General features: G+C 57.1%; 2 protein-coding genes across 2 annotated transcripts; one reads left to right on the forward strand and one right to left on the reverse strand.

The window, feature by feature from the left end:
- Positions 1–14,477: 14,477 nt before the first annotated feature.
- On the forward strand, positions 14,478–26,114 carry SLC29A4 (solute carrier family 29 member 4). The gene is made up of 11 exons (XM_065892675.1): positions 14,478–14,649; positions 15,337–15,342; positions 18,145–18,270; positions 18,547–18,660; positions 19,137–19,265; positions 21,293–21,367; positions 22,610–22,848; positions 23,496–23,634; positions 23,755–23,942; positions 24,667–24,907; positions 25,972–26,114. The coding sequence occupies exons 1-11, from the start codon at positions 14,478–14,480 to the stop codon at positions 26,112–26,114; spliced, it is 1,572 nt and encodes a 523-aa protein (XP_065748747.1).
- Positions 26,115–38,639: 12,525 nt separating this feature from the next.
- Positions 38,640–118,501, reverse strand: TNRC18 (trinucleotide repeat containing 18). The gene is made up of 29 exons (XM_065892882.1): positions 118,315–118,501; positions 98,618–98,773; positions 96,211–96,350; positions 94,043–95,813; positions 87,196–87,298; positions 86,715–86,920; positions 86,266–86,412; positions 85,623–85,813; positions 83,885–84,314; positions 81,690–82,682; positions 75,811–75,986; positions 75,134–75,270; positions 74,831–74,959; positions 73,117–73,288; positions 71,339–71,699; positions 67,381–67,656; positions 62,607–62,861; positions 55,573–55,988; positions 51,396–51,548; positions 50,954–51,095; positions 49,338–49,455; positions 48,834–48,909; positions 48,643–48,751; positions 45,671–45,787; positions 44,794–44,958; positions 43,064–44,379; positions 39,397–39,633; positions 39,192–39,266; positions 38,640–38,846 (listed from the first exon to the last, which is right to left on the reverse strand). Exons 1-29 carry the CDS (start codon positions 118,499–118,501, stop codon positions 38,640–38,642), a joined length of 8,961 nt encoding a protein of 2,986 aa, XP_065748954.1.
- Between the last annotated feature and the right edge of the window lie 21,790 nt (positions 118,502–140,291).

The raw sequence follows: 140,291 nt of genomic DNA on the forward strand, positions 1-140,291 counted from the left end.
CTGTTCCGAGGAAGACTCTGGTAGGCCAGCCTCAAGCCGTATGCCTGTCCCCAACCAGCCACCGTGTTCCAGTGGTGCCGTCCCGTCACTGGCCTCCAGCTTTGAGACCGACAGCCCCACCTCCCCCTTGGGGCGATGGGCTGGGGAGGATTTCCCAGCCAACACTCACTATGGCAACCCCAGCTCACCCGCAACGTTTCAGGGACCACAGACCACCATCAACTCCTTCCCTTTACAGGTGAATGAATGGGGCCACAGATCAAGGTCACCCAGAGAGTTGAGAACAAAGTCGTCTGGGCTTCCTCTGAGAAAGCCTAAAGGCTGTTAAATCCTTAAACGAATTATCAGAGGACATACGTGCATTGTTTCCTTAATCCTCCAAGAGGATTAGGAGAATTCAGCCAAGATAAGCTCCTTCCAGGGAGCCAGCCACCTTCCCCCAGGACCGTGCTTCTCCGGAACTGGGGCCAGCCTCTGGAGGATGGAGCGGGCCCCGCAGCAAACACCCCTGGGCCTCGGACATCTCCACCTAATAATGCTACAGCCCGTGATTACATCAGTGGTGTTCTGACAGCCCAGGAAGGCTTCCCAGGGGGCAGGGATTCTGGGCTGGGAAAACTGCACGAACAAAGGTGTGGAGTCTGGAACTTGGAATCAGATCTGCTCCTAAATGGGCAGGGCCTAGGGCAAGGGTCACATGGGGAAAAGCCCACACGCTGTAGGTCTAGATGTTTAGGAGTTAGAAATAGAGCCAATATTAAGCGAGTGTGTCCTGTCTTCACCTGTCTAAGAACCTGGAAGGCCAGAGATGAGCTGAACTCCCTGTCGGGATGCGTGAGCACGGACGTCGCATCCTGTGTGTACACGCACGCCCCTTGGTCACCCTGCACACGCCAGCCGTGTGGCCGGCCCTCAGGGGCTTGGGACTCCTGGGATGGCGAAGCCCAGGATGCTGAGGAGGACCGGAGTGGGGCCTCGGGAAGGGGCCCCTGACCAGGGCTTAAGAGTGGTTCCACTTGGCAGTGTCCGTCTGGCAGAATCTGGGAGTGCCCAGTGAGGCAGACAGCTGGTGGCAGGACCTCGAGAGCCTGGTTCAGGAGCTTGGGTTTATCCTGAGGGCAGGTGGGAGCCATGGGAGGATTTGGAGCCACGGGAGGCACAGTCAGCTTCGTGCTGGGAGAGATGCCTCTGGACACCATGGGCGGAGGAGGTTGGAGGGGGCAGAGCAGTGCCACGGAGACGGGATGGAGAGGTGACCCCAGGCTGGAGTCCAGGGCACGGGAGTCTGGGATGTGGTGTGCTGGTAAGCCCTTAACAACTGGCCCTCTGGTGGGAAAAGCCCTGATTTGTAGCCTCGGCTGATTTCCCTGGTGTAAATTCTCCCAACCCTGGCTGATTTCAAGATGCCAGCATGATGTCATGGAACAGAGTTGGGAAGAGAAATGAGGTAGCCCACCTACACGTGGTATTCCCACCATCTCGATACAGTGGACGTGACCTCGAAAGCATAAATCATAGTAAAATAATTAGGATGCCATGAGTTCTGAGTATGTATTACCTTGGTAAGTTTATTTAATTTTTAACAATGGCTGGCTGAGTTTAACAACTCTAGCAAAATTTCCTAAGAATGTAATAATCGGCTCTCGGGGCTGGTAGGAACAGCTCCCGCACAGCAGTGGGAAGGCGGAGTGTAGCATCTAGAATGTTCCCTCATTAAGTGCACCGTGGGATGGGGGGTTTCGGGGGAACTGTGCCCACTGCCCCCAAGGGCCACGTCCAGCCTCGTTCTCAGCCTGAGGGCAGCCTGGCCCCAGATGCCAACCACACCCGCCGATCCCGACGCCATCCCTGGTGGAGACGTCCTGTGTCCACCCTGCATCCCAGCCCACACTCCCTAAGCGTTCTGAGGAGCCCCAGCTCCTCTCCCCACCCGCCCCACCACAAGAGGAGGGGAACCCCAGCTGGGGTCTGCCCTGGCTGCTGGTCCTCCTACCCTGCAGCCTGGATGATCTGGAACTGCTCAGGTGGACGGGCGTCCACCACCACCAGACCACGCGGGTCACTGGTCAGCTGTCCCAGAACCCCCTGCAGCCGAAGCTTTTCCCTTCAACAAAGCGGCCCGGGGGGAAACAACCTGGATGTCCAAGTCCGCCCTCAGGTGGGACAGTCCGGACTCACCAAGAAGTCCTGCCCGCCTGGTGCCAGCCCCCCAGTGAACAGTTACTACTGACTGGCAAGATGCCCCGGGCATTGATCGTTGACCCTGCCAATCACAGGCCAACAGCCAGGGTACCAGGTCAGGATCGATGACCGTCACACGTGATTCATGTGATTAGCTGTGATGACACAGCTACCGTTGTTACCCCATTTTACAGATGAGGCAACAGAGCTCAGCTCAGCGAGGCTAAGGAACGTCACAGGTCATACAGCTGGGAGGCAGAAGGCTCAGGTCAAACCCAGATCTGTCCGATGGCAAGGCTCAAACTCGACCTTTCTGCTCTCCCGACTGGGGACAAAAACAAGGCACAGTCTCTGGGGACCTTGACAAGGAGCGAAAGAGTTCTCAGATTAGGGTGGTAAACCTCTCTCTCCATCTCCATCTCTGAAATATCCTAGTCAATCTCACCCCCTACATGGACCCCCACTGCTTAGAGAGAGGTCTCTGGACAGATGATCTCCATTCACAAGGAGAGCTGTATCTCTCGGTTGGCTTTTCTATGGCATAAATTTCTGGGTTGGCGAATTACCATCTTTATAATCAGAGGAAACAAAGCTGTTTTCAGCTTGAGAACATATGAGTCCAATGGTAAATAAAACCCCAAAGACCGTTGCTGGGGAGGCCGGCGCTGTCCTCCTCATGGCTGGCAGCCTCCCCCTGCCGGGGAGGGGCGCGTCTACACAGTAAGGGGTGGGCAGTGAGGACGAGGGAGGCGGGCAGGGAGCATTCTGGAGCTCCAAGGCTGGACAGGCCCCCTCAGCTTTACAGGGGCAGATCCTGAGGCCCAGAGAGGGTGAGGGCCCTGCCCTGGGGCACACAGCCTGCAGGGTCCGGTAGTGCCCTCTGCCGCTCTGCTGGGCATGGCGGCTCCAGTGACTGCTCGGGTGTTCTCTCAGCACTTGGGAACAGATGGCTTCAGCTCCCACCCACGGAAGCCAAACATTTTCCCTGGTTACCCTGCTAATTTGCTCACAATCCTCCTCTTGTAAATAGAGAGTACAAAGGCTCCTTCGCACCGCGTGTCCGACAGCAAATTCTGACTCCACCGGGGAGAAGCCTCAGAGAAGAGGGAGCAGAGGAAAGTCCCAGGTAAGCCTCAGGTAAGGCCCAGGTGGGGCCCAGGTGTGGCCAGGAGCGTCGGCCAGTCTGGGTTCCAGTCCTGGTCCTGTCACTCCCAGGAGCCTGGCTGGGAAAACTTGGGCCAGCCTCTGGCATCTGTCTTCTCATCTCTGAAATGGGCACGCTAATTGCAAAGGAGCCAGACGTGAGCTAGCGTTTGGGTGCTCTAGGAATTGGAGTATCGGTAAGAGCCTGGTCACCCTGCCATAATGCCATCCTCTGAGATCAGCGTGGTGGCCCCGGGTCCAGTGCCACTGTGCCCCCAACCCCAACGGTAGCTGGTTCACCCAGCCCCTTTCACTGACCGAGACCTCCTCCAGACCTGGCCTGGCCCCGAGGCCCAGAGAGGAGCTGACTTCTCGAGTCTTCTTAGCTGTGCGACTCTGGGCACCAGGGCCACCCCTAGCATGCCAACATCAGGGGGAACTCCCTGGAGGAGGGGACAGTGGTGCGGAGTCTTTGCGGATGAGTAGGCATTAGTGGGTGCTGGGGAGTGTGTGTTGATGGGCAGGCCCTCCAGGCGGAGGGAACTAAGTGGGTAAAAGCTTGGGAGGAGTCACCTCGTTGTTGGGGGAGGGGAAGCCGAAGGAAACTGGGAGCGGCTGGTGCCTCAAGGGAGGGGCTGGGGGGTGGGCGGGAGCGCGTGGGAGCCTGGAGCCGTGAGGGAGATCTGCTCCCGGTGGGGCAGCAGGCCAGGGTCCCCGGGGCTCCCATCCCCCCACCGCATCCTCCAAGGCGGCAATGAAGAGCTCTTGCAGCTACCCGCTCCTGGAGCCAGGCCAGCAGCTGCCGCCGTCTTGGCCAGCCTCCAGCAGCCGCTCCTGGGAGCGTTCATGCCAGTTGGCTGGCTGGCCTGGGGGAGGGGGCTTCTGGGGGGGCAGCATGGCCCCCAGGACAGACAGGGTGGCTGAGGAGAGACCGGCATCGGCCTGGCCTTGCTGTGTGACTTGGCTGAGGCAAGTCACCTCTCTGAGCCTCGGGCCCTCCCGTCCCAGAGTCACTGTGAGGGTCTGAGCAGACAATGCTGACCTTGGCCGGGCCTGGTTCCCAGCGGGTGTCCGTCAGCGCCAACCCCTCCCCCTACCGCGTCCCACTCAGCACCTCACCACCACCCCTGTCCTCTTGGAGAGAATCCTGGGGCTTTATTTATTCAATTTGCCTTTTTTGCCCAGACGGTTGGGTCTCATTTTCTCTCGAGTTTGATGCCATGGTGCTCAGATGCAGGGGCACAGGCAGGGACGGGGCTGACGGCATCCGGGCCTAAGATGCTGCCTAGGGCCTGCTCGCCTTGAGCTGGGGGGTGGGGCGGGGGCAGTCCAAGCAGTCCCAGGGGGCCTCTCTGTCCAGGTCAGAAGCCTGGTCCCTGCACCTGCCCTAAGGTGACCGACAATACCCGTGTCCTGGGGTCACTGTGAGCGCGAAATCCGGTTCACGTATGGCTATGACTGTGACCAGGGTCACGGTTACGAGACCCACTATCCCCCTCATCCCAGCATCACCACTCCCCGTTGGCTTCCTCGGCTCTAAGAGGGGGCTCCCGGGGTACCCCGGTCCCTATAAGAATTAGAGGAGGTGACGCAGATGAAGGCTGCTCCCTGCGCCGGGGGGGAGACCCTCACCCCTCCACCACCTGCCGAGGCCTGGCCCTGCCCGGTGCCCCACCTCTGCCCAGCCAGGGCCTCTGGACCCGGCCAGCCGGCTGCCCCTCCCTCCCCGGCTGTGTCCTAGGCAGGGTCCTTACTCCTGTCTCTGTCTGGCTCTTGGCTGTGTGTACAGGTTGATGGGAAGATTCTAATGGGCTTTAAGTTAATAAGTTGGGAGTAAATTAGGTTGGAGCTCTGCAGGAAACAGATGGCAGAGCCACAGTGGCCTGGGACAGGCCGGTCGGAGCAGGGCTGGAGGTGGGGTGAAGGCAGGTAGGACCGCTGGGCTCTCTTCCTTCTCTCCTACCCCCGACACTCTATCACGAACATTTTCAACATAAAGGAGAGTGGGAAGAATTATGCAGGGAACCCCCAGAGGCTCCCTGCCTACATTTTGCTCTGAGAGAGCGGTCCATCTCTCCGACACCCTATCCATCCACCAACCCACCTTCCTTTCTTAAATGCAGTTCAGAGTCAGTTGCAGACATCAGGACCCTTCACCCCTAAACCTGCACGGTGTTAGCTAGAGGTCATTATTTGGTTTGAGTTGAGGGATTGTTTTAGACACAATTTACCAACAGCGAAAGGCACAAATCTGAAGTGAACATTTGCTGAGTTTTGACAGATGGACACATCGGATTAGCCAAATCTCTATCAAAATATAGAGCATTGCTCACTCCTTCCGCCCCACTCCTGCCCCCACCCCAAAGGTAATCACCATCTTGATCACCTTGGATTCATCTCGCCTATTCTAGAATTTCACGTGAATGGAACCATATGACACGTGTTCTGTGTCTGTCTTTTCCACTCAGCGTAAGGCACTTGACATTCATCCAGTTTTGGGGGTACCAGCAGCGTGTTCCTTTTCGTTGCCAAGTAGTATTCCGTGGTAGGGATGGACCACAGTCTGTTTAAACATCTCCCCTTGAAGGGCCCTGGGCTGTTTCCAGGTTTCTCCTGTTATGCATAAAATCCGTGCATGTCTTTCTGTGGACACTTAGTTTTATTTTCAAGATTATCTTCAGTCCCTCCCTCCCCCTCCAACAAGCCAAGCCCACTCTGTAGCTGGAGGGGACAGGAAAATACCCCAGCACACCCACTGGTCTTTGGGTGCGCAGGTCGCCCTAGAGTCACCTTGGTGGGCCATGGTGGTCTGGGGTGGTGCCTATTCCCTGAGAAGGGATGGACAGTGGGTGGGCAGGCTGGAAGCTGTTGTCACTGCGACAGTGGGAATTATTCTAAAAAGGCTACCTTGGGTCCAAAGTGCCTCCTCTGAGATTCGTGTACAAGGGCACCCACCTGGAGGGTTGCTTAGAGGGGCCACCAGGAGTAACAAACCCAAGAGCCCCCAGGAAAGGAGTCACCCTAAGACAGAGATCAAATGTAGAGTATTGTCGATAAAACATGGTCTCAGGTCAAGCAAACTCTCAAGATACCACTGTCACGTGTTAAGGGCATGGTTAAGAAATATTTAAGGTAGTGTCTTGAAACACCCTCAGCTAGATGAAAAGGCTTCTAAGAATCTTAAAAGCATGCATCTTAGACTTTCTCTATTAGACGAGAGAGCCTCTAAAAATCATAAGGGCCTTGTTCCACAACCCAGCACAGAGAGATGCGTAGGTGTGGCTTTTACCTAGTGGATTGTATTATAATCTGATACACAGGAAGCCCACAAAGTTTTTATTTATTTTATTATTATTATTTTTTAACTATTTATTTGGTTGCACCGGGTCTCAGTTGCGGCAGGCGGGCTCCTTAGTTGCGGCTCTCCGGCTCCTTGGTTGTGGCAGGCGAACTCTTTGTTGTGGCATGCATGTGGGATCTAGTTCCTGACCAGGGATCCAACCCGGGCCCCCTGCATTGGGAGCGTGGAGTCAGCCACTGTGCCACCAGGGAAGTCCCCACGAAGTTTTTAAAGCAATTGTATCAGCTTGGAATGAGGAGCTGAGCCACATCCCTGCTGGTGGGACCTGAGGCATAAGAACTCACTAGGCCACCCACCCTTCCCGCCCATTCCTCAGAAGTGAGTGTGCAGGAGGAAACAGGGAGGGGTCAGCTGGGGTCAGAACATTCTGGGCTTTGGGTGTGACCCCTGCAGGCCCTGAGGAATCATGGGAGAGGGGTAGTGGGAGAAGGACACCTTTTAGAAAGCTCGCTCTGTCTGCCTAGGGAGCTGGGTCAGAGGGCACAGTGGGGGAGGACGAGAGACCAAGGAGGAGGCCCCGGTAGCCATCCTACTGAAAGATGACCTTTGGGGGAGCGTCTGAGGCCATTGAGAACAGCGCCCAGCACTTGCCAAGTGAGGGCTTTAGTCCCTGGCGGTGGCAGCCCCCTGGTCACTCTGCCCATGGTGCAGACCCCACCCCAGCCTCTCCCTGCGCTAACCCAGCTGCCTTCGTGAGCCCAGGTGACAGAACAGGGGTAGCTGCAGGCCTGTCCCTCAATCCTGCCTTGGCCCGTCACCTGCTTATTCCACGAGGCCTTCATTGGCTGCGTTTTTCATCCTGGCAGGAGGCTTTTCTCCAAGGGAAGGTTGCTAACAGGGACAGGGGAACAGGCATCGATTAGCAGAGTCATTGCTGCTGTCAGTGAGGCTTGGGTGTCATCGGAGTGACAGCAGGGCTGGCCCCAAGCCTGGCATCCACCCTGGCACCCCCCCAGAGAACCATTTCCTGGGCCTCTCACCCCCCAACAGACGAATCCACGGCTAGCGGCAAATACGCAGGATGTAGAGCCGCAAGACTCAGCTTTGACCTGCCAGCTGGGGACCTTTCTGGGCCTCAGTTTGCTCACACGTAAAATGGGTGATGACAGGAGCGGTCTCCCAGCACAGGGCAGCTGGGAGTAGTCAATGGAAGGATGTCTGTAAAGTGTTTCCCGAGGACTGAGCCAGTGTCAGCCCCCCTGTGAAGTGTGTTATGTCTTTTACTCCTCACAGTGCCCCTTTTCCATGTGAGGCACAGAGAGGGGCGGTGAGTGGCCCAGGGTCACATAGCAGGAAGGCTGAGCTCTTACCAGCTGCTGAGCTGCCGGAGGGCTGAGGGTCCCCGTGGGGAAATGAAGGCATGCTATCTCCCTTAGAGGGTGAAGCAAGGTCCTTGTGCACGAGACCCACGGCATGGTGCGGGGCAAGGGGTCGACATTCAACACCAGGGCACAGGACAAGTCAATCAACCAGTGTATCTGTTATCACAGCCACGACTATGCTGCGTAACAAACACGCACCAAAGGTCAGTGGCACAGACAGTAAGCGTGTGTGGTTTTCACATCTCAGGTGGCCCTGCAGAGCTCACGGCTGGACTGGCCCTGAGGAAGGGTCCTGACACAGCTGGCTGTGGGGGTGGCCTGCCCCTCTCAGTTCTGAGCCCACCTCAAATGCACCTGCCACCACCGGGCCCCTCCAAGCCCCCAGGACACAGCCCTGAACTCCCCATCACAACACCAGCCCTTGCTATAAGGTCCTTTGGACACTGGGAGAAATCCATCACCCTCCCAGACCTTGACCCTAATCTAAACCCCAAAGTTTCTCAGCCGACTTAGCAAACTGATGGACTTTGTATAGAAAAGGCAGAAAAATAGAGAAGACAATGATGCCCCCCCTGTCCCCACATTCAATGACGACCACAGTTTAACGTTTTGCTACATTTCCTTCTACGCATAATTGTGTATCAGGCTTGTCCACTTAATATTAAAAAAATCAAAATGTACAAAAGGCTACAGTAAATAACGTGTCCTTTCTCTGACCCCCGCCCCCCATCTCCTTTCTCTGAAGCAATCACTATTTGCTAATATTGTATTTAGGGTTTTGTACTGGTATTCACAGGTCAGACCCGTCTGTTGTTTTCTTAGAGAAAACTTTATCAGGTTTAGGACGTTCTTTCTTTTTTCCTGTGCTCTGGAACGATTAAGTTGCATCGTGGCTCTCTGTTCTTTAAAAGTTGGGTAGAATTCCGTAATTCTGTGAAACTGCTCACACCTGGGGTTTGGGAGCAGAGGCGAAGTTGTTCTTTAACAAAATTCTCTATTTCCTCCCCAGTATGTGTTCTACTTAGATTTTGTTTCTCGTCTGAGGGCAGCTTGTCTGCTCATTTTTTATTTTCCCAGAAAATCCTTTTACCTGGTTTTTCCAATTTGGGGGCACAAAGTGCAAAGTATCTTTTGCAGTTCTTCCCATTTCTTCCTGTTTCTGTGTCACTTGCTTCCGCACTGCCAGTTTTCCCCATTATTATCAATCCTTCATGACTGTACATCCTAGTGATGCCATGTTATTCCATTAGCTTTCTTGGTTTTTTTTTTTCAAATATAACAATCATATCGTCTGTCTCCCACCATGATGAATATTCCTTATCGTCTCTTCTTGGGTAATCAGGCTATTTGCAATGTTTGGCTATTACAATATGATGGACATTTTTGTATATAAGGCCCTTTCTGTATTTAGAATTATTTCCTTAGGCTAGATTATCTAGATAAAAGGCTTTTTTTTTTTTTTAAGGCTAACTTACTTTCCAGAAGAGTTGTTCCAATTTGCACTCCCACCTGGAATCTAGGTTTAAAAACCTACTCCGACTAAAACACTCCAGGGGCTCCAACAAGACCCCCTCCCCCAGGCTGGCTCCGGCTCTCTGCCCGCTTCCCCGGAATGGCTTCTCCCTTCCTCTGTTCCAGATCCACCAGCCTTCTTTCTGTTCCCGAACAGAATGAGCTTTCTCTGGCCTCAGGACTTTGCCCTGGCTGTCCCTCTGCCTAGAAGCCCCTTCCCACAAACCTCCCCACCAGGGGCTAGTCTCTCAGGCCCAGCGTCACCTTCTCAGAGGGGCCTTCCCTGACCACTAGACAATAATGCCCACCCATTCCCATAGACACGTGCCATTGTCTGTCCCACCACTCTCTGCCATCTGATGCTTCCACAAATGATTGTACCTGTTTATTGCCTACGAAACCCCATGGGGGCAGGGATCCTGATGTATCCCCTGAATCCAGAACAATGTCTCACAGGCACCGAGTAATTTTTATTTACACCCAGGGCGGCTCTGCATGGTTTCCTGCACTGGCCCTTTCACAGCTCTGGGGCCGTGGGAAGTATCAGGCTCGTTGACTTTGAGATTAACGACTGAACAACGGGCCACGTCCCCCTGGGCCACCCTCACTCACCAGGGGTGGGTCTCCAGGCGGGAAGAGGGGCTAGTCTGGTGGAAAGTGAGGGGAGGGCATCCACGTAGGGGCTTGGCACGAGTCCTGGCAGGCACCTCTGTTGATCCCACAGGGAGGGCTCAGCCCTGGTTGGGGGCTTCCCGTGGGCAGGCTCATCTACCTCCCACCTGGTTCTTGTTCTCCCCTTGAGGCCGGACCCCTTTCCGGGCAAGGAACACCCCCTCCCCTCATCGTGGACTCCTCCCAGGGCATGTTTTCTGAGCCTCAGCACGGGTCTCTTCTCTTAGGGCCAGGTTACAGATGAGCAATTGGAGGCTGGGAGAGAGGTGCGCGCCGGGACTGACAGCCCTGGGGAGGGTTATAATTCCACCTTCCTGGGAGAAAACTGAGGCTCAGTGATAGGAAGCGACCTCGTCAGGGTCTGATCCCAAGCGGCGAGCAGGGGGACCGCGGGCAGGGGTGGGGACCACGCGAAGGAGCGGCACAGGGGGCTGCGGCAGCCCCTAGACCTCTGTGGAATCCACACGTTTCTCCTGCCCGCGGAATCCTACTCACCCTTCAAAGCTTGGATCAGCTCACCGGGTAACCTGTCCCACCCACTCCTCGAGCACCGCAGGCCTCCCCCGCGAGGGGGCAAGGGTTGGTAGGGGTGGACGGGGTGCGGGGAGGGCGGCAGTAGGCCCGGGCACCCAGGCGGGGAGGTGGGCATGGGGGATGGCGGCTAGATCAGCCACGGGTCACCCCAGGGTCGCCGGGACCACCACGTCCCCCGGGGCGTCTGGGGCCGCGACCTCAACCTCCGCCCCTCCCCCGCCTCTGCGGGCGCAGCGGGCGGGAGACTGAGGCGGAGGGCGGGGAAGGAGGAGGGGAGAAAGGGGCGGGGCTCCGCGGGGGTGGCGGGCCGGGGCGGAGCGCGGGAGTCCCCGCCGTGCTCGCCGCTGCCGCTGCTGCTGCGCCCCCAGGACACGGTCGCCGACGCCGGGGCCGGCCGACCCGGGACCCGCAGAGCACGCCGGCCGCGCTCGGCCCGAGGAGCGGTGCGGGGAGCGGGGCTCAGGCGGTACGGGGCGCGGGCGCCCGGGGGTCCCAGCGCGGGGGCGTTGGGCGCGGGCGGGGCTGGGAGCTTGGAGGACCCCAGGACCCGACCGGGCCGAGGTAAGCGGTCACCGCGGGGGAGGCGGGCGGTGGGCGGGGGGGGGACCGGCTGAGACGCGGGGACCTGTCGGAGCCTTTGTCTGAGGCGCGCGCGGCCCGGCTCCGCGCCGGCTCCGGCCGCCGAGTCCAGGGATGGGGGCACGTGACCCCGGGGACCCCGAGTCCCCCACCTTCCCACCCCTATCCCGGAATGAGCGGGCTCCCACCACCACCCTATCCAGCATCTGGACCGGACCAGCCCCCCACCAGCCGATCTGCGAGGGCAGGACCCAGACCCGGGAAAGGGGGAGAGTGGCCGGCGGCTCCAGGCCCTGCTCAGGGCCGGGCGCCTCTGCGTCCCCGGGCACACCCTAAGCGTCCTTCCATCCCGAGTTCCCTCCTGAAACCTCCGCCGCGCCCCCTCACCCCTTCCCGCTGCCGGTCCCCTCCCAGCTCTTGGGAAAGGGCTGGAAGAGGTGTGGCCTGCACCCAGCGGTCGCCTCCGGGTGGTCCTGGGGTCTGCCCTTCGCCTGGGAGCGCAGGCCTGGGAACCAACTTTGTTGCCGACGGGGCTGGTCTCGCAGAAAGAGCCTGTGGGTGGGGGAACTGCAGCACCAAGGCCAGGGGCCAGGGCCTGGGGCTGGGCACCCTAGGAGCCAGCCAGCTCCTGTGGCCAGTGCGTTCATGCGTCCTCCCCGGGCTCCAGGAAGCGGGGGGCCCAAGGGTCTTGAAACCCACTTTCCTGTGGGCAGAACCAACAGGGAGGAGTTGGGCCAGTCCAGAAAGCTTGGCTGGGGAAAGAACAGCAGAGCTCATAAGCTGGCCCAGGCACAGGGGGCCAGGGCCAGCCAAGGGCGTCCAGCCAGCCGGGGCTTGGGGCTCATGAGGAGCCTGAGGCTCAAGGAGAGCGAACAGGCTGGCTTTCCGGATGGAATTCAGGCTCCCTTGTGCCCTCCGGCTGGAGCGCAGCCCCTGAGAGGGGTCATCCTAGCCTTGGGGTTCAGATACCCAGCGTCTTCACAATGTCCTGGGGGCACAGTTAGAACGCTTGTCCACTCAGTTGCCTCTGAAATGGGGGGAGCCAAAGGTGGTCGGCCTGGCGGGGCTCCCAATAGAAGCTGGACCCCTGGACCTGGCTCTCTGTGCCTCAGTTTCTCTTTCTGCAAAGTGGGGGCATGAGCCAGGCCTTCAGGACTGCTGGGGTCAGGAGAAGATCCCTGACCTGTCTGTCCGTAAATTTTCATTAAAGGGGGACCCAGGAGGAGGAGGGGCGGATGGGGGGAGAGCTGGGGCTCTGGGCTGCGGGCGTGGAGTTGGAGGGGGTGTTCTGGAGGGGCGGGTTGAGGCCTGCAGCCCAGGAGAGGTGGGGGCAGCCTCGGGGCACCCCCTGCCCTGCCACCATGGAAGGTGGTATCAGGGGTCATGGGGCCGCCGCAGGGGGAGCCAGAGCACCTCCCGGGAGGCGGACTGCAGGAGCACGTGGGGACAGTGGCTGAGGGGGGCCCTGTGGGTGGCAGCTGCCCGCCTCACCCGCTGAGCGGGCGGGAGCAGTCGGGCGGCCTCCTGGCTTGTCGCGGAACACGTCCGCCTTCCCGGGGGGCGTGGCCTCTGGGCGGGGCGGAGACCTCAGCGGGGAGGCCCGGCAGGTTTGGGGCGCCGCCGCGTCTCTGTGGGAAACACGGCCCAGGGGGTCGGGGGTGCACATCCTCCAGGGCTGGAGGGAGGAGTGTCCGTTGTTGTAGACCGCCGCTCTGCCGCTGGCCCCTTCCCCGGCCCCACCAAGGACGCTGGGTGGCTGGGGACAGAGGGTGTCCAAGCCTCCAGTGCAGGATCCTGCCTAAGGCCACAGTCATTCAAACCCAGGCCAAGCTCTGTCCTGTGTCTTGTTCGGCGCCCCCAGCTCCAGATGTGTCAGGAGGCCCGGGGCTGGGGGCAACAGGAAGAGCACCGAGACCAGAGGGGTTCACGCCTGGCTTCCCAGGCCCCAGAAGGAGAAGCCTGCAACCCTCCTCTGTGCTGCTCCTGGGTGCGCATCAAGCCGGGTCAGCCCCCGGATGGCAAGACCAGAATTTACCCAGTGGTCAGGGCCCACCTGGAATAAGGGATGGTTCCAGCCTCTCAGACCCCCACTAAAACTCTATGGGGAGCAAGGAAGGGGGCAAGCCCAGGGGAGGCACTCTGAAACTGGTCAGCACACCCGTCCGGAGGCTGGGGAGCAGGTAAACTGAGGCAGGAAGGACGTTAGATGGGACAAGCAGAGGTGGGGGAGCTGGGCGTGGCCGGCGCCATCCTCAGAGAGACTCGGAGTAGCGCCGGGCACGTGGGATCCCTCGGGAAGCGGTCTGTCTCCCGGCTTCTTCCGTGGGTTCCCCCATATGTGCTCGGGGCGGCCCGGGAAGCGGAAGTGCTACGCTCAGTACCCAGTGCTTCCGTGTCCCATCTTTGTCTCAAATTCTCTACAGCGAATTTGTATCCTTTTGGCAATCAGATAAATTAATAAAAGTTGTCAGAAAAACAAACTGATCAATGTTTCAGGGAAAGAACTAGACCTCCCAACACCCACAGGGTCACCTACACAATGGGGGTGTTACTCCCTCGAGGATCAATCAGCTCCTTCCTTTCCTCCAAAGATAAGGGCTACAGCTTTGAGCTGAGGCAAGAGAAACGGAGGAAGACCAAAGGGAGGACTTCCTGCTCCCCCACGTGGTCGGCCCCAAAACGGTGGGCCGTGGTGGCTCACGGTCCCACAGGCCTGGGTCCGGGTTCAGGCCCCACCGCTTACTGCCTGTGAGATCCGGGTGGTGGGCCGGCGGGACGTTCACGCTCTAACATCGGCTGTCAAATGAGTGAATGTCGGAACCCCCTCCCAGAGGGAGATGGTTCGTGGGACGCTCGAGCACGGTGCTGGCACACAAGCGTTCAGAATATTTCTCCCCCCGTCTCTTTCTCTCCGCTGTGCCCACTGCCGCCGCCCTCACGCGGGCCTCCAGCCTTGCTCTCCGCTGCAGCCAGGGAGCATCTTAAGACACAAGTCACGTGACATCGCTCGTCCACTCAGGGTAGTGTGCCCCTGCGTGCTGTTTCAAGGTGGGTGGGATGGATAGAGACGGTGGTCCCCCGGGGGTGCAGGCTTGGCCGCGTGGCAGTGGGGCAGGGATCCGCTCCTGGCCTCCCCAGCCTGTGTCATCTGCTTTCCCCGCAGCAGGGCTGCCATGGGCTCGGTGGGCAGCCAGCAACTCCAGGAGCCCAGCGTGGCGAGCACGCCACACAGGAGCGTGGTGATGAGCTTCAGCTTCGACAGCGGCCAGCTGGAGGAGGTGGTGGCAGGGGTAGCCCAGGCCCAGGACAGTAGGGCCAGGGGCATCCCGATTTTCACGGACTCTGGTGAGTGAGGGTGCGGCCAGGGTACGTGTCTGCCCCAAAGCAGGGACGGCTGTGGGAGCCTTCCCGGGATGGGGAACCTTGTGGGGGGGGGTCACTGAACCCAGGAGGCAGCGTCGGTCAGGATGGATTAGATCTGCTGTGGTAACAAACGAGCCCACCGGCCCAGTGCCTTCACTAATGCCGTGTGCCCAGGGAAGGCTCCATCTTAACGTGGGTTTCCACGACCACTGAGGAGGTGGGAGGGCACACGGTGAATCGTGCACTGACCTGTATGTAAACTTCTGTCTACGACTGACGCATATGGCGTTGGCTGCATTCTTGGGTCAGAGCAAGCCATGCCTCACTTCAGTGGAGATGGGAAAGTGTCCGAAAAGAGGACTGACGTGAGGTTCAAACATCCCAGTTTTGAGGACTTCCCTGGCGGTCCAGTGGTTAGGACTCCGCACTTTCACTGCCGAGGGTCCAGGTTCAATCCCTGGTCAGGGAACTAAGATCCCACAAGCTGCACAGCACAGCCCCCAAAAAAAACCCCAAGAAAGAAATATCCGGTTTTCCACCTATCTGTGTGTCCTAGGGCAAATGCCTCAACCTTTCGGAGCCTCAGGTTCCCTACATGGAGGAAATAGGCCAGTTGCCTGTGAGATCAGACTGGCAGAGTGGGCAGTGGGCAGGTCTGGAGTTAGGCAGATTTGGGTTCAACCCCAGCTCCTGTCTCTGTCCACTCAGGGACCTTGGGTAAGTCACTGTTCTCTGGGCCTCAGTTTCTTCATCTGGAAAAGGGGAATGATCCTGGGGCCACCCTAATGTGCTTGCAATTGGATCCACAAAATGTGGCTTAAGACGTTTCCCGGCGCTCAGGAGGCCCCCCTGTAAGTGATAGCTCATTTGGGGGCTGGCTACAGGTTATACTAGGACCACTTCAGGCTCCGACATGCAGACTTACTCTCAGCTTCCATCCCCTCTCTTTGCAGATGGGGAGTGGAGATTCTGCGGGCTGAGACCCATGTTGGGTTGGGATAATCTCCCTGCACCCGTGTGTATGGACAGAGTCAGCTCGGGGCCCATCCCCAGGCTTCTCCTGGCCAGGTAGTGGATGCCACGTTGCCATGGCCATAGAATTGGATGGTGGCCATGGTGACCAGGGCAGTGGTGATTTTAGCTGTAATGGCTATGGTGACGGTGGCTGCATCAGTCTGGTTCTACCAGAGCCAGTAGGAGATAGACAGAGCTAGAAAGAGAGTTAAAGATGCAATACAGATGTAGATGTATAGATATCCATATGCATTTATTATAGGACATTGGCTGGCTAAAGAGGAGGCTGGCTAAGCCAGTCTGAAGTCCATCAGGCAGGTGGTCAGGATGGAAGATGGCAAGCAGGCTGGAATCCCAGGGGCACAAGCCGTTTGGGGTCCCTGAGTTCTGGGAAGGCCTCAAGGTCTTACCTGATTAGGTCAGGCCCACCCAGGGTAAACTCCCTTTTGATCAAACTTAAAGTAACTAAGGAGGGCCTTTGTGTGATTTTTCTGTGAAAGAAAAATCTTTTCACAGCAGCACCTTGGTCGGTGTTTGATTGAACAACAGGCCTGTGGTTCAGCCTCCAGGTTGACCTACAAACTGACCATTACAGTCTACCCCTTACCAGCTTGCCTCCTATACACAGCTCCCTAAACCATACTTAGTCTCCAGATAAAGACACTAACAGTCAACCCCCCACCTACCAGGACATAACGGACCCCCATATGAACAAAAACACACTAACCCTTTCCCCAAGGGATGCAAAGTCCTTGTGTGTTGATATTCACACTTCTTTGATCCCCCAAACTTCAATACTGAGATACAGGGTTAACTGTTACGAACACATCTTACGTTAGATGATACGGGGGTGAGAAAGTGAATAAAATAAAAGCATTTGATTAATACATACACATATTCATATCAAAAAAAGGAAGCAATATTCATAACAGTATCAGTCCTCATGTCTGTGACTAGTCACGTGATTGTAGCTGGTATTCATAACTACCTTCTCCCACCACCCATCCCATATTCCATTTGCCCACCACAAGTATCTTAACTGGTCACGGTTCTTTGCCCAGTGGGTGACCCAAGCTTCGTTATTTTTTTTTTTCTTGGCCGCGCCATGTGGCTTATGGGATTTTAGTTCCCCAACCAGGGGTCAAACCTGGGGCCCCAGCAGTGAGAGTGCCAACTCGTAACCACTGGACCAGCAGGGAATTCCCCCAACCTTCATTCTTGAAGGCTCTGGATCACTAGCAGTCCTGCTGGACTTGGGTTGGTATCGTTTTCCATTGACTGTGTCACAGGGATCGCACGTCCTGAGAGAGGCCGTGAGGAATCTCCTGTCTCGCGGACCTACTCTCTCACTCCCACATGGGAGCAATCTGATTTCCCAGAGATGACGGTCAGGCTCTGTCCCCACAGCCAGAGCAGCCGCCCTGCTCTCTGCAGGATTACCGTGTCTCGGGGGGAAACCGTTCCTCCCTTTGGAGCAAAGCCCTCTGGCCCAGCGGAGCCTCAAGTCATGGGGGTGGGAAGCAAACATTTTGCTGCTGGATCTCTAAGGGGCATAGTGAGTGGTCCCACTCCCACTTCTGCCCGTGGTTCCTGGATGTGTGAACGCTAACTGGGAGAATCAGCCCTGTATATTGGACGCTGGTTTAGAGCTTAGGTAGCCTCCCAGAGGACACTGCCTCAGCCCCACCAGGTCTGGCCACCCAGCTGGTCCCGGAGCTGAGTCTCCAAAAGGCCGTTTCACTGTTCTCTCCAGCCAGCTGCTTCAGTGGCCATGATGGTGAGAGTCACGGTGGCAGCAGCCTCTTGGTAACGGACAGTGGCTGTGGTGATGGCTGCACTGGCCGCGGTATTGGTGGTTGTATGTCTGGCAGCCATGACTGTGATGACTGGGGCAGCTGGGGCCACGAAGGTGGAGAGCGGCCACAGTGACGGTGACCATGGTTACAGTGGCTGTAAGGTGATGATAACAGCTGTGATGCAGCAGCTTTGGCGACCATGGCTATGGGGATGGATGGTGGCCAGGGTGACGGCAGCCGTGATGCTGGTGGATACAGTGGCCGTGGCCACAGTGATGATAGACCGTGGGTATGGTGATGGTGGCCATGATGGCGGGTACGATGGTGACAGTGGCCATGGTGTTTGGTGACTTTTGATAATGGCCATGATGGTGGTGGCGTGGGCAGCTGTGGCCATAGTGATGGAGAGTAGCCACGGTCATGATGGCTTTGGTGGCTTGGATATGGTGAGAGTGGCCATGGTGATGGTAGCTAAGGCGGCAGTGCTTCTGGTGGCAGTGACAGATGCATGGTGGGAGGCCGTGTCTGTGGCTCGGGTGGCAGCCGGAGTAGCTGTGGCTATGGTGGTCGTGATGGGGGTGCCGTGGTGGACTGCGGCCCTGATGTGGTGGTCGCGGCCGCGAATGGGCTGGTCCGCGTCTCACCTGGCGTCTGGGTTTGCGGGCAGAGGAGCCGGTGCCTGACGACCGCTACCGCGCCGTCTACTTTGCAACGCTCCTGGCTGGCGTGGGCTTCCTGCTGCCGTACAACAGCTTCATCACCGACGTGGACTACCTGCACCACAAGTACCCAGGTGGGTCCCCCACAGTCGCGTCCTGCCATCGCGTGCTGCCCTGCACACGTGGCTCAGGCCTGCCACCCTCCAGAAACCCCCTGGGCAGGACCCCACTCGGGGAGCCCATTTTATTCAAACCCTAGCTCGGCTGTGAATCGCTGTGTGACCCCAAGGGCAGCCACTCACCCTCTCTGGGCTGTCAGCCCCTTTGGGGCAGAGGGAGGAAGCAGTGCCTGGCGGGGGCAGGTGCAGAGGGTGGGGCTCCCCTGAACGCCTGTTCCCCCCCACCACCAGGGACCTCGATTGTGTTTGACATGAGCCTCACCTACATCCTGGTGGCGCTGGTGGCTGTGCTCCTGAACAACGCTCTGGTGGAGAGACTGAGCCTGCATACAAGGATCACCGCGGGTGCGCTGCCCGCTGCCCCCCGGCTCCCGGCCCTCACCCCGTCCGTCACGTGCCCCTCCAGTCCCTGCGTGCGCCTCACTCTCCTTGTCTGTAAGAGGGGCGCACCTCCTAGGAATGTCATGGGGTTCAGCTGTGGAAACAGTGTCAGGCCCATGTGCGTGTAACACGCGCTGGCGTGATGCCTGCGCCTGGCGAGGCGGCTGTGCACCCCGCGTGTGTCCCGGGGCCCTCGCTCTTCCCTGCTCTTCCTCTCCCATTTGTCTCCATGGTAACATTCAGCTTCAAAACCCAGCTGGAGGCGCCTCCTCCAGGAAGCCTTCTGGGTGCCCCTCCTAGAACTCTAAGATGTCCCCACCCTCCCAGTATTAAGGGGAAAGGCAGAGAGAGGGCACCTCAGACCTGGCTCGATGTTGGGGGATGAGGGGGCTCCCCCAGCCCACCATCGATTGCCACCTCTCTGACCTCTCCCCACACAGGCTACCTCTTAGCCTTGGGCCCCCTCCTGTTCATCAGCATCTGTGACGTGTGGCTGCAGCTCTTCTCTCGTGACCAGGCTTATGCCGTCAACCTGGCCGCGGTGGGCACCGTGGCCTTCGGCTGTACAGGTAGGGCCAGGGGCCGGGGTGGGCTGAGCCCCTGGGTGCCCACTGCGGGCCGTCCCGCCGGCCCTGTTCGTGTGCTGGGGGCATGTTAATACAGGGTGAGCCAGGCTCAGTGCCGGTACGTTTCCACGTGCACACGGGCGAGTCTGCTTTCACACGTGCACGCACACTACACACCCAAAGGGCTGCGTGCGCTGGTCACACACAGAGTCAGAGCACACACTCCACACACATGTCCACATGCCCACATGCCATGTGGACATGGAGGCAGTTCCCTGGTTTTCTCAGGTATAAACCGGGCTTCACAACCTCTCCTGCCCATGTCACCGTGTCACTGTGTTTCTCTTGGGCGGTAGCTTTCAACATTTTTTTTTTTAACTTTTTATTTTGAAACTGTTTCAAACCTATGGAAAGTTAAGAATAATATAATGAGTTCCCCTATACCTTTCACCTAGATTCACCAATTGTTAACATTTTGCCACATGTGCTCTCTTTCCTTTGCTGGCTTTCTCTGTTCCCCCTCCCTGCGCCCACCTTCTTTTTTTTTTTTTTTTTAAAGAATCTTTTAAAAAAAATATGTATTTATTTATTTGGCTGCGCTGGGTCTTAGTTGCGGCATGCAGGATCTTCGCTGCCGAGCGTGGGATCTTTAGTTGTGGCATGCGGGATCTAGTTCCCTGAACAGGGATCGAAGCCGGGCCCCCTGCCCTGGGAGCGCAGAGTCTTAACCACTGGACCACCAGGGAAGTCCCCCTCCTCCACCTTCTAAAGTATATGTATATATATGAAATTTCCCCTAAATATATATAAATAGAAAACGTATGTTTTGTCCTTAAACCGTTTGGGAATTACTTGCAGACACCATCATGGTTCTTTGCCTAAATGGTAACAGTTCAGGGTGTTTAACAGCTAAACCTAAGACATCTCTTCTAGAACCACATTTACAATTGCCAAAATCAGGACATTTAACATTGATACAATACTATTATCAGATCTACAATCCATAATCATGTCACTGTTTGTCGCGGTAACATCCTGTACAGCGTTTGGTTTTTCTGACCCAGGACCCAGCCCAGGATCACACGTTGCATCACTGGTCACATTCTTAGTCTCCTTTAATCCGAAAGGTCCTCAGCCTTTCTCTGTCTTCTGTGGCAATGATGTTTGCAAAGGTCCAGGCCAATTGTTCTGTTGATGGTGACTTTCAGAAAGAGATACATTTCACATTATGACCCAGCACACATGTGTGCGTGTGTGTGTGTGTGTGTGTGTGTGTGTGTTTATAAATGAAATCAAGGCTTTGTGAAATAATATTCTCAATCCAGGCTTTGTACTCAGGTCTGCTCTATTTCGTTAAAAAAAAAAAAAAAATGCTGATAACCCCACCAGGAAGGAGATGCTAGTTTTTCAGCCCTGCTCCAGGGTTTACTTCCAGGCGTGGAGTCACTAGACCACAGGGCTTGAGCCAGTACATTTTCATTTTCCCCAGATACTGCTGCACTTCTGTCTTGTTGGTCAGGATGAGACGTTATGCTGTGGTAACAAACGAGCCCAGAGGTCTCAGTGGCTTCTCAGAACCGGCCTTATTTCTGACCCTTGCTGCACGTCCAGCGTGTCAGTGGGATTATTTCCACACTCACTCGGACCGCCGGTGGCTCCCCGTCTGTAACACATGGCCTCTTCTGTGGCCGCCCCTGGGGAAAGACAGACCAGAAGACCATGTGGGCTTTTCCTACCTGGTCCAGGAGTGACGCGTGTCATCTCTGCTTGAGCGTCAATGACCAGAGGAGGTTGGGGAGCCTGGCCAGCCCCGGGGCGGGGACGTCGAAGGCAGGACTGTGCTATGCAGGGGGTGGTGCTGTTTCCACCCCACCCCGCGAGGGGATTGGACAGGGTCCCTCTGCCCCCAGTGGTGTTAATGTCTTTTCCCAGCAACCCTTGCCAACTGTGTTCTCAAACTTCTGAATTCTGTTCCAAGCAAACAGGTGATAAGTGGTGTCTCATGGTTATTTCTCTCTCTCTCTCTCAAGTGCAGCAATCCAGCTTCTACGGGTACACGGGGATGCTGCCCAAGAGGTACACGCAGGGGGTGATGACGGGGGAGAGTGAGTATCTGCAGACCTCAGAGCTGCCTAGGCTCTGGGACCCTCTTCCTGGGACCGAGGCGGGGCTGGCGATCGCCTGGCTGGCTGGTGGGGGGGCCGGACTGGAGGGACGAGGTTGTGATAGGCGTGGTCTCTGCGGGTGCAGAGTCCTCTGTGATGTGAGGAGCACGTACCACACTCTGGGCATGGGTCTCGAGTGTCTCGCAGCGTCTGTGCAAGGCGTGCGTTTTGTGTGTGCATGTGTGTGCAGGGCAGCTCATCTACACCCGTGACGTCAAGTGCCGGCCCTCAGCACCAAGCTCTCCTCAGAGACCCACCCGCACTTGGCAACTCAGACTCCCTTTCCCAAGCCCAACACGTCATCCCACCGGCCCCTGCTCAGTGACGGGCACCCCCTTGCTCAAACCTGAGACCTCCCCGACACCCAGTGCTCTAAGTCCCTGCAAGTCATGTGGACCTGCCCTCCGGGGTGATCCCTGCGCCCCAGCCCTGGTCCGAGCAGCCGACTCCCCCTCTTGTCTTGCTGCCCTCCAGCACGGAGGCCGCCCCACCCTCAGCCCAGCCGCAAGCACTTCGGAGCACCTCGTCCAGATGTCCTCAGTCTTCCTTCCGGGCCTGGATGGGCCAGGCTCAGCCGTGCTGTGGGGCAGGACTCGGGTGGACTCTGGGCCCCATTTCTCCCCTTTGGGGTACTCTGTACCCTCTACATACGGTGAGGCCCACCAGGTGCCCCCAGGGCTCCAAGCCTCGCGTCTGTGGAATTTGGTTCCGGGAAGGTACCCCGCTTGCCGTGACCCCCACCACCTTCCCCTGTGACCTTAGGACCCCACCCACCTGGTTCCAAGCCCACCACTTCCTTGCTCCGCAAACACAAACATGTAGAGCTCATGCCCGCCCTCTGCCAATGGATGCTCGCCCCTCGTCTCTGCCCGTCCCCCCAAATCCTGCACAATCATTGGTGTTTTTCTGCGACCCGTTTGGGGCCTCTCCCCAACAAGCCCCAGAAGGAAGGGCCTGCGTGCGTCGTCCCCACTGTGTCCTCAGGGCGGTCGGTGCCGGGCACGCAGCAGACACGTGATCAGTGCGCCTGGGGTGGGGTGTGTGTGAGCCGGGCGCAGGGGCCAGAGAGGGGCGGTCTGCGCGGGCGCATCCTGTGGGCTGCCACAGCGTGTCCGCGTCCCAGGGCTGCGGGGCGGGGTCGAGTGGGCGGCGTCGCCCGCGTCACGGCCACTCCCCCCGCAGGCACGGCGGGCGTGATGGTCTCCCTGAGCCGCATCCTCACGAAGCTGCTGCTACCCGACGAGCGGGCCGGCACGCTTATCTTCTTCCTGGTCTCCGCGGGCCTGGAGCTGCTCTGCTTCCTGCTGCACCTGCTGGTGCGGGGCAGCCGCTTCGTGCTCTACCACACGGCGCGGCCCCGCCCCGGCCGCACGGCCGGCTACCGCGTGCACCACGACGTGGCCGCCGAGGACGTGCACTTTGTAAGTCGCGAGGTCGGCGGAGGGAGCCGGGAGGCCCGGCACGGCCGCCGCCCCGTCCCAGCCGAGCTCCTCCAGCCGCGCCCCGCTGTCGCTGTCGTCTCAGGCTCCAGCTCCTCCTGTGGCCCGAGGCTCCTAGCCACGGGCCCTCCTTCGTCCTGTGGACCAAGGTTTCATCCCTTGGTGGCACCACACACCTGAGGCCTGAGGCCCCCTGGCTGTGACAGCCCACACCTGAGGCCTTAACCTCCCCACGCCCCCGGTGTGATGGCCCACACCTGTGGCCTCCCCCGCAGGCCCGCCCGGAGCCATCCTGGGGAGCTGGGGCGCCCCGGACACTGCGCGGAGCCAGAGGCCGGGCAAAGGGAGGCCGGCTGAGACAAGGCCCACGTCAGAAACCGGGGCCCCCTTAATGGTCACGGAGGGTCCGCGAGGGGCTCTGGGCTGAGACCTGAGCCGTGCGGAGGGGTGTGAGGACCCACACGAAAGGCATGGGGGCGGGGCGGGGGGGGGGGCAGAGGGAAGCGCACGCGCAGAGGCTCCGGGGGCGTGGGAGGAGCTTGGCGTGTTTGCGGGACGGCGAGGAAGCGCAGGCAGGAGCCTGCCGGGGGGCTCTCACCGAAACGCGTCCCACCCTGTATCCCCTCCAGGAGCACCAGGGCCCAGGCCTGGCCAACGGCGGGTCCCCGAAGGACAGCCCAGCCCACGAGGTGACTGGCGGCGGGGGAGCCTACACGCGCTTCGATGAGCCTCGGCCGAGAATCAGGCGCAGCTGGCCCTCCTTCCGAGGTGGGGCGGGCTGGGCCCCGGCGTCCCGTGTCTCGTCTGCGCGCGCGGAGGGCAGGGGGTGTTCCGGCGGGCTGGGGCCCCTTAGGTGTGCGGCCCCCTGACGCCGCCGGCCGCCCACAGCCCTGCTGCTGCACCGCTACGTGGTGGCCCGCGTCATCTGGGCGGACATGCTCTCCATTGCCGTGACCTACTTCATCACGCTGTGCCTATTTCCGGGTCTCGAGTCCGAGATCCACCACTGCATCCTGGGCGACTGGCTGCCCATTCTCATCATGGCCGTGTTCAACCTCTCTGACTTCGTGGGCAAGGTGGGTGCCCCCGCCAACCCTCCCGGCCCTGGGGGAGGACGCCGTGGGTGGGGGCAGCAGACGCCAGGGTCACTGCGGGAGCCGCGGGGAGGGTCCCCGGGGAGGCGCAGGCCCCAAGCTGAGGATGCCCGTGGCTCCTGGTGGGGAGGGCGGGAGCAGAGCCATGGTCCAGACCGCAGCTGGGAGCAGTTGAGGGAGGCGGCGCTTGCCCCACACTCACTAGTTGAGCACAGGTGTGGGCACACGGAGGAGGGCACCCAGAAATGGCTGGCCTGTCGTTGGTCTTCTGTAGAAGACCGCAAGGCTCAGAGAGGGAAAGCCATCTGCTTGGGGTCACACAGCTGGGAGGTCTGAGAAACTCGAATCTGTGCTTCCCGAGGGAGCAAAGCTTAGTTAGTGGGTTCAGTTGCTGCCGCTTCGTACGTGTTGATGCAGGTGGGCCTGACCCTCTGGGCCTCTGTATCCTCGTTTCTCAAATAATGTCAAGAGCCCCACCCGGCGAGCGTGCTGTGCAGGCTGAAGAGGGGCACGTGTGTCGTGTTTAGCTGGGTGCCGGGCACACAGCGAGGACTGTGTGTCGCCATATGAGGGGTTTGGTGGACAAAGGTGGGAAAGGATGGGGACGCGGCCTGAGCCGGGAGTGTCTAGGGATAGGGGTGTGTCTGGAGGCTGCCGGGAAGACGCAAGGGGAGTCGCATGGGCCCACATGTCTGTCTCCCCACAGATCCTGGCGGCGCTGCCCATGGACTGGCAGGGCACCCACTTGCTGGCCTGCTCCTGCCTCCGTGTGGTCTTCATCCCCCTCTTCATCCTGTGCGTCTACCCCAGCAGCACGCCCGCCCTCCGCCACCCGGCCTGGCCCTGCATCCTCTCCCTACTCATGGGCATCAGCAACGGCTACTTCGGCAGCGTGCCCATGATCCTGGCGGCGGGCAAAGTGAGCCCCAAGCAGCGGGAGCTAGCAGGTAAGGCCCTGCTCGGCCCGCGCCCTGCTCGCCTGCAGGACTGTCCACTGTCAGGCAGGGAAACCCAGGCCCGTAGAAGTCAAGACCACACAGCGAGAAGCTACCTTTGGGTCCCAGGGTCAAGTCAGCCTTGGGGCTCGTAGCTTGGGGACGTTCGCCAACCACTTACCCCCTCGTTCATCTCACAGCTACTTGGTGAGCCCCTACCGTGCACCAGGCACTGTTCTAGGTTCTGGGGACACAGTGGTGACAAAACAGTGATCCCTGTGTTTGTGGGGTTGACAGTCCAGAGGTGACAAAGAGACAAAATGATGTAATGTGTTGGATGGTGATGAGCGTGGTCGAGGAATGTAAAACAGAGTAATGGGACGAGGGAGTCGTGGTCGGGGGTTCACAATGGAAGCAGAGCAGTCTGGGAAGGCTTCACTGAGGAGGTGACTTGAGCAGAGACCTGGAGAAAGTAGTGAGGGGCCACGTGACAATGCAAGGGAAGAGTGTTCGGAGTGGCGGGGATAGCATGTGCAAAGGCCCTGGGGCAGGGGGTGGCAGTGGAGTAGTAAACAGGTGGGAGGGGCCTGGAAGAAAGTGCTGGATTCTGGATCCGTTTTGACTGCAGGGCCCACGGGGCCAGCCGATGGACTAGGAGATGGAGTGTGAGAAAAGGACGGGGGGTGGGGCGAGGGGGGAGGTCAAGAAGGACTCCCAAGGGGGGCCTGCTGCTCAGTGCAAGAAGGTTGGATTGCCGTCAAGTGAGATGGGGAGGGGGCCGTGTGGGAAGGGGCACTGGAGGGGGATTCTGGACACAGTAGGTTCAGGAAGCCCAGTAGACATCCTAAGTAGTCCATGACGAGGAAGCAGTTGGAGGTAGGAGGCTGGAGAGAGAGAGAAGCAGGCGAGGCCTGGAGCGCCCGGCACTTTCAGTCAGGGTGGAACAGTCCTGGGGCGGCCACCTCCCAGGCGGGAGCTGGCCGTGGTCACTGCTTCACACCTGAGAAGCTAGGGCTTCGGCTCCAGCCCTCGCTGTGGCCCCCCTCCCGCCAGCTGAGGTCTGGTCCTGTCTGCAGGGAACACCATGACCGTGTCCTACATGACGGGGCTGACGCTGGGCTCGGCCGTGGCCTACTGTACCTACAGCCTCACGCGGGACGCCCACGGCACCTGCCCCGACCGCTCCGCCGCCAACGCCTCCTTCCCCGCTGGCCTCTGAGCCAGGCCTGGGCCCCCAGCCCTGCCCAGGGAGGGCTGCCGGGGCCCTTCCCCACCCCTGCCTGCAGTGCCTGCGGGGCCCCGGCCTCCTCCCCGTGCCAATACCGCCACCCTCTCTGGGCCCACCTGCCCTCACTCCGGCCCCAAGGTTCTGCCAAGTTCTCGGAGGCCTGGACGTGTGGCTGCCACAGGGTCCCGCCAGCACTGTGTTCTGTGTTCCGTCTCACGCCGCCCTTTGCCACCTGCGTGTGTCTGGTGGTCCCAGTGCCAGCCAGGACAGTGACAGACCACCAGCTGGTGTCCCCTTCTGGTGACCCTCACCTGGCTCTGCTTTGAGGGCCCCATGGCCCCAGCCACACCGTCCTCAGCACCTCCTTCACTGGGGACCCCTCGCCCCCAGGTCTCCCCCCGTCCCCGTTCTTAAACGCTGGGTCTCCCCAGCAAAATGCGTTTGCCGTGAAGGAGCTGTAAGCTCTGGGTCTGAATGGTTTCAGACCACGGTCTGCGCTGGCCTTTCTGCAACCCCAGCTTTGGTGCTGGCCTGGGTGCACCCACCCCATGCCAGCACCCCATGTGCACCCTGGTACCCACCTGATGCCACAGGCCTGGGGGTCTGTGCCTGCCTGGGGACCCCCGATGATTTTTCCGGATCCTCCACCTGTGATACAGGAGGGGGACAGTTTGGGGGCCGCAAAGCAGGGCCCACACCCTGGCTAAAGTCAACCTGTGACCTAGGCCTTGAGCCCTGTCCAGGGAGGCCCAGGGAGGGACAGAAATGCTGGAGTCCCTGGCAAGTAGGAAGGCGTGGGGTCCCCCCAGAGGTCCTGGCTGGCTCGGTGCCCTGAGCTGGGGGCGTTCCCAGATCATCCTGCCAAAGACGGGTTTCTCCATGGGGAGGACAGGTACCCACGGCACCGCTGTGACCACCCTGCCCCTCTGCGTCTGGTGTCCACCCGTCTGTCCACTAACTGTACCGCACTGGCCATTAAAGATGAGGGCAGAGCGACTGCCCCACCGCCGCCTCCAAGTAGCGTCTGTGCCGCCATCGCAGCCCCTGCGGTGGGAGGAGGGGTCCTGGTGGGACACGGCCCACGACTGGGAACCCAGGCTTCCCTCCAGACACCTGGTAGGCCCAGGACAGATTTGTGTGGAGGAGTGGACAGTCGGGGTGGGGAGAGGAAGCATTTGGGGTTTAAAGGGCACCTTGGTGCCCCTTTGGCCCTCAGAACAGTCAGAGACAGTGGCTGCATCGCGCCCACTCGAAGGGGGAGAAAAGGAGGGGAGATAGCTTGCCCCCTGCCCTGAGGGATCAGAGCCGGGACCGGAGGCTGAGCGTTCTGGGGTCCCGTCCCGGCCCTGTTGCTGATGCGTGTGGTTTGGACAAATTCCTCCACTATCCTGTTTCAGTTTCCCCAAGACAGGGGTTGCCCCGCTCTTTGACGTGGGTTCCGTGGAGGAGGGTTGGGGAGGAGGGGGCCGGCTGCCTGAGGGTGGCCTGTGCTCCAGGCAGACCCGCGACCTTGGGAACCCACCCACCTCCGGACAGGCACCGCCCCCTGCAGCCACGTGGGTCAAGACCACGCGGGGCGCCGCCCCAGGGGCCACTTGGTGGCACCAGCGTGCCGCTCCTTCCCAGACTCTGGGTATGCGGGGGTGGGGCACGCACTACCTCGTGACTCAGTTTCTCTGAAACGGGAGGACCGTCGGAGCCCTTCCCCAGCCACACGCCGAGCTGACTGCCTTCGTCATGGCCTCACCGTTCCCTCCACACACCAACCCTCAAACAGCAAAGCCGGATGGCCGTCCGTGTCCCATCCACGTGCAGTGCGCTGGGTTGCTGGGCGGGTGCCCGTGGGGGCCGGCCTGTAGCTGCCCTGGGTAGGGGGCGGGTGGCGACGCCAGGACCTGGGCCCAGCCTCCCCAGTCCCGGCAGGGCTGCCGCCCCTCCGTTGCACCCTGGCTCAGGGCCACCCAGACCGGCAGCACTGCTGTCATTTCCTCCAGTGTGGGTGCGGCCGGGAGGGCTCTGCACCTCGTGCTTTTGTTCTGTTCCGGCCTTGCTCTTAACAGCAGTCCCAGTTATGGCCTCCTCCACTCTCCTTTTTCCTGAAGTGTGACTGACGTACAGTATTATGTGAGGTACAGGTGTACAGTGTAGTGATTCACAGTCCTTAAGGATTGAACTTCATTTATAGTTATTCTAAAATATTGGCTATATTCCCCATGTTGGACAAATATCCTTGTAGCTAATTTTACACCTAATAGCTGGTACCTCTTACTCCCCTACCCCTATCTTTCCCTTCCTCCTTTTCCTCTCCCCACTGGTCACCACGAGTTTGTTCTATCTGTGAGTCTGGTTTTTTTTTACGTTATATTCACTAGTTTGTTGTATCTTTTAGATTCCACATATAGGTGATATCACAGTATTTGTCTTTCTCTGTCTGACTTATTTTACTTAGCATAACGCCCTCCCAGTCCATCCATGTTGTTGCGTATGGCAACATTTCGTTCTTTTTTATGGCTGAGTAGTATTCCATAGTATGTATGTTCCACACCTTCTTTATCCATTCATCTGTTGTCGGACACTTAGATTGCTTCCACATCTTGGCAGTTGTAAATAATGCTGCAGTGAACGGTGGGTTGCATGTATCTTTTTGAATTAGTGTTTTGGGGGGTTTTTTGTATATATACCCAGGAGTGGAATTGCTGGGTCATATGGTAGTTCAGTTTTTAGTTTTTTGAGAAACCTCCGTACTGTTTTCCACAGTGGCTGCACCAGTTTACATCCCAACAGTGTACAAGGGTTCCCTTTTCTCTACATCCTCGCCACTATTTATTATTTATGTTCTTTTTGATGACGGCCATTCTGACAGGTATGAGGTGATATCTCGTTGTGGTTTTGATGTGCATTTCCCTGATGATTGGTGATGTTGAGAGTCTTTTCATGTGCCTGTTGGCTATCTGTATGTCTTCTTTGGAAAAACGTCTATTCAGGTCTTCTGCCCTTTTTTTAATCAGGTATTTTTTTTTATGTTGAGTTGTATGAACTATATATTGATATTCTAGATATTAACCCCTCATTGGTCATATCGTTAACAAATATTTTCTCCCATGCAGTAGGATGTCTTTTCGTTTTGTTGATGATTTCCTTTGCTGTGCAAAAAGCTTTTAAGTTTAATTAGGTCCCATTTGTTTGTTTTTGCTTTTATTTTCTTTGCTTTAGGAAACAGATCCAAAAACATACTGCTACGATTTATGTCAAAGAGTGTTCTGCCTGTTTTCTTCTAGGATTTTTATGGTTTCTGGTCTTAACATTTAGGTTCTTAATCCATTTTGAGTTTATTTTTGTATATGGTGTTAGAAAGTGTTCCAATTTCATTCTTTATATGTAGTTTTCCAGTTTTCCTAGCACCACTTGTTGAAGAGACTGTCTTCTCCACTGTATTCTTGCCTACTTTGTTATAGATTAATTGGCCATAAGTGCACAAGTTTATTTGTGGGCTCTCTATTCTGTTCTATTGATCTATTTGTATGTTTTTGTGTCAGTACCTTAGTGTTTTGATTATTGTAGCTTTGTAGTACAGTCTGAAGTCAGGGAGCATGATTCCTTCAGCTCTTTTCTTCTTTTTTGAGACTGTTTTGTCTATTTTGTGTTTCCATACAAATTTTTAAATTATTTGTTCTATCTCTGTGAAAAATGCCATTGGTGTTTTGATTGGGATTGCACTGAATCTGTAGATTACCTTGGGTAGTATGGACATTTTAACAATATCAATTCTTCCAGTCCAGGAAGACAGTGTGTATTTCCATCTGTTTGTGTCATCTTCAATTTCTTTCATTAATGTCTTACAGTTTTCAGAATACAGGTTTTTTCCCCTAGGTATTTTTTTTTATTTTTGACGTGATGGTAAATAGGATTGTTCCTTGATTTCTCTTTCTGATAGTTCATTGTTAGTGATTAGAGATGCAGCCAATTTTTGTATATTCATTTTGTATCCTCCAATTTTACCAAATTCACTGATGAGGTCTAGTAGTTTTCTGGTGGTATCTTTAGGATTTTCTATGTATAATATCATGTTATTTGCAAACAGTGATCGTTTCACTTCTTCCTTTCCAGTTTGGATTCCTTTTTCTTTTTCTTGCCTAATTGCTGTGCCTAGGACTTCCAATACTATGTTGAATAAAAGTGGCGAGAACAGGCATTCTTGTCCCTAATCTTGGAATGCTTGCAGTTTTTCACCATCGAGAATGATTTTAGCTGTGGGTTTGTCATATATGGCCTTTATTATGTTGAGGTATGTTCCTTCTATGCCCACTTTATGGAGAGTTTTTTTGTCATAGTGGATGTGGAATTTTGTCAAAAGCTTTTTCTGTATTTATTGAGACGATCATTTGGTCTTTATTCTTCAGTGTGTAGTTTGGTGTCTCACATTGATTGATTTGCAGATATTGAAGAAGATCCTTACATTCCTGGGATGTCCCACTTGATCATGGTGTATCATCCTTTTAATGTACTGTTGGACTTGGTTTGCTAATATTTTTGAGGGTTTTTGCATCTGTGTCATCAGTGATATTGGCCTTTAATTTTGTTTTTTGAGATATCTTTGTCTGGTTTTGGTATCAGGGTGATGCTTGCCTCATAGAATGTACTTGGAAGTGTTCCTTCCTCTGCAATTTTTTGGAATAGTTGGAGGAAGATAGGTGTTAAGTTTTTTCTAAATGTTTGATTGTATTCACCAGTGAAGCCATCTGGTCCTGGACTTTTGTTTGTTGGGAGTTTCTAAATTACTGATTCAGTTGCATTACTGGTAATTGGTCTGTTCATATTTTCTATTTCTTCCTGGTTCAGTCCTGGGGGATTGTACATTTCTAAGAATTTGTCCTTTTCTTCTAGGTTGTCCATTTTATTGGCATATAGTTGCTTGTAGTAGTCTCTTAAGATATTTTGTATTTCTGTGGTGTCAGTTGTACTTCTTTTTCATTTCTGATTTTATTGCTTTGGGCCTGCTCCCCCCCGTTTTTTTTTTTTTTTTTCTTGTTAAGTCTGGCTAAAGGTTTATCAAATTTGTTTATCTTTTTTAAGAACCAACTTTTAGTTTCAGCTTTTAGTTCTTTTTTCTTTCTTTCTTTCTTTTTTGTCTCTATTTCATTTATTTCTGTTCTGATCTTTATGATGTCTTTCCTTCTACTAACTTTGGGTTTTGTTTGTTCTTTCTGTAGTTCCTTCAGGTGTAAGGTTAGATTGTTTGAGATTTTTGTTTCCTGAGGTAAGCTTGTATCACTATAAACTTCCCTCTTAGAACTGCCTTTGCTCTGTCCCATAGATTTTGGATCATCATTTTTTTCGTTTCCACTTCTCTCTAGGTATTTCTTTATTCCCTCTTTGGTTTCTTCAGTGATCCATTGGTTGTTCAGTAACATATTGTTTAGCCTCCATGTTTGTGTTTTTTGCAGTTTTTTCTTTATAGTTGATTTCTAGTTTCATAGCATTGTGGTCGGAAAAGCTGCTTGATATAATTTTAATTTTCTTAAGTTTACTGAAGCTTGTTTTGTGGCCCAGCATGTGATCTATCCTGGAGAATGTTCTATGTGCACTTGAATTTGTATTCTGCTGCTTTCAGATGGAATGTTCTATGTATATCAGTTGAGTCCATCTGGTCTAATGTGTCATTTAAGGCCATTGTTTCCTTACTGATTTTCTATCAATGGATGATCTGTCCACTGATGTAAGTGGGGTGTTAAAGTCCCTTACTATTATTATGTTACTGTCAATTTCTTTCTTTATGTCTGTTAAATGTCTTCCTTATGTATTTTAGGTACTCCTGTGTTTTTTGCATATATATTTACAATTGTTATATTTTCTTCTTGGATTGATCCCTTGATCCTTCTTTGTAGTGTCCTTCTTTGTCTCTTCTAACAACAGTCTTTATTTAAACTCTATTTTGGGGAATTCCCTGGCGGTCCAGTGGTTAGGACTCCACGCTTTCACTGCAGGAGGCCCAGGTTTGATCCCTGGTCAGGGAAGGAACTAAGATGCCACAAGCTGCATGGCGTGGCCAAAAAAAAAAAAAAAAATCCTTAAGTCTATTTTGTCTGAAAAGTATTGCTACTCTAGCTTAGTTTTGATTTCCATTTGCATGGAATATATTTTTCCATCCCCTCACTTTCAGTCTGTTATGTGTCTCTAAATCTGAAGTGAGTCTCTCATAGGCAACATACGTGCAAGTCTTTTTTTTTTTTTATCAATTCAGCCACTCTGTGTCTTTTGATAGGAGCATTCAGTCTGTTTATTTACATTTAAGGTAATTATTGATACGTATGTTTTTATTGCCATTTTGCTAATTGTTTGGGGGTTGTGTTTGTAGGTCTTTTCCTTCCTTCTTTTGTTCCCTTGTGATTTGATGACTGTCTTTAGTGTATTGTATTCCTTTTTCTGTTTGCATGTGTATCTATTACAGGTTTTTATGTTTTTTTGTTTTAATATTTTTACTGAAATATAGTTGATGTGCAGTGTTGTGTTAATTTCTGCTGTACAGCAAAGTGACTCGGTTTTACACATATATACATTATTTTTAATACTTTTCCATTATAGTTTGTCACAGGATATTGAATATAGTTCTTTGTGCTACACAGCAAGACCTTGTTTATCCATTCTCTATATATAAAAGCTTACATCTGCTAACCCCAGCCTCCCACTCCATCCCTCCCCCAGCTACCTCCCCTTTGGCCACCACCAGTCTGTTCTCTATGTATGTGATTCTGTTTCACAGATAGGTTCATTTGTGTCATATTTTAGATTTCATATATAAGTGGTATCATCATGGTATTTGTCTGACTGCACTCAGTATGGTAATCTCTAGTTGCATCCACGTTGCTGCAAATGGCATTATTTCATTCTTTTTCGTAGCTGAGTAGTATTCCGTTGTATACGTATACCACATCTTCTTTATCCATTTATCTGTTGATGAACATTTAGGTTGTTTCCATGTCTTGGCTGTTGTGAATAGGGCTGCCATGGCATAGGGGTGCATGTGTCTTTTTGAATTATAGTTTTGTCTGGATATATGCCCAGGAGTGGAATTGCTGGATCATATGGTGATTCTGTTTTTAGTTTTCTGAGGAACTTCCATACTGTCTTCCACAGCGGCTGCACCAACTTACGTTCCCACCAACAGTGTTAGGAGGATCCCCTTTTCTCCACACCCTCTCCAGCGTTTGTTACTTGTAGACTTTAATGATGGCCATTCTGACCAGTTTGAGGTGGTACCTCATTGTAGTTTTGATTTGCATTTCTCTAATAATTAGCAATATAGAGCAGCTTTTCATGTGCCTATTGGTTATCTGAATGTCTTCTTTGGAGAAATGTCTATTTAGGTCTTCTGCCCATTTTTCGATTGGATTGTTTTTTTGTTGTTGAGTTGTATGAGCTGTGTGTATATTTTGGAAAGTAAGCCCTTGTTGGTTACATAGTTTGCAAATATTTACTCCTGTTCTGTAGGTTGTCTTTTTTTTTTTTATGGTTTCCTTTGCTGTGCAAAAGCTTGTAAGTTTGATAAGGTCCCATTTGTTTATTTTTGGGTTTATTTCTATTGCCTTAGGAGACTGACTTAAGGAAACGTGGGTACAATTTACGTCAGAGAATGTTTTGCCTATGATCTCCTCTAGGAGTTTTATGATGTCATGTCTTATGTTTAAGTCTCTAAGCCATTTTGAGTTTATTTTTGTGTATGGTGAGTTTATTTTTGTGTATGGTGACAGTCTTTTCACCACTTGCTGAAGAGACTATCTTTTTCCATTGTATATTCTTGCTTCCTTTGTCAAAGATTAATTGACCATAAATGTGTGGGTTTATTTCTGGGCTCTCTGTTCTGTTCCATCGATGCATATGTCTGTTTTTGTGCCAGTACCACACTGTTTTGATTACTGTAGGTCTGTAGTATTTTCTGAAGTCTGAGAGGGTTATGCCTCTGAGATTTTTGGTTTGTGGTTACCATGAGGTTTTTATGTAGCAGTCTATATATATACGTAATTGTTTTAAGTTGCCAACCTCTTAACTTCAAATGCATTTGAAATACCGTACATTTGTACCCTCCTCCCCCCCACGATTACTGATTTTTTTATATAAAGTTATTTTTATTTATATTATCCATTTTGTTTCGGCTGCGTTGGGTCTTCATTGCTGCGCACAGGCTTTCTCTAGTTGCAGTGAGCAGGGGCTCCTCTTCGTCGCGGTGTGTGGGCTTCTCATTGCAGTGGCTTCTCGTTGCAGAGCACGGGCTCTAGGCACGCAGGCTCAGTAGTTGTGGCTCGCGGGCTGTAGTGCGCTGGCTCAGTAGTTGTGGCGCGTGGGCTTAGTTGTTCCGCGGCATGTGGGCTCTTCCTGGACCAGGGCTCGAACCCATGTCCCATGCCTTGGCAGGCAGATTCTTAACCACTGCACCACTAGGAAAGTCCCCGATTACTGTTTTTGATATCATATTTTACATCTAATTATTTTGTGTATCCTTTAACTGCTTATTGTGGGTTTAGGTGGCCTCACTACTACTGTCTTTTAACCTTCCTACTAGCTTGGTGCGTGAATGATTTCCTACCTTTACTGTACGTTTGCCTTTACTGATGTGTTTTTTCCTTTCATAATTTTCATGTTTTTAGTTGTGGCCTTTTCTTGTTCACTTAGAGGTTTCTTTAACATTTGTTATAAAGCTTGTTTGGTGGTGAACTCTTTTAGCTTTTGCTTGTCTGTAAAGCTTTGTTTCTGCATCCAGTCTGAACGAGAGCCTTGCTAGGTAGAGTCTTCTTGGCTGTAGGTTTTTCTTGTTCACTGTAGATATGTTGTGCCACTCCCTTCTGGCCTGTAGGCGTTCGGCTGAAAAGCCAGCTGATAGCCTTATGGGAGTTCCGGGGTTCCCTTGTATGTTGTTGTTTTTCCCTTGCTGCTTTTAATAATCTCTAATTTTTGCTGTTTTAATTACAACGTGTCTTGGTGTGTTCCTCTTTGGGTTAATCCTGTGTTGGACTCTGTGCTTTCTGGACTTGTATGACTGTTTCCTTTTCCAGGTTAGGGAAGTTTTCAGATATGTTCTCAACCCCTTTCTGTCTCTTCTCCTTCTGGGACCCCTGTAATGTGAATATTAACATGCTTGATGTTGTCCCAGAGGCCTCTTAAACTGTCCTCATTTCTTTCATTGTTTTTTCTCTCACCATCAGTGGTTTCCACTACTCTTGTCTTCCAGCTCATTGACCTGTTTCTCTGTATCATTTAGTCTCCTGTTGATTCCTTCTGGTGTATTTCTCATGTTACTCTTCACCTCTGGTCGTGCTTTATATTTTCTGTTAACAGCTTCTCATTTCTTGCACTGCGCCCGTCCGTTCTTCTCCTGAGTTTTTTGACCCTCGTTAGTCACTACCCGGAACTCCTTCTCGGGTAGATTGCCGATCTCCACTTCACTTAGCTCTTCTTCTGGGCTTTTATCTTGTTCCTTCATCTGGAACACGTGCCTCTGTGGCCTCATCTTGCCTAAGCTGCTGTTTGTATTTTTATGTATCTGGTAGGTTGCTTATGTTTCCCGACCTTGGGGAAGTGGCCTTTCGTAGATGTCCCATGCATCCCAGCGGTGCACTCCCCTCGTCACCCAAGCTGTATGCTCTAGGGTTTCCCCCGTGAAGGCTGTGTGGGTCTTGCTGTGGCGGCGGGCTGTGGGCAGGCTCGCGGGGCCCTCGCCCAGTTGGTTGCCAGGCTCTGTCTCACGTGGAGGCTGCTGGCTGCCGCTTGGCAGGGCCCGGTCACAGGGTGGCCGAGTGCAGAGCTCCAGGGGGCCCCGGGGCTAGTGCTGGCTCACTGGTGGGTGAAGTCAGGGTCCAGGAGACTCCGGGGCAGTTGCTTGCCCACTGGGGGGTCCTGGGGTTAGTGCCAGACTGCTGGCAGGCAGAGCTGGGTCCTAAGCCTGGTTGCAGGACCCAGAGGTCCCAGAGCTGGTGTAAGATCACTGGGCTGGGGGCGGTCAGGTTGTTCCTAATGCAGTTGGGTGCGGGGTGTCCTGAAGCGTGTGCTGGCCTGCTAGTGGCCAGGGGCCAGCTCGTCCCAGGGCGAGAAGGTCTGGCGTGCCATGGGCAGGCTGAGGAATTGGAGTTCTCTTGCATCTGGCGTGTGCCCCCTGGTGGGGGTGGCAGGGCCTGGGGCTGGTGCCCACTCACTGGGGGCTGGAGCTGAGTCCTGGGCCGTCTGGTGGGCAGGGTTGTGTCCTCAGGCAGTCTCCAGGCAGCCTGTCTGCTGCTGGGTGGGGCTGTGTCTCAAGCCCTGTTCGGCCAAGGGGTCCCAGCACCGGTGCCTACAGGCTGCTGGGTGGGCCCGGTCTTGGCGCCGGAGGAGCTAGAGGGAGGATCCCACAGCGGTACCTGCCAGCCCCAGCATACACACGCAGGAGGCCCAGGAACGGCCGCCGCCAGTGTCTGTGTCCCCAGGGCGAGCCGTAGCTGCTTCCCACCTCTCCAGGAGACTTTGGAAGACCAGCAGGTAGGTCTGGCCCAAGATCCCAGGAAACTACAGCTTTGGCCCCGGGTCCCGGAGCGTGGGAGACTTTGTGTGTGCCCTTTAAGAGGGAAGTCTTTCTTCCCCCCAGTCCTGTGGAACTCCTGAAATTAAGCCCCACTGGCCTTCAAAGCCAAATGCTCTGGGGGTGCATTTTCCCAGGGTAGGACCCCTGAGCGGGGGGGAGTGGGGGGCCTGATGTGGGGCTCAGAACTCTCCCTCCTGTGGGAGAACCTCTACCACGTTAGTTTTTCTTGTTTGTGGGTCACCCACCTGGGGATGTGGGCCCGACTATACAGCAAGTCCACCCCTCTTAACTGTCTCACTGTGGTTCCTTCTTCATGTCTTTGGTTGTAGATCTTCTTGGTAGGTTCGGTCTCTTTCACTGTGCTACTGGTGTGCTCGTGAGAGGAGGTGAGCTCAGGGGCTCTCTACTCTGCCACCTTGGGTGATCTCCAGCTCCAGTCTGGCCGAGAGAACTTTCTGCACTGACGGATGCGGGCCAGCCGAATACAGCAGCCCACTGACCTTGTCTGACTGTTGACCACCAAAGACAGCGTCAGTACAGCCAAGAAGCTTTTCATGTCTTTTCATTCAAATTGGTTCTTGTTTAAACAAACAGCCACATGTGGCTCCCCCCCAGGATCTGCATCCCGACACCAAGCCCACCCCAGCCCCTGAAATGAACCACTCCAGACAACGGTACTTTTCCAATTATAGCTTTTTTTCTTTTCTTTTTTTTTATGAAAAAGATCACACAGAATTTGCCAACAAACAAAATTCCAAAAGAAACTTAAAAAAAAAAAAGGAAAACAATAATTCCCCCAAAAAACAAAACTGAAGTCTGGCTTTTCCTTCCCTTAAGATTGTCTGGACGAGGCCTCCGGTCCCCCGGAAGGCGTGGGGGCTGTAAGTGCTTTCGTGGGCTGAGCAGGGCTGCAAGCTTGCCGGCTCCCTCTCCCCTCCCTCAGCCTCTGCTCTCCCTAAGTCCTTCTCCATCCTGGGGGCGAGTACAGTACACCTGGGCCGGGGCGGGGGTGGGGGTGGGGTCGTGTGGGGTGAGGTTGGGACAGGGGGCCCGTGAAGCTGGGTGCTAGACACGCTCATCTAACAGGAAATAAAAAATAATATTCTGCACGTCAGAATGTGTTCGCTTTTTTTTATAATTTCATAGCTATTTTTTTCACAGTTTTAAAAAGTTTATATATATATTTATATATATTTATCTTTATATATATAATTAAAAAGTTGACTCCATTTGAAGGCGTATGATACAGGGGAGAGTCTCTTGGTACAATAAAACTGTACAGGTTAAGAACTGCCGCCTCCCTCCGGGTATGGCCGGGACGAGGATTTCAGCACCATGGGGGTTGTCTGTAGTGTGAGGGTCTGGACCAGCGGGGTGGGCCCTCCCGGGGCCTCGGGGCATGCAGCCCCCTCCCCCTGGTGCCTGGCCGGTGCTCCTGGGCACCCCCCCCCCACACACACACCTGGCTCTGTTCCCCAAGTCCAGGCCATCCTGAGAGGGTGGAGGCCGGGCCCCGGACAGGCACCCCAGAACAGGCCCGGCCTGGTCGCTGAGGCTGGGGAGACGTGGGAGCGCCCCCGTCCCACGGTGGGAGGCTCGGGGCGGGCTCCGTGCCAAGGGGGCCGGGCACTGGGAAGACCCCCCAAGCAGCGGGAACCGCCCCCCCCCCCAAGCGAGCATCAGGTGGGTTGCTCGGAAACCCCCTCCCACCGAATCCCCAGTTGGCACCAGGACCCGGCCGAACGCTTACAAGGTGCTGGGACCCGTGAGGGGCCCTCTCGTGGGGTCACCGAGGAGTCAGGAAGGGGGTCTGGACGTGTGCACATGTGCGCACACACGTGCATGCATACGGGCACACACATGTACACTTACGCGCCAGGCTGTCCGTGGGCACACTCGCATGCACACAACCAACGCACGAGGCCGCCGGGCCGTGGCAGTGATGGGGAGGGCCCCGCCGGGCCGGACGCTCAGCAGAGCACAGGCACGCCGTCGGTGGAGAAGATCATGCCCGTGGTGGGCTCGTAGGTGCCCGCCAGGTAGTACAGGCCCTCGCTGTCCTGGTACTTCTTGGTCTTGAGCATCTGCTCGTACTGCTCCAGGCCCACCACCAGGCACTTGTGCGACACCGTCTGCACGTCGTTCTCGTCCACGTGGGAGGACTGGTACAGGGCGCGCTGCGGGCACACGGGCGGGCGTCAGGGTGAAGACCCCTCCCAGACCTGAAGGACCAGGGAGAGATCCCCAGAGAGAACTCGAGAAACACAGCGGGGCTGAGGACGAGGATGGACAGAGACCAAGGGAGAGACCCAGAGGCTAGGAGATCAAGAAACAGACACAGAGACCTGCAGAGTAAGAGACCAAGGGTGACAGACGCAGAGACAGCGGCTGGGAGAGACAGACCAGGAAACAGCAGCTCAAGGTCAGAGAGACTGGGCGGGGAGGCCGAGGGAGCCCGGCCCCTCCCGAGGCCGCGTGGGGAGGGTTATTGGAGGCCCCACCAGCGCCGCATGCTCTCCTACCTCCATGAAGTCCTTCCTCTGGCTGGAGGCTCGCAGGGCTGCGGGGAGGCTGCGGCCGGGCTTCTGGTCCCAGTGCTGTGAGCGCAGACCGGGGGCTGCGGTGAGCCCGGGCCCCGCCTTGCCTGACCCCCGACCCCGACCCCAGGGTAGGGACCGCCCCAGCCATCGCCCCCCAGCACGGCCCGACGCCGAGGCCCCGGCCCACCTGGCCCTCATGGAGGCGCTTGCCCGGGCTGGTCTCCTCGGGGTGGTAGAACCACTTGACGCGGACCACCATGTTGCTGCCCCACGACTCCCACATGCTCTGGATGCGGCCGATGTAGGGCAGGTTGGGGCGGCCAGCTGACAGGAAGACGGCGCAGTCCCCGATGCGGATCATCTCCTTGCCGCGCACGATGGCCTTGTAGAAGAGCTTGCGGGCCTTGCCCTTCATGCCGCGGCGCTGTGGGCGGGCGAGTCGGGTCAGGGCACGCGCCCCGCCCCCGCCCCCGCCCCGACCCCGGGGTTCCACAGCAGCGGCGCCAGGGGAGAAGCCCCCTGCTTGCTCTGATCGGGGAGCCCTCGCTCATCCCCTTGGCCGACCGGGTTTCCAAGAGAGACTCCACGTGAACTAAGGACCCTGCAGCTGGGAGCGACTTCCAACTCCCCGTTGCTGAGCCGTGTCGGCCGGCGGTGCCGGCGGGGCCCCAGGGACGCCCCACACGCGAGCGTTTGTGTGGCAGACGCCACAGCCACTGCTGGGGCCCAGCAGGATCCCTGCTCCTCCCACTGGGTCCTGACACCAGCCCTCGAGGCACAGCAGCCCCTGTTGGCCCCCAATTTCCAGACAGGGACCGGGAGGTCCCAGGAGGGGACACGGCTGCGTCTCCGGACAGAGCACATCGCTCCCCCCCACGCTGCCCCGCACGTCGGGGCTACAACGAAGCAGGTTCACTCAACACCCACCGGGGTCACAAAGCCGCTTGCTCGCGGCACAGCCTCAGTCTACACCACCCCGAGCAGCGCGGGGGCTCAGTACCAGTCAGCCCCGCAAGCGTCGGAGCAGAGGTGAGGGAGTAGGGCGTGGGCGGCGTCAACCCCCAGGCACGGCCGATTGCCCCGCCCCCCCACCCCCCCACCCCCCGCCCATTTCCCCAGGAAAGCCACTAAACAGATCAGAGCCCGGCCCGGCGGGATCCAGCACTGGGCCCACGTCTGCCAGACCCACAGTGTGGCTGGATTTTTTTTTTTTTTATTCACTCAACAAACATTTCCTGAAGCCGCCTCAGTGCCCCCGCCTGGGCTGGCACTGGGACGCACAGATGGGCAGGCTCCAAGGAGGGAAGAGACCAGCCACCAGAATCCAAAACCCACCGCCAGGCAGCTCTGGGGCCCGTCACTGTCCCCAGGCAAACACGGAGAAGCCAGGCCTATGCAAAGCTCTGCTCTGCCCTCCAGTGGAGCCAGCGCGCCTTCTCCTCGACTAACCTGTAAAACTCGTTTCCCTTCTCGGACTGGCCACTAGGCGGCGCCAAAGCGTTTTTTGTCTTTCTTTTTTTGTCTGAACAAGAAAAACCCACAGGCTAATTTCCTACTTTATCCACCTGTCCCTTTTCTACTTTTAATTCACTGGATCCCTGGTGAGACTTTTTTTTCGGCCGCATCGCAGCAAGTGGGATCTTAGTTCCCCGACCAGGGATCAAACCCGTGCCCCCTGCAGTGGAAGCATGGAGTCCTAACCACTGGACTGCCAGGGAATTCCGTGACAGACTTTTTAATGTCCAGGTTTCTTATGTGTTCTGTAAACTGCTCAAATTATTTTCAGCTCAAAGCATGGTACTAACTGATTCAAGGTGATAGGGACGGCTAAGATCTCTAAACCAACGCATCTGACAGCAGGTATGTTTTTAGGCATCCACGGCCACTCTCCTCACAGATCCCCCTTGGGCCCCTGTGGCCAGCACAGGACTTGGTCTGGCCAATCCAAACATCCCATCCTTCTCCTGGCCATTGTGACTGGCTCAAGGGTGCACCCGGGACCTAAGCCAAAGACGTGCCAGCAACTTTAGCTTGAACCCTAAAAAAGACACCTCTTCCTACTGTCACTTCTGAGCTGGTAGAAGGTCAGCTGAAAGCTGCTGGGGCTGCCGGAGAAGGAGACCAGTACAGAGGAAGAAAGGAGAAACTCGAGCCTGGAGCACGAGCCCGAGAGTGCCTCTGAAAACAGCCCTCAGGCCCCTGGATCCAGCTGTACCTGAAGCCGGACACCCTAGACTTTCCTATTAAATGAGTTTGGCCCTGGGCTCTGACCTCTACAGCAGCAAGTGCCCCCAGCAACACTGACACTGGAACGTGCAAATGGAAGATGCTAAGATAAGGAACTGGCCAATCACCGTGGGGGCAGGACAGTGAGAACATACCTGTCCTCGGCTCAGAAGCCATCACTCCTTGATATGGCCCTGGATACAGTGCCTGCCGGGACCAGAGCTCCAGAGGAGCTGGTCTGGAATGTCTGAGTGTGGCTCGTCAGGAAAGATTCTACAAGAATCTACACATTCAAGTTTGCTATCTCAAGTGGTGGCCCTGCCAAGAGAGGCCCTTTCAGCCTGGAGCCAGCAATCGGGGGGTGGGGGACGCACGTAAAGTCCGACAACTCACACCTTGCAGGGTCGGAGCAGCACATCATCTGCCCCAGATTCAAGGTGGTGCCGCAAAGGCAGGGAAACCAGGAGCGCGGGAGCTGCGGGGGTTGGGGGAGGACCCTCCCCAACTTCCCACTCTGCAGCACTTGCCTGACCAAGGGGGGAGTTCCCCACCCTATTCTAAGGAGCCTTTGAGGGTGCAGCCTGTGGCAGGTGGAGTTGTCCACCCACCAACCCCCGGGGATCCAACTGACCCTGGGTGGCACAGTGGGGAGCCCTAAAAGGCTGCTGCCTAGACAGAAACCCCCAAGCTAGTCTTGATTCAGAACATCCTCCAACTTCTCCGGCCTTGCTAACGCAGCCAGGGAGCTGATACAATGCAAACATGCCAGAAGCTTCTTAAGCGGTACACTGCCAGAGGCCCTGCAAGCTCATCGCTGTCAGCCCCCAACCCCTAAAACCTGCCTGGCAGCACCGGCATTAAAAAGGTCCAGACCCAGCCAGGTGCCTCCTCCTGGCCTGGCTCTGGCGTGGCCTCGGAGGACCGTGGACCAGGGCGGCAGACGCTGTGGGGAAACCAGACGGGCTGCACCCATAGACAAGGAGCCTGGCTCTTCCTGCCCAGGGGCATGGGGTGGACTGGTGGCCTCCAGGCTGTTCCCCTTCTGCACACAGAAGCTTCTCGTGTGTGCGTGTATATGCAGGTGCATGCACGTGCGTGCATTTGTGTGTGTGTACACGTGCATGTCTGCATGTGCCCAAGGCATGGGGGGGCCTGGAGGGCTCCTTCTGGAGAACAAACACCCACCTACTACAGGGGTGGCCGCATGACTCAGACGCAGTCAACCAGAACGTTCTGCCTTGTGGGCCACACCGATTAGCTCAGGGGCAGGCAGTGACCCAGCCCGGCCAAGAGAGGGAAAGAAAGTACCTTCTGCTGTGACTGCTAATTAGCCAACCAGAAGCCTTGAGCCATTCGTTTTCAGCGGAAAATGAAGCAAAAGCAAAGAAACTCAGGTTGTGTGGCCGCGCGGTTCTGAGACCCTGCGGCATGGCAGCTAAAGGCCTGTGCGGTAAGTGGGTCCCGCGGAGGGTGGGTCTGGGTCCCGGGGACCAGAGGCAGTGCTGCTGTGTGAGGGGCAGGACTCTGGTGGAGTCAGACAGACTCCACACCCGTCACCCCGACTCTCCGCCGTGGGGCTGCTGGGAGGCCAGAGAAAGACACGTGGGGACAACCCCGCCCCCAGCTACCTGGGTGGGCTTGCCGAACCACTTCCAGAGCTGCCGGGCGGGCAGGAAGGCGGCGATCTTGGGCCGGTTCTCCACCGACGGCAGGCGCTGCCGCTTGGCCAGCTCCTTGGTGGTGGGGAGGTGGACGCCCTCCCTCTTCTTGGGCCGGCTCTTGGCCCCGGCCTGGGCCTTGGGCTGCACGGGCTGCGGGGGCTGCGGCTGGGGGGCCTGGGGCGCGGGCGCCGGCGCCTTCTTGCCTGCAGAGTGGGCCGAGGAGCGGGCCTTGGCCGCCTGCTTGGGCGCCTTGCTGGCGAGGGCCGGCGGGGCAGAGGGCCCGGCTGCCGGGGCAGGGGCGGCCTCGTCGTCCGAGCTGCAGGAAGAGTCGTCCGTGGTGGAAGAGGACGAGGACGAAGAGGACGACGACGAGGAGGACGACGAAGACGACGAGGAGGACGAAGAGGACGAGGAGGACGACGAGGACGACGAGGAGGACGAGGAGGACGAGGAGGACGAAGAGGACGACGACGAGGACGAGGACGAGGACGACGAGGAGGCCCTCGAGCTGGAGGCGCTGCAGCTCCGGCCGCCGCCCTGGCCATCCTCCTCTCCCTCCGTCTCAGAACTGCTGCTGCTGCCGCCGCTGTCGCTGCTGCTGCCGCCGCTGCTGCTGCCGCCGCTCTCCGACTCCTCGGCCCCGTCCTGCTCGGCCTGGCCCTTGTCCGGGCTCTTGGGGCTCCCCGAGTCCTCGAACGTGAGCACGGCCCCAGGCTCCTGGGCCAGGTCGCCGTCCCCCGCCTTGGGCCGGGCCGCCTTGGGCTCGCTGCCGCCGGCCCCCGGAGGGTAGCTGCCCAGGCCCAGCAGGCCTTTGGGCTCCTGCCAGCCCCCCGCGCCAGCGTCCTCCCGCAGAAGCAGGGCCTCTTTGGCCTTCTTGCTTTTGGGCGACGTCACGCCCTCACGGTCCAGCTTGACGAGCAGCTCGGCCTCTTCCCCGGGCCTCCGGGCGCCCTTGGGGGCCGACTCCTCAGCAACCCGGGCCTTCTTGGGCTTGGGGCGCGTGGCGGGCATGGTGATGGGCATGGCGACGAGGGCGGTGGGGGCCAGGGCCGCGGCGGGGGCCGGCAGCTCCCCAAAGGGCTCGGGTGCCGGGCAGCTGGTGAAGGCGGACGGCGCTGGGCTGGGCTGTCGGGGAGCTGGGCGAGCCTTGGGGGCCTTGGCCCGCTTGTCCACAGATTCTGGGGGACTCTTCTTGGAACCTGGGGTGCTGATGGGCTCCAGGGCCAACGGGGTACTAGGGACCTCATCCGTCGAGCCCCCCTCCTCCAGGACGGCGGCTCTGTCTAGAAGAGAGAAGGAAAAAGCCCAGTGAGGCCAGCACTTCGCGAGCCAGCGAGCCCGTCCCCATCCCGGCTCTGCCGGGTCCTGAGCGGGGCTGGGGCGGCAGCCTCTCGGGGCCTCGGGACGAGCGGCTCTCGCACCTTAGTTGTCCACATGTGGTGGCCCCAGAGTGGCCCTCGGGAGCCTGGGCTCTTAGCCCAAAGCACTTTGCTCTGGAGGGAACACAGCTGGCTGGATCTCAGCTCTGCCTCTGACAGGTCAACGCGCCTCCCTGAGCCTCAGTTTCCTAATCTGTCACAGGGCCCAAATAGCCCTGCAGCACCAAGTTCCCACACAGGTGGGGAGTGGTATCTGTGCAGAGACCCTGTGTGAGCAGCAGGCCCCAGGTCCCGGCAGCCCAGGCACGGCCAACGTACCGCTCTTGGCTTTGGTGCTGGGCTTCCGCCCGCGCCCCCGGGCCTTGGCGCCGGGCTCCTCGGACCCTGGCACGGCCCCGTCTTTGCTCTCCCCGGTGTCTTTGCTGGTCTTCCGGCTGCGGCGCTTGGCGCTAGGCACCAGGAGGGCGGGGGACGGCTCAGCACCTGTGGGGCAGGACAGACAGTGGCTCAGGCCCGGGTCTCCGCTCTCCCGGCCACAGGAGTGTCATCTGTCGTGGGGAGGAGGCGGGGGGAGGGACCAGACAACACTGCGTGGCCGACCCCACTCAGCCTGCCCACCTAGGCTACGCAGTCGGGTGGGAGGCCCATCTGCAGGGACGTAGCTTGGGTGTCTGCACATGCGTGCGACGGGGGCTCCTCGAATAAATGACCAGGGTGGGGCTGACCCTGTGGCTTTCATGATCCATTTGGAGGGTTCACGGAAACACTGGACCCCTGGAAGTCAGGCAGTCCTGGGTCCGAGTCCCGGCTCTGCCTCTGACCAGTCGAGGGACCCTGGATAAGTCATTTCACCTCTTAAACCCGAGGTTCGTATTGGCCAAAGGGGATGGTATTTCCAGACACACAGGACTGGACAAGAATTGAACGCTATCACGGACACGGCGTGGAACTGCCCGTGACAGTTACCGATCCCTCCCTGGCCTGCACTGCCCGGCCTGGGGCTGGTCTCACAAGTCTCGGGATGCAGATCTGGGGAGGCCTGGGATTCCCCCCTCCCGAGACCATTCTGGGAGCCCCCACCCACACTTTCTACCATTTCCACCCCCTGTGGGTGCAAATGGTCCAAACAGCAGACAGAGCCCAGAGCCAGCCTGCAACGGGTGGGCCCCCACCGGGCGGCAGGACCACCACTCACACTGGATCTTGTAGTCGGGGGGCAGGAGGCGGATGTGTGAGAGGGGGATCCTGCCGGTGTCTCCGTCATCAAACTCCACGGTGATCAGGTCCCCGTCATCCTCGAGGCCCAGCAAGCCTGTGGGAGGAGGGGCGGAGTCAGGGGGCCGAAGGGGAGCAGAGACGAGCCGGGAAGCAGTCCCGGGAGCAGGATGCAGGAGGGCGGGTGCGCAGCGGGCAGGACGTGGGCTTCAGAGCTAGGCAGTCCCGGGAGCACCAGCTCCCAGTCCAGCCGAGCGCGCGGCCGTGTCCACTCATCCCGAGACCCTCCCCAGATCAACGAAGAACAGCAAGGACGGGGCTGTAAAGGACACGGAGCAGGCAAAGGGACAGCAGCGGTGAGAGTGCCGGACATTCCGAAGACAACACCCGTGTGGACAAGAGGAACTGCCCTCACTCTGGGCTCTCTGCTCAGTCAGGGGCCTGGAAGGAGGTGGCACCAAAGAGAAGGAACCCGGCTTTCACAGGGGAGCCCCAGGATCCCCTCTCCTGAGCACCAAGCACCTCTGCAGGCAGGGATGCAGGGACCCCACCCCTGGACAGACTCGGGGGTGCCACGGCAGCAGGGGCTGCAGGCTTTACACCTGGACACTGGGCACAGCAGAGGAGGGTGGCAGGTGCCACACCAACCAGGGTGACAGGGAAGTCCGAACAGAGTGGACTCAGGCGGTCCCAGGAGCACCGGCTCCCAGTCTGGCCAAGCGCGCGGCCGTGTCCACTCGTCCCAAGACCCTTCCCAGATCAACAAAGGATGGGGCTGGGGTCATCCCAGCCCCATTCCCAAGTGCTGGACACTGAGCCCTGAGGCTGGAGCCGTGGGCTATCTGATGAGTGAAGAGCCACAGGTGCTGGTACTGGTGTCCCTAAACAAAACATCCCCCCCCAACCTTCAGGAGGCCCTGCCCACACACAGCTTCCAGTCTGCTTGCTGAGGATCACCAGTGACGAAAGAACAGCCTCCAACAAAGGACAGCACAGAACAGAGAGGTACAGACACACAGCCCACAGGGAGAGGAAGGGAAAGGCAGAAGGAAAGGGAGCTGAAGAAACCTCAAATGGAAACAATATGTCCCCGGAAAAAAAAGGAATCCATGAGAACAAAAAGAGAACAAAAATTAAAAAAAAAAAAAAAAAAAAGAATATTTAGACAGTAAGAAAGAACTCTTAGGAATACTATAAATGACAGCAGAAATATCCAAAATTCAATAGAATAGAAGGGCCAGAGGGCAGAGGTGAGGAAATCTTCCAGAAAGTAGAACAAAAAGATTAAAAAAATGGACAAAAATGAGAAAAAAGATCCTAGTCTTGAGGGCCACCAGATGAGTGTGAGTTCCAGGAAAAAGAGGGTAAATGAGGGAAGGAAACTCTCCAAGAAGTAATATGAGAAAAAGTTCTAGGAACAAAGGAAATCTGCTTCCGAATCAAAGCCCCCTTCCCCCAAATACCCAGCAACACAGAGAGAGAGAGAGAGAGAGAGAGAGAGACCACATGAAATTCCCGATCTAGGAATAATGGGAAGATTCTGAGTTTCCAGAGAGAGAAAAGTGGGTCTCCTATGAAGATTTGGGCCTCTGACATCAGAATCCGGATGGAACAGTGACTTCGAAAAGGTGAAGGAAGATTATTTCCAATGTAGAATTTATACCCAGCTCAACTATCTCTAAAGAACAGGATAAGGGGCTCCCCTGGGCGCAGTGGTTGAGAGTCCACCTGCCGATGCAGGGGACGCGGGTTCGTCCCCGGTCTGGGAAGATCCCACATGGTGGAGTGGCTGGGCCCGTGAGCCATGGCCGCTGAGCCTGCGCGTCCGGAGCCTGTGCTCCGCAACGGGAGAGGCCACAGCAGTGAGAGGCCCGCGTACCACAAAAAAAAAAAGAACAGGATAGGATAAGGAGATCTTGGGCACACATGTACTTGAGGAATTTACCTCCCATGGACCCTTTTTCTCCGAAAGCTACGGAAAGGTCCTCTGCCACAAGGAGGGAAAGGGACAAGGAAGAGAAAGACATGGGATGCAGCACAGGAGAGAGAGAGAAATGGAATTCTCAGAATGATGGTAAGGGGAAATCCCAAGAGTGACACCTGTGAGGCAGGCCTAGCAAGCCGTCAGCCCCCAAGGCTCAGAGGCCAGAGAGCCCCGGGAGAGCTAAACAGAGATGAACTTTTCCCCTTGTGAGAGAACTTCCTGCCCAGCATCCCCGTTCCCATCTCCTGGGCACGTATGGATGACGTTAGGCGGCCAAGAGGTGGACTATCTTTGGCCTCTGGTTTTGGCTTCGGGCTGTAACACACACGCAGACCCCCAGCTCCCCGATGTGCTGGCTCTGCAATAGCTAAGTGTGCACTGTCTGCCTACCTGCCGGCTTTGTAGGTCTGGCGTCCACACACCCACATCTTCTGGGCTACCTGTTATTTTGTCTGCCCAGCTTCCAATCTCTTATTCTGCTAACAAGGTCAACGTTCCTGGGGAAGCGGCCTTCCCCTTCTCAGTCCACAGGCAAAAATCAGGAAGCTGCCTCAGTCGTTAGCAAGGACAAGCCCAAGACCTGTGACCCACGTGAAATCCATGTGACCCACGTGAAATCCATGTGACCCAAGCCAGCTCAGTGAGACTCCATCCTAGGACCCAGATGGGAAAAGTGGGAGATTCTCTGATGACAGGATTTGTTCAGAAGGTGAGAGAGTCCCCAGGAGCGGGGTGTGATGACAGCACAGCTGAGAGCATGGCTGACGGACACTGGGAGCCTGAGCCCCGATGACACCGCGGCACAGTGACTGGGTCCAACCGCGCCTAAAGCCCTGTAAGTCTTCACTCAGACGAGCCGATAAAACTCTGTGCTTAAGGCCACCTGACTTGGGTTTCAGGAACCAAATGGATCCATGCCAACACGGCGGGAAACGGGTGTCAGGGAGGGTCTCGGGGGAGGGTCTCACCTCGGACCACGGTGCCCGGGTAGAGGCAGCGGTACTGCTGGCTCCAGTAGGCTGCGATCCTGGTCCCTTGCGGCAAGAAGCGAGTGGAGGCCGGCCTCACGTCAATGATCTGGGAAGGCGAAGGGCTGAGCGTGGGCGGTGGGCAGAAGCAGCCCCGCGCCCGCCCCCCCAGCCCCGTCTCCCTCCCTCACCGCCTCCTGCAGCAGCTGCTCCAGACAGTAGATGTGGGGCCGGTTCCCGCGCTCGCCCTCCACCACCACACGGTATCTGCGAGGCCAGGGCGGCGAGGCGTGAGGTCCCCAGGGGAACCGCCACGCCCCAGACTCCCAGCACCCCCACCCCCACCCCCGCGCGCCAGCTCTACCTCCCGCACCACGGGGACGTGCCGTTGGTGCCTGAGGGTCTGCTGACCTGCGGCATAAACTCGGGGCCAGTCTAGCCCCTCTGTGCCCCGCTTCCTCGTCTGCACAACCAGGGTTCACAGATCCAGGAGAGCCCAGCGCGCCCTCTCCTGCTCCTTCCCGCTGAGCCCCACCCGGGGGCCCGCCCATGCCCCCGGCTCCTATGCAGGGAAGCCACAGCTCAGAGAGGCGAAGCGACGCGCCCAGAGGCCCAGCAAGGCTGTGGGTGCAGGACTGGGCGAGGCGCTTAGGCTCTGAGCGGGGCTGCCCCGCCTGGCGCCCACCCGCACTCACATGTCCGGCGAGTGCACCGTCTGCACGTGCCCCGCGTACAGCAGCTTGTCATCCATGGGGATCAGCACACGCAGGCCGTCCTTCAGCTCGTCCTTGTCGATGATGCAGGAGCGAGGGGCTGTGGGAGTGGGCTCGGGTGAGGCGGGGTCGCAGCGGGGTTGGGGGCGGGGGGTCAGCCTTGAGACCCTCCGTCCCGTCCCCTGGGCCCTGCCCCCCAGGCCCACCTGTCGCCCCGTCACCCCTCTCAGAGCAGAAGGCCCAGGGTGCCCGCGGGCACACGTGCATCTGTGCGCGCAGCTATGTGCCAGCAGACGGGCCTCGTGCGCAGGGAGGAACCGGGGTGACACCCCGCAGGTGCTGTCCCACCCTCATCTGAAGACCACCCCTCTCTGAGCCCCGCCGTGAGGCGATGCGCCATCAGAGCCCGTCACGCCCCTCGGCCACAGCCCTGGGACCCCTCCACCAGCTCCTCCTCCACCTGGGATGCTATCTGTTCTGGTGGACACAATCCCCCACAGCTGGGCTGTCAGCGCTGCCCACCCCGACCAGGCCTCCGCCCGAGGCTGCCACGCCCCATCACCGCCCTGGGCCACGTCCCCTCCTGGGACCCCCACCCCAGACTCTCCTCAGTTCTCCCCCCACCCTGGGCCCGACCACGCTGCTTCAGCCTCCTGGGCCTGCTCCTCTTCTCTATAGGACCTTGAACCTGGGCCCTCCCTGCCATTACCCCACACAGAGAAACCCAGATGGCTCGCTGGGGTGGACGGAATGACAGGCCCACTTCTTGGTTCCCGCCTGCACCCACACCCCTGCCACGGCTTCACCACAGGTGGAGTTGACTTCCCACCTCTTGACCTTGGGTGTGGCCACGTGACCTGTTTTGGCCAACGGACGAGGGTAGAAGTGCTTGAATCTGAACCGAGCGAGGTCTCGGGAGGCCTCACTGGTTCCCACTCTCCCTCTCGAGCCTCTGGCAGCACGGCCATGAGAAGAACACACCCTGACCAGCCCAGCGGTCCAGGTGGGGCAGAGCGGTCCCTGCATCAGTGGACCCCTAGCCGTCCCGTTATCATGGGAGCAAGCCCAGCTAAGGTCACCCTGCTGTCCTGCTGACAACTTACTGCCACCCTCCATTGAGTCTGAGCACTTGGTTGTTACACAGCAATAGCTGACAGATACACTCCCAAGCAGGTGACAAAGCTCCTCAGGGCTGGCCCTGCTCCTCCTCTCGATCCATCCCCACCCCTACCTAATTCAGGTCCTCAACCTCAAGCTCCAGACCCCCAGGTCCAAGTGCCTACTGGATGTCACCTCCCTGGGATGTCCTCCGAGCATCCCAGCCTCCAGCCAGCAAAGCCCAGTTGCTCCCCTCTGAGACCTGTCTCGATGACAGCTTCTCCCCACCACCTGCCAATACCCATCCACACCCCTTCTCTTCCCCTCATCTGCTCACACAGCCCATGTACTCTCCCTCCTAATGCACTCAAACCCCCCCCATCTCCCTCCCAGCTGCCCATTCCCTGCCCCTCCCCATGCTAGCTCAGGCCCTAGTAACTGCCCCAGGAGAACCTCCTGCACCCGCAGGCCCAAGCCAACACAGCATCGTGGGCGCTCACCGGGAGTTAGTGGCCTCTCCACAGCCCCGCCTCGTGGCAGGTGCTCATCCTCAGAGAAGCTCGAGTCCTGGTTGGGCTCGAAGTCCTCCTCGGCAGCCATGCTCTCCATCAGCTTGCTCACGGCTCCCCCCTTCCCCCGGTTCTGGGGACAGAGCAAGAAAGACCAATGGCTTAGGACACGGCATCCCAGTCCTGCCCGGCTAGGACCCTCCCTGGAATCCCGGGGTCACACTCAGGCCTCGGTGGAGTCTGCCACATGGGGGACTGGGGTCCCAGCTGGGCTCACCCCCAAGACCAGAGGGAGGATGAAATGGGCTGAGGCAGTGCCTCCAGCCACACGAGGGATCTGGGGGCATGGGGGTGGAGCACACCCAGGGACGCCTCCGTCTGTCAACCAAGCAACGCAATTCACCCAAGCCTGGGGCCCCATGGGAAACCTCACCTCCTTCTTCACCTCCTTCCCTTTGGCTTTGGCCTTGTTCCTCTTGGCAGCGGCCGGAGAGCTGGTGTGAGGGGCCCGGGCCTCGGGGGGCAGGGCAGGAACACGGGGAGGGGGCAGCGAGGCTCCTGATCCGGCCTCCTTCCCCTTCTTCTTCTGGGGATGAAGTGACAGGGTGGCCGTCAGAGGGCAGAGAGGGCCCAGGCCCCGCCGCTCACTGTCCAGAGAGAGGACAAAACACCCTCCCTCTCCTGGCAAGTATTTCTGGTTTCAATCTTGTTTTATCACTACTGTATATTACTTGTTGTTAAAAAAAAAAAAAAAAAAAAAAAGACAACACCGAAGTGTATATATGTGAGTTCCTCTCCAACGATCCCACCAACCACAGAGGTAAATAGAGGGACTAATAACAGCATGGTGTGTCCTTCCAGAGCTTTCCACAAGCACACATAACCATGTAAACATGTGGGCTATGCAGACACATCTGTGTATACACAGTACTTTCTTTTTTAAACACAGATGGGAATTTACCAAAACTTCTGCTTTGCAACGTTTTCCCCCTAGCATGTCTGGCAGACACAGAGGTGGTGGCTGCCCAAGGTGCCTTGATGGGGGGACCCGAGATTCATCCGACCACCCACCTCTGTTTTTTCCTCTGCTGGATGGTGCCAAGAAAAACAACACTACCAATTAGTTCTACAGGTATATTCCTGGAAGAAGCATTTAGAACCGTACACCCACTGTCCGACTGCTTCCGGAGGCCTGCATTACTTTCCTCTTGCCCCAGAAGTGTGGGGTGCCACATCCCCACCAACTCAAAGCCCCCAGGGTGGCTCAGGGACGCTCCCCACGCTGGGGGAGCGGAAACTGGGCCAGCGTATGGGGACTGTGCATGGCTCCACTTATCAGAGCAAAAGAGTGGAAACAACCTAGATATCCAGCAACCTGGTGCGTCCGTAGATACAGTTACAAGCTTTTATCACAGCGGCTGAGGGTCCTGTTCTGAGGAAGAGGTGACAGCACAGGAAATGGAAGTGATGATACTCTGTATAAGAAGCAGGTTCAGGCTACAAAGGTGACGGGCGGTGGGGGCAGGGGTCACTTCATGCCTTTTTAAAAGCCACATGCCTAACGACCAACCACCAAGTCATGGGGCCACAGGGGAGATGGAAAATTAAGACACCGAGAGAAGGAAGACTGGGCGAATGTTACCAAGACAACAGCAGAAGTCACAGCTTCCACATCAGACGGGTGAAATCCAAACCCAAGAGCATTAAAAGGAAAAAAGTGGGAAATGTTAGAGCGATAAGAGGTATTCATTTTAATCTCTATTTGGGGGGAGAAATATGTATTTTTTATGTATACACACACACATTATATTTTCTCATTTCTGGTGCATGTTTGATCCTGTGCACATTTCTGAAATCAGACTGCATCTTGGGGGTTGAAGGACTGTTTGTCATGTGGTTATGTCTCCTCTTGCCCTGACTTCTGTTATTAATTAGACAGCTTGTCTTATGGGGCACATCTTTGCAGCTGTACATAGTGGGGCAAGAGACACTGACAGCCCAAAAAAAAGAAAAGTTATCTCCGTATGGAATTTAATTTTCTTCCTTTTCCTTATCATGCAAATTACTGTTACAATCAGATAAAACTGATAACCTTTTCTTTCCCACTGACCAGAAAGCCCATTTCTGGGAAGATTTTTTTTTTTTAATAAAAAAACTCCAAAACTGACAAGTTCTGTACACAGAACAGAGATGTTCATTGCTGTGGTAATTACGATGGCAAAAGACCATCATCAACCAACTCACCAACGGCTAGCATGGGTGATGGCGGGAGACATTGAAAACCACAGGACAGCAAGATGGTGGAATGTTATTCAGCCATTTGGAGACAGTGATTTAAAAAAAAGTAAAATAAACGGTCATGCCACACAGGATACAGAGGCTTCCCTGGTGGTGCAGTGGTTGAGAGTCCGCCTGCCAATGCAGGGGACACGGGTTCGTGCCGCGGTCTGGGAAGATCCCACATGCCGCGGAGCGGCTGGGCCCGTGAGCCATGGCCGTGAGCCTGCGCTGGGCCCGTGAGCCATGGCCGCTGAGCCTGCACGTCCGGAGCCTGTGCTCCGCAACGTACAGCAAAAACAAAAACAAAACAAAACAAAACAACAACAAAAAAAGCAGGATACAAAAGTGTATCTCACAAAACTATGAACACTGGTTGTTCCTGGAGTGATTTCCTTGGTGTCTGACTTCTCCTTTGGCTGACAATTAATCGGTTCTGTTCCAGTGTCTGACTGTGTCATCAGAAGGCTGAGATCAGGTGAGCGAGCCCCTGGTCCCTCTCTCCCCAACAGAAGGTGCCATCTTGGGAAAGGCCCAAAGGTTTGCTCTGTGGTTAAGGCCCCGGCTCTGGCGCTAGACCCCCAGTGTTGAAAGCTCAGCTCTGATAATCATTAGCTGCTGGGCTAACTGGGCAGGTTCCAGGACCACCTGTAACATGCAGTTAATATGAGTAAGCAACCTACCTCATGTGGCTTCGTAAGTAGTCATCTGTGACGTCAAAAGAAATACATATTTGGTCCCTGCCCCTGTTCCTTTTTTTTTTTTTTTTTTTTCCTGCCCCTGTTCCTGACACAGGGCTCCTAAAACCCTTTGGATTTCCTGGGTCATAGGAGCGAGCGCCTTTTGTTCTAATAAGGTGACTCTTGGTGAGTCCCTACATGGCTTCAGAATGGGGCCTGGTCACCAGAAAGACCAGCTACAATCAAAAGCTTGAAACTTTCAGCCCCACCCACATCCTCCAGGGAGGGGAGAGGGGCTGGAGGTTGAGTTACTAATCGATCATGCCTCTGTGATGAAGCCTCCATAAAAACCCCTCAACGACGGGGTTCAGAGAGCTCAAGGGTTGGTGAACACGCCGAGGAGGGCGGTGTGCCCGGAGAGGGCATGGGAGCTCTGCACCCGTTCCCACCCACCTTGCTCTGTGCATCTCCTCCATCTGGCTGTTCCTGAGTTGCATCCTTTACAGTAAACCGTAACATTAAGTAAAGTGTTTTCCGGAGTTCTGTCATTCTGGTGAATTATCGACCGGAGGAGAGGGGTCATGAAAATCCTTGATCTATAGCTGGTTGGTCAAAAAGCACAGGTGACAACCTAGGACTTGCGACTGGCATCTGGAGTGGGGATGGGGTGGGGGCAGTCCTGTGGGACTGAGCCCGTCACTGTGGGGTCTGCACCAACCCCGGGGAGTTAGTGTCAGATGTGCTGTGAGCAGGCAACACGTTTCCCTTTACCAACACATTAAGTATACAAACTGGTTAGAACACGCCTGGCCCCTACCATGGGTCACCCTGTACCATCATCATCATTATGTATTATTGGAGCGCCTTCTCTCCAAGGATCAGAAAAACCTGAGATGGCTTCAGCCGTGAGAAAACAAGAACAAGAGATCCCTGTGGATGACACTGAAATGCAGCCCCTTCCTCACTACCACCCATTATCAGGAAACTGATGCGGAGTCTGGTCCCTTTTTGTGGCTTTGTCTAGAATGACACTGCTATTTGAGGGTTTGCCTTCCATCAGGGACATGGAGTAGAGAGGCCTGAGTCAGAGACCACTGTCGCGAGCTGGCCATTAGGTCTGAATGCGACCACCTAAAGAGCGAACTACTGGCCGTGAGCTTCCTAGCAGCCAGTGCAAGAAGGGTAACAGGTCTAATCATCACTGAGTTCTTGAAAAGCAGGTGTTCTCAACCTGTGGTGTCTGTGGAGAGAATTCAGGGACCTCTGAACCTTGGATGGGGAAAAAGAAATCCCATCTCTATCTTCCCTAACCTCTCAAGAAATGAGGCTTTCCTTTGGGTGTGAGAGCTAAGACTTTGTCACCAACAGCAATCACTGTCATGTAGCGCATGACAGTTACGGCAGAGACCTTGAAATATCATCTGAGCTCATCAGTTCACACAACAACACTTGCTAGCCCGGCTGCAGGTGTCCTTATCAAAGACGTTCATCAAGGGGCACCCAGAGGCGTGCCCATCACAGAGGTCGTCGGTAGGTGGGTGACTGCGTTTGAGGGTCACCACCGCCCTTTGGGGTCTCTGTGCCTCGCCCAGGTCTGAGAACTCTACTCCGAGACAGGAGGTCCAAGGGCCCCCGCCCCGCGCCGCACCCTACCTTCCTGGGGTCCTTCCTGTCCTTCGCGCGGCCGGCATCCTTGCGTGGGCTGGGCGGGCCAGCCTTGCCGCAGCGGCCGGGCTTGGTGGCAGCAGGCGCAACGCTGCTGGGCGCGGGCACGGCCGACGCGTCATGCAAGAAGATGCGCTCGCTGCGCCGCCGCGTCCACAGGTCGTCGTCGCTGGCCTCGGGCCCCGCCTCCAGGCCAGGCTCCTTGGGGCCCCGCGGCTTGCGGGCCTTGCGCCCCTTCTCGGCCGCCAGCTTGGCCTTGTCGGGGCTGCCGGGGCCCCGGGTGCCGGGCGCAGCCAGGGCAGGACCTGGCTCCCCCAGCCCCTTCTTGGGCCGCAGCAGCCCGGCAGGCGACCGCTTCCGCACCTTGACCTCGCTCTCCGAGTCGGTGTACTCGAACTCCGTGCCTGCACGTGGGTGAGGGAGGGGCTGTGGACAGGGGCTCCCGGGCCCCCACTTCCCACCCAGCCGCTCTGGCCACCAGGAGAAAGGCCACAGCCCAGCCCTCCTGCAGGGGATGACATCACCGTGGGAGGCTTCAACCTGTCTCGGGGAAGGAACCTGAGGCCCAGAGGAGGAGGGCTTCCGGCCGCATGCTTGTGAGCGGCAGACCCTGCTGGCCCCTCCCGTCCCAAACCCCGCCGGCTGCCCAGACTCTGCTCCGGAACCCTCACCCCAAGAGCATCATCTGGGCACGTGTGAGCTTCCCCGCCCCTCCTGTGCCTCCACAGGAGTCCCGGAAGCCAGGGCAGGTGAGCCGGGGAGGGCCCACACCTGTAGGGGCAGCAGCTCTAAGGGAGGAAGGTGGGAAAGCCTGCACAAAATCCCCAAGCCCAGAGGGGCCTCCGCTCTGCTTCCTGGAGCCACTCCTCAGAGCTGGGAGGTCCTTGGCACACATTCCCCTTTCTGGAGGACAGGCTTCCCCAGAACCCACACAGCCCTGGGGCCCAGCCCCTCCCCTCCCCCCCGAAGCCGCCCCTTCCCACAGCCGGGGGGCCCACATCCCTCTGCTACAGGGCAGCCCGGAGCCTAGGGCCCAGCTCCTGGGCTCCTTGAATGCACACCCTCACCAGGATCCGCTGTCCTCTGTCCTTTTAAACCCCCAGGTCTTCGCTCCTGCTGGCCCTCTGCCCAGAGCACCATCTCTCCCCTGACCTCTACCTGGACAGCTGCAGCCTCCTTTCTGAGAAGACCCACTCTGCGTCCTGGGGAGTGCTCTGGCCATCCCTCCATCACCACAGGCACACAGCACACTGCAGAGGTCCCGTCTGTGTTTGTCTATCTCGTCCTGCTCTGCCCCCAGCAATAGATCCCCAAGTTCTCCTGGAGCCCACAACACTGGACAGCTCAGAGCCTGGCCCAGAGCTGGTGGCCAGGGATAGAATCTAAACGGGGGGGTTAATGGTGCTTCTCCCCATGGGGAGAATGAGGAGGGCCTGCCTCCTCCAGGCAGACCCCGGGGATGAGATGTCCGTGACAGCCCTGGGCTGACCACCCCAGCAAAGGACTTGCCCTGGGTCCCAGACCAATGAGCTGGTAAGCCAGGGCTGGACCCCAGGCCCGCACCCCAGGCCTGCGGAGCCTTGAGCAGCCAGCAGCCTGGCCACAAAGGCTCCTGAGGGACGCCCAGCCCCATCACCCCAACAGGTGCAGCCGCAGTATCAAGGGTGGGGCTGGGAGGAGGGCGCACTTGCAAAGCTTAATGATCCTGTTAATTAATCTTTTGTTAACAGAGCTGCCGGGGGAGGCAGCTGGGGGCTTTCGTGGCTAATTAGGGTGCAGGCCACAAAACACCACTGGCTTTGCCAGTCCTGCTTTTGGGCATGACAGAATGAGACCCCACCCGATGACAGCCCCCTGCAGAAAACCTAGATGCACACAGAATACTGCAGGTACCTGCAGAGGGAGCCAGTACAGGACAGCGCGCAGAGCAGTGACCAGGAGTGGACACTCGCTTGAAAGAGGGGAGGGTGGAGCCTCAAGGGTAAGAGCGCGTCAGAAGATAAATATTTATGAGACCCATGGGGCAGCACGAATGGTGCCCGGCACAGAGGAAGCGGGCTCTGTCAGGGTCCTGTGGTGGCGACAAGCATGAGGCCCGGAGAGAGGGAAGGATCTGCCGTGGCCTCGCTGCGGGACAGGACAGGGAGCAGAACCTGCGTTCTTGACTCCCAACCAGCGTCCTGTGCAAATGCCTCCTCCCCAAAAGAACAGGCAGTAAAAGAGGAACAAAGGCACAAAAAAACAGACCCAAAAAAATAGACAAAAAATAATGAAGACAAGAGTAAAGACACAGATGCAAAGTCAAGGGATAAAAAAAGACATACGATGTGAACAGAAACCAAGGAAGAGCTGTAGCGGCTGTACAGACATACCCCACTTGATTGTACTTTGCGGATATGCATCTTTTCACAAATTCAAGATCTGTGGCAGCTCTGCATTGGGCAAGTCTACCAGCGCCATTTTTCCAACAGTGTTTACTCACTTCATATCTCCGTGTCACATTTCGGTAATTCTCACAGTATTTCTAACTTTTTCATTATTACTATTATATTATTATATTTGTTATGCTATATCTGTCATCAGTTACCTTTGAAGACTCAGATGATGGTTACCAATGTTTAGCAAGGGAGTATTTTTTAATTAAGGCACGTACCTTTTTTTAAAACCATAATGCTACTGTACCCTTAAGACTACAGTATAGCGTAAACGTAACTTTGATACATACTGGGAAACTAAAACATTTGTGTGACTCGCTTTATTGTGGCTTTATTGTGTTGGTCTAAACCCACAATTATCTCTGAGGTATGTCTGTACTTTTATCCAACAAAACAGATTTTAAGATAAAAATCTAGAGACAAAGAAGGACTTTTTTTTTTTTTTTTTTTTTTTTTTGGCGGTACACGGGCCTCTCACTGTTGGGGCCCCTCCCGTCACGGAGCACAGGCTCCGGACGCGCAGGCTCAGCGGCCACGGCTCACGGGCCCAGCCGCTCCGCGGCACGCAGGACCTTCCCAGACCGGGGCATGAACCCGCGCCCCCTGCATCGGCAGGCGGACCCCCAACCACTGCGCCACCAGGGAAGCCCAAGAAGGACATTTTAAAATGATGAAATAGTCAATCCATCAGAAGGACATAAACAAATGTGAACATAATCCAGAAACATATAAAAAAGATTATACACCATGACCAAGTGGGATATATCCCAGGAATGCAAGGTTGGTTTGACATTCTTTAAAAAAAAAAAATCTTTAAATCATTCTTTAAAAAAAAATGTAATACACCATATTAATAGGATAAAGGATAAAAACCACATGAACACAACAACAGACACAGAAGAAGTAACTGACAAAATCTAACACCCTTTCATGATAAAATCACTCAACAAATGAGAAATAGAAGGAAACTTCCTCAACCTGACGAAGGACATCTATGAAAAAACCCACCACTAACATCATACTTCATGGTAAAAGAATGAGTGCTTTCTCCCTAAGACATCTAGAGGGCAGGAAAAAAAACCAAACAAGACAAAGATATCTATTCTCACCACTTCTATTCAATATTGCATGGGAGATTCTAGCCAGAGCAATTAGGCAAGAAAAATAAAAGGAATACACACTGGAAAGGAAGACAAAACTATCTCTATCTGTAGGTGACATGATCTTGTATATCAGCGGTCCCCAACCTTTTTGGCACCAGGGACTGGTTTCATGGAAGACAATTTTTCCACAGATTGGAGGGGGGATGATTCAGCTGGTAATGCGAGCCATGGGGAGAGATGGGGAGTGGCAGATGAAGCTTCACTCACTCACTCACCCGCCGCTCACCTCCTGCTGTGCGGCCCAGTTCCTAACAGGTTGCAGACCAGTACCGGTCCACGGCCTGAGGGTTGGGGACCCCTGTTGTATACAGAAAATCCTAAGGAATCTACTGAAAAGCTTTTAGAATAAATGAGGTTAGCAAAGTTGCAAGACACAAGATTAATTTACAAAAATCAATTCTATTTCTATACATTAGCAACGAATACTCCAAAAATGAAAAGAATTCCATTTAAATAGCATCAAAAATAATAATTACTTAGAAATAAATTTAACAAGAGAAATGCAAGACTCATACAATGAAAACTACAAAACATTGCTGAAAGAAATTAAAGACCTAAATAAATGGAAAGACATTCCATGTTCACGGACTGAAAAACTTACATCGTTGAGGAGTCAGTACTCCCTAGTATTATCTACTAATTCAATACAATTCTTATCAGAATCCCAGATGGCTTTTTTGCAGAAATGGATAAACTGATCCTAAAATCCATATGGAAATGCAAGGGACTCTGAAGCACCTATCTTGAAAAAGAACAACAAAGATGGAGGACTCATACTTCCCAGTTTCAAAGCTTCCTACAAAAACTCCCACAGTAATCAAGATAATGTGGTACTGACATAAGGACATATAGATCAATGGAATAGAACTGAATATCCAGAAATAATCCTTCATATTTATTTTCAACTGTTCAACTGATTTTTGACAGGGGCGCCAGGAGCATTTGATGAGGAAAGAACAGACTTTTCAACACATGATACTGAGGCAAATGGATCTCCACATGCAAAAAACCCCTACATCACTCGCACACAAAAATAACTCAAAATGGATCACAGACCTAAATGTAACTCTCAAACTATAAAACTCTTAGGAGAATACAGGACTAAATTTTTGTGACCTTGAATCAGGCAGTACTTTCTGACATAACACCAGAAGTACAAGTGACATCAGAAGAAATAGATAAGTTGGATTTCATCAAAATTAAAATTTTTTGTTTTAAACAACACTATCAAGAAAGTGAAACAGGGACCTTCCCTGGTGGCACAGTGGTTAAGAATCCACCTGCCAATGCAGGGGACACGGGTTTGATCCCTGGGCCAGGAAGATCTCACATGCCACGGAGCAACTAAGCCCGTGCGCCACAACTACTGAAGCCCACGCGCCCTAGAGCCTGTGCGCAGCAACTACTGAGCACACATGCTGCAACTACTGAAGCCCACACGCTGTAGGGCCTGTGTGCCGCAAGTACTGAGCCTGCATGATGCAACTACTGAAGCCCGCACGCCTAGAGCCCGAGTTCCGCAACAAGAAGCCACCGCAATGAGAAGCCCATGCACCGCAACAAAGAGTTACCCCCGCTCACCGCGAACAAAGAAAGCCGGAGTGCAGCAATGAAGACCCAACACAGTCAAAAATAAATTTTAAAAAGAAATAAACAAATAGAAGAAATGGGAAGTGGTTGTAAATTACACCCAAAGAAAAAGGAAGGAAGGAAGGAAATAACAAAGAGCTGAAGTCAATAACTTCTAGCCACACTGATCAAGAAATAAAGAGAGGAGAAACAAATTATCTGTAACAGCAATGAAAAAGGCAACATCACCACAGCCCCTTAGGACACTGAAAGTATTAAAAGGAGAAATTCTGAACTCTCTGCCAATACGTTTGACAATTTGGATGAAACGGCCGTTTGGGGCAAGTGCAGAGGCCTGAGGGCTCTGGGATGCCTGGTGCCAACAGGGGTGGGGGGTGGAGGCTGTGGACAGGATGATGCTGTCTGAGCAGCCAGTCTGAGGGTGGAGGGTCAGACAGGTGCCATCTGTCCAGAGGGCAATGGGAGCCAGTCAGAGGTCCTACACAGAGAAGTGGCCTGGTCAAGTGTGAGCTCTGAGGAAAAGCCCTGCAGCTGCTTCTGTGTAGAGAACACCCAAGAGGGGCAGGCCTGGATGGAGCCAGGCCCGAAGCCCCCAGGGGACAACTGCAGAACATGGGGGTAAGAGAGAGAGAAGGGAGAGGAGGGAGGCAGGGCAGGGCCTGGAGCCTGGTGTGGACTCCGGGGAGACAGTGAGATCACCCCAGAGATGGGGTCTCGGGAGGTGGTGCAGGCCACTGGGAATGGGCTTTGGTCCTGAAGCCTGTGGAGTGCGTGAAGCCAGGGCAGCTGGGGGAGGCCTGGGGGTCAGTAGGGTAGCACCCAGGGCCCATTTTCCTGGCCCCGGCCCCTGCCAGGAGGGCCTCACGTATACCGCTAAGGCTCAGAAAAGGGCAAGGAGGCCGGAGCAGCCCGGCCAAGGAGCTGCCCCTACTGAGGCCAGGCGAGCTCACAGCCTGAACACATGCAGGACCACCTCAGTCGCAAACACCATCCCCAGGTGAAGGTGGGCTGGGTCCATGTTGGGAGAGTTGGCCCCGTGAGAAAGGGAGGGGGCCCAGGAGAGGGTCCCAAGACGTCTGTCTATCCCAAGAAGGCAAGGATATGACTGGAGATGCAGAAAGAGGAAGTGGGGCCGGGACCAGGCTGAGCCTCCTGCCCGAGTGGTAGTGCCGGCTGCCTCTGTCTGCCCATCCAGGCAGTGGGAAGGTAGGCCTGGCTCACAGCGACCCAACACCTGGCCCCCCCCCCCAACACACACTGATGACCTCCTCCACACTGTGACCCCAGGCCCCATGAGTCCTGCCCTGTCTGGGCCAGTGCATCTCACTGAATGAAACCCCTCTACTGCCCCAAGTGTAAAGAGCTTCCCCTTCTTCCAAAAGGCTGCATGGCCTGTTCCTTCCACCTGCACCTTGATTTCTTCTACGTACGCTTAGCCTCCTCCCACTTCTCTGTCATGGCTCAACCAGAGCGTCGCCAACCTGGAGCGGCCTCCCTGACCCCCCAGGCTGGATCAGGGGCCTCCCGTGGGCTCCCTCAGCCCCGCGGGCTGCAGATCCGAGGCCTCTGCTTCCTTGAGCTGCCTGATAGCGGGCACCTGAGGTGGAGGGATCAGGTGCTGTTCGTTGGCAGCATCAACAGTGAAGGTCACTGCACGGTTTTGGAGACTCCTCACAGGGAGTGGCAGGCCACAGCCGCCACACCCAGTGCCCTCTGCTAAGGACACGGCTGGCCCAGGAGGCAGGGCTCCCCAGCTTATCTGAGCCTCGGATGCCTCATCTGTAGCGTGGGGCAGCGGTACCCGACTCCCTGCAGCCCACCTGCTGGTACTTACCCATCAGGCTCTGCCGTTCCTCCTTCTTGCGGGCCTTCTGCTTTGCCTCCAGCTGCACCACTGACAGGGACGGGCCCACGGTGGGGCTGGGGAGGGCGCTGGCTGCAAAGCGGGCCAGCAGGCCCAGCCCGCTCTCCTCCAGGCCTGGCGACAGCGCCCGCTCCCGGGCCCCCAGCCTACAGCCTCCGGCGGCCTCGACCTCCTCCTCGTCCAGCCCGTCCTCCTCGTCTTCGTCCTCGTCCTCGGAGCTCTCATCTGGCGTGCAGAAAACAGGGAGCGAGTCAGAGCCCTGGCCCGAGCCTGCGCCTCCCCCCACTGCCCCACCTCAGCTGGAGCGCCAGCGAGGGGCCCTGGCTCCAGCCCAGCTCCTCACTCCTCGCCAGCCCACAAGTCCCCCCAACGGCCCGGTGCCCCCATCAAAGCGAGCCCGAGACCTGGGCATCCTGGACAGCCCAGAGGTGGGCAGCGGCTTTGGGAGTCGAGAGTGTTTCTGCAAGGGGAGCACCAACATGCACCTGTGCTGCAGGGAGGGGGACGGACACACGGACAAGGACTGGAGACAGCGCTCTCCACGGTCTCACGCGCACGCACGCGCACACACACGCCCCGACGCACAACATGAAGGCTGGGGAAGGGGGCAGGAGGGGAGAGGAGGAAAGAGGGGAAGGCGGGGCAGAGGGGAGGGCGGGGCAGAGAGGGGAGGGCGGGCCCTGGGGGCTCGAGCTGAGGCTCGGAAGCAGGCGCCTGGGGGCAGTTTCACCAGTGGGAGGCCTGGCGGCTGGCAGCAGGAGAAGGTGGAGTTTGGTCTCTTCTTGGGGGGTGGGGGGCTCCCATGGTGGAAACCCTGAGCAGGCTCTGGGGTCCAAAGTTGACTCCCAGCAACACGCCCACACTGGGAAGCCTGGGACGAATCCCCGGCCCTCTCTGAGCCGCTAGTTTGTTATCTGTGAAAATCTCATCTCATCGCAACCCAGGGAGCCACAAGCCAGCTACACGACCCACGGGAGCAGGAAGGGGGCAGGGGGCGGGTCCACTCGGCTCCAGGAGGCCGAGGCTCGGCACGGTCAGGGGTTCAGGCAACAGAGCAGGATTTGAACCCGGGGCGGGCTGGCTCATCACCCACAGTCCAGTGGAAAGACTACGGAAGCCCCAGCCTGTCTCCCCGGTTGAAGAGAGACAAGCTTCTCCCCAGAAACTGGCCCTACCGCCCGAGGACCTGCAGCCCTGAGCCCAGCTCGGGCCATCGGGACAAAGGAGGGGCAAGCTGTGCCCCCCCCCCCACCGCCCCGCACCCCGGCGGCCACAGCAGGGGGGATGACGCTCCCTGCATGTGAACTAAGCCCTCACCAAAAAGAGAGACCTTCTGGAGGTACAGGCTTGCTTCCTGCCTTTCCAGGGACACAGCCCAGCTAACCCCACAACGGCGGCGGGTGGGGGGGTGCCCAGTACCTCTGTCAAGGAGCCGCCGAGGGACACCTGCCAGGGGGTGCCTGTCTGCCCAGGGTGCTGGGAGTGTGAAGGTGGCTCTGGGGCCGCTGGCCCAGGGCTGGGCCAGGCCGGGCTGGAAACAACTCTCCAACAAGAGGCTGGAGGAAAATGAGCTGTCGTCTCTCCGTGTCATCTGGGGGCAGGGAGTCTGGGCCCAGAGGTGGACAGGCCCTGGATGGTGGCCAACTCCACATTCTCCTGCCTACGCCCCAAGACGCCTGGCTGCTGGAGTGCAGCTAGCGGCCGAGAGCGGCGGCCCCAGCAGTGCCCGTGAGGACAGGGTTCGGTCTGCCCATTCATCCGAGGGAGCCCTCAGTGAGGGAAGCAGACAAGAGCTCAAGGAATGCCCGAAGGGAGTCGAGAGAGGAAGGAGGCAGAGAGAGAGGAGGTTTGTTAAGAGGAGTGAGAAGACGGAGACCCGGCTCCCAGAGCGATGGATGCAGCAGGATGGAGGCCAGCGGGGTGGGCAGGTGGCAGGCAGGCAGTGCACACTTGCGATCCATTCACATTGCGGACGTCACATGGCTCTGTCTCCGCCCAGTGGGCCACAGCGGCAAAGCAGGCTAAGTGTAGGCAGACTGCAGGCAGCGCCCAGGTCCCCCACCTCAGGCAGGCCCCCCGGGGGCTGGCCGAGCTGAGCAGGGGGTGGGCGGGGGGCTGGCTGGGGTGGGGCACGGGGTTGGACAGGGGGCCAGCTCTCCCTTCTAGAGGTGGCCTTCCCGGGGCTGCTCAGGTGTGGAGCCTCCAGAACTCTCTCCTGCCCAGCATTCTCTGCCAGTGGGGCTGGGCTGGCTCTGGGTTTCTGGAGGTCTGGAATGTTCACATCGGACCCCAGAAAGCCAGCAGCGGCCCCCAACCCAACCCAGCACCCTGAGATGGAAGAACGGTTGGAAAGCAGAGGGCCGAAAAAAGGTGTGCTTTCCACGAAATGCTGATGAGGGTAATCGTGGTCTCCTGAGGCCCTCCCCGCCCCCTGCTCCCTGAGAGCCTGACAGCCCACCAGGGCCGCCCCCAACGGCAGCTGGTCTGCTCAGGCCAGGGTCCGAGGGGTAGGGGCAGCGGAGGGGGTCTCAGGGCCAGGAAAGCCTTTCTGGAGGTGTCCACACCTGAGGCGACAGAGTTTGCCAAGGGCAGGGGGAGAAAAAGTCCCAACAAAGAAACCCGCGGAAATGCAGAAAAACTTTTTTTCATAGAAAAAACTCTTGGCTCAGTACGTGGGGTTGGCTGTTGTCACTCGGTTTGGTTTTCCAAAACCCGATCCATAAATGCCAAAGCGATCCGCTGCTGCCATAGCCGATGGGGGCAAACCCCGAGGAGGGGGGGAGCAGAGGGGACACAAAGAAAAGGGTTTTGCCTACCTACGGAGCAACGAGCCAGGCTCGGACCCAAGCTCAGTGACCCGCTGCGCCGTCTGCCCTACTCCCAGCCTTCGCTTTGCGTCCAGAGTGCAGCGTGAGAGCAAATGCAAGAGACCAAAACAGACATTCAAAGCATCATGGGTAGGGGTCAAGGGTGAAGGTATGGTCAAGCTGCTGGGGGAGAAAGCAGACACACTAGAAAAGCCAAGCCAATTAGGTGTTTTAGTACCAGATGTCAGTAAGGCCCTATTACCCAAATATCCCTTTCAAGACCTGACCAGCGGTCTGGGTGCAGTGGGGACCCCCTCCCCTCGCCCCCTGCACTCCCCCTTATCTGGGCTCCGTCCACTGCTGTGTCTTGCCCTGGTTTGCTGGACCCTGGATCCCTCTGCCCATTCTGGGCAAAGGGCCCCTCACTACGAGATCTGCGGGGCTGCCTGCTTCTCTATGGGGTCTGGGCTGGAGCACGAGAGCTCCAAAACTTGGAAGCTGGAACTCTGGCTTTAACAGGGGGGAGGAGGCATAGGGGGCCAGCCCAGAAGATGGGGAGAGGGGAATGGCGAACTAGCCAGACTGGTCCACAGAGGCCCAGGTTGCGGGAGGCCTCGGAAGACGAGGCTGGCTGGAGAGCTAGTGGCCCGGGTTCCGGCAGTAGTACCGGAGAACGCGAGCCCCGGGAGCACCCGGCCCCCGCCCACGTCGTCTCCAGGTCACCCAAAATGTATCCCAGCCAGAGCGTCAGGGTCTAGGCTCTGACCCCCAGGTGCTGCTACCCAGGCTCTGGGATCCCTAAAGGGGGGTCCACCCTGAAGCAAATCGAAAAGCAGGGCGAGAAGCACTTAAGGATCGGCTGGCTGCCTCGCCGCTCCCCCACCACCACCGCCCCAGGACATTTGTGACTGGAGGTCCTAGAAAGCTGAGACACTTCTAACCCCAGAAGTTGAATTCTGACGTTAGGGAAATCAGAGCCAGGGCGCTCACAGAGGTCCCTGAGGCCAACCCCCTCTTTGTAAGTGAGTCTGAGAGCAGAGGAGCCCGGGACTGAGCCTGGGACTCGCAGTGAGCTTTGCCCCCCAACACGGCAATGAAGCCTTTTGAATTTCACAACAAAACTCAGGGACAGCAAGCGGTCTTGACCCTGCACTGCCTACATGCCCTTCGAAACAGAAACATGCGTTAGAAAATGAGTGTTTGCAAATATTTTTTAACCACTGTTGCGTAAGAATAGAGCTTTAAGAAAACAAAAGACAAACAAGCAGCTTAAAAAAAAAAAGGATGAAGCTGGAGGTGAAAGCAGTTGACTTTAAACCTGAAAAATGAAAGGCATGCCAACAGCTACCAGGGATATTTGAATAATAGAGAGAGCGCAGACTGCATTATTCCGTCTACCCCTTCTGGGGCAGGGGTGGGGAAGGGGGTGAGGGGGGCAGGAGGAACAAAATGAGGGAAGCGGCAACCTAATGGTCTAGTCAGGACACAGCAAGAGAGACAAGGCACACGGGTTTAGTTAAAAATGAACTCGATATGTTTAATAAAGCTCGATATTACCAAAATCGCGGTACAAACATCAAGTCACACGCCCACACGACAGAATTCCATTTACAAAATGTCCCCGGGGAGGGAGGCCTCCACGGGCCCCTCCGGGAGGACCCACCCAGGCCTGCGGTCCAGGGGGCAGGGGAGGCGAGGGGAGGGGACAAGAGAGGAAGACTAAAAACAGTCCATATGAAAGCTCAAAAAGAGCCAGCCAATGGTCTTATCACAATGATACAGGTACAAATAAAAACAAAAACAAAAAGACTCGGGCTGATACAGCAGGCTAGGCTGCCAAGAACCAGACGCCGCCCTCCCCCCTCGCTCGCGCTCGCTCTCGCACTCACTCTCTCGCTAGGAAACACGGGAGGTATTGTGTGTTTGGAGCTAGTAACCTTGGTCAAACGAGTCCTCCGAGGAATCGCTGAAGGAGGAACGGGCCTCGACCTCTTGAAGCAGCAAACAAAACGGCTGCTTCCTGCCGGCGGCCGGCTTGGGCTTCAGAGTCCGGGCGGCCGCCAGGCCCCTCTCGGTCAGCTTGGGGCCGCCGGCCGGCTTGCTGTTCTTCGCCACCATGCCGCACAGGATGGAAGATGTCAGTTTGGAGCTGGAGGGGCCTTGGGCAGCCCACTCGTCCTTCAGGAATTCCTCCTCTTCCTCTGAGTCCGTATCTGCAGTCAAAGTAGTTTTTAATAGAGATAAGTCACAGAGCGCCGGGGTCGGGGGGAGGGAGGGGGCTGGTGTCTTTCGTCCATTATTCTCAGCGCTTTTGAGAACAATCGCCAGACAGAGAGGTCCAGATGCCTACGGGCCGTGGAACCAGCGGAGTTCCGCCGCCTGGAGCTCTCCTCCCGACCTGGGCCTCGCCTCTCACCCGCGAGGCCTCTGAGCTGCAGGCGTCTTCCGTGGGTTCGGACCCAGGCTCCTTCTAGGCCGGCTGCGGCCAGCATCCCCCACCACCCGGCCACTCTCAGGGAGGTCTCTGCCCAGGGCACAGAGAGCACCGCCAAGTCCTGTCTACCCCACGGGACTGCAGCCGGCCCAGAGGCCCCTTGTGGGGAGGGACAAGGCCTAGGAGGGGAAGGGCTCAGTTAGAGCCATTCTTTCCCAAAACACCAGCTCCCGGCGGTGTGCAGGGCCAGCGGACGCAGGCTCACGATGGAGATCGCGCACCCCGTTCCCGGCCCCCTGCTCAGCAATAGCAGGACGGCGGCTTGAACGGTTACACCAAAGAAACAGGCAAATGATGTTGCAATGATATCCGGGCTGCTGTCCCCCCACCCTTTCCCTATCAGAGAGCCGGCTTCCCACAAGTCTCCAACCTTACTATACGGGTGAGGCTTTCCTGAGAGAGATCACCCAGCTCTGGGGGGGCACAGCTCTGGTCCCTACCAATCCCACCCCAGACATACACCACTTTGATCCGTTTCACATGTGTTAAACAAGATTCCGTCGGAGAGAAAGGCTCTGCAGTCAGACTGTGGCCCTTGATCTGGCAAAATCCACCCCAAACGTGGGCAGCGTTCATGGACGCAGCTACAGCTCTGGCACACCAGCTCTCTCCAAGTCCAAGAAAAACTCTGTGTGTGAGTGTGTGTGTGTGGGTGTGGTGTGCGTGGGTGTGCGTGTGTGCTGGGTGTGTGTGCTTTTGTGTGTGGTGTGTGCGGTGTGTTTGTGGGTGTGGTGTGTGTGTGTGGTGTGCGCGAGTGTGGTGTGGGTGTGTGTTGTGTGTGTAGTGTGTGTGCATGGGTGTGGTGTGTGCGGTGTGTTTGTGGGTGCATGTGTGTGGTGCGCATGGGTGTGTGTGTGTTCTGTGTTTGTGGGTGTAGTGTGTGTGTCTGTGGTATGTGCGTGTGGTATGTGTGTGGTGTGTGTCTGTGGTGTTTTTGTGTGTGGTGTCTGTGTGTGGTGTGCGTGGGTGTGTGTGTGGTGTTTGTGGGTGTGGTGTGTCTGTAGTGTGTGTGTGTGGTGTATGTGGCGTGTGTGGGTGTGTGTGTGGTGTGTGTCTGTGGTGTGTGTGCTGTTTGTGGGTGTGGTGTGTCTAGTGTGTGTGTGTGCGTGAGTGTGGTGTGTGTGTGCGGTGTGTGAGTGTGGTGTGTGTGTCTGTGGTGTGTGTGGTGTATGTGGCGTGTGTGGGTGGGTGTGTGCGTGTTCGGGGACAGGGGTCCTCTGGCTGCCTCCTCCTCCGTCTATGCTTTCCACTCTAAAAGGAGGGAGGACACAGACGAGCCTCCACCCGTCCCCTGGCCACAGCTCTCCCGCCCGTGTACTCCATCCCGTCCTTCCTGAGGCCACAACCCAGGCTGGAGACGTCCGAGCTGAGGACGACCATCTTGGCTTCTCCCCAGAACCCAACAAGCATGCCACCCAACCCCTCCAACCCAACGTGGAAAAGCAAGAGAGCAACGTGCTCTCTTCCCACCTCCTGCAGGCGCAGCACTTCTCTGCTGGAAACACCCCGACCTCTTCACGACGGCGCGTGCGCTCTCAGCGACCGCGAACAGCGAAAAAGCCAACGTACAAAAGAGAGACACGCCCTCTCCCCAGCCAGCTGCACATCACAGCCGCCAGCTAACTGGAGACAGGCCTTCCGCCCTCCCTGTGCCAATGATAACCCATTTCTCTCACGGGGACAGTGCAGTTTTAGACAAAGCCCTAACAGGTAGACCAGCACTTGGACCGCGGCCTTGCACGCATGCGCACTCAGCGGCTCAGCGCCCTCGGCTTCTCTCTGGCCTCTAGCCTGTACCCTGACACATCCACCTGCGAGCGGGGAGGAGTGGCGCATTCTTCCAGCAACTCGCCAGGCCACATCCATCCACCACTGTCCCCTGAAAGATCAAAGGAGCAGCAATCCTCCCCCACTCTCTATTCAACATTCCAAAATGCACAGAGGAAAGCCCTTCCCTCCTCCTTCAGGGCTGCAAGTCCCTAAAACTGGTCCACAGTGGCCAGGGGCCTGGGCCATGCTGCTCGGCTCACACCCATCCAAACGCGAGGGCCGGGAAGCTTCGGCGTTCGAACACGTCCCCAGTACCTAAGGCACAAAAGGAGCTGCTTGCCCCAACGCCTATCTGAGCATCAACCCTGGAGACCCGGGGCAATCAAATCCACGAACCTTAAAAATAAACCAAAAAATCCCCCAGCAGCAGCTTAACCTCATGCCAGGTGCCAGGTCCAGCTCTTCTCCCACGTGAGCTCACCTAGGGCTGCCGACGGCCCTCTGCATCTTAACTCCAAATCCATAAAGACATTCTTCACCGTAACCTTAAAGGGGTCCATTTTTTACACTTCACGTTCAACACCCCCAACCCCGTGAGCTCGGCAGAGCCAGCCAAAGGCCCGGTCACACAGGTCCACGCAGTCAACAATGAAAAAGCCTGCCGCCCCCCTCACGGCCTGGGCTCGCCTCAGAACCAACCCTGCTGACGGGCCAGGGGGCAAGAAGCCCCTTCCTGGCCTTGCCGCAGCGGGCACCGTACCGACACCCACCCATCCTGGGCACTGCGCGCTCCGCCCACAAACACTTACTGAGCACCTATTACATGCTAGACGGCGGGCTTTGGGCCACCAGAGGCCACAGAGAGCCGGCGGGGCGTCGGGGTTCGCGTGGGGGGCAAGGCTGCCCAGCTCCGGAAAACCATGCTCCCGGAGTTCCCAGAGAAGCAGCTCCAATGCCACGGGCTCCGGTTAAAGCTCAGTCCCTCAGTCCCACCAGCTGTTACGTTTCAGGGGCCTGAAAGCCGCCTGGAGCCGGCGGCTGCTGTGCGGGCAGCGCACAGGCCGCGCCCATGATGGCAGGACGTCTTGCGCAGTTGAGGCGGACAGGCTGGGCCTGACCCCGGCCCGACCTCAGGATCTATCCTCGGAAACAACACGGGTTAACCACTTGGAGGACTGTCGCAAAGACAAGGGGAAATACGGCCCAGACAGCCCTGGCGTGCGCTCCATAAATGCTGTTCTCACCAACACCGGGCCCGTGGACAGACGGCCGCCTGCGGGCCGCGGAATCCGGGTCATCTCTACGGTTCTCACGACCAGCCGGTCCAGGCCGAGAAGCTGCCGCTTTCGGGCACCGAACGTGCTGAGGGGGCGTTCCGCTCCCACCCGCCCGCCAATCACGAGCACCCACCAATCACAGGTGGCCGCCCAGCGCGGCGCCCGCCAATCACAGGCACTTCTGCTTCCGACCTGGGCGGGGCCCGCACAGAGGCGGAAAAGAGACCTTCGCGCTTTCGAGCCGAGAGAGGCGGAAGAGAGACCTTTCGAGCTTTCGAGGCTGAAAGAGGAGGAGGAGGAAAGAGGAGGAAGGAGAGAAAGAGCGGCCCTGAGGCGGCGCGGCCCTCTACTTACTGTAGGAGTAGCTGCTCACTTCCGAGGCGAACGGGGAGTGGGCCGACTTGGGCTGGCCTCTGGCCTTGAACCCCACCTCCATCTTCCTGGCTTTGGCGGCCCTTTTGTGTTTACCTTCTCGGGAGGCTTTCAGAGACAGGCTGAGGCCTTTGGCCAGCGCCTTCCTGTCCTTGCCCAGCAGGCTGTCGTAGGGCGTCAAGTACCTGCCGCAGACCCCGCTCGTCTTTGATTTCCCCCCAGAAGTGTCCGAGAACTTGAAGGGCGACTTCAGCTTGTCCTGCTTTGTGAGGGAGAGGGCTTTGTCCAGCTTGCTTGCCAACTGCTCTTGGTCGCTGGCCATCTTCTTTTTCTTAATCTTTAGCTGGAAAGGCAAGTTGGGAAGTCACAGGTTAAGACGGCTGACCAAACACGGGGTCTCCACGCACGAGCTCTGGCGAACCCCAGCTCCTTCTCCCTGCCTCTGTGGCTTCCGGCAAGTCGCTTAACTCCTCTTAGCCTCAGTTCCTCTGCTCTGTAAAATGGGGGTAATTACGCACAGGCTTCAGTGGGTCGTTCTGAAGACGAACTGAGAAAAGGCACATGAGGCACTTACTAAATAGCCGGCACTGTGGTTAGTTATCAGCGACACTGGCATCGCCACTGGCTCTCCACGGCGCTACCTGGCGCCTCCTAGGGGAAGCGCTGGAAGCAAGCACTGCTGCCGCAGCAGCGTGGGAGAAGGCGGCTGGATTAAGGGAGGAGGGATGACCCCAAGAGGGAAAAACCCAGATCACAGCACAGCTGATCTGCTTATCTCAATCGCCTAAAGCAGGTGATGAAGACGGCTGCACAGCACAGCCCGAATCAGCCCATCCAGCTACATGGGCCAAAGCTGCCGAGAAAACGCCTTGAGTGTGCCCTGGACGCCCGAAGCAGAAAGAACGACTAGCGATTTCACAGATAAATTCCTGCCTGCGCGTCTCTCGTCGGCTTGTTGAAACCTGCCGTTTCAATGGCCCTCATTTGAACACTTTATCGCTATTTTCTTTAATCAGGTAACAATTCATAAGGAGAGAAAAGTTGGGATAGTGTCAGTTAAACCACGAAAGTGTCCTTCACAATTCGAGAGTACAGAGGATCCTGACATACAAACTGGCTCTCTCCCCTCCACCTGGACCCAGTCTCCCCTATGTGAGCCCTTCCCTCTGACGGCCAAGTCAACCAAAACAGCCCTCTCCCACAGGGCCTTTACTGGGAGGGATGACAAGGTACGTAAGCATTTAGCAATGAGGGCCTTAAGTGGATGATTTCCATACTCCGCAGAAAGAAGAAAAATCAAGGTGTTGGCTCTCACCCCCTTACCTCAGGGCAGTTCACAGAGGAAATAACAATGGCATCAAGCCCTTGTTTCCTTGAACTACAGAGTGGTGAAGCTGCTCGTTAAACTCATACTGTGAAACAACAGAGTAACTGCATTACTTGGTTAAGAACCTGCAATCTCTCTTCTCGGCTTCAGCACCGGGTCGCGGAGCACACACACAGGAAGTGGCACACACAGAGCCGCACCTGAGGCTGGGTTACTCTGGTGGTCTCTGACCTCCCCTGAGCCTCACTTTCCCCCTCTGCACAGTGAGGAACACTGGAGGAGAGTCGCTCTGGCACTAAGGCAACCACCTCCACAGTTTCCGTGCAGCAGCAGGGCCAGCAGGCCTGCCAAGGGAGCGTGAACTCCGGCGCCCCCTCCAGACCTCCCGCCCCAAGCCAGCAGCACACCTGCAAGACGGGACGGGGCCACTGACCTGACTCATGAAGTCTGAAGAGGCTTCGTGCTCGTCCCAAGGCTGGCTCCTCCCCCTGGCTTTCCCGGTCCCGCCAAGGGCATCGTGGTCCTCCTCAGGCCCCTTGTGTCTCTTCCTCAACCCTGCTCCCAGCTCACAGTCGTCCGAGGTCAGCAGGGGCTTGCCGCTCAGCCTGAAACCCAGATGCACCAGCGGTCAGCGCCCTGACCAGGCGGCACTCACGGGCTGGGGGCCCGCCCTCGTGGCCCTGAAGGGTGGGCTCTGGATGTCGACGCACAGACCGTGGTGACAGAGTGACGAGTCTGGGGAGACGGAGCATCTAGCACTATGGCGCCGGGATTCTGGGATACTTGTGAAGGAGGCAGAATGAGAGTTTAGTGGGGAAAAAAGAAGAACTTCTTGAAAGCAGTATATCCTCTGCTGGCCTCTTTCTCTCTCGTGCTCCTTCACATACACACTCACACACATATCTTTACACCGTCAGATTCCTCTGTACCAAAGAACAAGGATCAGGAATGCCACGGAAATCCACCAGGATGGGAGAGGGATTCAGATCAAGAGCTTCTAGGAAGGAAGAGCCGCTGGCTGGTCTCCTGTACCCCTAGAAGCATAAGCAGTTGGGCCATGGTCCTGGTTCGAAGGCCTCTTTTGCCTGCTTAAGCTAAACCCTCACCGGTAATAATAATAAATTTTTACTTGGTACTACGTGTCTTGCTCCATGTCTGTGCTTTATACTTTAACCACAAAACAATGCTGTGTTCTAGATACTGCTTTTTATAGATGAAGGAACTCATCTATAAAGGCTAACACCTGGCCCAAGGTCACAATAAGGGGCAGACCTGGGACTTGGGCAGGAGGTGCATCCGCTTCCGGGGTCCACACTCGCAACCAGCAGCTCTGCGTGCTAGCAGCCCCAGCCTCTGCTCTCTTCCCCAGGAGCTGCTCTCCCTGTGTGGCTGCTGACAGGGTATTTCTCCCTATCTCCATCCTCTCATCAGTCAGGAACAGCCAAGAAGGTTAAATGCAAGACGAGGGGGCCCCTGGGGCTGTCTTCTCCTGAGAAGAGCTGTGGCCGCCCCACTGCCTCTCCTATGCCTTTGAAGGTACCCGGTGGCCCCCTCTGCTTCCTCAACCAAGCCCTGGCGTCCGCCTGCCCTGCTATCCCAGGCAGAGGTGCCCTCCGGCCCCTTCCCGCTGAGCTCGTGCTACCCCCAGACGCCCTGCGAGGACTCAGCACCATTCCCGCCCACACGCGGCCTGGAGGGGGCGCTCTCGCTCCAGCTGCTCCCAAAGGGGCCTGTCCCCGAGTGCGCGGAGATGGCGGCCCCGGTCCCAGGGAGTAGGCTCGGCACAGCGAGCCAGGAGAACGGGAGTGACGCTGTCCGGCACAGAGGGAAGCAGAGCGCGGCCCGCCGCAAAGAGCGGCTCGGGAATCAGCCCCTAGCCATGGAGGAAGCACGTGCGGCAGGAAGACGGGCCCAACGCTTGGGTGACACTCGACACGCTGGCTGGGGTGGGTCTGCCTGTCCATTCCACGCTCGCCCTCCTGGCCCGCCCGGGGCAGCGTGCCATGCTGCCCACGAGCCGCCGATCCAGGTGGGTCAGAGCCTGAGGGACGCGAGGTCCCCGGCGCCCACACAGGCCCCGCGCAGGCCCGGGATCCTCCCCTCCGAGCTCTGTGCCAGTCCCCGACCCACCGAGGGGCCAGCCTTACTTTCCGCTACGGATGCGGCTCTTCCCTCTCTTGCGGGGGGGCGACAGGGCGCTCAGGGCGTGGGTCCGTTTCCGCGGCCTGCCAGGGCCTCTGCGTGCCAAGCTTCTATGGGGTTCCTCGCGCCTGTCCCTTAAAGAGAATCACACGCTTGGCTGTGCACCCGGGGGGTGGCGGGGCGCGGAGAAGGGACGCACGGTACGCACACGTCACTCGGGGCCACGCACACCTGGCGGCCTGCCTCGGCCGCCCTCCTGAGCGCGGCGCCTACAGAGCCCAGGCCGCGGGCCGGCGGGGCACACTCACTCGGAATCGCGGCGCCTCTGCAGCTTCACCAGCTCGCGCTGCTTCTCCTTGTACTGGCGCTGCACCTCCGCCAGCCGCATCCGGAAGTCCAGCTCCATGGCGTCCATGCTCTCCAGGGAGGACTTCATGGCGTACATCTGCGGGGAGGGGCGGGTGAGGACGCCGCCCTCGGCCGGGGTGCGGGACCTCACAGCGGAGACCAGGGGCCCGGGTCACACCCAATTTCTACCCCTCACGAGCTGTGGCCTTGAGCAAAACGGCCTGCCCGGCTGCACGCCAAGGACCGAAAAGCCAACTTCGCAGGGCTGTGTCCAGGCCGAATTGGCCCGTAAGGACCGCTCAGGCAGAGCTGCCTGTTGGGTCATCTGTCGCAGGCACGGGGAGACGAAGCCGCCTGCCCAAGGCCCACGGGCAGCAGGGGCGCAGCCAGGTCTGATCTCCCTGAGCCCTCAAGCTGTCACCCACGGGATGCACTCTTGACACGTGATTACGTGATAAACAGAGACCCGGGAAGAGGAGACAACTTGCCCGGGACCACCCAACAAACCGGTGGTGGAAGCTGGCTGCGGAACAGGCCCTTCCGAACGCAAAGCCGGCCAAGGCCCAGGTGAGGTGGCCTCTCTGGGGCACCCCGCGCCCGCCCCCCAGCCCCCCAGGCCTGGCCTGGGACACCTCACCCGCTCGTCCTTCTTCTGCATCCAGCTGTACTTCTTGTTGGGGTTCAGCTCCCGTGGAAGCCGCAGGTTCTTCAGCGGGTCCACGAAGGGGCCGTCCAACACCTCCTTCAGCATGTGACTGCTGGCCACCAGCAGGCTCTCCAGCGAGGGCCGCACCGCGGGGCCCCGCTCCACACCTGCGGGAGGAGAGACGTGAGCCCGAGCCCCCAGGGGCCGGACTCACAGGCACCACGGCCCACCCCTTAGGCCCCCAGTGGGAAGAGGACAAGGCCCAGAGCAGGCTCATGGATGGCCTGAGGCCACACAGGTCCCCCGGGATGCTGACGGCCCGCGGCCTTTCCCAGACACCGGAAATGGGCGCTGAGTGAGAACAGGTAAGAGCGTGGGACACACAGTGCCGTCCTGTTCCTCACAACACACTTGTACACAGACTCACAGAGAGTCAACAAAGGCCGGCAGAGCTGCTCTCTAGAACTGCGCTCTCTTTTTGCTTATCTGTCCTTAAAATCTTCCACGAGGAGTATACATGGTTTTCATGATCAGAAAAAAAGAGCCCCGGGACTTCCCTGGCGGCACAGTGGTTAAGAATCTGCCTGCCAATGCAGGGGACAAGGGTTCGAGCCCTGGTCCAGGAAGATCCCACATGCCTTGGAGAGACTACGCCCGTGTGCCACAACTGAGCCCACATGCTACAACTACTGAAGCCCGCATGCTGCAACTACTGAAGCCCACGCGCCTAGAGTCCGTGCTCTGCAACAAGAGCAGCCACCGCAATGAGAAGCCCGCGCACCACACTGAAGAGTAGCTCCCGCTCGCCGCAGCTCGCCGCAGCTCGCCGCAACTAGAGAAAGCCCTCGCGCAACACGAAGTCCCAACACAGCAAGAAAAAAAAAAGAAACAAGAGCCCCACAATAAGTTTTGTAAACTGTAAAAGTAACAAGTGCACATGGTAAAAACCACAGACCAAGCAGAGGGTGTGACGAAACAAAAGCCTTTCTCCTCCCCAAAACACAGGTCCCTCCCTGGAGGTGCCTCTGCTGACAGCGTCTGGCAGGTGGTTCCAGAAACTTTTATACATATTCAAACACATGTAACACACAGGCATCCTTTATAAATATAAAAATGGCATCAATCAATAAATACCACATCCCACTCTTTTCTCTAGTCTTTTCACATTAGCACAAAAATACAAACGTGTTCACATTACGGCTTGAGCCTTACAAAAAGTGCCGTTTCTGTAAGTCGAAAACACTAGAATATCAGAAATTTTATATGGCCAAAGGGAGGAACAGCAGGCTAGAATTCTCTCGTATTGATGAGTTTTAATTTATCTAAATGATCCCCCACTGATGGCATTTAGGCGGCTCCTGTTTTTTTGTAGTGAACAGGTAGGCACCGTGTAGGAAATACGCTGCCTGTGCAATTATCGTGATCAAGATATATGTGTTTATCTCTGATAAATGTTCCACATGCCCTTCAAAGAGACTGAACCAGATCAGGATCTCAACAATGGTACCTGAGAGCCTATCTCTCCACAATCTTTCTACTAAAGTAACATGAGTTTTCATTTTTCAATTGATGTTTTCTTTGTGCTCTAACATATGATCCATTTTTGTGAATGTCCTACATGTGCTGGAGGGAAAAACTGTATTCCTTACTACCAACTGCACAGTTCCCTAAAATCAACAATGCAATTAACAATTGCACTGCCCAGATCAGGGCTTCTGAACCCTGGGGCCATTCACATTTCCATGACTGTTCTCTGCTGTGGGCGGCTGTCCTGGGCCTTTCGCGTAGGGTGTTAGCAGCGTCCCTCACCTTTACCCACTAGATGTCAGTAGTACTCCCCTCAAGCTGCCACAACCAATTGTCACCGGTGGCCAGTGCAGAGTCACTGGTTTTGCTTTTCTGTCTTTACGGACATTGAGGCCACAAAGCAGAGAACCCCCCCCTTCAAGGTCCTCCGAACTGTAAGATCTTAGTTGCTGGGGGGGCCCTGCTCCATCACAGGGGGGACCAAAGAGCAACTCCGTCACCTCCTTCACCCTCCGACACACCAGCTTTGCAGGGCCCCCCCAGGACTGACAGCCCAGGGCAGCCTGATGACCCGAGGGCAGCAGCTGTGGGTTGAACTGTGTGCCCCCAAATCCACGTGTTTAAACCCTAACCCCGACACCCCAGAACGTAACATCTTTAAAGACGGAATCAAGTTAAAGTGAGGTCTTTAGGGTGGGCCCTAACCCGACGTGACTGTGTCCTTATAAAAAGGGGACATTTGGATACAGAGACACGCAGAGGAAGACCATGGGAGGACACAGGGAGAGGACAGCCATCCACAAGCCAACAGGGAGAGAAGCCTCAGAAGGAACCAACCCAACCTGCTGACACCTTGATCTAGAACTTCCAGCCTCCAGAACCATGAAACCACACACTTCTGTCATTCAAGACCCCCCCCCGACCCCCGCCCTACCCCACCCCGCCCCATCTGTGGTATTTGGTACAGCAGCCCGAGCTGACTAATACACCAACCTTGTGGCTTTACCAATGTGGAGGTGCCCTGGAACAGGGGCCCGACACGCACTGGAACCCCCATGGGACCAGGTGTCAGTCACAGAGGCTACGGCGCTGCAGGGCGGGAAGGACGGCCAGCACGCCCGGGGACGCCCAGGTTCGCTGACTGTGGGCAGCTGTGCGCAGCAGGAGGGGCAGAGCGGGCGGGCCAGTGGCTCCAGGAAGCGACGCGGGCTGTGGGAAAAACGCTAACGGGCCCAGGAGCCTTGGGCCTGCCGTACGAACCGGGACCACTCGTGGCCCAGCTCTGTACAGAACGTGCAGGAGACATGCTCAGTGTCTGTCAGCGCCCGTCGAAGGGGGAGGGCCACCGGGGCCCCCCTCGCCCCTGTGGTGCACACACCCCTGCACACTGGTGCCTCCAAGGGCACGTTCCCGCCCAGACGCTGCCCCCAGCCCTGGGGCCGCAGACTCCACTGCAGAGCCCTGAGGGCATCCCAGACATCCACCTCAAACGTAGGTGTCCACACCAGCTGCTGGGCTTCCCCACACATGCTCCCCCCTCCCCCCCTGCCCAGCTCAGAAACTGGAATTCTCGTCTTCCAGCGGCTCAGGCCACAACCCTTGGCATCGTCCTTTTACACCCACGCTCAGTCCACCAGCAAAGCCTGCTGGCCGCACCTTAGCTTCCACCCAGAACCCACCTGCTCCTTGCCTGTGTGCCCCTCGCCACCCTGGGCCTGGATGGAGACGGGAGCCTCCAACTGGGTCTCCCCGCCTCCGCCCTCACCCCTGCGTCAGCTCTCCACACAGCCCACAAAGGAACCGCACGTAAGTCTGATCCTATCAGCTCAACTCAAAACCACCTTCCTACGGCCTCTCATTTCACTCCAAGTGGAAGACCTCCCCGGGGTCACCCCTCACCCAAGTTATCCCACGGACCTCCTCACCACCACTCTCCCCTTCCGGCTCTGCTCCTGCCCCTGGCCTCCTTGCCTTTGTTCTAACACGACACACACAGTCACCTCAGGGCCTTTGCACTTGCTGTTCCTTAGGCCTGGCATGGCTTTCCCTAGAAGAATCTTCCTCCCCCACCCATCAGCTGGGGCTTCCGTGGCCATGCGCTGTAGGAGACCACCCTTCCCACCCCTGCCCTGTCCCCTTCCCGGCCTTTTACCACCTGGCAGTGCTGAGGGCTGCACGCAGATGGCCTGGTTCACCGCTGGCCCCCAGCACCAAGACGGTGCCGCGTACACAGTAGGAGCTGAATGAGTAGGTGGGTGAGGTAGGAGTGTGAAAAGGGGCAAGAGTGTGCAGAGACCCCCAAACCGGGTGACCCGTCCTTAGCCCCCTCCTTTCCAGATGCCCCTGGGCCTCTGTGGTCCCCACTGAAAACCCACCAGTTGGTAGGATCATTTTCTTCTGGGAAAAAAATTTCTTTTGGTACCAAACTATTTAAATGAGAGAAAAGAAACAATGAACTTTAGAAGGACAACAACGAAACAACAGACACCTGAGGGGGAGTGGGTGTCACTCATCCAAGCTTCCTGGAAAGGGGCATTTGACCATGACGTGAAAGAGCCTTGAAAGAGCCTTGAAAATATGGCCTGGTTCTGGCCCAGCAATTCCACCCCTGGGAACAAATCCCTGGGAAAACAGAGGTGTGGACAAGGATTTTTCTTCAAGAGTAATCATCACATCATTTACAGCAGCTAAGAAAGGAAGGAAAGGAGGGAGGGAGGGAAGAAGGAAGGAAGGAAGAGAGGGAGGGAGGGGGGAGGGGGGAGGGGGAGGGAGGGCGGGAATAAAAAAGAAGTCAGGGCTTCCCTGGTGGCGCAGTGGTTGGGAGTCCGCCTGCTGATGCAGGGGACATGGGTTCGTGCCCCGGTCCGGGAAGATCCCACGTGCCGCGGAGCGGCTGGGCCCGTGAGCCATGGCCGCTGAGCCTGCGCGTCTGGAGCCTGTGCTCCGCAACGGGAGAGGCCATGACAGTGAGAGGCCCGCGTACAGCAAAAAAAAAAAAAAAAAAAAAGAAGGCAAATGAAAATGCCTTACAATCTAGGATTCGGTCATTGAAGGCTGGGACCTCCACCAGGCAGAAAACTGTGTAATCCCTAAAACAAAATTTCTAAGAACACACAGCTTTGAGAAATGTTTAACAAAGCATATACTAAGTGAAAAAGGCTGGTTACAGAGCACTGTTTACAAAATGACCTTGATTTTGGAACTGTGTGTCTGTGTAGAAGAAATTCTAGAGGAAACACACCGAAACGTCCAGCGCTATTATCTCCTCCACAGCCGGGCCTGGGCCTGGGCCCCTCCTCCGTGCCGCTTCTGGCCCAAGCGTGGGCTCACGAGGCTGTGCCTGACCCACAGCCTCTTCACACACGTCTTGGAGCACCTCAATTTCTATGTCGAATGTCAGTGGTTTTGTGCCAGCCCAGAATTCACGGCCCCTTCTGCTGAAGGCACTCCATTCCCTCTGAGGACCGCCCCTCCCTACACCCTGGAAGTGGCTGCCCCCCCATCGAGGGCTGGGCATGATCAGCCTGGTCCATCCCATCTCCTGGGCCACAGGGTTTGCTTCTGCAAAAAGCACGAACCCCAGTCAGCCAATCATTGACAGTGCATCACAGCATCTTTGCCAGAGCTATGTGGAAACAGGTGGCCTCTTTTGTGTGTCTGCCGAGCTGAGCTGAGCAGGCCCGTGGGCTTGGGAGAAAGTATCAGTGACCACTATAAGGGCAGTGGGCCCACCTTGAATGAAGCCAACAGAAAGAAGTGAAACAAGGTGGGTGGGGGGAGACAGGGAAGAGGGAAAAGAAACTCCTTGGTTTGAGCACCTGGATCCAGCCATACCTGAAATATTACCTAATTACTGACATACTTCGGTTCCACAAGCCAATAAATTTCCCCTGACTTTTTCTAACCAGTTAAAAGAAAAGTCTTGGTCCCTCACAACCCAAAGCATCTCACCACTGACAGAACAAGCAGAAATTTCACCACGAAGAAACCCAGAGACTGGCCGCACAATGGTGTGCCTGTACGTAACACCTCTGCCCTGTACACTTCAAACGGTTGAAATGATAAAAGTTTACAACATGTGTATTTCACCACATGTGCACACGAATAAACCACATCCTGGAGATTTTGAAATTTTTTAAATCCTATTTTAAAAAATTTTCCTTAAAAGGGGGAAAGGCGGGAGTTCCCTGGCGGCCTAGTGGTTAGGATTCCAGGCTTGCACTGCCGTGGCCCAGGTTCAATCCCTGGTCGGGGAACTGAGATCCCGCAAGCCACGGGGCCTAAAAATAAATAAATAGAAAGGGAAAAAGCAAGCCGCAGAGGCCCACCGCCCCACGACTCACCTGCCACCTCCTGGCTCCTCTTCTCCAGCTCCAGCTCGGCGATCTCGCTCAGAAGGGTGATGCCGTGCAGGAAGCTCGGCTCCAAGACAAGGCTCTGCACTGCCTCCAGCCTCTCCAGGGCTGGGGCTCCAGTGCCCGGGGAGGGCAGAGGCCTGGCCTGGGGCAGCTCTGCCGCGGCCGCTAGGGCATTCATGCCAGCCAGCGGGTCCTCCAGGCTGGGCGGGAACTGATCGGAGCCCGCTTCCTCCAGGAAGCAGGCGCTGCCCGGCACAGGGGTGGACTCCGGGGCCTCCAGACTCAGGCACTGTCCCTCCCCAGGGGGCACGTCACAGTCCGGCAGTTCCAGGCTGGGCCGGGGCTCACTCGGGGCCTCCTGGGCCAGATCTTCCTCGGGAGCTGCCTCTGCCACGGGCACGTCCACGGGCACCTCCACTGGCTCCTCCTTAGCCTTGACCAACGGCTCAGGCGTCAGCCGCGCCCCCAGGTCCGGGGCAGCCGTGCAGGACTCTGTCCGGCGCGGTGAATCAACCCGCGCCTCAGCCCCCTCGGCAAAGTCCGGGCACCCGGAGGGCTCCGCGGGCCCCTGGCCGCCGGCACTCAGCGCCTGGGCCTGGGCCTCCAGCAGGCCACCCGCGCAGCCGTCCGCCGGGCTCGGGGCCGCCAGGGCTTCCTCGGGGAGCAGCGTCAGTGGCGACTCGAGGGAGGGCAGCTCTGCGGGGCCTTCGTCCATGTCCTCCACCTCCGCCTTCACCTCCCGCTCCGCCAGCGGTTCTTCGTCCGGGACCTCCCGCAGCGGCTCTGGGATCTTGGACGGGGACAGGCGGATGGGCTTGTCCTCAGGCGAGAGCGCCAGGCGCTCGGGCCCATCGGCCGGGAGCGGCACGTCGGGGGCCAGGCCGTCGGCATCGGCAGCCGCCGTGGGCTGCAGCAGGAATGGGTAGGACCTCCCGTAGTGTGGCGGCAGGGCTTGAAACGGGTACCTGGGTGGGATATCTGCCGAGGACACCAAGGGTCAGCAGGGGCCCCTTCTCCTGCCATGTCTGACACCCCCGTGTGTCCCCATCAACACCCACCCACCAGCCACCCTCTCTGCTGGGCCAGCCTGCAGGGCTGGGATCCCTTCCAGACGGCATCTGAGGAACCCCTGGGCCTTTCTGCATGTCTGCGCCACAGAGAGAAAAACTGGCCACCATCTTTCCCTGAGGGTCTTCAGGTCCCAAAGGCTCTTTCTCTGTTCCCTCCAGCCTCAGCACCCAGCACAAAGCCGGGCCAGAAGCACACGCTCAGTAAGACCCCAAATGGTACCCACCCAGCCGGTGCCGGCTCTGCCCTTCGCCCCACAAGAACCCACCCGCCCCACGCCATTAACGCAGAGTTGGGGCGTCCAAGTTGTTCAAACAATAATAGTAATGCAGTGCTGGCTCCCCCCCCCACTTTGTTTACTCTGATCTCCCACCCTTGAGTGTAAACTCCCTGAGAGCAGGAACGTGTTCAGCTGACTGTCCGTAGTGTCCCAGGCCCAGCCCAGAGCGGGGCAAGCAGCAGCGGCTCAGTGTGAACCAAACCGGGGGAGACAGACGCACAGAGCACCCTCACCCTGCACCGGGGTCAGGCCTGCGCTCCACACTTGACCTGATTAGCAAGACATCGAATCTCCCCAGAGACGGGCAGCCACCTGCCCAAGATCGCACACAGCATTCCGGTGGCAGAAATCTGAACTTTGGAATTCGAACTCAAGTCCTCCCACGGGAAGAGGAACACAGGCCTCAGCCCCTTCAAGGCCACCTGCTGCATGTCCCGACCGACACAGGACACGGGAAGAGGGCATGTGTGCGCATGCAGCGTGTGGGGTGGGAGTACTACTCAGAATACACTGTTTTATCGTCAATGCAACAACACAGCGCCCGTTATGGGCCAGCTATGGTGCTAAACATCCTACAGGTCTTACTTTGTTTCACGCTCAGACAGGTCCTCCTCAACTTAGAACCTGCTTCTAACATTACACCCATTGCCCCTGACCCTACCACTGAGGGAAGGCTAGAGAGAGAGGATGGCCAGCTGTGTCCTCGGGCATTCATTCCAGAGCCCAGCGGTGAGCCAGGTACACGGTAGGTGCTCAACACAGAAAGAAGGATTGACAGGTTGAAGGAATGAATGAGTGAATGACCGTACGGGGATGTTTCACCGGCTCCTACCTGAGAACAAGGCCTGGAAAGGGCTGGGGGCTCCCTTCTCCAATTCTAAGTCCTTCTTCTCGACGACGTTCTCGGGGGCCTCTTCCTTGCGGGTGATGCCAGGGGTGGGCGGCGGGGAGGCGGGCGGCGGGCTAGTGGGGTGGGAGCTGGGTGTGGCGGGGTAGGCGTAGGTGGACGGCTTGGACACATCCTCCAGCTTCTGGATGACCTTGGCCTTCAGGGCAGCCACAGGGGAAGCGCGGGGAGATGGCGGTGGACTCATGGCCTTGCCGTAAGTGCCCGCAGGGCCAGCGGCCAGGCCAGGGGGCTTCCGAGGCAGCAGCCCGGGGCCCGAGGCGCCCAGGCCACCCTTGCCCGCGGCGTCCAGGCTCCGCTTGCTCACCTTCTCCTCCATCTCCGCCCGCTGCTCCTGGGCCTTTAGCCGCTCCTGCTGGGGGTGAGGGGGGCCGGCAGGCAGGGTCAGCGCGGCAGGACCCATCACCCACCACCTGCCCTGTCCCCGCGACACACAGAGAACCTCAGGCAGGGTCTGGGGCTGCAGGCCGCCCATACCCCCAGCCCGAGACTGACATTCCGTCACCGTACAAATAACAAGCACAGCATTCCTTGTAGAATTCCAGCAGACGGGGCTAGGGTGCCCTCCGGTCTAGACCCAGGCCCCTCTGGGACCCTCACGGTCAGGGCGAGGGGGGCCGGTGGAGGGGTGAGGCTCTTTCCTGACACTAGGACAGCTACCTGCACGGAGAACTCACCACTACCTGCGGGCACTCTCCTGCCTTATCACACCTGGGTCTCAAAACACCTCAAAAGGCGGGCGGGGGGAGCCTTTCCCGGTCTTTGATGGCTTAAGGAAGGCTCACGAACTTCGCCCGTGCTCACCGGGGGCCAGGCGGTCAGCGCACGATCACACGGGGAGGAAAGGCTCCACGCCCCAGCCACTGTCCCGGCTGTTACATCTCACTGAACAGCCCGATGACACAGAAATTACTAGCAGCTCCACTTCCACAGGAGGAAACTTGAAACCCAGAGAGGTGAATTCACTTGCTGGAGGGCACACAGCCAGGCATGGCAGAACTAAGGTTCAAACCCAGGGCCCCATTTGCTGCCTGTGTCGCCTCGGCTGACTCCTCCAGAGCAGCTGCTGCACAGGAAGGGAGGGGCGAGGCCAAGCAGAGGACAAATGTCCAGGAACACCTTCAAGGGGGCAGGAGGGCTGTGGGCTTTAGGGAGTCCACCCACACGGTGGCGACACCAAGTGTCGCCCATCTTATGTGATCAGGCAACATGAGTGGAGGCCAGCCCCGGCCCGAGAGGGGAGCCCAGGGCCATCAGGCACCCAGCCGGGCCAGGCAGGGCTTAGAAAACAGCGGGAGAACACAGGGATCCCTTCAGTTCCCATGCAAACATCTCCAGTCCACAGGACCACCTCTCCCGCCCTGGCTTCCCCATTGCTACCTGCACCCACCCCTTGCCAGGCTCTGTCCACCTCTCAGCCTTGCTCACACCATCCCCTCTGCCCAGAGGGTTCCTCCACAACTAACTTCTTCAGGTCTCTGGGCAGACGCCACCTCCTCCAGGAGGGCCCCCTGACCACCAGCCTCTCTCATTTTTTCTGACTCACAGTCCAGAGCTGGACTTTCTGCTGGTCGACCCCTCTGCCTCGCCAGCAACAGAGGAGCTCCGGCAAGGGTCTCCAGTGCCCCCGTGGCCCTCCTGAACCATGCCCACCCCAACTCACCACCAGCTGGGCGCTCCTCTGCAGTTCCAGGGCCTGGGCCGCCTGCTGATGCAGGTACAGGAATTCCTGTTGCCGCAGGAAGTGCTGCTGGGAGAAGAGCTGCAGCTGCTGGGCGTGGTGCAGGGAGCTGCGGCCGGGTGGGTACAGGGCCGGCCAGAGGGGTGGCACCGCAGCCCGCTCCATCAGCTCCGCTGGGGGCAAGGAGACAGTGAGGCTGCACTACCGCCCAGTGCCCACCACCCCACTTTACAGATGGGGAAGCTGAGGCAGAGCTGGGCTCAGCTGGGCCTCCAGCTGCTTCCTGGGGACGGAGAAGCCTGTCCTCCTCCCTTGGCCAGGGGCAGCCACATCCCAGGCCCGGGGCCAACATGGGGACTCCACACCTTCTCCTACTATACCCCGTGGTCTGCAAAGTGGATTCCTGAGGGATGGGGGCACCAAGGCAGAGCGTCCAGGCCTCCCGCCAGGGCAGCCCTGCTTTGGTTCTCCACGTGGGCTTTCTGGGTAGGAACTCATCAAAACAAGGACCCCTGTGGCTTTAGGACACAGCCACCCTGTTCTGCTGGGCGGACACCCCCTGCCACAGGAGGACAGCCCTCCTCCCACGGCATTTGGGACAGTCTCACCGTGGAAGGCCACTTACCAAAGTGAGGTAAGTGCTCACTGGGAATGACCACCAGCTGGCCCGACTGGGGGTCCCTGACGAACTGGTAGGCCGACGGCAGGGAGCCCCCCAGGCCGGGTGGAAAGGCAGGCGCCATGCCCTGGTGAAGAGAAGGGGGTCCCAAGCCTAGGAGAGACCCATGCCCGAGTCAGTGCTGAGGACCCAGGCCCAGCCTACTCCCCCATCCTCCACTTCCTGGGCCTCCAAGCAGGAAGCCGAGGGTAAGGGCTGTGAACACGCGCCCAGCCTCCCGCTCTGGGCACTGTCCACAAACAGGCTTGGCCAAGGGCCCACGATGCTGGCGCCATTAGTAATGGCCCTGCTTGGGCAGCGAGGGAGCTGAACTACGGGGAGGAGAGGAGGGGTGCTGTCCCGGCACCAGCACGTCAGGCCTCCCCATCCCGGCCCACCGCCGCCCTCCCGCTCACCGTAGGGATGTCCAGCGAGCCACATGGACGTGCTCCCCGAGCGGGGCAGCCAGGGGTGCGTGGCCAGGTGGGCCGCAGGGTCGGCGGACCAGCGACCGGAACCTGCCAGCGCCGGGCCCCCGGTCACCATGAGGTTGGGGTTCAGGCCGTTAGCAGCACAGCTGGTGGGGTGCAGGCGGGCCAGGTCAGCCAGCTCCTTACTTTCTCTGGAAGCGAACAGGGGCGTCAGGGACAGGCCGGACGGCCCCAGGGGCGGGTGGGAGAGAAGGGGTACCGCCCCAAGTCACCGGGGGACACCAGGCTACTGCTGGGCCGACTCTGCACCCGGTGGACAGAAGAGCCAGCTGGGGCTCGGCAAAGGGCCCCCGGGGCCTTCCTCGGGAGGGTGTCCCACACTCTCAGGACCACCCCGCAGCCAGGTAGGGTCATCCACCCTTGCCTTGGGCCTCCCAGGCCCTCCCGGGCTTCCCCAGGCCCTCACCTGAGCAGCTTCTCCTGGTCCCGGTCCAGCCGCGCACCAAGCAGCCGCTCCTCCCGGTGCCTGGCCCGCTCATCTCCACAGTCCTCGTCGGCTCGGCTGTGCCCTGGATTGGGGGGACAGGCAGGAAGTGAGGCCCACTCAGGGCCCCAACAAGCCCTCGGCATCTGAGCGGTTCCCTCACCCTGGCCAGACGCCCTCCGTGCCCAGAAACATCCCTCCCTCGCCCCTCAAAGAGCCTACCTGGAACTCGCACAGGTAACCGGGATATTGCAGTAAAACATCGTAACACAGATCGAGTAACAACACGGTGTGAACCGAGTGGCATTCGCTGACACGGTTTTACTACTTTATCACCGGAAAGGCAGGTTCTGGGAGAGGTTAGGATGGAGGAGAAACCACAACCCAAAAAAGCGGTCGCTATTCAGAAGCACAGAGAGGCCCGGGCCACGGGAAATCAGCCTCCCCCCTGAGGCCCCGTCATGGTTCTGTCTGCTGCAGACCTGTGGCTGATCTTTTCAAAATGAAGACGGAAAAGTGAAACCAGAGAACGCTATGTGTGTGTGGGCGAGTGGAGGATATGCGGGCTGCCATCCGGCTCACCCACCCTTGTCCTGGTGCCCAGGGGACGTCCCTCGACCCATGGCTGGTCCAGCTGCACCTTCCGTGAGCTCCCCGCCTTCCCCAGAGCAGAGAAGGCAGGTCCTCAAGTCCCGGCCAGTTCTGCAGGGGCAGGAGCTCGTGGAGGGCACCCAGGGTCCAGCCCTCCTCGCCCCACCTGCCCCACTCTTCCTGGACGTCTTCTACTCCATACAACGGAAGCCAGCACGCGTGTGGCCGCCCCGGGCCGGCTAGGGCCCAGGAGGCGGGCGCTATCACCAGCAGCAGAAGCCACTCAGCTGGTAGCTGAGACTCTTCTAAACCGCCGAGGCTGGACTAACTCCTTCTCTAGCGTCAGTCATGCTGGACGGGTGTCCTCTCACCCAGGTCTTGGGAGGTACGCCCGGGGAGGAAGCCGCCCCCAGGGCCCCGGACCTTATGGGTTATCACCCTGCCAGAGACAAGCGTCCAGGGCCACCTTGCCGGGGCCCCCCAGCAGTCCCCACATTCATGGTCCTCGTGGGCGGGGACCCAACTTGGAATGCGGCCGTCGAGCACCTCCCCATCGTTTCTCCCCTCCTGCACCCCCATCACCAGGAGCTCCGGAAGAACAGAGCCCCCAGGAGAGGCTCAGGGATGCAGGGGCTTCTCCTTCCCCTTCAGGAAGGTGGAAACCCACAGCCCCAGAACAAAGAAGAGAAGTGCACAGAGAGGGGCAGCCACACAAGCCCACATGCCCGATGGACCACGCACACGGCGGGGGGGGTGGGGGGGGTGGGGGGGCGGGGGCGGGGCAGGCGGCCTAGAATCAGGGAGGGTCGCATCCCGAGAGGCAGCTGGAGATGGGCCAGGGGCCACCGGGGGCGGGTCTGCAAGTTCCAGAAGCCACTGGAGCAACAAGGAAGCAGCGTGTGCGGTTACGCAGAGAAAAGCCAGCAAGTTGGGGCACCGTCAGGGCAGGAGTGGGAGTGGGCGAAGGAGTCTTCTTGCCGACCTGGTCCCCATGGGTCACACAGGTGCGTCCCAGGCTATCCGTTAAGTCACCCCATGCAAGCCCTGAGCCGACTCTTCTCGTGCCAACGCCCGGTCCCCACGACTGTTCCGGCACACGGCAGGAAGTGCAGGAAGCAAAGGGGAAAGGCGGGAGGTGGGAGAACAAGCCCGCGCCACCTCGGGGTGAGACCCAGTGAGGGTGTCCCGGCCTCCAGTGTCAATGTGGTTCCCAAATCCAAGGGGACCCTGAGCCTGCCCACCCCCTCTATGAAGGACTGGAAGGGGCCCTGCTTGTGGGCTCCCCTCCCGTCCCGAGCTTTCAGGCAGGGCCATCCAGAGTCCTTCAGCTGGACTGGGAAACCAGAGCATGTGTCTGAGCTTCCTTCTCCTGCAGGGATGGCCTCCCAGGCCCGCAGAAACCCCGAAGACCCTCCCGCCCACTGGCCACGCTGGGGTGGCAGACAGGCTTTGGCGCAGAGCTCCTGGTGCCCCCAGAAGGGACAGGCGTCTGCAGTGTGGCCTGCCCCCAAGACCTCTGTCCTCAGGCCTGATGCCTCTCCACTGCCCTGGCTGTCACCACACAGGCCCTCAGGGGCTTCCCACCCTAGGTGCCACCTGCACCAGAAACCTGTATGCAGGCCCGCCCACCTGGGAGCACCCACCGCCCCCAGGGTCACTCACGCCAGAGCCCCAGCCCGCTCCCTCCAAATACAGTTGATCTCCAAAGAAATGTGACATGCCCTCCACCACCTCGCCCCGGGGCACCACCCTCGTCCTCCTGCGCCAACCTGCTCCCTCTAATCCCTACTCACATCTGTCCCTCCTACGGAGGGCCAGCCCCATGGAACCAAGCCCCTGGGCCTGACTCACGCTGCCCAGCTGTCCCCTCCAGTGTACCTCCAGTCACACTCAGGGCCACACACGCTGTTCCCTCCACCCAGAGTGCCCTTGCTCTGTACTACTCAGCCTCCCCAGTAAGAGCTCAGCTCATATGCTACCTCCTCCAGGAAGCCCTCCCAGACTACCTCTCCTCTCTCATGCTCCCTTATTTGTCTCCCTCACGGCACTGAGCACAACACACTGCTGTTTTGCTTGTTGGTAGTTCACCGTCTGTCTCCTCCTCAGACTGTGCATTGCTCTGGTTTGAGCAGTCACACTCCTGGCTGTCTACCTCTCTCCTGCACAATGCCTGACACAGAAGAAGCTGCTCAGCAAATACGTGGGAAGTGAATGAATGAATTCACGAGGATAACTAGAGGAACAGTGAGCTATGCAGAGAGAACAAACGGCAGGTGCAAAGTCCCTGAGGCAGGAGCGTGCCGAGGGGGCCACGGTGGCTGAAGAGAGCAATAAGGAAGAGAGGGTGCAGGTGAAGAGCGGGGTACAGGCCATGGAAGAGAATATGGCTGAGATTCTGTTCAAGGTAAAAGGAGAAAGCCAGAGGAAGCTCTGAGCAGGGATGAGACATGATCTGACTAAGGCTTTGAAAACCAACCTCCCTCCAGCCCCCTGCGGACAACCGAACCAAAGGGCCCATCGCCTCTCTGTGCTGAGCTCCAGGATGGCAAGGGACCAGCTCCTCCAGCAGGGAGGCGTGGGGGGCAGAGGGTCAGCTGCTCCGAGGTCCCACACACCCAGGACCCCTTCACCCCAACCCTCGAGGCATGAACTCTGGAGACGTCCAACATTTCAAAGCCGCCTCTGTGCCCAGCAGGGCCCAGGGCCCTGTCCATACACACACTCATTCAGTGGTCATCAACCCAGGAGGTGGGTTCCAGCCCTCATCCCATCCCAGATGAGGAAACTGAGGCACAGGAAGGTTAGCTACCCAGGTCACACCACTGACTGACAAGGAGGCGTCAGGCTAGCATCGCGGTCTGACCGGGTCTTCCTGACCACCAGGGTGCACACCCCTCCACACACAGAGCCCGCACAGGCTGGGCACTGGTGAAACAGCAGCACTACTGCCATCACCCATCTGCAGCCCTGCCCCAGGGCCCACGTCCCCAGCACTGACAGCCCCTCCGTGGGTCACATGCTCTAATCCGGCCGTAACGCAGAGGCTCAGGCTAAGGCCTGGTTCCCATGGCAACTCCCTCCCAGACTCCATCTGAGCATTTCTGCAGATATGGCGACCACCAACTCCGGCCAATTCTGTGCTTTCCAGAGTCTGGGGTCAATACCACCGCTTACACCCGATGCAACCCCAGCTCTGCCCGGTATGATGGGCAGCAGGGCAGGGTGGGGGCACCATCACAGCCCCCCAGATTTGGTCCCCAATTCGACTCCACCATAGAGGTGATAACGGGCAAGACAGAGAGATGGGAGGCACAGGTCTGGGCTTAAGGATTCAAGTTCAGCCCGCCTCTTCTAGCCGGGTGACCCAGGGCGAGTCACCTCACCTCCACAGGCCCTGCTCTCCCATCTGTGAAGCTGGGAGAATAACAGATCCACCAGGAGGAGCTGGTGGCCGGGGCTACGTGGGGCTGCCTGCACACGGCCCCCTGCTACACGGCAGGGAAGGTGCTGGTCTGCTGGCCTCTCGGCGTGGGCACTGCTGTCTGGGGTTCACAGGTGTACGTGAAGCCCATCCTTCATCCATCTCAGGGTGCAAGACCCCTGTAGCCAGACCAGACCCTGGGTGAGCCCTCGGGGCATTTCCCATAAAAGGATCTCGGGCTCATGGCAGAAGCTCTGTGCCCTTAAGGCCCCGAATGTGAACAGAGAAAAGGAAGGCCTGTTTATGAAGCACCTACTACAAGAGCCTCAGCCCACCTGGCATCAGGGAACGAGGAGGCCCTCCCTAGCGCCACGTAGTAAGTGGGGACACCAGGGGCCAGAGGACTTAGGCCTCAGGTTCAAGGTCACGCAGCTGCGAAAGGTAGAGCCTGGATGTGAACTCACTGACAGGCAGAGGGCTCACTCCACAAAGTAGGAGCCGGGAAGTCGGGAAACCCAGGAGCCCCGGGGCTGACAACAACCACTCAGCTGGGGTAATGCCAAATTCTCCCCTCCCCCAGGGTCATCCAGATTGGGGAAAAATCACCACTTCTTACAGGCATTTTTTTTTTAAGGAGAGTAAGGCTCCATTCACTTTCCAATGGTCACCCGCAAACAGAAAGGCAGTCTCAGCCCAATCATTCCTGAAGGTCTCATCCCAAACTGTCCCACCCTCTCTCTCTCCCCTCCCCCCGCCCAGACACTTGCACAAACATACACGCTCACACATTCTCACCTGCACTCTCTCACACACACTCCCTCATACACATTCTCCCACACACACTCACAACCCCATGGACACAGGTCCCTTGGGCACGGCCAGGTACTCTGGGCACCAGGATGAGTTCTGGGGACCGTGAGTCCTAACTGGGGTGCCATATCATGTCACACGAGCATTCTTCTAAAAAAAAGGGCCCCAAAAGATCTTTTGCCCACCTAGTGAGCGGGCTTCTCCACCACCCAGCCGGCCACCTCCAAGCCAAGGGCCAATGCCCAGACTTTGAATCCCAGACTAAGGCAAGGCCTCATGTGAGCCCCTGGGGTCAGAGAACGGGCCTCCCTTGGCTCCAGGGGGGCTCCACACAGAACAATGGGCTCAGTTCAACAAACATTCCCTAAGACATCACTTGCTCTGAGCCTCTGCAGCTGTGGTACATTCAGATGGGCAGCGACCAGGCGAGACCCAGGGCAGCCTTAAGCCTTACCAGGCTCCTCTGGGAGAGCAGGGCTGGGGCTACGGGTCTAGGAAGCAGCTGTGACAGGACGCAGCACTGGCCGCTCACTGTGGACGGAGGCTGAAGCCCAGGCAGGAGTCAGTGCAGGCGGGCACGGGAGGGCCAGGCTCAGGGAGGGACGGGGACACAGGGGACGCGCACCCAAGATGCCCGTGTATCTTGGAAAATCTAGGAGGTGCAGGGAAGCCGGTCGCACGGGGGCCGCGATGTGAGCCAAGCCCGAGCTTGCAGCTGGCACGTCTGGGAGCAAACTGGGGGCGGGGACAGAGACTCGGGGAGGAAACCCAGGCCGACTGTTAAAAAGTCACATGAGCTAGGGGCAGCGGGACACAGCCTTCCTTCCGGGGCCCTTACCCCAGCCTGCCGACGCCCCACATCTCAACACACCGACCGCGGCCTGGTGCAGCGGGGCAGCCTCAGGGCCTGACCCACAGGTGAGGCCCTTGGCTCGATACTGGGCTCTCTCTGGGCAGCCCAAGTCCAGAGTCCCGACCAAAATGCCGCAAATAGCAACTCTCCAAAATCTCAGGAAGGAGTCCAATGGCAAAATATGCCAGGGACAAACGGAAATGTAACCAATCAACCTAGTTCTGGAAAGATATTCAACTTTACTAATAGCTAAAACACACCATTCCTCCCTACTGAACTTAACGATGATTGTTTGGGTTTTCTTTAGTAACATTAAAACACAATTCTGAGGAGTCTAAAACCAAACAGACTGCAAACAAGCATATAATAAACTCTCTAACTACCTAAGAAGTCACAAAGGCATTCAATGTTGAGACCACAGGAATGCCGGGGCCCTAGCTGCCATCTGTCACACTCAGTGACTCATTCCCTCACTTATCAAACACCTACTATGCGCTAGGTACTGGGAACACTGAACTAGGTTAAGTAAGGCACGGTTACCTCCCTCAAGGACCTGGAATTGAAAGCTTAAAGCTAATTTATTCGTAGGAACCTATTCTTAGAAAATGACTCAAAGTATCAGTGAGGCCGCAATGCATGAAAATATTCAAAGTAACTTCCTAAACACAAAAACATCAGAGAAGGGAAAACTAAAATGCCACAAGGGAACGGCTAACTGAGATACGGTGCACGCTCTGGACAGAACACCAAAGACCATTAAAAATGATACTTGTAAAGAGTTGGCAAAAGCAAGAGCCCACCCACAAAGGAAAAACAGAAGGCCCGAGATCATAGTGCACTGGAGGCTCTGCAGAGCAAATGGGAAAATGAATCTGCGGAAAGAGCTCCAAGTGTTCAGGGTGGTGGAAAAAATCGAATGGTCTCTTTTCTTCTTTCTCCTCTCCTGCATTTTACACATTTTTCTATGTGTGTAACAGAAAAAACAATAAATTTTAAATAGCAGCCACAGCCCACAAGGGGGATAAAGGACAAACAGTACCAGGAAGGTGGGAGAGAGGGGTGCAGGAGGCAGGTAGAAGTAGTGAGCAAAGGTGGGGAGGTGAAGGGGGAAGAAAAGGTGAGGGGTGGGGGTGGGGGTGGGACCCGGGACCCACCTTTGACGTTGCTCAGAGACAGGGAACGCTCCTGGTCCGCCAGCCCAGGCACCAGCCGGCCACTGCCACTGTCCTTCTGCCGGGCCACGGCCACCGCAATACCCACGGGTGGGTGTCGCACCTCTGCCTCACCCTGGGCACCGGAGCCCTCGCGTCCGAAGGCCTTGGCGCTCTCGGGCCTCTCCGGGTCCCGCTTCAGCTGCCGGCCCCCAGCCGCTGCAGGGCCGGCGGGGTGCGGGAGGCGGGCCTGGGCGCGTGGGGCAGCCGTGGGAGCGGGCTCGGGCTTCATGGTGCCCAGACCTCCAAAAGGGCTCTTCTTCCCACAGCCGCCGGGACGCACGGCCACGGCCTCGCGGGCAAAGCTGCCGCTGTATTTGATGAGGCTCTGCATGGCCGAGGCCTCTCCCGGCCCGTGGGTCGCGGCGTGCAGGTCGGCGCCCGGCCTGGCGCAGGTGGCCCCGGCGCGGGGCAACGCGCCCCCGGGGTCCAGGTAGGCCTTCTTGGAGGCGGCGGCGGCGGCGGCGGCAGCCTCCTCCTCGGCACGGCTGGCATGGTGGTGCTGCGCGGCCAGCACGGCCATCTGCGTCGTGGCGAAGTTGCCCAGCTCGAAGGGTTTCCATTTGTGCTCAGGGCCGGCGGTTGGGGGCGGCCGCCCTGGCTCTAGGCCGAAAAGCTTGGCTGCCTGCTGGGAGGCGGAGGCGACAGCGGGGCCGCGAGGGGTGCGCTCGCACGGCCGGGGCTCGGCCTCGGGCTTGAGCAGCTCCTTGGCGGGGAGGTAGGCCCGGGGGTCCGGGGAGGAGCGCGCGGCCCGCGCTGGCGGGGCCTCGGCGGGCGGCGGCCGCTTGAGCGAGCGGATCACGGAGCTCTTCTCGCGGAGGCTCTCGGGTCGGTCCGGGGGCGGCCTTGGAGAGCCGGGCGGGGCCTGCAGGACGCCGGGCCTGCCCGCCTCGCGCTCCCGGGTCCGGGTGTCACGCGCCTGTGACGCGATCTGGATGGGCCCTGGGCGCTCGTCAAAGGCCTCCACGGAAGGCACGAAGGTGGGCGCCACCACACGGTGCTCACGGCCCGCCTCACGCGCGGCCGCCACGGGGAAGATGGTGTAGACGCCGGCGGGGGCGGGCTGCGGTGCGGCGAAGGCCCCGGAGGCGGCGGGGGGCGCAGGCGGGCCCTTGCTTACGGGCGGCGGCGGGAGCGGCGAGGGGCAGGGGCAAGGCCCCGGCAGAAGGGCCTCTGCGCGCCGCAGCCGTGCGCTCTCGTCCTGGCGCGCAGTCTCCTTAGAGCCGCGGGCCGCCTCGGCCACCAGTGCGGGGAGCCCCGCGTCCCCCGCGCCATTGCAGAGGCTCAGGGCCGGTGGTGGCAGCGGCGGCGGGTTCTTGCCCTTGGACTCGGTGGTGGCCGTGCCCGGTGCCCGCGGGGGCCCGGGCTCGGCCAGGAAGGGCGACAGGCGCTCCGGGAGGCGCGGGGGCCCGCGGTCCTGGCGGCCCTCCGCCCGCGCCTCTTGGGTCAGGTCCACCACGCCGCGGGGCCCCGCTGCCTCTTCGCGGGCCCGCGGGTCCTTCTTGCCGAACAGTGGGGGCGGCTCCCCGCCGCGGCCCATCCGGTCCTTGGCTGGACCTTCCCGAGAAGAGCCTTTGGTCGAGGCGCCCGACGAGTGGCCGCCTGGGGTCCTGGAGGAGGGCGCATGAGAGTGCAGGGCACCCGGAGCTCCAGGGGCGGGCAGGTAGAAGCCATCTGCAGAAAAGAAAGAGCGCAGCCCGTGAGCGAGTGCCCCCTCTGCCGCGGGAGAGGGAAGGGAGGCCCCAAAGGGTGCCCTAGACCCCAGCGCAAGGAGGAGGGCCATGCACAGCACAGCCCCGGGAGAGGGCAGTCTCTGGAAATGGATTAAACCAAGCTGAAACCCCGCCCTGGCCACCTACTAACCTTTCTGAGCCTCAGTTTTCTCATCTGTGAAACGGGGAGAGGCCAGAATTAAGAGCTGCCCAGAGGGCCCAACAGGATTAGATGAGGGCAGGACAACCAGAAGGCTCCAGGAGGCTATGGGTGGGCCCAGAAAGCCTGTGGGGGCCCTTGGGGGCTGGGGTCTTGGGAAACACAGCTGAGATGCTGCCTGGAGTACTGGGTAGTGGTCCCTCCCAACCTCATTCCACAGCTCCCCCCAGTCTCCCCACTCCTGCCCTCTGACCTTTCTGGGTATCGAAAATGCTGGGCTGGCCCAGCTGGCTGAGGAGGGGGCTCCCGCTGCTGGGGGGCTCCAGGTGGTTCAGGTGGAGGTAGGATGGGTACAGCCCGCTGGGCAGGTGGGAGAAGCCTGCAAGAGAGAAAAGAAGCCAGCTGGGACACCTCATGCCTCCCACCGGGAGCTTCCTTCCACCCTCTCTGCTTCTTGGAAATAACGTGTCTTGACTGTCAGCCCCCTGGTGCTGGGAGCCCTGAGGTCTACCACCAGCTCCCACAGCAAGGATTGACCCCTCCCAATCCTGGCACTCCAGTCCCTGGCAGCCCCCAGGGGCTAGGGCTCTCGAATCCCCCAGGAAGAGAATCAAATTGGACCCAGTGCAGGGCAATGAGGATGATGAAGATAGATGGCAGTTCTAATCACAGACCAAACCCTTGCAACTGCTTTGCCTTTGTTATTCTCGTTTAAATTTCAAATAAAAAAACCTGTGAGGCAAATAATCTTAATATCCCCATTTTACAGATGAGAAAACTGAGGCTCAGAGAGGCCCACTTGCCCGAGGTCCCCCAGCAGAGGAGCCTAGCTCTGAACTGAGGTCACCAGAACTCTTAACCTCAGCCCAACATGGACCCAGTTGAGTGGTTTACTGGCTTAACCTCTCTGCTGTGTGACGCCAAGCAGGTCTCTTGCCTTCTCTGAACTTCAGCCTACCCAGCATCTCCAGCTGCTGGGTCTCCCAGGCAGGCGCTTCTAGGAAAGAATTCCTCCTGCCAGCGGTCTTCCTAACCTCCCACAACCCCCTCCACCCCACCAGTGATGCCCCAGAACCAGGGCCTTACAGGGTGCAGAAGACAGGAAACGGAGGCCACAGAGAAAGAAACAAGAGGCCTGAAAGAGCACACAAGGAATGGAGGCCCAAGAGCCATTCACCAGGGCCCGGAAGGCCAGACAGGTAAGCAGGTGCCGGGGCAATGGAGGAGGATCCTGCCTCTCCTCCTGGGCAGTGGGTCCTACAGGACCTCAGACCCACTGGTGATCCATCCCTGAGGGACTTGGGTCCCCCATGCCCCCCAGTCACTCCCTCTGAGGCCAGAGATGCAGGACCCGTCCCTGGCCACACTGGGCGCACATCTTCACCCACAGCCCCACATGACAATTACGTTAACAACAGTCACAAGATGATAAGGAACACCTGATACACGTTATCTTGCCTCATTACTGAAACGACACTCCTAGGTAGGCACTGGTTCCCACTGCCTTCTCATCTGTAAGATGGGCATAATACTCCCTCCTCACGGCTTGTTCTGAGGATAAAGTGAGTTCAAGTATGCAGTTCTTTGTGCATAGGAAGGACACTGCATTGTTTGCTATCGTTACTACTATTACCGGCATCTGCCAGCAAAGGAGAAAAGGGAGTCCGGCTGATGGCACACAGGCACCAGAGGCAGCCTCTGCCCTTCAGGCCCCTCGAGCACCCCCGCTCTGGGCTGGTGGAAATGGGAGGCTCAGATGGGACCCCAGCCCGGAAGGACTGCCCACCATCCCAGACGTAGAGGCAGGATCGCCCCTCCGTGCGGGGCACACACAAGTCAGGACAAGGACGGAAGCACTCAGTGACAACTGGCACAGAGAAGGAAGTAGGGAGACAGTGGGCGGCGAAAGGCCCAGGAGAGCCTTAACCTGCAACAGGCGCCCGACCCGGGAACACCCAGGACACCCAGGAGGCAGCACCCAGCATCTCGAATCCACCGGAGCCCCAGGTGGCGGATGAACTCAAGAGTCCCCCAGGCCCATTCCTTCACTGACGGAGGGGAAACTGAGGCTCCACGGAGGCCCAGGATTTGCTCTGGGCTGGCAGGAAGCCAAGCCAGCAGACCTCCCCACATTTAGGGGCGTCACCGCAGAACAGCAACAAGAGAGCCCAATGGCACCTGGTCCCACTGCTCCCACCATGACAATCACTGATGAGCTGACTGTGCATTGAGGAGACAGAGGGCAGCAGAACAAACTAGACCCTGCCCTCAGAGCTCACTGGTGGGGAAACAGGTATCTCATGAAAAGACACACAGATGAATGTGTCATCACAAGTGGGAGGTGGAACCGGGGTGGGGTGGGGGGTGTGTTTGAGCCAAGCCCTGGAGGAGGAACAGGAGATAGCCAGTGAGCTGCGGTGCGGGGCTGCAAGTGGAGGGAACGGCACGTGTAAAGGCCCTGGGACAGCGCCAAGAGGGAGCGCTGAGCATCTGAAGAACAGCAGGGAGGCTGGATGACCAGAGCTGGGCCCCGCAGGCCACCACGTGGAGGAGTGACCGTGGAGACAGAGGGGAGGCGGCAGACTTGAGAAGTGCCGGGGACAGCGGCCCAGCGCCCTCGGCCCGCCCGCCTGGCTCGCTCCTTACCTTCGTGGGCATGGGCGGCCCACAGCTGCACCATGGGCAGGTTGCTGGGGGTGGGGGAGCGGAAGGAGAGGTCAGAGGGCAGGGGCACCGGGCTCCCATGGGATGAGGCCGAGGGCCCCATCCCGCTGGCCACAAAGCTGCCCAAGAAGGCCTCGCCTGCAGAAAGAAGGGGGGCTGTCAGGCAGCCACCAGGCCGCCGCCGCCCAGCCCACCACCCCGAGATCCCCGCCTCGCCCTGCTTCTCGAGGCTGACACTGGCAGGGAGACCAATCAAACCTCCTCCGCCCAGCCCCACCCCAGCCCCTTGGACTCAGGACCACCCTGGGTCAACTCAGCCAGACTCAGGGCTTGAGAAAACCGCCCAATGAGACCCCAGGTGCCTCCAGGGCACCCAACACTCTTGGCAGAAGGGTGTTACCATCCCCAGACCAGAGGGGGTACGGTTCTCCCCACCTGCACCCGAAAGCTGAGGCTTGGTGCGGGGCAGGGACCTCCGGAGGCCACAGAGTGACGAGGTGGAAGGGGGCTCAGGTTCTGAGCTTCTGGACCAGCGAGGACACCAGAGAGCTGGAGAATGGCCTCCAAGGACCCCAAGGCAGCCCTGGACAGGCCCGGACCAACCCCTCAGCCACCCCTGTGCGGGAGGAACCATGTGCCCATTTAACGGATGAGGAAGCTGAGGCTCAGATGGGAAGTGCCTGATCCCACAGCCTGCGACCAGGGGCTCTGAATGCAGCCCAGCAGCCTGTCCCAGAGATACAGGGAATTAGCAAGTGACTCAGGGAATGAATGAGAGCAGTGGACAAGGGAGGCCTGTCCCTTCAGAGAGCAGAGCTCCTCCTACTGGGTGCCCTCACATGGGGGCGTGGGGGCCCACTGATGCCAGGAAGGACAACCGGCTAGGGCCCGGGTGGAAGCCGCACCGGCCCCTGCCACGCCCCATTTGGCCAGGCCCCCACCCGCAGGGGTATGTCCTCCCTCCCGCCATCCAGGGGTGCTGCCCCTAAGCTCCACGTGCCCGTCCTTCAGGGCAAGACGCCGGCAGGCCCCCAGCTCACAGGCCGGGGGAGGCCTACGAGACCTGGGCGGGCGGGCGGGGGGGGCGGGGGGCTTCCCTTCCCTGGCCTCTTGTTTGCTTGTCAGCAAAATGGGGATAATGATAACGCCTCCCTTGAGAACTGCAGTAAAGGAAGAAGCTCGCGTTTATCAATAATAATCATCATAGCAGCAGAGGCGCCCATTCACTGGACGGCACCAAGCACCGGCTCGGGCCACCGAGGTAAGAGCTCCCCGGGTGCCCCTCAGGGAACCTCTCTAAGGCCCTGTGACGCAGGCACTGTTTGCAGCGGCCCCGAGTGAAGTGGCTGCAGGGGGTCACAGACAACGTGTGACTCGGGTGCCCAGAGGGCCCCAGCCCGGCCCTCAGGGGGCTCGCAGACGCCCACCCACACCCTCTGAGTCCCCACAGGCCTCCACGCAGGGCCTACAGACCCGCCCTCACCACCTCCCCGGGGGCACAGGAGGCCCAAACGTCCCCCCAGGCCCTTCAGGGCGCACACAAGGGGCAGGGCCTCCTCCCTGTCGCCCAGAGTGGGGCCGGCATCAGGCGGAGCGATGGGAGGACACCTGGCACCACGTGGCATCACCACCACCCCACGTCCGGGCCCCCCATCCCATCCCCACCAGCCCCCTCACCGGACTCCAGCGCCAAGCCCTCGGGACCCAGGGCCATGGTGGCCCGTCAGTCGGCCCATGCAGCCCCGGCCCGGGCAGCGGGGCCTCCGGGCTGCCAGGCCCCAGGCTTCCTCCTCTGCGGGCGGCGGGTGGCCGGCTCCGGAAGCGGCAGCCAGGGGTTTGCGCAAGGGCTTACATCAGCCGCGGGCTCTTCCTGCCCTGGGCCTGCCCCTGCCCGGGCTTGTGAAACCCGCCCAGAGGCACCCCAGGTCCGGATGCCGCCAACAGCTCCCGCCTGCCACGGGGCTCAACGGTGCCCGAACTCCCTCCCCCGGGCCCGGCGGGCAGGCCTGGGCCCTCCGAGAGCCGCGGTGTGCAGCTCCGTTAAACGGGCGTGCCAGCCCCCCTCACCGCCAGGCCCGGGACGGCGGCGTTTATTTGCACAACTTCACTGTCCCCACCCGCTCCTGAGGCGGCGGGGGGGCAGGGCTCAGATACACGAGATAAACCCCCAGTTGCTGGGACTCCCTTCCACCTGGCCCCTCCGCTCATTCCCTCGGGCCTTCCCTGGGCCTCAGAGAATGCCTCCGCCCAGGACGACGTGGAAATGTAGACCTGTGTCCGCCAGGAGCGGAGTCGGCCTCCCCCGAGGTGCCCAGGTGGCACACAGCAGGCATCAACTCTCGGCCAAGTGACCGCACCGTGTCTGATCCTCTCAGGGCAAAAGCAGACGGACACGTGTTAGGAGGAGGAGAGAAGGCAAGCACAGCTCCTGACACCTAAGGACGCACGTGCCACTCCCGCTGTCCTGCCTGGTCCCCCTAGGGTGGAAGACAAGCAGCTGACCCCCCGACCCCGCCCCACCGGCATCTCCGGACTGCTTCTGAGCTCCACACCCCCGCATCCCCCCACCCCCGGAGTACCTGGAGCTCTCCTCAGGGTCTAGGGACACATCCTCCACTCACACCCACCCCTGGGGACACAGCGGTGGCCTCCTGGGTTCACAGAGAACGGTGGAGGCCTCCGGGCTCTGGGGGGCAGTGACAGTCTAGCCAGAGCCCACCGCCTTTCCCTAGACTTGGCTGGAAGTCCTCCAGCACAGCCTGGGGTGGGAGAGGTCTCCATTCCTCTCATCCCAGACTGAGGTCAAGGCCTGGCCCTCCTTCCCTGGTCCCAGGCCGCCCCCTGGTGACCAGAGGCCTCCATGCCACCTGCCCACCCACGCGAGTATCTCACTCCACGACTGTCCAAGCCTAGAACACACAGTGAACCCGTAATAAAGTACCACTGTTCACAATTAGAAAGGGGGACCTAACCCAACTTCAACAGACACCGGGCTTCACACGGAATCTTCCCACAGGCCTTTCATGGGGCACAGAGGACAATCCCAAAGCCACACAGCCCTGGCCCAGGGGCAGAGCCAGGGCTGACCCGGAGCCCAGCCATGCAGCCCACATCCCTCCTTCAGGGTAGCCACTCGAGGGCCACCAGGATCCCCCGTGGGAGAACGTTCCCACTGGCCTGCCCGCCATCCTGGACAGACCAAAACCTGGTGAATCAATGACACCTGTTCTACATATTCGCTGGACACTCCAGGAGCCACTGGCCACTTGTGGCTACTGGGCGCTTGAAACGTGTGGCTGGTGAGACTGAGGAGCCTCATCTCCAAATTTATTAAATTGTAATTAATTTAGGCTTAATTTAGCCACGGTCTGGATGGAAGGCTCCTCCCTGCTGGAAACCGGAGCAGGGCAGGGACGGGACCTCTGACAGGCCAGGCCCCCACCATGGACAGAGGTGCGACAGAGGCGGGGGTCCCCAGGGGACAGTGGAAAACAAACCCTGGCCCCAACGCCCACGGCTCCGTGAGTCTGAGTTACTGCACTGCCCCAGGCTGAAGGGTAGGAGAACAGCAATGTCTCCCCTCCAGGTGGACACACAGATTAAATGAACTCACGTCCGTGAAACGCCTTCATGAAGTGCCTCCTTATTTATAGCTACATGACCTGGGGTTTGAGGAAGCCCAGCAACTGCTCCAGGTCAGGGTCCAAGTGGGACTGTCACCTCTACCCAAATTCCATCTGTCCTTCCTTAAAATAAAACGTTTAATTCTGAAACTAGAGAGAGCTGGTGGTTGCCCACGATGAATGCACTAGCTACCACAGAAAGGCGTGCTTTCAAAGAATTCATTGCACATTGTGTGAATTTCACCTCAATTAAAAAAAAAAAAAAACACGTAAGCTCCTCTCTCTGCCTCTGAATCCAACACTGCATCTCTCCCTGACCTCGCTGCCCAGGGCGCCCCAGGGCCCAGAGGTTTCCGGGCTGGCACCTTCCCGTCCTGGCTCACCGTCCCACAGCCCCAGGAGTGAAGGAATCTTGTTACCCCCATTTTACAGACTAAGAAACTGAGGCTCAGAGAGACTGACTGGCATCACCGGGCCGGGGCAACCAAGTCGCCTCAGCTGGTGCTACAAGCACACCGCACAGCAAGGCCTCAGCTCAGGAATCCCAGCGCGCCAGGCCCTTGGCTCCAGACCGGCCACTGTCCCTCGGACCCTGAGTGAGGGAACCCCCTCACACAGGGCCTGGCCCTCGAAGGTGCTTGGAAAATGGTTTTCCCCTTCTCGGGTCCCAGTGAGAGAGGAAGGATGCCCCCGGGGCAAGAAAGGAGGTCCCGAGGCCTGGCTATGGGGCAACGTGCCCGTGCCCCTGCCACTGCCCGGGGGAGAGGTCCAGGTCCCTCTGGGAATGTAAGCAGCAGGGAGCTGGGCATGGGCCCCCCACTCCACCCAGCCTTGGCACCCCCCCACCCCGCCTGTGCCCCCTCCAGGACTGAGCTAACGGGTCCTCCAAAGCTGGGACCCGCCAACATCCCAGGCCCTCCCACCCCATACACTGCATCTCAGGGACACAGCAGAGAGCCATGAGTTTGGGGGTGCAGGCCAGCCTGTTCTCAGCCATCGCCACCTCCTTCATCCACACTGAGAACACAGGAAGGGGTTCAGGGCTTTGCGGACTCCCAGGCTGGCCAAGGTCACCAAGAGGCAGAACTCAAATCCTGAAAAGGTGTTGGGGGCTGGGGAATGAGGCCCGTCCGGATGAACCCCACAGGGGGCTGCCCTACGCTCACCTGCTGGCCCCTAGAGAGGGCAACGGTGAGGCCACCTTAGCCGCTCAGTGGAACCTTGCCTCTGTAATGGATGGAGTCACTGGGCTCCTTCTAGAAACTGCCTATAAAATAGATACCTGAAGTCCTCGCTGGTGGGAGAGGGGAGGGGGACTTGGATGAGATCATGGTGGGTACAAAGGTCTGGTAAACAATGAAGGACTCATAGGACTTTATCACAGGCTCGGGCGGGAATATGGGACAGCACAGCCCCACGGGCTGCACCCCAGGGCCTTTTGCACCTCAGCCTGGAATCCATTCCTCCCTCCACGTACTGCAAGTTATCTGTATACTCCCGTCTGCATATACCTCACTCCCTTCTCTTGCAGCCCAGGTGACAGGGAACGAATGTGGGCCTTCCGTCACCAGGGCCCCATAAACTGCAACCTGCCCCACCCCCACCCCCTTTCCTGACTTATTTTTTCCACCGTGCTTATCACCACTTATCAGACCATATACACATTAGCTCCTCCTTTATTGTAGTTCCTTGCTTATTGTCCCTCTCCACCCACTGGAACAGGAGTAGGCAAGATTCTTCTTGAAAAGGGCCAGATAATAAATACTTTAGGCGTTGCAGGCCTATTCTACCTGCCTGACAATACTTAAAACTACTAGGCTTTGTCCAAGTGAAACTTTATTTACAAAAAACAGGAGATGGGCCAGATTCGGAGGCAGTTTGCAGACCCCTGCCTTACACCATCCCCAGTGCCCCGCTGTGTACCTACACTGTACACAGTAGGTGCTCGATTAATATTTGTGGGTGGGAGGGAGGGGCAAGGTCACAATCAGTTAGAACTGGATGAAGGACGAAGAGGAGCCTTTCCTGGGCCCTACTTCACAGCCAGCGTAGGGCTTCAAGGCTTCACTTCATGCTGTCTCTAATCCAACCACCCCCATGCCACCCTCCCCACGAACCACCCACCCCCACCATCAACTCTGGGAGTGAGAGATTCTTGTCCCTTTTACAGATGAGGAAACTGAGGCTCTGACTCCAAAATCTACACTTTTCCACTCAGCCACAGAGACCCTGTTTTCATCTCTTCACTCCCAAAGGCCCCCTCCACAACCAAACAAGAAACAAATGTGTTTTCCCTTCCTATTTTAAAACGTTTTGGCCTCGCAAAGAACTGCATTCCTTAAGAGGTCACCAAAGGCTATCAGAGCATCTCATCGGCATGATCAGATCAGGGTTATCACCCAAGAAAAGAGCCCATTCTAGCCCAGAGCACAGACATGTGACTTGGCCGTTTCTATGACAGCCGCTGAAAATAGTCCGAGGACCCTCTGGATAAAATGACCTTCAGACTCCCATTCATCCCAAGATTTCTGTAATATCTAAGCCAGAGCAGGGGTTAATACCCTGTCTCTTAAAGAAAGAGCCTTATCGTTCAATCAGAACCCCAGGCAATTCACAAATGAAGAACGGTAAATAATGGCCAAATTCAGGAAAAAGTTAGTATCGCAAATACCGAAACAGGATGACATCATTTTCATCTATCAATCAGCATATTTTTAGTTTGCTTGTGGGCCGGGGGGGGGGGGGGGGGGGGGGGGGGGGGGGTGGATCTGTGGAGCAGCAGAGGGAGGGTGAGGACACAGCCAACCCATCCCCAGCTTTTGGAAAGCAAGTCAGCAGGCTGGCAAAGCCCAGACCCACTTCTGGGGGTCCCCCTCAAGGAAACCACCTTTGTGGGCAAAGATGTACTTCTTCGGATGCTCGCTGCAGCCAAACTGATGGAGAGATTTACTGCAATCCCAATCCAAACCCCAGTAGGGGCAAAGGTTGGGGGAGGGGGAGGGGCTGTGAAAATTGACAAACTGTCCCTAAAAGTTACATAGGAATTGAAAGTCGGGTGAAAAATTGACGCGATTTTTGCACACCCATGTTCCTAGCAGCGTTATTCCCATTCACAACAGCGAAAAGATGCAAGCAACCCAAGGGTCCACTGGATAAACGAAATGTGGTCTATCTTTATACTATGAAATATCATTCAGCCTTAAGAAGAAAGGACATTCTGACCCCTGACCCAACATGGATGAACCTTGAAGACAGGATGCTAAGCGAAATAAGCCAGACACAGGTCAAATATTGTTATGATGGCACTTCTAGGAGGTCCCTGGCGGAGCCAGATTCATAGAGACAGGAAGTAGAGGGTGGGGGCCAGGGGCTGGGGGAGGGGGATGGAGGTTAGTGCTTCATGGGGACAGAGTTTCAGTTCAGAGGATGGGAATGTTCTGGAGATGATGCTGGTGGTGACTGTGAATGGCGGTGACTTGACTGATGTGAATGTACTTTATGCCACTGAACCGTACACGTAAAAATGGTTACGGTGGCAAACCTACCTGTACTGTACTAGTTAAAAGAAGAAGTTATATAGAAACACAGAAAATCAAGAATAGCCGGGGCAATCTTCAAGATGAAGAATAACGTGGGAAGACTTAGGCTATCAAATACCAGTAATGCAGGTGGTGTGATATGGGCACATGGGTACACGAAAAGGCCTATGGGGACAGGACGGTTAGGAAACAGGCCCACCATTGCGCGGGGTAGAAAAAGGATGGTCTTTTCAATAAACACTGCTGGTCCACTTGGACACCCATATGGGAAAAGCCATGAATCTTGACCCCCTACTTCACACCATACCTAAAAATCCCTTCCAGGTACACTGCAGAAAGGCAAAAGGCAAAAGATTCTAGAAGAAAACACACTGGAAAATTCCTTCGTGACCCAAGGGCAGCCAAAGCTTTCTTAAAGACCACATTAAAAAGCACTGACCATAAAAAAAAAAAAAAAAAAAAGCACTGACCATAAAGATAAGACGGATATACTGAAGTACATGAAAATTAGGAATGTCTATTCATCACGTGACGCCATTAGGAGAATGGAAATGTGAGCCACCTCATGGAGAAAGATCCGTGCCCCACTGAAGGGCTTGTATCCAAAATATATAAAGAATGCCTGAGAATCAACAAGCAAAAGGCAGACACCACGATGTAAAAACGGGCAAGATGCAACAGGAGAGTGGCAAATAAGGACGTCCAAGTGTCCAGTAAATCCATAACAAGGTACTCAGCCTCATAAACCATGGAGGAAATGTGAATGAAAACTTCTGCACACCCACCAGAAGGGTTAACGTGTCAAAAAGGAAAAATGGACAATATTAATACATGGCCAGAGGGAGCATAAATTAGTACAACCGTTCTCAAAGAGTTTGGCAGAATCTAGAAACCTTTCTGACCCAGCAACGCCCTCGCAGGTCTGCGCAGAAAGATCGCATATTGGAATTCAAAGATCTTCTCACCAGTAATCGCCAAAACTGGAAAATAACCCAAATGTCCAACAAGAGCTGGATAAACAAATTGTTGCATTCTCACAGGAGGCAACCCCTTCAGCCAGGAGAAGGCACTACAGCGACCAGGGCAGGATAAATCTCACCACCTCACACCCAAGAGAACGCACTATATGCTTCCACAAGCGTGAAGGGCACCAACAGACAATTCAAAGCAGGTGGTTTAAGCCAGGTTGGGGTCACCTTGGGACAGGGTGACAGAACAGGGCACCTGGGTTTCCTTCGTAACCTGGTTGATTCCGTTTGTGAAAAAAATAACCAAACTGTACGTTTATGATCTCTGCTTATTTCTGTATGTCCTTTAAGCCCCGATAAAAAAATATCCTTTAAAAAACTGAGCGCAGAGGGAGGCCAATCTGAGCACGAGCGTGAGTAATTTTCAGGGAACTCTCACATTAACAAAATTTGCAAAAACAAAAACAAGTAAATAAATAAAAATGAGCCCAGCAAGGAAAAGGGAAAGAGAAAGAAACATTCTCATTCATACCCCATCTCTCCCCAGCCCCTGGCTTTCTCGCCAGAGAGCTCATGTCTGGCCCCTAGATCCCACACTTCCTGGCTGTGTGACCTTGGGGAGGTGACACAACCTCTCTGAGCCTTACTTTCCTCTAAACTAAAATCGGGAGTTCCCTGGTGGTCTGGTGGTTAGGATTCCGGGCTTTCACTGCCGTGACCCAGGTTCAGTCCCCTGGTGGGGGAACTGAGATCCCGCAAGCTGCACGGTGTGGCCAACAAAAAAAATAATAAGAAAATAAAGCTCTCACCTTTAAAAATAAAGTAAAATGAAGGGCAGACAAGAAAGGAAAGAAATTGTGCCTGGGGCCGTGCCTGTGTCCTCCGCTTCACGGCACTCCCCTCTCCCCGAGGAAGGTGACACAAGAAGACAGACCAGCAAGGCTGAGGGACAGAGCTAGAGGGTGGGGGGCTTACTTTGCACATTCTTGGTGCTGTGACTGGGCCACAGGACCTGTGGCCACTGCCAACGTCCCCAAGCTCCCATCCGTGCAGTACACGTGGCTGAGAATCTTGAGCTGCAGAGGTTCTTCCTCTGAGCTAAGCAGAGGCTCAGAAGCCACCAGGCCAGATCGACCTGCCCCGCCCACCTAGGAGGGGAGGGGTCCAGCTGGGCCTGAGGGCTGGCCCGAGGGGCTTTATTCCTCCAGCTCCCTCATCCAGGCTAAGTGTTACCTCCAGCCTCCCTCCCCTCCCGCTGGAGCCAGCCCTCACCCCAGGACGGTCGGATATCCCAGCAGGCACCTTTTAGCCGCCCAGACCTCCCAGCTCCTCCCCAGCAGAGGTCACAGCAAGTGAAGGGCAATCTGGGTTTAACTCCAGCCCCTCCCCCAGCCCAGAATCTGGGCCCCCTGTAGGCTAGGACTTTGCCTTGCTCCCACCAGACACCCAGACCACAAAGTAGGTGCTCAAATCTAAATAAAGGGGATCCCAAGGCAGCCCAGAGCGGTCAAGGCCTCAGCCTTGCCAATGATATGCAAATGCATCCACCCCGGCCTCGCCCCAGGGCTCCAGACTTTCTCAATTCTAAAGCAATTACAGAGGATTTCCCCATTGATTTCTCTTCCCCCTAAAGGAGGTCCTGGCCTAGAGGAAGTAGAGATAGGGATGGAGGGAGGGCCTTCTAGGAACTATGGGCCAAAACCAGGGCAGTGTCCTAGTGGGGAAGGCGGAGACAGAGAGGAACCAGGTCTCTCCGGCACGGGGCCAGGGGAGGAGAGGCAGCCGGATCCCAGGGCACTGAGATCTAGTATGACAAATCCTTTCCCAGAGGACTCCCCTGGCGGTCCAGTGGTTTAGACTCCACGCATCCACTGCAGGGGGCACCGTTTCGATCCCTGGTTGGGGAACTAAGATCCCACATGCCAAAAAAAGAAAGAAAAGGAAAAAATCCTTCCCCAGGTGCCAGAACACTCACAAAAATGGCAGTAACACGGTTTTTTTTTTTTTTTTTGCGGTACGTGGGCCTCTCACTGCTGTGGCCTCTCCCACTGCGGAGCACAGGCTCCGGACGCGCAGGCTCAGCGGCCATGGCTCACGGGCCCAGCCGCTCCGCAGCATGTGGGATCCTCCCGGACCGGGGCACGAACCCCTGCCCCCTGCATCGGCAGGCGGACTCTCAACCACTGCGCCACCAGGGAAGCCCAGTAACACGGTTTTAAAAGGAAACATTACTGCGCATGAATGGAACCCTTGAGGGTCTTAGGCTGGATTCTCAGGGCTGGTGTGGGGACCAAAGTGAAAATGGGATCTGAGTACAAATCCTCATCCTTAAAAGGTACACTCAGCTCTTGGAAGAGGGGCGGCCAAGTTTAAACTCCCTGGAGGCTGTTAACAGGACTCCAGCCTGGGAGACTTAGGAAGACAGAAAGGAAAACCTACAGACACTGTCAGAAACTTCCACAATGGTCAACAAGTCCCCCCCTTGGATCCCAGTCTCATCAGCTTGTTAGCGCCTCTTTCTTAAATATGAAGAGACACCAGAGAACCAGCCAGACACCTGCAGAGTCTCCAACGTGAAAGACAAATGAACAATAAAGACCCAGAGGAACAGAGACCATGCCTGAAAGAAGAAAACTCCAGAAAAAAATATAATTAATATCCTGCAAGTGATGAGAACTAATGTATCCATGAAACAAGAACAGGGTGCGATTGAAAAAATAAAAGGACTTGCCTAGTGGCACAGTGGTTAATAATCCGCCTGCCAATGCAGGGAACACGGGTTCAATCCCTGGTCCTCGTCCGGGAAGATCCCACATGCCACGGTGCAACAAAGCCCATGCGCCACAACTACTGAAGCCCGCGCGCCTAGAGCCCGTGCTCCAAAACAAGAGAAGCCGCTGCAATGAGAAGCCCGCGCACCGCGACAAAGAGTAGCCCCGCTCGCCACAACTAGAGAAAGCCCACAAAGCCCACGGGCAGCAACAAAGACCCAACGCAGCCAAAAATAAAAATAAACGAATATTTTTAAAAAAGAGAGGAGCATCCAGGTTATAAGACAGAGCTCCTAGATATTAAAAATATAACTTAATTAAAAAATCAAACTGCACAGTTAGAAGACACAATTGAGACCATCTAGAAAGCAGAAGAAACAAAGAGATGGAAAATAGCAAAGAAAGTAGAAGAAACGTAGGTGATCGTTCTAGGAGATCCACTAATAGAGGCACTAGAAAGAATAGCAAAAATGGTGAGAAGTAAATCATAAAATACCAATAAAATTGACAGTAATTCAAAAAGTCTTCATTTAAAATGTAAAAGGTAAGCACTATTACTCGTTTTACATGAGAAAAAAACTGAAGCTTACAGAGTTAGGTAACATGTCCAAGGCCATGTGGCAAGTGGAAGAGCATGGGTAAGAATTTCAGAGCCAACGCTCTATAACTATTACATGGTTCTAGAAGATTTTAGGCGTTTGTAAAAGGGAAGACAAAAAGTTCACGTACGAAGATCAAGAATCAAAATAACACCACACCCTCAAAAGCTGCTCTGGAATTTAGAAGGTGATGTTGCAGTTTGCTCAAATGATTTCCAAGATGTCCATCAAGCCTGAAGGTAAAAATAAAGGCATTTTCAGGTATACTAGGCCTCAAAAAAAATCGCCTTCTGTGTATCCTTTCACAGAATGCTACTGCAAGATACGCTCCGCCAAAACAAGGAAAGCAGGAAAGAGGAAGGAATGAGAATCAGGAAACAGGAGATGCAACACAGCACAGAGGGACAGTGAGTCTGCAAAGGCCCAGCCACCAGGCAAACCAGACTAGAGGAGGAAGAAGAAAAACTGCAGGAAGGAAATCTCCAAGACGCAGCTCATCCAACAGATCTAACCAAATGAAAACTATACCAAGAGATGAGAAGACAGAGATTCTAAGAAATCCCTGCAAATGGGGGGAAAAAAGAGGCAATTAATAACTCAAGGAAATAAAGAAATGAATTTTATTATATCACTTGGCTCAAATACAAACATTTACAAATCCAAAGCCATAATAATAAATCTGATCTAAACAAAATTGTATTTCGGGAATTCCCTGGTGGTCCAGTGGCCGAGACTCTGTGCTTTCACTGCCGAGGGTCCAGGAGGGCCCAGGTTCAATCCCTGGTGGGGGAACTAGGATCCCACAGGCTGCGTGGCATAGCCAAAACAAAAAACAAAACAACAACAAAACAAAACTGTATTTCACAAATATTGGGAGGAGAGAGGAAGGAGGAATGGGGGTGGGGGATGGCGTGAGGCAACAACGACAAGCAACATTTACTAAGTGCTTATTATTATCTGTTTGTTTGTTTGCAGTACGCGGGCCTCTCACTGCTGTGGCCTCTCCCGTTGCAGAGCACAGGCTCCGGACGTGCAGGCTCAGCGGCCATGGCTCACAGGCCCAGCCGCTCCACGGCATGTGGGATCTTCCCGGACCGGGGACGAACCCGTGTCCCCTGCCTCGGCAGGCGGACTCTCAACCACTGTGCCACCAGGGAAGCCCAGTGCTTATTATTTTCCAGATACTGTTCTAAATGCTTTACATGTATTAATGATTTAATCCTCATAACAATCTCATGAAGTAGGTACTATTATTATCCCCATTTTACAGATGAGAAAATCAAGGTAGGAGAGGTAAAGAAACTTGCCTATGGTCTCACACTGATAAATGGGAGAGTCAGGATAGAGACTTGGACAGTCTATGCAAAATCCTCATCTTCTATAGAAGTCAATAAAGAATCTCAAAATCTAAACAATAACTAGCAGTAGAAGCAGGGAATTACAGAAAAATATGGATGAAAAGGCCAAAAAAGAAAAACAGCCAAGAGAATTTAAAGGGGGCATCAGGAATGGGGAGACAGGAGGCAAGGGATTGCTGGCTCTCCTTATAATCCTTCTAACACCATCTGACTTTTTAAACGACACCTAACTTTAAAGTTTATACTCTGCATAAAACAGAAGTGTATACTTTCACTAGGTGAATTTTACAGGATGCAAAGTATTCCTCAATAAAGCTTTAAAAAATGAGGGAAAAAAAGTGTTTAAGATGCAGGCACAGGGACTTCCCTGGCAGTCCAGTGGTTAAGAATCTGAGCTTCCAGTGCAGGGGGCACGGGTTCAATCCCTGGTTGGGGAACTAAGATGCAGAGCGGGTGGGGGTGGGAGGGATGCACGCTCAATTAGGTACTACTACTCACTCACCAGAATGAATAGAATTTAAAGCAACCGACAATATCACGTGCTGGGAAGACAGGGCACGGACTGCACAATGGTGCGACCACTGGAAAGCTCACAGCTACAAAAGGTGAATCTACACATACTCTGTGACCCACCAATTGCAGTCCTAGATACTATCTACACAGCCAAAGAAATGTGTACCTACGTGCACCAAAAGGACACGATCATACCAGCACTATTCATAGCAAACACTGGCAACAACCTAAATGTCCATCGACAGACAAGAGTGATGTGAACTCTGCCGTATTCACGAGGTGGAATACTATTACAGCAACCAGAAATCAGTTACTGCTTCACACCTCAGATACGGATGAATCTTACACGCTGGTGTGAGTGAAAACAGCTAAAAATCAAAAAGGACAGGCTGCGTGACTCCATTGACAGAAAGTTCAAATACAGGAAAAACTAATCTAAGGTAACAGAAATAAGAATGAAGTTGGGTGTGGGGTGGATGGTGACCAGGAGAGAGCAGAGGGAACCTTCTGGATGCGGGAAACGTCCCGATCTTGAGCTGGCTGGTGGTGACATCAGTGTGTTCATTTTGTAAAACTGCAAGTACTGACCACTCAAGATTGAAGCGTTTCACAGAGTATCCATTCCACCAAAAAAAAGGAGAATAATAAAAATAATGTGTTCCAGTTGGCACCCTGGAGTCTAAGGAGCCTGTGGACCATACAAAGGGGCTACATACACGATTTCAGAGGTCCTCAGAGAGGACCAGACTAGAGCCAGGGATTCGTGAGTCACTGGTTAAGGGCAATTTTAATTACAGCAATCACTTTTACTGTAACTTTTGCACAGGGCTATTCGTACGCTAGGCACTTCAGTACCATTAATGGACCCATTTCACAGATAAGAAAATCTAGGCTTAGAGTCATCACCCAGTAAGTGTAAGAGCAAAATCCGACCTCAGCCCCGAGGCCCTCCTGCCCCTGGCAGTTATCTGGAGATTGCAAGATGAACCTAAGCTGGTGCATAAGGCCCAGAACATGCAAAATTATTACTGAGAGTGTGTGAAGCAGGTTTTTTATTCTGGGCTGAGGGTCCATCACTTTCATTAGCTCATAAAAGAACCTGGGATGCAGATGGTGAATGCATTCACGGCATGCAAACATGGTTTGTTTTCGTGATTCCGATCAAATGGCCTTGATTTCCTCCAAAGTCAGATGCCAGGCCTCTACGGGGCAGCTGGCGTGCCAAGGACCCCTAGCCCTGAGGGCCAAGACCGGCCACTGGCCAGGGGTCCCCACTGCCCCTGGGGAGGCCCAAGACCTGTCTTGAGCAGCAGCTCCCACAGGTGCCCTCAAAAGCTGGGCTGGGAAGTAAAGGACAGGTGAGGTTCATGATGGGGGTAGATTCTGGGTGAAAGACAGGACCCCACATGACCAAAGACAGGGCTCTAAGGGACCACCAGGTGACAGTTACGTGAGATCAGGCTGCAGACTGGTCCACGCCAGGAGCCAAGATCACCCCGACCTGGCCACATCCAAATCAAGAACGCTCGATCACCAGCTTCTCCTCAAACCTGTTCCTCCCCATTCCTCCAGAAGTAGCACTGACCAAAAATCCATTTGCTGTCCTCCTCATCTGCCCCTCCACATCGATCTCAGCAGTCCCACCTCCAGCCTTCCTCCCTGGTCACTATCACCTCCCTGACAACCTCCTCACCACGGACAAGTTCCCTCTTCTCTCCTGTCTACCGATCTCCAGCAATCCAGATTAATTTTGTTAAATGCCCATTTGGAAATCATTTCAAACTCAAAGTCTGAAACAGTTCAACTAGCAAATAGTCCAACTGCCGTATGACCTTCCCCAGGTTCAGCAATTGTGAACTGCTTTCTCACCCTACGTGACAGGGTGAGAAGCTCATTTATTTGAAATCATTTGATTTATCGTTGTCTCCCACGTCTAAAAATTTTAGATATTGTTTTTTTTCTTTTCCTGAGCCATTCCTGAGAGTACTTGCATTCATCAAGTCCCCTGCCCCTAAACATTTCAGTGTTCTTACTTCGCAAGAGCAAGGACGTTCTCTTACATAATCACACTACAGTGATCAACTTCGTGAAACCTGATATTCACTTGATGCTATCGGCTAATCTACAGTCCATATTCCAATTCTGTCAATTGCCCCAGTGATGCTCTTTAGAGCAATTTCTCCCCTGATCCGAGATCCAATCGAGGGCTATATATGGCCTTTTTGCTGTCAGTTTTTTCATCTCCTTCAACCAGGAACAGTTCTCAGCCTTCGTCTTGCATGCCACTGACATTTTTTAAGAGTCCAGACTAGTTCTGTAAAATGTCCCTCAATTTGAGTCACTCCCTCCATTTAAAACCCTGCCTTCTCATTCCTCAGAGTTTGAAATTCCAAGACCTCATTACTGGCCTTCAGGGACTTACAGGGTCCCACACCCCCCTCCCCCTCCCCCCACCCCGTCCACCCTCCCCCTCCCCCCAGCTCCAGCCATTCTCAGGGCTCACAGCCCCTCACCACTCCGGCCAAAAAAGTCCCTCGGTATTTTCTTTCCCTCACAGTCTACCTCTCTCTTTAAAATGACTTCCTTCGCTGACTTATGTTTACTGCCTGGCCCCCCACACACTAAGATGGGAGCTCCAACGACGGCAAAGATTTTTCTGTGTTTGGTCGCCGCCGATTCCCAGGGCCAGAGCAGTGCCTGGCACCCAGGAAGCACTTGGAAATCTGAGTAAATGAACAAGTGAGGAAAGAAGACAGTGCTGAGGCTGAGAGCTAAAGAACCAGGAGGCTCAGAGAGCCAGGGGGCTGTGGAGGCCCTTCCAGATTCTAGAACATTCCCCAGGCCTTCCCTATGCCTCTGCCCAGACGAGGATGCACCCAGCAAATCTCCCTTATCTTGGGGATCACATCACTCCACCAGCCAGTCCCAATGATTAATCTTCTTAAATCAATCTCAGTAGGTTGACTGGATTCCAGAGATAGAGCTGATCAGACCCTGGAGAAGGCCCACAGCCCGCTATTGTCCACTGGCCGGTCCGAAGTGCAGGGCCTCCCCATTCTGATCCTGGGTTCCCACCACCGACTCACATATCCTCCAGGGGCCAGCCCAGGGTGTGGGGTCAGGGAGAATAAACATCCAAGCACAAAATCCTGCTAACAGCTCTTTAATTGCAATGGTGAGGGCAACTGAGTCCAGGCCTCCCAACCCCAGAACAGAGGAGCAGGTCGACCAGGTGTTTGTCACTTACTTGCCCATTTCACCGACTGCTGTGAACATTTTCGGGCTCACATATCTATCAATACTCAAGATCACTGGAAAGGTAACCGGGACCCTCTATCCCAAACCCCATTTATTCCTGATTTCACCTCCTCTTCTGCAGAGGAAGGAACCATCCCTCTGCACCCGGATCCACGATGCAGAAAACTGTCTCCCAACCCCCCTGTCAATACCTGCTTGAATAGGGTCCCAGCCACCACCCCACAGCCAGGGTCCCTTCCAGCTGTGAGCCCTCCTGGGGGCAGCTCCCTCAGCCATGGAAAGCTGGATTCACCCGGAGTTCCCGCCCACGCTGGAGTCCAGAGGTAACTCGGCCTCTCCAGCTGTGTGACCTGAGGCAAATAGCTCAGCTTCTCTAGGCTTCCCAGTACAAGCATAAACAAATAAAGATGTGGCTGATAACGCTGGCGTGACTTAGGGAGCTGACAGCCAAGAAGGTGATGCGCCTTAGAAGCGGAAAATTTACCACCTGCACCCCGCAAGAAAGGCGGGGACGGGTGCTGGGTTGAGAAATTTGTAAGCCTGCCCCGCCCCAAGCAGTGAATGGGGAGCAGTTCCCCACCGCCTGGCTAATGGGATGAGCACCGGGCTTGGTCTGGGCGTTGGCCCAGGGTCTGGGGGTCCCTAGGTCTCAGTGCGGCCACTCGACCGGCGGGGATTAAGAGGCAGCGTCAACCCCCCACCCTTCCCTGCTGGGTGAGCGAGCACCGGCCTGAGCGGCGGCGCTCCCCGCGCCCGGCTGCTCTTTCCTCCATGACCTCAGCCGCCGAGCACGCAGAACTCAGGCAGGTCCTAACTCACAAAGCGCAGGCACAGGCCTCTGCGGCCACCTCCCGCTGGACTTCCTCGTCCTGCCTGCCCCTCCCCCGAGTCCCTTCCCCCCGTGCCTCAGCCTCCCCATCCACCTAATGGGCATTAGGTGGCCTGGCTGCTGCGCTTGGGCTCGGCGCGGCCCTGGCCCCCTTGAGTGGTGGCTGTTTCCCCGGCTGCTTCTCACTAGAACACTTGGCCGCTGCCAGGCCCCATTCAGATTGGACACCGGGAGTCCACGGCGCCCTCTCCCAGACTCTCGGAAGGCGAGTGAAGGCCCTGCCAGCCAGAGTGACTGGGGTCTCACTTCTAGGCCACAGAACCCTGCCACCTCTCCGGGCCGGGCCAAGCGACCTTAAGGGCGCAAACACAAAAATGACCGCGGCCTCTGGGCGCGCGCAAAAGGGAACAACCCGACCGGCCCTTTGTACCCCAGGGCCGCCCCCCAGCCCTTCCTCTAGGGTCTCCGGCACCCCTCCCTCACCGGAAGCGCACCACTTGGGAGAAAACCCTAGCCCTCTGCGTGGCCGGCCGGGCAGAGCTCCTGGGGGACACGCGCACCCCAAGGCCACGACCCGGTCCTCGCCCCCCCACCCCCGGGCAGGCGGGGATCTTCGCGCTCCCGGCCCCCCCGACCCCGTGCGTGCCCCTCCCCCGCCTGGCGCCTCACAAAGGCCCTTTGTCCCGCCGAGCCCTGGGACTCTGGTCCCTGAAAAGTTCCAAGAGAAAAATCAAAGAGAGGGGCAAAAACAGCGAGTGCTGCCGAGCGGGTTGGGTCGGTGCGGCAGGGCCAAGGCGGCTGCTGCGGCCCAGAGCTGTCCCCTCCAAGACCCCAAGGCCAAGGGAGCGTCGGGAGCTCCCCGAGAAATCACAGGAATCCTACACTACGCTTTGTTGTGGGAGAGGTGGATTTTTTTTTTTTTTTTTTTTTTTTTTTTTTTGCGGTACGCGGGCCTTTCACTGTTGTGGCCTCTCCCGTTGCGGAGCACAGGCTCCGGACGCGCAGGCTCAGCGGCCATGGCTCACGGGCCCAGCCGCTCCACGGCATGTGGGATCTTCCCGGACCGGGGCACGAACCCGTGTCCCCTGCATCGGCAGGCGGACTCCCAACCACTGCGCCACCAGGCAAGCCCGAGGTGGATTTTTTTTAAAGTTGAAGCGTGGGACGCCAGGCACAAAGCTGGAGGCAGCCGGGGGAGGAGGAACCGGGTTTTCTGCGGCGGCCGAAGGCAAGTCTGGAGGTCCCCGCGTCTCCCTTCCCACCCCGCCGGACTGGAGCGGCCGAGGCCCGCGTGGGGCAAGCTTCTCCCTCTCCAGTGTGGTCCCCACCGAGCCTGGGCAGCCCCTCTCGGGAAAGGGCAGAAGCCACCGGGCCTTCTCGGACACCTCCTCCCGCGCTTCCATGTCAGACCCATGGTGTTCCCTCCGCCGATCGTGCCCCGCGGATCCGCTCCTGCGCCACTTCCTTCCCCTAGCTTCGGGATGGCGACCGCCCAGGATCTGCATCCCTGCCTTCCCGCAGGAAAACAAGGGGTCCCCGGGGCCGGGGTTGCTGCCCTCCTTCCCGGGGGTGTGGAGGCGGGGGGGTGGGATGAGGGGTCTCCCAAGGGCCGCCGGCCGCCCGCCCCCCGGAGGCCGCGTTCCCAGGGCTGGGGTCTTCGTCCGTCCGCACCCTCAGACGCCGGGGCTGGCTGGAGACCCCGCACGAGAGTTGAGAAGCTAAGGAACGAACCCAGGCCCAGGGCGCCTGAAAAAACATTTGCCACAAAAACTATTCCGGCTCTGGGAGAAGATGTCTCAAAGGGTATGGAGTTGGTCTGTTCTTTTCTCGCCCAGATTTTGAAAACTCCAGCCCAGGCTCGAGTTGCAGGAGCCCGGGGTTTGGAATAGTCCCTGGTGGCTCCGGTTTCGGCAGACTCGAGCGCCTTGGGAGGGCCCGAAGCGCCGGGGAAGGCAGCTGAGTCGCGCGCCCCTCTCCACCGGAGCCTCCAGACTGGCCTCTGCCCCGGGCCCAGGCGTCTCCCCGGCCCGGGAACTGAGCCTGCCGGCAACCCATGGGCACCCAGTGAACCGGCCGAAGGAGAAGGAGAGGCCGACCCCCCGTTGCGAACGCCGGGGGGGGGGGGGGGGGGGACGGGACGACGGACCTAGCACTTTCCCCGGGCCTCCCTCCCAGGATCCCGAGGAGACTACTGGGGGCGGGCATCGCGCAAGGCACTTACCCGGGTGCGGGTGGAGGTTGAGGCCGGCCATGTACTTCCCGGGCGGCAGCGCGCCAGGCAAGCCTGAAGCGGGCAAGCGTCCGGCCGTGGCGGCGCCCACGCGGTGACTGTCCATGGCCAGGCCGGACAGCAGCGGCGGCGGGGGGCCGTGCACAGACCGCGGGGGCCCGAAGTCTCGGCCATCCATCCTCCGCGGGAGTGCCGCGGCCAGCCCCCCACCCGGCCCGCGGGCCTAGTTCAGTGGGACCTAAAAGTTCGGCCTCGACGTAGTCCCAGAGTCCTCGGGCGGCGGGGGCTCCGCGGCGTGCATGGCGGCGGCGGCCAGCGGGTCTTGCGCTCGGCGGCGGGCCTGCGGCCCGAGGCGCACAGACGGCCGGTGGTGGGGCCCCTCCGGGCGGCCAGGCGGAGCTGCGCGAGGCGGCGCACAAGGCGTCTTGGCGGGGAGAGGAGACGGGCCGCAGAAGAAACAGAAGGGGGAAAAAGAAAAAGGAGGGGAAAAAAGAAACAAGTTCAGAAAGTCGTCTATGCCGTTCGGGGTCGGGGGCTGCCGATGTCGTGGCCAGATATGAAATCGGGAGTAGCCCCTTTTCCATAAAAAGTTAAATTCCATGTTCCTTCCTTCGGCGGCATCGGGCTCACGGGCAACGGCTCAAAAGGTGGCCGGTGGCGCGCTACGCCCCAGCCCAGACTCTGCCTCGGCAGCTCACGGGTGCTCCCGAAACTGGGGAAGGTCCCTCGGCCGCGCCCCGAGCGCGTCAATACAAACCTCCGAAGTGTGTTGGATTCCTGGGCGTCACATGCTCCGGGGTTTCAAACAGTGAAACCTCTCCATGAGCAGTTCGAAATGTCTCCCTAAACACTATGTAACTATCTTATCTGGAAAGTTTAATACTTAACCTTTGGGAGCCCTTGTCTCCCTTTTCTGAGTTTGGTTCCCCTGAGCTCGCCCCGAGCCTCGGAATTAGTAGTTTTTTCATGAAAGAGGGTGCTAAACGGGTTTATTATTTTTAAAGAGACTCATCGCCCCCTCTTGCCACCCCCCTCGGGCCACTGTGAGTCGCAGAGCCTAAGTCCGAAGAGCCGAGACGTGGCATTCTCGCCCGAGGACTGGAAAGAATCCTTCAAAACAAGCTTTGGTTTCATTTTCCAGCGCCCTGGCCTGGGAATCCTGCGGCCCGAGGACGTGGCCTGGAGCGGGGAATTTGGGGGGCGTCAGAGGGGAAGGGAGAGACTCAAGGGTCTTGCTCCTACCCTAGCTTGCCCCCAACCCCAAAAATAACCTACAAAGAAAACCTTCGCGTCGCGGGCCGACCGAGGGGCGCCTCCCCCAGCGTTGGGCAAATCCCCCTGTAGTTCCAGTATAAAGCTGTTTATTTTAAAGATTTGCCGATTCCCGTGGGGGCGGGAGGCGGTCTGGGAGCCAACCCTGCCCTCGCTCTCCGTCTGCCCTCAGCAGCTCGGATTCCTGATTCCAAGAGGCCCGGGCGCTCCTAGAGCCACCGGTCAAGCCAAAGCCACCGGCTCCCGGGTGCCCGCCCTGCTCCCCGCGACCGGCGGCCAGGCCCCGGAGCTGCAGACCCTCTCAGCCGCAACCCCCCGGCGTCCTCCAGCCTCCCTCCCCAACTTTGCTAAGGATGCTTATTTTAACCCGGTTTTGGTTACAAACACCCCCTCCCTCCCTCGCTGCCTCCCATCAGGCTCTGGTTACCAGATCCGCGTTTACTTTAGAAAAATCTTAGGATCGCCACATCCGAAGATACATGTCAGGCGATGAGCTTTCCGTGATTTATAAAAAAAAAAAATTCTTTGTGTAGCTTTCTTTTAAAAGCCAGCGGTTCGGGTCATGCCCCAGCGCCCCACTTTGGGGAAGTCGGGGTGAAGCCCCCCGGAACACCCTTGCTCTGGTAGAGAAGCTGGCTCGGTCATCTGCGGGCTCTGCTGCGTTCTCCCTACTTTTCTTCCCCTGTTAAATGCAGTTAAAATGGCTGAATTCCGGCTTTTAATTAAAAACAGCCTATAATCGAAAACGTCTAGGCGTCCCTGGCTCCCCCACCGCCTGCCGGGAACCGAGAAGGGAACCGACGCCCCTCGGCCCGGTTGGGCGGGCTAGAGCAGGGCTGGGGGCTCAGGTGGGCGCCCGGGGTGCAGGGACTTGCCCCCACCCCTCCCGGGGCACCCCACCACGCCGGCCCTGGTCCCCCGATTCTGTCCTCGGGAGCTGGAGAGCTGAGGGTATCCCCGGCGCACCCCGAGGGGCGAGGCGGGGTGGGGGGCCATCTGGAGAAGTTTGGAGACCATCGCGCCCGGCCAGGGGCAGGCGGGTGGCCCGGCGGCGTACCTGGCGCGGCAGGGCTCCCGGCTCCAGGCGACGGCGACTCCGGTGGCGGCCCCGGCTCCCGGCGCGGCTAGGCGCCCGTGCTGCCCGCCATCCCGCGGCCGCTGCTCCCCTTCGCCACCCGCAGCCGCCTCACACTTTTTGCCCGCCTTTCCTTTTTTTGGTAGAAAACCGCTCCCCGGGCCGAGCGCTCGGCGCGCCAACTCCTCCGCCCTCCCGCGGCCGGGCTCCCGCAGCCCCCGGAAAAGCCAGCTTTCCTCCCGCCGAGCTCCCCGCTTTTTAATAAAATCCAGGTAGCGCCGGTTTAAAGAATCCCAAATCTCCATATACAGCCCGGGATTGGAAAAGGTACATTACACAACCCCCCTTTCAAGTTCCTCTCGCTGGATCTAAAAAAAAAAAAAAAAAAAAAAAAAAAAGCCGCGGGGGGGCGGGAAAGGGGAGGGTGGGGGAGGGGAACACTCTACGGCGAAGAAACACGCATTGTTCCCGGGTGCCCGCCTCCCCCCCAGGCCTGCCCCCGGCCGCCACCCATTGGCCGCGCGCGCCGCCAATCACGCGCATGTAAACACCTTGGCCCTCAGCCATCCCTATAAAACCAATTACGGACCAAGGGGCTCCAGCAGTTTCTAGGCTCCCCTCGGTGGGGCTGAATGATCAAAACTGGTGGTGAGAATTTTTCCGGGCCGTTTCTAGGCAGCCCTCCCCCTCCACCAGCTCGGCCCCCCCCCCTTCCTCCTCCTCCTTTTTCCTCCCCCCTCCCCCAGCGTCTGGGCTGAGTGATCAAAATAGAGGAAGATGGTTGTCGCCGCAATCCAGGGCTTTGCAAGGCGCAGTTTAATGGGCCGCCTGTCAGCTTCCTGCTCGCAGGAGGAGGTGACAAGCCGAGCGAGCCGGGAAGAGCCAGAGGCCCGGCGGGCTGCACCCCGGGCCCGGGCCCCCGGCTCCCCACCTCCCCTGGGGCGCGCCTTCTACAACGCGCGGTGGAGACGCCAAAACGGACAAGGGCTGCTTTTTCCCTCCTCCCCCCACCCCACTTTAAAACAAAGCAGCGATTCATTCCCTCCCCGAACTGCGCGGTTGGGTGGGATGGGCAGGCGAGAAGGCGGTTTTCCTTGCCCCGGTCTGCGGGTTCCTCCCTGAAACGCGGTGTCAGATGGTTACTGATTAATATTTTGGAGAGGCCGCGGCGGCGGGCAGCGGGTGAGTGTCTAATCTCCTAAAAGGGGTTCCTATAGAAACGCGGGCCAGGGCGCGCCCCCCGCTCGGCCCCGGCCCGGGCTGCGGCGCTTTGCACCGCGCCCCTCCCCAAAGGCTCTCTTTGCGTGGGCGCTCCCCTCCCTTTCTCCCCCCCCAAAAAAAAATCAGAGCAGAAAAAAGGATTAGATCGGCTGAGCGCGAACTGACTCCCTCTCGATTCTGACATTTCAGCCTATTAGCATTTCTCCACGGGGCCTTCTGAAACCTATTAAAGTGTAATATTAAAAACCTCTTGGCTGGGGGCCTCTCTCGCCTTCCATCCGCCGTGCCCCCTCCAGGGAGGGCGAGACCGGGGGGAAAAAAAAATCTGTTGAGCTCAGAGGAAGCGGCAGCCAAGCCCAAAAAGTGCTTGGCTGGCCGCGGCAGCCGGAGGGGGAGGGGAGCCCCAATCCCCCAGACTTTGTACTTTTATTTTGCGCTTTCAGCAAAATCCTTTCTGGGTTGAGTAGCCGGGAGCTGCCCGCGGCAACCTACTTGGCTGCGGGCACGAGGAGTGCGGATGCGGTCGGAGGGGCAGCCCTAGGGGCCCGCTCCCTCCGCAGCCCCGCAGGGACCCGTGCCCGGCTAGGCATTACGTACCCTCAATAGGAAGCTTGGAGGGGCAGAAATCCTTGGCGATCCTGCCTCAGAGAGCAACCGCGGTGATTAGATTTTAATTAAAACTAGAGAAGCCCGCTCTTTCGCCCTGCGCTGCGGACTCAGCGTTTTCGCATCGTTTATTCTTTTTTTTTTTTTAATCCATTTTTAAGGCAACTTTTCTGGAGGGGGGAAAAATGAGCTAGTTAGCGCCCATTCGTTCTATTTTCTTTTCGCCACTTTTAGAAAAAGAAGGGGGGTAGGCTTGGAGAGCGAACTGGGGGTGTCTAATTTAATTCCAGTATAAATTTGAGGAAAAAAGTTCAGCCTCTTGAGGGCAGTTTCAAGTTGCCCTTCCTGGAGCCTCCTGCGCTGGTTTCTAGGCTGCCCTCTTTTGGAAGCTGGAGCTCTGCGGGGCGGGGTGGGGGGGGGGAGGGAGGAGTGAGAAGGAAAGAAAGCCACGAAAATAGCCGGAGCCGAGGGGAACAAGCGGCGGAGCAGGGCACGCAGGTCTCAGTAGCGGCCGGGGCGGCGGGAGGCTCCCGTTGCAGCCCCGGGACGGCCAGAGCAAAGACGGAGAGGAGAGGGGGGTTAGAGAAAGGAGGTATTGTGCCTTGGGGGAGGGGGGTGACTGCAGAAGATAAAGTAAATGCAGTTGAGCTGCAGGAGGCTGCTGAAAGCCAAGACTGGGGAAGGGGCCGTGCGTGGGGTCGCACCCCGGGTGGGCGCAGAGTGTCCTCTAGTCTTATCCAGAGGCCTCTGTGGGTTCCTAGTAAACCCTCCCACTCCCGAGCCCCCATCGCTCAGTATTCAGACCCCAGACACTGAACCTCCATTCCATTATCCCCTGTCCCGGGATCTGGAATGTTTTTCTTTGTTTTAATAGAGCTCAAGCAAAAACTATGTATGTTGAGAGAGTTGGGGTGGGGAATACAAAGGACTTGCAGGGTGGAAAAAACCAAAAGCCTATTTTTATAAATGTTTAATGTTTTCACTCCTGGATGCTCAAGACGTCGTAATTTTGACGGCAGGGTATGTGTGCCATAAATCATTTAGTTGCTAATAAAAATTCTGCCTGTTTGCCCTGGATTTGCCAATGGCGTTTGCATTTTCCAAGTGTGCGCCTGGATGGAGTGGCGAACCAAGCCTGCATTTCATTAGGGCCGAGGTTCGGGGAAAGCGAGGCCCCCTCCCCCACCCATACCCCGGGTCTTTGTGGGCTGCAGCCCCCTTGCGCTCCCCTCCCTGCACATACCCGCACCCGCGCGAGCCGCTGCGCGGCCCTCCCGCCAGAGCTCGCCCGGGTGCAGGGCCTGGGAACGCGTAGGTGGCGGCGGCGGCTCCCGGTTCCCGGCCGAGCAGCGGGGCTCCCCGGACAGACCCTGCGCGGCAGTGCCGGTTCTCCGAGCTGCAGCTCGGGTGGGGGCGCAAGCCGGCTACGCCGAGGAGCCACCCGCCTCGGACGACCTACGCGCGTCCCGATCTTTGCCCCCTCCCGGCCCGCGCCCCGCTGCCCGGGTGCCCGCAGTCGCTGGGCAAGCAGCGGCCGGGAGCCATCTTTAGGGCGGGGGACGGATCCCAAGCCGAGTAGTGGGCGCAGCCCAAGACCCTCGCCATTCGTAGAGGGCATCGGGGACACGCCTGGCTGGGCTTCAGGGTCTGGGGAAAGAAACACCCTCACCGCTTTGGTGGCCACAGAAACGTAAAAACCAGGCCGGGGCGCCCTGAGCGGAGCGGATAACAACGCGCAGCCCGCAGTCCTCCCGGGTCCCGCCGCCATCTTCCACTCCCTCCCCCCACGTATTTGTGTTTACTCGGCAAGATCCGTGGCCAAAAAGAGTGTGTTGACGCAGTGTGTGTGTATGTGTGTGTTTTGTACTAGCTGGGCGGAAAATCGGCTGAAGGGGGGAACCTCCTTGCAACCCCAAACCTCAGTTCCCAGAGAACCCGCCCAAGCCAGCGCTTTTGTCCGCGGCCATCCTGGGCCGCCAGAAACGAGGCCTTTTGTATATTCCTAGGCCTCCAGCTCCGTGGACGCGGCCTGACTGACAAAATTATTTCGCTTTGTTTTAAAACCCAAGGACAGGCCAACCTTGGATTCAGCTCTCCCTGACGACGCCTTTGTCACTCGCGGGCTCAGTCCCCAGCGCCGCGGTCAATCCTGTCCTATTCAGGGCCGAACACGGCGCTCCCCGGAATCCTGGTGTGGCCGACCGCTTGGACGCGTTCTCCCCCACCCCCTTTCCCAGAAAAGAAACCCGCATCCTTTCCTAGGCGAGGACACCCGAGCCACCTCCTCCCGTCGCCCCGAACGGCCCTTCGCGGTGGGGACCGAAATCCCCGCGCCTCCACCGGCCTCCACCAGCCTCTCGGTGAAGGGAGCCCCGGGCATTCGCCGGCCTCGGCTGCCCGCTCGGGAAGCCGTGACGCTGTCTTTTAAGCGCCAGTTTCCAGGTTCCAGGTCCGACAACCAGGGAGCTCCTGGCCCGGATGCCGCTAAAACCCGGAGAGGCCCCGCCCGGGAAAGCCAGGCTCGCCATCCCCTTGCTGGGACGGGCCCAGTCACGACTCAGCGCCGAGCCGAGGTTCGGCCAGCGCAGCCGAGATGCGTCCCGACCCGCCAGAAAGACCCAGGACGCGGCGCCAGAGCCACGAAAGCCGCAGGGACCAGGGGGCACGGCGGGCAGAGCCTGGACCGAAGTGCCAGGCCCGGCCCTGGCAGATCCCGGCGGCTCTCGGCTCCGCCTCCGGCCCTGGCCTCTTCTCCCGGCCGGGTCGGGTCTTCCACTCTACTGTTTGGCTCTAAGGGAGACACTCTCCGTGCGCAGGGTGCTGGCTGCGGCCATAAATCTCGGCGCAGGGCCCTCCTTCCCGCTGCACGCACGGGTACTCCCGGTCGTCGACCCCGCGTCCCTACCGCACCAGATGCCCCGCTCTCCAGGTCAGGGCCTGGGCGCCCCGAGACTGCGCAGGGAATCCAGCCAGAAGCTTCCCCTTTCACCAGAGAGGGAACGGCCCTGTCCACTTGGTGCCACCATCTTCCATCCCCGCGGTCACCGGACCCTGAGGTGGCCTGGGCCTCACCGCATCGCTGCCTAGGGTAGGGGCGCCCGGACAGGGTGCTTACTCCTAGGAAGGCTAGGTGAGGCTGGGATGGGCACGCGACTACCCACCTGAGCCCCAACTCTGGCTCTACCTGTGCCATCGAGGGGCGACATCAGGGTCACAGTGGCTTCTCAGAACTCAGCCTGCCACCCCTCTCTGCAGACCGTGCTTTAATCCTGGGCCATTGTTCTGCCCTTGGAGCCCTCTGAGGGCGCACCATGCGGGGAGGGGGACTTTTGTGTGTGTGCACGGAGGACCAAGCAGGGTGTCTGCAGGCGCCGTGCCTGTAGGTAGGGCCTCATCTGGTTCCCCACCCGGTGCCAGCCCATCTTCTCCTCCTTGCCGGGGACACCTCCGGCTTTTCCCCGTCTGGCCCCAGTTCGGCACCCCGGTCGGCCACCCGCTTTGGCGCAAATAGGCAAACCATCGGGAAAGCAGGAATTGGTCCGGCGCTGGTAGCAGCCTGGTAGGCGCGGCAGTCTTTCTACCCCGGGTGGGGGGAGGGGCGTGGGGGGATACAGGGGTGCAGATCCACACAGGATGTATTTGCAACAATAACGCTTAATGTCACCAACTTTGTCTCTTTACCAGAGGGGCGGGGAACAGGCCTTCGCGCTGGCGACCTGCGTCATGAGGTTTGGTCTGTTGATGGGGACAGCCACCTCCGAATCACCTCTTGCTCGGGACTTCGGGTGGGGACAGCCGCGGAAGGGGGAGGCATTCACCCCTTCTGGGCGCCTCCCGAGAGCCTCGCTGTGCCAGTGACACGACGGCAAACTGGCACGTGGCAGATGCCGGAGGCGGAGGGTTTGGAAACCTTGCTGGGAAACACTCACCCGGGGAGCTCCTTCCTAGAATTTCTAAAAGCACATGTGGAGGGACCGACGCCCTCTGGCCGAGCCCAGGAGAATTTGAGCACTCGCCCCGGCGGCGGAAACGCCGCCTGGGAGTGGAGAGGCGGCTCAGCCACATTCCAGCCGCGCCTCCCCCCTGGGCCCCAGCCCCGCGGCGCCCCAGGAAGCGCCTCCGAAAACAAAGCTCTGCGGTTTCAGCCCAAGGTTAAAGTCCACCGTGAGCATTTTCTTCCCCCAGAATCCAAGAGCGATTGTGTTTCTCCAAATAAACCACCAATAAATCAGCACTGGGGCCGCCTGCTGAGGAGCTCTGCTGACCTTGGGGAATGGATTTCCTGCTAGACCCGTCAAGAGGACAGGCGTGGGGAGAGGGACACCATGCCAGCCGTGCCCCCTCCAGAGAGAAGCGGAAGAGGCACTGACTGGCCAAGGGCATTCATGGGGGGTTAGGTGGTACTGGTGTGCCCGGAGGGGACGGGGCGGCAGTGCCGGCTTGTGGGGATGTTACCGTGGGAGGTGGTCGCTTTGGGGGACGCTGACTGCGTGTTCACTGAGCGCCCAGGGTCCCCGCCCTGTTCTAGGCGCTGGGAAAGAGACATGAGGGACAGAAAAGGCCTCTTTGGGGGCCTTCTTTGTCCGGGTGTGCCTGGGTGTGTCCCCAGCCAGTCTGTGCGGTGTGACTAATGGGATTTATGTATGTCAGCACCAGGGTGACTAATGGAGGGCCCGGCAGCACGTGTGTTTGGGGAGGGGTGTGCCTGCTGGGGGGCGGTGGGGGGGGGGGCTCCCCGGTCCCCTCGTCGAGGTCCCCGTCTCCTGCCGCTGGTTCGCAGCTTTGTTTGCGCCTCTGAACCCCTGCGTGGGAGGCCTGTGCACCCTGAGAGTTCTGCAGCAAATTCCTCTGCCAGCCTGGCCCCCAGAGGCGCCTCCATCCCTTCCCACTGGCCTGACCCACGTGGCCCCGGCAAATCCAGCCCGTCCCACCGCCTTCCACAGCAGAACCCTCCAGCTTCCTCTCTTTCGGTCTGAAAATTCCTTCTGATGCAAACCCCTGCTTCGAGCAGGCTTGGACGGCCCTCTGACATGGGTATTGTCACGCCCATTTAACAGGCCAGAAACCAGAGGTTCAGAAAGAGAAGCACAGGCCCACACAGCTAAGACGTGGCGGGCTTCCTCAGCTAAGCCAGGCAGGGCGCTGGGGATACAAATGTGGAGCCCCTGCATCCCTGGGAGCCCCCATCCGGACTAAGACTAGCTTAGAGAAGGTAAACGGCCAACTGCACTAACCCAGCCTGCCATCCCCTTTCCTGTCCTACCCCGTCCATCCTCTCCACCTTCTCCTGGGGCCTCTCTCCTGCCCTCGCCTGGGGGGGAGGCAACAGAGGTCAGAGGTTAATGGGAGCCCATTTGGCCTGGGCCTAGTAAGGGCAGGGCGAGGTCAGGCTGACCCAGGGAGCCCGGCCCGCACTCCCAGCTGGGAGGGGGCTGTGGTCGGGAGTTCAGGGGGCCGGGGCTCCCAGTTCTGGGCCCAGCACACACCCGGAGGATCCCATCTCCCCTCCTGCTCTGGGTCTCCCGGCTTCTGACACACACACCCCAGTCTCTGGGCATTCCTCTGGGTGTCTGCTCCTTGCATATGTGTTCTGTCCCACACATCTGTGCCCCTGTTAGAGACACACTCGTCAAAAGGGTCCGTGTGAGCCACAGAAGTGGGGGGACTTCCCAAAGTCACCGAGCCTGGGTGGCAACAAGCAAGCCAGCCAGGTTTTGGCCCAGCTCTGCACCTCCCGTGCTCCCCGCCAGTGCTCTGTGGCCCATGGTGGCATCTCCAGCGAAGGGGCAGCAGGGCCTAACCCTTCTTCCGAGGTCTCCCAGGAGTCTCCCATCCCCACAGTCTCCCAGGATCTCTCTCTCACACACATACAGACAGACACACACATACACACACACGCACGCACGCACGCATGCACGCACGCTCACACGAGCGCTAATCTCTTCACCCCCCTCCCTCCTTTTTTTTTTTTTTAATCCTTCTTTGGCATTTTCTTTCAAACAGAAAATAAAAATATTTCCCATGGCTGCAGCTTTGAAAGCTTCCCTTGCCTTCCTGCCTCTCTCCCTCACCCCCACCCCCATGTCAGTCCATTTCCAGAGTCAGCAGAAAGTCAAAAACAAACCCCAAAAGATCAAACCCGACAGGCCCCCCTTCCCGTGCCCCTCCACTTTCTCTGCATGTCTCCGGCTGTCTCCACCCTGGAAAGGAGCAGGAGGTGGGCCCCCCACTATACACGCACACATGCACTCGCATACTTTCTATGCCCACAGGGAGTCTCTTAAGAACCTTCTAGAACCACCCTGCCAGAAAGTCCTGCTTACATGGTTCCTTCTGCTGGAAACACGTGGGTTCTTCCCCACCCTCCCCTGTCCAGCCCGGCTCACCTGGCCCAGCTCCCCTGGACCTTCCTCTGGGAGGCCATCTGTTGTGTGTTGAATACCCCCCAAAATTCAGATGTTCAAGTCCTGACCCCCAATACCTCAAAGTGTAATGCTATTTGGAAATAGGGTCGCTGTAACTGTAGTTGTGATGAGGTCATATTGGAATACGGTGGGCCCCAATCCAATATGACTTGTGTCCTTATAAAAACAGGAGACAGACAGAGGCAGAGGCCTGGAGCACATCCTCCCTCACAGCCCTCAGAAGAAACCAGCACTGCCCACACCTTGATCTTGGGTTTCCAACCTTCAGAGCTGAGAGAGAATACATTTCTGTTGTTTAAGCCACCCGTTTAGCTGTGACCTTTTGTTGTACCAGCCTTAGCAAACTAATACACCATCCTAATTTTTTTTTTTTCTTTTTTTGGCCGAGCCACATGGCTTGCAAGGATCTTGGTTCCCCAACCAGGGATCAAACCCACGCCCTCGGCAGTGAAAGCACAGAGTCCTAGCCACAAAATGTATTCTCCCTGACACGTTGTCTGCTCTGAGCCTGGGCAACCCTCCAGGGCAGCTGAACTCCATGTGGTGACTCAGCACCCCAGGCCGCTTAAATTTCCTGAGTTGACCACCTCAGTGTGAGGCCATCACAGGGAAGAGAGGATCATTGCACAGAGGACTTTCACTGCCAGAGCATTTATCGTTCCTTATATTTATCCACTTATGTTTAACAAATACTCACTGGTCAGGCTCTGTGCTAGGCCCTGACGATAAACTGGTAAACACAGTGGACCAGAGTCCTGTCTTCGTGGAGCTTACAGTCCAGTGAGAGGGACAGTTGGTTAACAAAGAACTCTTAAGGGTGGTGAGCACGGCCAAGGAGAAGGCCCAGGAGCAGTGGGAAGAGCCAGACAGTGCAGGGCCTCAACCTAAAGCAAGAAAGATATGTTTTCAGTGGGTCCCACAACTAGGAAGCCCAGAAGTAGAACACCTTCAGGTATGGATGGATCAAGGACACACACTGCCCCCTCCCTCTCAATTATAATTCCCTCTCCATTGGACCCATTCTCTCCTACAAACATCCATTTTCTCTATGTGGTAGGATACGGCCAACCTCACATCTGCAGCAAGAAAGAGGCAATGCCCCAGGAGTCTGTGGGGAGAGATGGTAACGCTGGACAGAAAACAGACTGCCGATGAGCTGTCTACCCATCACACTCTTCTCTAAGGGCAAGATCTAATCAGCCCTGAGGAATGACTGATGAATGAGATTTATCACACAGCCTTGCCCGAAAGGCAGAATTTCTCCAGGGTGATTGTACTGGCCACAAACTCTGCAGCTTCTCCAGTCGCTCCTCCACCTTCCATTCCCCCGCCTCCTTTCTCCTCCTTCTCTCTTGTTGTCTCTCTGTCTCTCTCAACACCCTGCCCACACTGGCACATCAGGTCACAATTCCAGTTCATGATTAAATGCCACACTGTGGGGCATGGGGCCTGGCTCCCCGAGCGGCTGTCATGACACATTGTATCTATGAGGATGGCCACACAATGTGTCCCTTCTAATCTGTGACCTTGACATTCCTCCCAGTGGAGGTAGAACCTTGTGTCTCTAACCAGACACGTGAAGTGACACTGTGACTTCCAAAGCAAGGTCAGAAAAGGAGACACAATGTTGCCCCTTCCAAGCTGGGGTTTGAACTCAGTTCTGTCCGTCCCTGGCCGGGCTGTCCTCGCTGGGGGGGTGGTGACTGAATGACCACGGGAGGAAACAGGAGGGAACTGTGGAGTCAGCCTACCCGGGTTCAAGTTCTGATTCTGCCATTCACTTGGTGTGTGACATTCACAAGCCATTTCCCCTCTGAGCCTCAGTTTACCTGTCTGTAAAGTAGAGCTGGATGAACCTCCTTTCCTGGGATCAAGTGAGAGTGTGTGTGCCTACACTGACCATGCAGATGACCCCGAGATGCTCATTCTGAAGGCTAGCAGGCGCTCAGGTAGCCAAGGGGGCCTGGAAGCCCCGTGCCCCAGGTGACCAGCGCCTCACCCTCTACTAGTGAGGGCTGGGTCCCAAGCAGGTGCTCAAGAAAGGACGGTTTCCCAACTGGCACTGCATGGACTGTGGTCAGCCCTGTCCCCAGGCCACTGCCCTAGCGCTTCTTGACCAGGACAGGACAGAAGCCAACTCTGTTGCTTGTCTGGAGCTACCATGACAATGGCCATAAACTAGGTGGCTGTAGACAACAGAAATTTATTCTCCCACAGTTTAGACCAGAAGTTCAAAATCAAGGTGTCAGCAGACTTGGTTCCTTCTCGGGGGCTGCGATGGAGAGTCTGCTCCAGGCCTCACTCCCAGCTTCTGGTGGCGGCCAGCATTTTCAGCGTTTCTTGGCTTAAAGCTACATCACTACAGTCTCTGCCTCCGTTGTCACAAGGCTGTCTTTCCTGTGTGTGTCTTCATGAGGTGTCTCCTCTCTGTGTTTCTTCTCCTCTTCTTATAAGGACACCAGTCATATTGGATTAAGTGTCTACCCTACTCCAGTGTGACCCCATCTTAACTAATTACATCAGCAATGACCCTATTTCTAAATAAGGCCACATACTGAGGTTCCAGAGGGTAGGACTTCACCCTATCTTTGTGCAACACACAATTCCACCTACAGCACTGACCTTGGGCCCTTGCCCCTCTGCCTTATCTCAGCTCCAGGACACAACTCAAAGCCCCTCCTGCAGAAGGACTGGGGTCCTCCAGCCAGCCATGATGCAGAAGGGGAGACTGATGTCTCGGGGTGCAGGGGCAGTGCTCACATCCCCTAATCGGAGGGCCTGCAATCAGAACCTACTGTGACTTGGGGGGGCTTCCCCTGGTCAGACGCAGGGCAGGCTGGGAGGAGCGGGAAGTGAAGTTGCCCACCCAGCAACGCTTGACAGACACTAGAGTGAGGTCAACCGCTTCCCCTGCCGGGTTCTACACCATCTCTGGGGTCCCTGGCAGGCTGAGCCCAGTAACACACCCTGAGACGGGGGGAGAGAGAGGGATGGACTGGGAGTTTGGGGTTCATAGATGCAAACTGTTACATTTAGAATGAGTAAACAACAAGGTCCTACTGTATAGCACAGGGAACTATATCCAATTTCCTGGGATAAACCATAATGAAAGAGAATATTAAAAACAGGATGTCTATATCTGTACAGCAGAGATGGGCACAACACTGTAAATCAACTATACTTCAATTTGTAAAAAATTATATAAAAAGAAAAACGGGGCTTCCCTGGTGGTGCAGTGGTTAAGAATCCGCCTGCCAATGCAGGGGACATGGGTTCGAGCCCTGGTCCGGGAAGATCCCACATGCCACAGAGCAACTAAGCCCGTGCGCCACAACTACTGAAGCCCGCGTGCCACAACTACTGAAGCCCGCGTGCCTAGAGCCTGTGCTCCGCAACAGGGGAAGCCACCGCAATGAGAAGCCCTCGCACCGCAATGAAGAGTGTCCTGCTCGCTGCAACTAGAGAAAGCCCGCACACAGCAATAAAGACCCAACGCAGCCAAAAATTAATTAATTAATTAATTAAAAAAAAAACCAATAACACTCCCTGTTCTGGCTGTGTTTCCTTGCCTATGTCACTCCCCTGCCTTCCTTGGGCTGCCCTCCACCCCCGCCAAGTAAACTACCTGCACTTACATCCTGATGGCAGGGATCTGCCTCTGAGGGGCCCCTCCTACAGCCACCTCCTGCCGACCCTGCTCCAGCCACATCATCTGCACCCCCGAGAGGCCAATAGGGGCTCAGAAAAGGCCGCCTCTGCCTGGGTCACCCAGGCTGCAGCTGGCAGGCCCAGAGGTCCTACTGCACAGCCTTTGCTGGTCTGCTCAGGTGTGGTGTGGGCAACAGCACTGCTATGTCTTGGGATCTTGTTATGATGTGGCAACAGAGGCCCAGGTGGGGGAAGGGACCCGGCCAAGGTCATGGGGCTGAATGGTGATGGAGAAGGGATTTGAATCCAGATCTCTTGGGAGCTCCTGTCAAGATGGTGGAGTAGGAGGACGTGGAACTCACCTCCTCCCACAAATACATCAAACAAATACATCAAAAATACATCTACAGGAGCTTCGCTGGTGGCACAGTGGTTAAGAATCCGCCTGCCAACGCAGGGGACACAGGTTCAAGCCCTGGTCCGGGAAGATCCCACATGCCGTGGAGCAACTAAGCCTGTGCGCCACAACTACTGAGCCTGCACTCTAGAGCCCATGAGCCACAACTACTGAGCCCACGTGCCACAACTACTGAAGCCTGCGTGCCTAGAGCCTGTGCTCCGCAACAAGAGAAGCCACCGCAATGAGAAGCCCACGCACCGCAACAGAGAGTAGCCCCTGCTCGCCGCAGCTAGAGAAAGCCCGCACACAGCAATAAAGACCCAACGCAGCCAAAAATAAATAAATTAAGAAAGATCTCCACATAACTGGGTAGGATGAAAGGGGGAAAAAAAAAAAAAAAGAGAAAACAGGGGCTTCCCTGGTGGCGCAGTGGTTGAGAGTCCGCCTGCCGATGCAGGGGACACGGGTTTGTGCCCCGGTCCGGGAAAATCCCACATGCCATGGAGCAGCTGGGCCCGTGAGCCATGGCCGCTGAGCCTGTGCGTCCGGAGCCTGTGCTCCGCAATGGGAGAGGCCACAACAGTGAGAGGCCCGCGTACCGCAAAAAAAAAAAAAAAAAAAAAAGGAAACAGGATGGGACCGGTGCTCCTGGGAGGGAGGTGAAAAACAGATCTCTGACCATCCTGTTCCCTCCCAAAGGCCCCTATCACCCCTCTTACGATCATCTCCTACGTGTTTGTCATCCCTACAAGCCTAAGAGGCTGTATCAGCCCACTTGCGCTGCCACAACAAAGACAGGGCAGCTTAAAACACAGAAATATATTTCTCGCAGTTCTGGAGGCTGGCCATCCAAGATCAAGGTGTCAGCAGGGTTGGTTTCCTCTGAGGCCTCTCTCCTTGGCTTACAGACGGCCGTCTTCTCCCTGTGTCCCCACATGGTCATCCCTCTGTGCATGCTTGTGTCCTGATCTCCTGTTCTTATAAGGACACCAGTCCTATAGCATTAGGGCCCACCCTAATGTCCTCATTTTAACTTAATTACCTCTTCAAAGGTCCCTTCTCCAAATACATTCTGAGGTACCGGGGCTAGGACTTCAACATATGAATTATGGGGGGGAAATTCAGCCTGTCTTAGTGCATTTGGGCTGCTGTAACAAAAACACCACAGATTGGGTGGCTTAAACAACAGGAATTTATTCCTCCCAGTTCTGGAGGCTGGGAAGTCCAAGATCAAGGAACTGGCAGGTTTGGTGTCTGGTGAGGACCCGCTTCCTGGTTCACAGACAGCTGTTTTTCACTGTGTCCACACATGAGAGAAAGGACAGAGGGTCTCTGGGGTCTCTCTTACAAGACCACTAGCCCCATTCATGAGGGCTCTACCATCAAAACTTAATCACCTCCCTAAAGCCCCCACCTCCTAATACTATCACTTTGGGGCATTAGGAGCTCAACATACGAATTTTGGGGGCAGAGACATTCAGTCCATAATACAGCCCATGCCAGGGGCCCTTTGCTTTCTTATCACTCTCTCCCCCATGCCCAGCCCAGTAGACCTCAGTGAATGTCCACTCAATGAATGAGTGGAATGATGTCATTTTGGTAGGGTTTTCAAGGATGAATAGAAGTTTACTAGGCAGGGAAAGCAGAGACAGGCACTGGAAGAACAGCCTTGCTAAGGTTTAGAGGGCCCCCAGCAGGGTCTGCCTGGCTCACAGAGAGCATGCTGGGCCTGTGGGAGGGGAGAGAGTCAGGCAAGGCCTCCCATCCCAGGCAACTGGCTATCCTGGGTCAGCACAGATGACAGTGGCCCTGGGATGCACATTGCGGCCCTGCTGACCTCCTGCCCATGAGCTGGGCTTGTCCACGAGGAGCAGGGCCCTATCACTTCGGCCCACAGGAACCCAGCTCCAGTGATTTTATTTATTTATTTTTTAAGACTTTTTTTTTTTTAAATTTTGGTGTTTTTTAAAATTTTTTTAACTTTTTAGTTTTTATTTTTATTATTTTTTTTTAATTTATTTTTGGCTCCATTGGGTCTTCGTTGCTGCACGCGGGCTTTCTCTAGTTGCAGCGAGCGGGGGCTGCTCTTCATTGTGGTGCGCGAGCTTCTCATTGCCGTGGCTTCTCTTGTTGCGGAGCACAGGCTCTAAGCACGCAAGCTTCGGCAGTTGCAGTACGCAGGTCCCAGAGCACACAGGCTTCAGTAGTTGCAGAGCATGGGCTCTAGGGTGCGGGGGCTCAGTAGTTGTGGCACACGGGCTTAGCTGCTCCATGGCATGGGGGGGATCTTCCTGGACCGGGGCTCGAACCCGTGTCCCCTGTCCATTGGCAGGCAAATTCTTAACCACTGCACCACCAGGGAAGTCCCATGGAGAGCTTTCTTGTTCTTTCAGGTATCTGAGGTCTTCTGCTAGCGTTTAGTAGGTGTTCTGTGAGAATTGTTCCATGTGTAGATGTATTTTTTATTTTTTTGTTTATTTATTTTTGGCTGCGTTGGGTCTTCGTTGCTGCGTGCAGGCTTTCTCTAGTTGCGGCGAGCGGGGGCTACTCTTCGTTGTGGTGCGCGGGCTTCTCATTGCAGTGGCTGCTCTTGTTGCAGAGCACGGGTTCTAGGCGCACGGGCTTCAGTAGTTGTGGCATGTGGGCTCAGTAGTTGTGGCACGCGGGCTTAGTTGCTCCGTGGTATGTGGGATCTTCCCGGAGCAGGGCTCGAACCTGTGTCCCCTGCATTGGCAGGAGGATTCTCAAGCACTGTGCCACCGGGGAAGTCCCTCCCATGATTTTAGGTATCTGTTTTCCCCTTCATGCCTGGGTGGGTTGAGTGGTATTTATTCAAACTCATTTTATTGGTGCTGTGTTGAAGGCATAGGAATCCTTCTTGGAGAGTTTCAGTGCTCTTCTGGCAAAAACTGCATCTTCATACACAAGGTACAAATTACGTGTCAGCTCAGTTCATCATCAGTCGGGAGCTGCCCCCAAGCATCAGGCAAAGGAGGCCCGGAATGTTCTGGAAGCTAAGTCTGGCTGGAGGCAGTGGAAGCCTGAAGGGTCACGGTCCCCAAAGGCACTGGGGACAGGGGACGTGGATGGGGTACAAAGGGGGGTGATGGGGGAACAAATCCCACCTCTGTGATCTTGGTCCGGATCAGTCTTCTCACCTGTAAAATGGACTCTGATGTGAGTGTTTGGCCCTGGGAACCATCCATATCGCTATCCACGGGTGTCCTCGCCCACTGCCTGGCTGAGCCTGGCATGCTGGGGGCCGTCTGTAGACCTCCAAGGAAGGAGGCAGCAGTGCCAAAGGAAATGAGAAGTGAGAACAGAAGGGCCAGGGGGGTGGCGATGTGAGAACATGGCCCTAAGATCCTTTGACACTCCTATTGGAAGGTGGGGCTCCCATCTCCTCCCCTTGAGGCTGTGGCCTCCTTGACTGCCCGACAGAATGCGACGGGATACGCAGCGTTCCGGGTCTGGGCCAGGCCTTCAAAGGCTGGCAGCCTCCATTCTTTGCCTCTTGGGGGTGACACTCTGGGAACTCAGCCACCACTCTGTGAGGAAACCCGAGCAGTCCCGAGGAGCGCCCACGTGGAAGGTGACCTCCGGTCACCAGCCACCTTGGAGGTGAGTGTCCAGCCCCAGTACATGTCCCAGCAGACACCATGTAGGGCAGGGGCGAGCTGACCCTGCCAAGAGCCGCCAAGCTACAGATTCACAAGCGAAATAAATGATTGTCGTCGTGTAAGCCACTAGTATTGGGATGGCTTTTTACGTGGCAACAGATAACTAAAACGTGGGGTTCAAGCTGAAAAGCGTTTCTGAGGCTATGCTTCATAAACTCACAGGAGGCCTCTACCCCAGGCCACCCACCACCCAGACTCGCCCTGTGGGTACCACTGCAGTGGCTGGTAAGTGTTGGTAAATGTTCAGTGGTGGACGGTTCTCAGGGGTGGACAGGAGGGGAGCCCTGATTTGTAGCATCTGCCAATCTCCGTGGTGTAAATACTCCCAACTGTGAGCGGCCACTGACCGCAGAAGTTGGGCAGAGATGAGCAGTGACCCACGTTTATGTGGTGTATTTACAGATGCAGCAAATGGAAACCGTCTCAAAAGCATAGAAAAGAGTAAACTGTGGGAAAATAATTAGGAAATGATGAGTTTTGAGTCCTCACCATCTTTGTTTTCCATAGAGTTTATTTCGTTGTAAGTTTTTATCACCTAACTTTTAGTCGTAGCTGTGTTTAGCAACTAGTTTACAAGATTCCTACAAACTTCAGTAAGCCCTCCCAAGCTGGTAGGAGCCCAGCAGAGGCCCGGAGGTGGGAGGGGTGCGGGAAGGGTGCTCAGTCACACGCAGGACAGACACAGCCCCCGTTTTCCGAGGTCACAGATTACTGAGGCATTGTGAGTCTCACTAAACTCAACTTGCCCTAGACAGAGGGCGGGGAGTGGGAGATGAAACTTGCCTTTGGTTCCATCCTCCCTGCCCCAGGCCCCCACTCTGTTCTAGGAAAGCCCCTTCCCCAAGGGCAGCCCCAAGGACCAGGCCTCCACCGGCCCCTGCGCAGTGAGGTCAGTGGAGACCCAGTGGAACAGGAGAACAGGAACCAGAATGTTCCATCAGGTCTGAAGCTTAGCTGCTAAGAGCTGAGAGCTGGAATAACTGGAGGCCAGGGGGCTGGAACCGTCTGAAGGTAGATGCTGACCATCAGCTGGGACCCCAGCCAGAGCTGTGGGCAGGAACACACCTACGCAGTCTCTCCAGGTGGGGGGAGCTTCCCTGCAACGCGGAGGTCTCTGGAGTTCTCCCATGGTGGTTCAAGGTTCCAAAAGCAAGCATCTCAGAGAACAAAGGTGTGTCACCTTTTCTGACAACCTGGCCTTGTGTTATGGGCTGAGTTCTGTCCTCAAAAGTTCATATGTTGGGAACTCCCTGGCAGTCCTCTGCTTAGGACTTGGTGCTTTCAGTGCCGGGGCCCGGGTTCAAAATCTGGTCAGGGAACTAAGAGCCTGCAAGCCACACGGTGTGGCAAAACAAAACAAAATAAATCATATGTTGAAGACCCAACCCCCATACCTCAGAATACAACCTTATGTGGAAACAGGGTCACTGCAGACGTCATTAGTTCAGATGCGTCCCACTGGAGTAGGGTGGGCCCCTAACCCAGGAAGACTGGCATTCTTACAAAAAGGAGAAATTTGGACACACAGACAAACACACACAAAAGGAGAATGTGGAGAGGACGGCAAAGATCAGAATGATGCTTCTATAAACATCAAAAAATATCTCCCTCCATGCTCTTCCTTCCTCCAATATCTCCCTTCTAGCTCTTCTAGAACTTGGCCATGTCTCCAATCAAAAGGTGGGACCTATGCCCGCCCCCCTTGAATCTGGATTTGCGACTTGCTTGTAACCAGTAGACTGTGGCAGAGGTAACACTGAGTGGCAGCTGCTGCCTTGTTCACTGGGACACTACCTGCTGAGCCCTGAGCTGCCGTGTAAGATGTCCCATACCCTGTGGCCGCCATATTGTGAGGAAGCCCAGGCCACACAGAGAGACCGTGAGGAGGTGTTCTAGCCAACAGCTCCAGGCACGGTCCCAGCCACCTGCCATCACTAGTCACCGGACAGATGTCTTCCGACGATTCACATCACCATAGCCTTTGAGTCTTCCCAGCTGAGACCCCAATCATCATGGACCAGAAACAAGCCATCTCCACTGCGCCTTTCCCAAATCCTTGGCCCAGAGAATCCACGAGCGGGATAAAATGATTGTTTGCAGCACTGGGTGTGGGGGTCATTTGTCACATAGAGGTACTAATTAAGTAGGTGCTTCCAAAATGAAACAGCCACGCAGTCTGTGGGGTCTGCAGGGAAAGCCCCAGACATAGCCTGGGGTGCCAGCAACAAGGGCATTGTCCCAGAGGCAGGGGATGCAGAATCGAGCTTTTTTCTTTTGGCTGTGCCGCATGGCTAGTGGGACTTCTCCTTGACCAGGGATTGAACCCAGGCCACTGCAGTGAATGCAGCATTTTTAAATTGGGTTCATTTTCAATTACAATGTCATACACGCTTCTGTAAAAACTTCCAACAGGAGGGCTTCCCCGGGGGCACAGTGGTTAAGAATCTGCCTGCCAATGCAGGGGACATGGGTTCGAGCCCTGGTCCGGGAAGATCCCACATGCCACGGAGCAACTAAGCCCATGAGCCACAACTACTGAAGCCCGTGCGCCTAGAGCCCGTGCTCCACAACAAGAGAAGCCACCGCAACGAGAAGCCCACGCACCACAGCGAAGAGTAGCCCCCGCTCGCCACAACTAGAGAAAGCCCGCATGCAGCTACAAAGACCCAACACAGCCAAAAAAAAAAAAAAAAAAACTTCCAACAGGAGTATGTAGAATAAGAGCGGGACCCTGGTCACAGTGTGGGCCCTTCCTGATCTTTCCTTTGGCCTAGACCTACAGACGGGTTCTGGGGGTTTGTTCTGCACCTGCCAGACCTCCAAAGGAGACGAAGAATGTCTTTACTTGTCTGTGTGTCCGGATCCATGTCACTTTTTCCCAACACTCTTGCATGAGTTTGCTTAGGCTGCTGTAACAAATACCACACACTGGGCAGCTTAAACGACAGAAACTTCCTTCTCACAGCCTGGAGGCTGACAGTCCAAGACGAAGGTGTCGGCGGGGCTAGTGTCTTCTGAGGCCTCTCTCCTTGGCTTGTAGATGGCCGTCTTCTCTCTGTGTCTTTACGTGGTCGGCCTTCTGTGTGCATCTGGGTCCTAATCTCTTCTTAAAAGGATACCAGTCATACTGGATTCGGGTCCACCCTAAGGACCTCCTTGTACCTTCATGACCCCATTAAAGGTCTCCTTTCCAAGTATGGTCATATTATTGAGGTACCGGAGGTTAGGACTCCAACCTTTGCATTCTGGGGGGACACAACTCAGCCTGTAACACCCCCTGAATCAAGGTCTGAGTGACCCTAGAAGGTGGTTGCAGAAAACAAACAGGGAAAGGGCTCTCCAGGCGGAGGACGCAGCCTGGGCAAGGGCCCAGAGGCTTGGCTGGGCTTTGCCTGATCATTATCTCACCTGCTCCCAGCTTATCTCACTTGGCCCCAGCCGAAGAGCTAGGAACCAGAGGACTCTCCAGGGAAATTACTTGGCAGGCACTGAGGTGGGGGTCCCTGAAACACCTATAGTCGAGAAGCAAGTCAGTTACCTCCTGGGGGCCAGTGGGTAGAAGGCAGGAGGCACCTCAGCAACTTCCTAGGTTGAAGAGCATCCCCCCACTGGGATGCACCTACCAGCCAAGGGGCTCCAGC

Source organism: Phocoena phocoena, chromosome 15, assembly GCF_963924675.1.
Source record: "Phocoena phocoena chromosome 15, mPhoPho1.1, whole genome shotgun sequence".
Lineage (NCBI taxonomy): Eukaryota > Metazoa > Chordata > Mammalia > Artiodactyla > Phocoenidae > Phocoena > Phocoena phocoena.

Coding starts and splice junctions, on each gene's coding strand:
- SLC29A4 (XM_065892675.1), top strand. CDS start 14,478: ATGGGCTCGGTGGGCAGCCAGCAACTCCAGGAGCCCAGCGTGGCGAGC. Junction 21,368..22,609: donor GGGGGTGATGACGGGGGAGA/GTGAGTATCTGC, acceptor CTCCCCCCGCAG/GCACGGCGGGCGTGATGGTC. Junction 22,849..23,495: donor CCGCCGAGGACGTGCACTTT/GTAAGTCGCGAG, acceptor TATCCCCTCCAG/GAGCACCAGGGCCCAGGCCT.
- TNRC18 (XM_065892882.1), bottom strand. CDS start 118,501: ATGGATGGCCGAGACTTCGGGCCCCCGCGGTCTGTGCACGGCCCCCCG. Junction 75,987..81,689: donor GAGGAGCCAGGAGGTGGCAG/GTGAGTCGTGGG, acceptor CTCCTCCCGCAG/GTGTGGAGCGGGGCCCCGCG. Junction 44,380..44,793: donor CAGCACCAAAGCCAAGAGCG/GTACGTTGGCCG, acceptor TCTCTCTTCTAG/ACAGAGCCGCCGTCCTGGAG.